Source organism: Camelus bactrianus, chromosome 23 (genome assembly GCF_048773025.1).
Source record: "Camelus bactrianus isolate YW-2024 breed Bactrian camel chromosome 23, ASM4877302v1, whole genome shotgun sequence".
Classification (NCBI taxonomy): domain Eukaryota; kingdom Metazoa; phylum Chordata; class Mammalia; order Artiodactyla; family Camelidae; genus Camelus; species Camelus bactrianus.
This window is the reverse complement of record NC_133561.1, coordinates 36067675-36211853: the sequence shown is the minus strand read 5'-3', so window position 1 is coordinate 36211853 and position 144179 is coordinate 36067675.

Below are 144179 nucleotides of genomic sequence, written 5' to 3'. Positions count from 1 at the left end.
GGCACTAGGAAACAGACTGAGAAACCCGAGTAAAATTTCTCCTGCAACCCGTTCCCTTGGTGCTAGATGAACGAACTTCTCTCCACATGCTCAGTTCTGAGAGATAAGTGTGTGTGAAAGCCGTCCTTCACCTAGCTTGTTGGGAACACAAAGTTTCTTTTCAGTTGCAAACTCCACTCCATACATATATATGGGGAGGTACTAGCTCCAACTCGGTTTTACAGTGAAAACTGCAGGAATTTCAAAACGGCACTAGGAAAAAGACTGAGAAACCAGAGTAAAAGTTTCTCCTGCAACCCGTTCCCTTGGCGCTAGATGAACGAACGTCTCTCCACTTGCTCAGTTTTGAGAGGTATGTGTGTGTGGAAGCCGTCCTTCACTTAGCTTGTTGAGAACACAAAGTCTCTTTTAAGTTGCAAACTCCACTCCATACATATATATGGGGAGGTACTAGCTCCAACTCGGTTTTACAGTGAAAACTGCAGGAACTTCAAACCGGCACTAGGAAACAGACTGAGAAACCAGAGTAAAAGTTTCCAATGCAACCAGTTCACTTGGTGCTAGATGAACGAACTTCTCTCCACATGCTCAGTTCTGAGAGATAAGTGTGTGTGAAAGCCAAACTTCACCTAGCTTGTTGCGAACACAAAGTTTCTTTTCAGTTGCAAACTCCACTCCATACATATATATGGGGAGGTACTAGCTCCAATTCAGTTTTACAGTGAAAACTGCAGGAACTTCAAATCGGCACTAGGAAACAGACTGAGAAACCAGAGTAAAAGTTTCCCTGCAACCCGTTCCCTTGGTGCTAGATGAACGAACGTCTCTCCACATACTCAGTTCCGAGAGATAAGTGTGTGTGAAAGCCGTCCTTCAACTAGCTTGTTGGGAACACAAAGTTTTTTTCAGTTGCAAACACCATTCCATATATATATATGGGGAGGTACTAGCTACAACTCGGTTTTACAGTGAAAACTGCAGGAACTTCAAACCGGCACTAGGAAACAGAAAGAGAAACCAGAGTAAAAGTTTCTCCTGCAACCCGTTCCCTTGGTGCTAGATGAACGAACGTCTCTCCACTTGCTCAGTTCTGAGAGATATTTGTGTGTGGTAGCCGTCCTTCACCTAACTTGTTGGGAACACAAAGTTTCTTTTCAGTTGCAAACTCCACTCCACACATATATATGGGGAGGTACTAGCTCCAACTCGGTTTTACAGTGAAAACTGCAGGAACTTCAAACCGGCACTAGGAATCAGACTGAGAATCCATAGTGAAAGTTTCTCCTGCAAACCGTTCCCTTGGTGCTAGATGAATGAACGTCTCCCACATGCTCAGTTCTGAGAGATAAGTGTGTGTGAAAGCCGTCCTTCACCTATCTTGTTGGGAACACAAAGTTTTTTTCAGTTGCATACTCCATTCCATACATATATATGGGGAGGTACTAGCTCCAACTCGGTTTTACAGTGAAAAATGCAGGAACATCCAACCGGCACTAGGAAACAGACTGAGAAACCAGAGTAAAAGTTTCTCCTGCAACCCGTTCCCTTGGTGCTAGATGAACGAACTTCTCTCCACTGGCTCAGTTCCGAGAGATATGTGTGTGTGGAAGCAGTCCTTCACCTAGCTTGTTGGGAACACAAAGTTTCTTTTCAGTTGCAAACTCCACTCCATACATATATATGGGGAGGTACTAGCTCTAACTTGGTTTAACAGTGAAAACTGCAGGAACTTCAAACCGAAACTAGGAAACAACCTGAGAATCCAGGGTAAAGTTTCCCCTGCAACCCGTTCTCTTGGTGCTATATGAATGAACGTTTCTCCACTTGCTCAGTTCTGAGAGATATGTGTGTTTGGAAGCCGCGCTTCACCTAGCTTGTTGGGAACACAAAGTTTCTTTTCAGTTGCAAACTCCACTCCATACATATATATGGGGAGGTACTAGCTCCAAATCTGTTTTACAGTGAAAACTGCAGGAACATCAACCCGGCACTAGGAAACAGACTGAGAATCCAGAGTAAAAGTTTCTCCTGCAACCCGTTCCCTTGGTGCTAGATGAACGAACGTCTGTCCACATGCTCAGTTCTGAGAGATAAGTGTGTGTGAAAGCCAAACTTCACCTAGCTTGTTGGGAACAGAAAGTTTCTTTTCAGTTGCAAACTCCACTCCACACATATATATGGGGAGGTACTAGCTCCAACTCGGTTTTAAAGTGAAAACTGCAGGAACTTCAAACCGGCACTAGGAAAGAGACTGAGAAACCAGAGTAAAATTTTCCAATGCAACCAGTTCACTTGGTGCTAGATGAACGAACGTCTCTCCACTTGCTCATTTCTGAGAAATATTTGTGTGTGGTAGCCGTCCTTTACCTAACTTGTTGGGAACACAAAGTTTCTTTTCAGTTGCAAACTCCACTCCATACATATATATGGGGAGGTACTAGCTCCAACTCGGTTTTACAGTGAAAACTGCAGGAACAACAAAAAACCGTCACTAGGAAACAGACTGAGAAACCAGAGTAAAAGATTTTCCTGCAATCCGTTCCCTTGGTGCTAGATGAACGAACATCTCTCCACATGCTCAATTTTGAGAGATAAGTGTGTGTGAAAGCCGTCCTTCAACAAGGTTGTTGGGAACACAAAGATTCTTTTCAGTTGCAAACTCCACTCCATACATATATATGGGGAGGTACTAGCTCCAACTCGGTTTTACACTGAAAACTGCAGGAATTTCAAATCAGCACTAGGAAACAGACTGAGAAAGCAGAGTAAAAGTTTCTCATGCAACCCGTTCCCTTGGTGCTAAATGAACGAACTTCTCTCCACATGCTCAGTTCTGAGAGGTAAGTGTGTGTGGAAGCATTCCTTCACCTAGCTTGTTGGGAACACAAAGTTTCTTTTCAGTTGCAAACTCCACTCCATACATATATATGGGGAGGTACTTGCTCTAACTCGGTTTTACAGTGAAAACTGCAGGAACTTCATACCGGCACTAGGAAACAGACTGAGAAACCAGAGTAAAAGTTTCCAATGCAACCCGTTCATTTGGTGCTAGATGAACGAAAGTCTCTCCACATACACAGTTCTGAGACATAAGTGTATGTGAAAGCCATTCTTCACCTAGCTTGTTGGGAACACAAAGTTTCTTTTCAGTTGCAAACTCCACTCCTTACATATATATGGGGCGGTAGTAGTTCCAACTCGGTTTTACAGTGAAAACTGCAGGAACTTCAAACCGGCACTAGGAAACAGACTGAGAATCCAGAGTAAAAGTTTCTCCTGCAACATTTCCCTTGGTGCTAGATGAACGAACGTCTCTCCACATACTCAGTTCTGAGAGATAAGTGTGTGTGAAAGCCGTCCTTGAACTAGCTTGTTGGGAACACAAAGTTTTTTTCAGTTGCAAAATCCATTCCATACTTATATATGGGGAGGTACTAGCTCCAACTCGGTTTTACAGTGAAAACTGCAGGAAATTCAAACCGGCACTAGGAAACAGACTGAGAAACCAGAGTAAAAGTTTCTCCTGCATCCCGTTCCCTTGGTGCTAGATGAACGAACGTCTCTCCACTTGCTCAGTTCTGAGAGATATGTGTGTGTGGTAGCCTTCCTTCACCTACCTATTTGGGAACACAAAGTTTCTTTTAAGTTGCAAACTCCACTCCATACATATATATGGGGAGGTACTAGCTCCAACTCGGTTTTACAGTGAAAACTGCAGGAACTTCAAACAGGCACTAGGAAACAGACTGACAAACCATAGTAAAAGATTCTCCTGCAACACGTTCCCTTGGTGCAAGATGAAAGAACGTCTCTCCACATGCTAAGTTCTGAGAGATAAGTGTGTGTGAAAGCCGTCCTTCAACTAGCTTGTTGGGAACACAAAGATTCTTTTCAGTTGTTAACTCCACTCCATACATATATATGGGGGGTACTAGCTCCAACTAGGTTTTACACTGTAAACTGCAGGAATTTCAAACCGGCACTAGGAAACAGACTGACAAACCAGAGTAAAAGTTTCTCCTGCAACTCGTTCCCTTGGTGCTAGATGAATGAACTTCTCTCCACATGCTCAGTTCTGATAGATAAGTGTGTGTGAAAGCCGTCCTTCACCTAGCTTGTAGGGAACACAAAGTTTCTTTTCTGTTGCAAACTCCACTCTATACATATATATGGGGAAGTACTAGCTCCAAATCTGTTTTACAGTGAAAGCTGCAGGAACTTCAAATCGGCACTAGGAAACAGACTGAGAAACCAGAGTAAAAGTTTCTCCTGCAACCCTTTCCCTTGGTGCTAGATGAACGAACGTCTCTCCACATACTCAGTTCTGAGAGATAAGTGTGTGTGTAAGCCGTCCTTCACATAGCTTGTTGGGAACACAAAGTTTTTTTCAGTTGCAAACTCCATTCCATACATATATATGGGGAGGTACTTGCTCTAACTCGGTTTTACAGTGGAAATTGCAGGAACTTCAAACCGGCACTAGGAAGCAGACTGAGAAACCACAGTAAAAGTTTCTCCTGCAACCCGTTCCCTTGGTGCTAGATGAACGAACGTCTCTCCACTTGCACAGTTCTGAGGGATATGTGTGTGTGGTAGCCGTCCTTCACATAACTATTTGGGAACACAAAGCTTCTTTTCAGTTGCAAACTCCACTCCATACACATATATGGGGAGGTACTAGCTCCAACTCGGTTTTACAGTGAAAACTGCAGGAAATTCAAATCGGCACTAGGAACAGAATAAGAATCCAGAGTAATAGTTTCTCCTGCAACCCGTTCCCTTGGTGCTAGATGAACGAACGTCTCTCCACATACTCAGTTCTGAGAGATAAGTGTGTGTGAAAGCCGTCCTTCACCTAGCTTGTTGGGAACACAAAGTTTTTTTAAGTGGAAAAAACCATTCCATATATATATATGGGGAGGTACTAGCTACAACCCGGTTTTACAGTGAAAACTGCAGGAACTTCAAACCGGCACTAGGAAACAGACTGAGAAACCAGAGTAAAAGTTTCTCCTGCAACCCGGTCATTTGGTGCTAGATGAACGAACGTCTCTCCACATACTCAGTTCTGAGAGATAAGTGTGTGTGAAAGCCATCTTTCACCTAGCTTGTTGGGAACACAAAGTTTCTTTTCAGTTGCAAACTCCACTCCATACATATATATGGGGAGGTACTAGCTCCAACTCGGTTTTACAGTGAAAACTGCAGGAACAACAAAAAACCGTCACTAGGAAACAGACTGAGAAACCAGAGTAAACGTTTCTCCTGCAACATTTCCCTTGGTGCTTGATGAACGAACGTCTCTCCACATACTCAGTTCTGAGAGATAAGTGTGTGTGAAAGCCGTCCTTCACCTAGCTTGTTGGGAACACAAAGATTCTTTTCAGTTGCAAACTCCACTCCATACATATATATGGGGTGGTACTTGCTCTAACTCGGTTTTACAGTGAAAACAGCAGGAACTTCAAACCGGCACTAGGAAACAAACTGAGAATCCAGAGTAAAAGTTTCTCCTGCAACATTTCCCTTGGTGCTAGATGAACGAACGTCTCTCCACATACTCAGTTCTCAGAGTTAAGTGTGTGTGAAAGCCGTCCTTCACCTAGCTTGTTGGGAACACAAAGTTTTTTTCAGTTGCAAAATCCATTCCATACATATATATGGGGAGGTACTAGCTCCAACTCGGTTTTACAGTGAAAACTGCAGGAACTTCAAACCGGCAGTAGGAAACAGACTGAGAGACCAGAGTAAAATTTTCCTGCAACCCGTTCCCTTGGTGCTAGATGAAAGAACGTCTCTCCACATGCTCAGTTCTGAGAGATATGTGTGTGTGGTAGCCGTCCTTCAACTACCTATTTGGGAACACAAAGTTTCTTTTCAGTTGCAAACTCCACTCCATACATATATATGGGGAGGTACTAGCTCCAACTCGGTTTTACAGTGAAAACTGCAGGAACTTCAAACCGGCACTAGGAAACAGACTGACAAACCAGAGTAATAGTTTCTCCTGCAACCCGTTCCCTTGGTTCTAGATGAACGAACTTCTCTCCACATGCTCAGTTCTGATAGATAAGTGTGTGTGCAAGCCGTCCTTCACCTAGCTTGTTGGGAACACAAAGTTTCTTTTCAGCTGCAAACTCCACTCCATACATATATATGGGGAGGTACTAGCTCCAACTCGGTTTTACAGTGAAAACTGCAGGAACTTCAAACCGGCACTAGGAAACAGACTGAGAAACCAGAGTAAAACTTCCCAATGCAACCCGTTCATTTGGTGCTACGTGAACGAACGTCTATCCACATACACAGTTCTGAGAGATAAGTGTGTGTGAAAGCCATCCTTCACCTAGCTTGTTGGGAACACAAAATTTCTTTTCAGTTGCAAACTCCACTCCATACATATATATGGGGAGGTACTAGCTCCAACCCGGTTTTACAGTGAAAACTGCAGGAACTTCAAACCGGCACTAGGAAACAGACTGAGAAACCAGAGTAAAAGATTCTCCTGCAACCCATTCCCTTGGTGCTAGATGAACGAACGTCTCTCCACTTGCACAATTCTGAGAGATATGTGTGTGTGGTAGCCGTCTTTCATATAACTATTTGGGAACACAAAGCTTCTTTTCAGTTGCAAACTCCACTCCATACATATATATGGGGAGGTACTAGCTCCAACTCGGTTTTACACTGAAAACTGCAGGAACTTCAAACCGGCACTAGGAAACAGACTGAGAAACCAGAGTAAATGTTTCCCTGCAACCCATTCCCTTGGTGCTAGATGAACGAACGTCTCTCCACTTACTCAGTTCTGAGAGATATGTGTGTGTGGTAGCCGTCCTTCACCTAACTTTTTGGGAACACAAAGTTTCTTTTCAGTTGCAAACTCCACTCCATACATATATATGGGGAGGTACTAGCTCCAACTCGGTTTTCCACTGAAAACTGCAGGAATTTCAAACCGGCACTAGGAAACAGACTGAGAAACCAGAGTAAAAGTTTCTCCTGCTACCCGTTCCCTTGGTGCTAGATGAACGAACTTCTCTCCACATGCTCAGTTCTGATAGATAAGTGTGTGTGAAAGCCGTCCTTCACCTAGCTTGTTGGGAACACAAAGATTCTTTTCAGTTGTTAACTCCACTCCATACATATATATGGGGGGTACTAGCTCCAACTAGGTTTTACACTGTAAATTGCAGGAATTTCAAACCGGCACTAGGAAACAGACTGACAAACCAGAGTAAAAGTTTCTCCTGCAACTCGTTACCTTGGTGCTAGATGAACGAACTTCTCTCCACATGCTCAGTTCTGATAGATAAGTGTGTGTGAAAGCCGTCCTTCACCTAGCTTGTAGGGAACGCAAAGTTTCTTTTCAGTTGCAAAATCCACTCCATACACATATATGGGGAGGTACGAGCTCCAACTCGGTTTTACAGTGAAAACTGCAGGAACTTCAAACCGGCACTAGGAAAAGACTGAGAAACCAGAGTAAAAGTTTCTCCTGCAACCCTTTCCCTTGGTGCTAGATGAACGAACGTCTCTCCACATACTCAGTTCTGAGAGATAAGTGTGTGTGTAAGCCGTCCTTCACATAGCTTGTTGGGAACACAAAGTTTTTTTCAGTTGCAAACTCCATTCCATACATATATATGGGGAGGTACTTGCTCTAACTCGGTTTTACAGTGGAAATTGCAGGAACTTCAAACCGGCACTAGGAAGCAGACTGAGAAACCACAGTAAAAGTTTCTCCTGCAACCCGTTCCCTTGGTGCTAGATGAACGAACGTCTCTCCACTTGCACAGTTCTGAGGGATATGTGTGTGTGGTAGCCGTCCTTCACATAACTATTTGGGAACACAAAGCTTCTTTTCAGTTGCAAACTCCACTCCATACACATATATGGGGAGGTACTAGCTCCAACTCGGTTTTACAGTGAAAACTGCAGGAAATTCAAATCGGCACTAGGAACAGAATAAGAATCCAGAGTAATAGTTTCTCCTGCAACCCGTTCCCTTGGTGCTAGATGAACGAACGTCTCTCCACATACTCAGTTCTGAGAGATAAGTGTGTGTGAAAGCCGTCCTTCACCTAGCTTGTTGGGAACACAAAGTTTTTTTAAGTGGAAAAAACCATTCCATATATATATATGGGGAGGTACTAGCTACAACCCGGTTTTACAGTGAAAACTGCAGGAATTTCAAACCGGCACTAGGAAACAGACTGAGAAACCAGAGTAAAAGTTTCTCCTGCAACCCGGTCATTTGGTGCTAGATGAACGAACGTCTCTCCACATACTCAGTTCTGAGAGATAAGTGTGTGTGAAAGCCATCCTTCACCTAGCTTGTTGGGAACACAAAGTTTCTTTTCAGTTGCAAACTCCACTCCATACATATATATGGGGAGGTACTAGCTCCAACTCGGTTTTACAGTGAAAACTGCAGGAACAACAAAAAACCGTCACTAGGAAACAGACTGAGAAACCAGAGTAAACGTTTCTCCTGCAACATTTCCCTTGGTGCTTGATGAACGAACGTCTCTCCACATACTCAGTTCTGAGAGATAAGTGTGTGTGAAAGCCGTCCTTCACCTAGCTTGTTGGGAACACAAAGATTCTTTTCAGTTGCAAACTCCACTCCATACATATATATGGGGTGGTACTTGCTCTAACTCGGTTTTACAGTGAAAACAGCAGGAACTTCAAACCGGCACTAGGAAACAAACTGAGAATCCAGAGTAAAAGTTTCTCCTGCAACATTTCCCTTGGTGCTAGATGAACGAACGTCTCTCCACATACTCAGTTCTCAGAGATAAGTGTGTGTGAAAGCCGTCCTTCACCTAGCTTGTTGGGAACACAAAGTTTTTTTCAGTTGCAAAATCCATTCCATACATATATATGGGGAGGTACTAGCTCCAACTCGGTTTTACAGTGAAAACTGCAGGAACTTCAAACCGGCAGTAGGAAACAGACTGAGAGACCAGAGTAAAATTTTCCTGCAACCCGTTCCCTTGGTGCTAGATGAAAGAACGTCTCTCCACTTGCTCAGTTCTGAGAGATATGTGTGTGTGGTAGCCGTCCTTCAACTACCTATTTGGGAACACAAAGTTTCTTTTCAGTTGCAAACTCCACTCCATACATATATATGGGGAGGTACTAGCTCCAACTCGGTTTTACAGTGAAAACTGCAGGAACTTCAAACCGGCACTAGGAAACAGACTGACAAACCAGAGTAAAAGTTTCTCCTGCAACCCGTTCCCTTGGTTCTAGATGAACGAACTTCTCTCCACATGCTCAGTTCTGATAGATAAGTGTGTGTGCAAGCCGTCCTTCACCTAGCTTGTTGGGAACACAAAGTTTCTTTTAAGCTGCAAACTCCACTCCATACATATATATGGGGAGGTACTAGCTCCAACTCGGTTTTACAGTGAAAACTGCAGGAACTTCAAACCGGCACTAGGAAACAGACTGAGAAACCAGAGTAAAACTTCCCAATGCAACCCGTTCATTTGGTGCTACGTGAACGAACGTCTATCCACATACACAGTTCTGAGAGATAAGTGTGTGTGAAAGCCATCCTTCACCTAGCTTGTTGGGAACACAAAATTTCTTTTCAGTTGCAAACTCCACTCCATACATATATATGGGGAGGTACTAGCTCCAACCCGGTTTTACAGTGAAAACTGCAGGAACTTCAAACCGGCACTAGGAAAAAGACTGAGAAACCAGAGTAAAAGATTCTCCTGCAACCCATTCCCTTGGTGCTAGATGAACGAACGTCTCTCCACTTGCACAATTCTGAGAGATATGTGTGTGTGGTAGCCGTCTTTCATATAACTATTTGGGAACACAAAGCTTCTTTTCAGTTGCAAACTCCACTCCATACATATATATGGGGAGGTACTAGCTCCAACTCGGTTTTACACTGAAAACTGCAGGAACTTCAAACCGGCACTAGGAAACAGACTGAGAAACCAGAGTAAATGTTTCCCTGCAACCCATTCCCTTGGTGCTAGATGAACGAACGTCTCTCCACTTACTCAGTTCTGAGAGATATGTGTGTGTGGTAGCCGTCCTTCACCTAACTTTTTGGGAACACAAAGTTTCTTTTCAGTTGCAAACTCCACTCCATACATATATATGGGGAGGTACTAGCTCCAACTCGGTTTTCCACTGAAAACTGCAGGAATTTCAAACCGGCACTAGGAAACAGACTGAGAAACCAGAGTAAAAGTTTCTCCTGCTACCCGTTCCCTTGGTGCTAGATGAACGAACTTCTCTCCACATGCTCAGTTCTGATAGATAAGTGTGTGTGAAAGCCGTCCTTCACCTAGCTTGTTGGGAACACAAAGATTCTTTTCAGTTGTTAACTCCACTCCATACATATATATGGAGGGTACTAGCTCCAACTAGGTTTTACACTGTAAATTGCAGGAATTTCAAACCGGCACTAGGAAACAGACTGACAAACCAGAGTAAAAGTTTCTCCTGCAACTCGTTACCTTGGTGCTAGATGAACGAACTTCTCTCCACATGCTCAGTTCTGATAGATAAGTGTGTGTGAAAGCCGTCCTTCACCTAGCTTGTAGGGAACGCAAAGTTTCTTTTCAGTTGCAAAATCCACTCCATACACATATATGGGGAGGTACTAGCTCCAACTCGGTTTTACAGTGAAAACTGCAGGAAATTCAAATCGGCACTAGGAACAGAATAAGAATCCAGAGTAATAGTTTCTCCTGCAACCCGTTCCCTTGATGCTAGATGAACGAACGTCTCTCCACATACTCAGTTCTGACAGATAAGTGTGTGTGTGAAAGCCGTCCTTCACCTAGCTTGTTGGGATCACAAAGTTTTTTTAAGTGGAAAAAACCATTCCATATATATATATGGGGAGGTACTAGCTACAACCCGGTTTTACAGTGAAAACTGCAGGAACTTCAAACCGGCACTAGGAAACAGACTGAGAAACCAGAGTAAAAGTTTCTCCTGCAACCCGGTCATTTGGTGCTAGATGAACGAACGTCTCTCCACATACTCAGTTCTGAGAGATAAGTGTGTGTGAAAGCCATCCTTCACCTAGCTTGTTGGGAACACAAAGTTTCTTTTCAGTTGCAAACTCCACTCCATACATATATATGGGGAGGTACTAGCTCCAACACGGTTTTACAGTGAAAACTGCAGGAACAACAAAAAACCGTCACTAGGAAACAGACTGAGAAACCAGAGTAAACGTTTCTCCTGCAACATTTCCCTTGGTGCTTGATGAACGAACGTCTCTCCACATACTAAGTTCTGAGAGATAAGTGTGTGTGAAAGCCGTCCTTCACCTAGCTTGTTGGGAACACAAAGATTCTTTTCAGTTGCAAACTCCACTCCATACATATATATGGGGTGGTACTTGCTCTAACTCGGTTTTACAGTGAAAACAGCAGGAACTTCAAACTGGCACTAAGAAACAAACTGAGTATCCAGAGTAAAAGTTTCTCCTGCAACATTTCCCTTGGTGCTAGATGAACGAACGTCTCTCCACATACTCAGTTCTGAGAGATAAGTGTGTGTGAAAGCCGTCCTTCACCTAGCTTGTTGGGAACACAAAGTTTTTTTCAGTTGCAAAATCCATTCCATACATATATATGGGGAGGTACTAGCTCCAACTCGGTTTTACAGTGAAAACTGCAGGAACTTCAAACCGGCAGTAGGAAACAGACTGAGAGACCAGAGTAAAATTTTCCTGCAACCCGTTCCCTTGGTGCTAGATGAAAGAACGTCTCTCCACTTGCTCAGTTCTGAGAGATATGTGTGTGTGGTAGCCGTCCTACAACTAACTATTTGGGAACACAAAGTTTCTTTTCATTTGCAAACTCCATTCCATACATATATATGGGGAGGTACTAGCTCCAACTCGGTTTTACAGTGAAAACTGCAGGAACTTCAAACCGGCACTAGGAAACAGACTGACAAACCAGAGTAAAAGTTTCTCCTGCAACCCGTTCCCTTGGTTCTAGATGAACGAACTTCTCTCCACATGCTCAGTTCTGATAGATAAGTGTGTGTGCAAGCCGTCTTTCACCTAGCTTGTTGGGAACACAAAGTTTCTTTTCAGCTGCAAACTCCACTCCATACATATATATGGGGAGGTACTAGCTCCAACTCGGTTTTACAGTGAAAATTGCAGGAACTTCAAACCGGCACTAGGAAACAGACTGAGAAACCAGAGTAAAACTTCCCAATGCAACCCGTTCATTTGGTGCTACGTGAACGAACGTCTCTCCACATACTCAGTTCTGAGAGATAAGTGTGTGTGAAAGACATCCTTCACCTAGCTTGTTGGGAACACAAAGTTTCTTTTCAGTTGCAAACTCCACTCCATACATATATATGGGGAGGTACTAGCTCCAACTCGGTTTTACATTGAAAACTGCAGGAACTTCAAACCGGCACTAGGAAAAAGACTGAGAAAGCAGAGTAAAAGATTCTCTTGCAACCCTTTCCCTTGGTGCTAGATGAACGAACGTCTCTCCACTTGGACAATTCTGAGAGATATGTGTGTGTGGTAGCCGTCTTTCATATAACTATTTGGGAACACAAAGCTTCTTTTCATTTGCAAACTCCACTCCATACATATATATGGGGAGGTACTAGCTCCAACTCGGTTTTACACTGAAAACTGCAGGAACTTCAAACCGGCACTAGGAAACAGACTGAGAAACCAGAGTAAAAGTTTCTCCTGCAACACTTTCCCTTGGTGTTAAATGAACGAACGTCTCTCCACATACTCAGCTCTGAGAGATAAGTGTGTGTGAAAGCTGTCCTTCACCTAGCTTGTTGGGAACACAAAGTTTTTTCAGTTGCAAACTCCATTCCATACACATATATGGGGAGGTACTAGCTCCAACTCGATTTTACAGTGAAAACTGCAGGAAATTCAAATCGGCAATAGGAAACAGACTGAGAAACCAGAGTAAATGTTTCCCTGCAACCCATTCCCTTGGTGCTAGATGAACGAACGTCTCTCCACTTACTCAGTTCTGAGAGATATGTGTGTGTGGTAGCCGTCCTTCACCTAACTTTTTGGGAACACAAAGTTTCTTTTCAGTTGCAAACTCCACTCCATACATATATATGGGGAGGTACTAGCTCCAACTCGGGTTTCCACTGAAAACTGCAGGAATTTCAAACCAGCACTAGGAAACAGACTGAGAAACCAGAGTAAAAGTTTCTCCTGCTACCCGTTCCCTTGGTGCTAGATGAACGAACTTCTCTCCAAATGCTCAGTTCTGAGAGATAAGTGTGTGTGAAAGCCGTCCTTCACCTAGCTTGTTGGGAACACAAAGATTCTTTTCAGTTGCAAACTCCACTCCATACATATATATGGGAAGTACTAGCTCCAACTCGTTTTTACAGTGAAAACTGCAGGAACTTCAAACCGGCACTAGGAAACAGACTGAGAAACCAGAGTAAAAGTTTCCAATGCAACCCGTTCATTTGGTGCTAGGTGAACGAAAGTCTCTCCACATACTCAGTTCTGAGAGATATGTGTGTGTGAAAGCCATCCTTCACCTAGCTTGTTGGGAACACAAAGTTTTTTTTCAGTTGCAAACTCCACTCCATACATATATATGGGGAGGTACTAGCTCCAACTCGGTTTTACAGTGAAAACTGCAGGAACTTCAAACCGGCACTAGGAAACAGACTGAGAAAACAGAGTAAAAGTTTACTTGCAACCCGTTCCCTTGGTGCTAGATGAACGAACGTCTCTCCACATACTCAGTTCTGAGAGATAAGTGTGTGTGAAAGCCGTCCTTCACCTAGCTTGGTGGGAACACAAAGTTTTTTTCAGTTGCAAACACCATTCCATATATATATATGGGGAAGTACTAGCTACAACTCGGTTTTACAGTGAAAACTGCAGGAACTTCAAACCGGCACTAGGAAGCAAACTGAGAAACCAGAGTAAAAGTTTCTCCTGCAACCCGTTCCCTTGTTGCTAGATGAACGAACGTCTCTCCACTTGCTCAGTTCTGAGAGATATTTGTGTGTGGTATCCGTCCTTCACCTAACTTGTTGGGAACACAAAGTTTCTTTTCAGTTGCAAACTCCACTCCATACATATATATGGGGAGGTACTAGCTCCAACTCGGTTTTACAGTGAAAACTGCAGGAACAACAAAAAACCGTCACTAGGAAACAGACTGAGAAACCAGAGTAAAAGTTTCTCCTGCAACCCGTTCCCTTGTTGCTAGATGAACGAACGTCTCTCCACATGCTCAGTTCTGAGAGATATGTGTGTGTGCAAGCCGTCCTTCAACTAGCTAGTTGGGAACACAAAGATTCTTTTCAGTTGCAAACTCCACTCCATACATATATATGGGGAGGTACTTGCTCTAACTCGGTTTTACAGTGAAAACTGCAGGAACTTCAAACCGGCACTAGGAAACAGACTGAGAATCCAGAGTAAAAGTTTCTCCTGCAACATTTCCCTTGGTGCTAGATGAACGAACGTCTCTCCACATACTCAGTTCTGAGAGATAAGTGTGTGTGAAAGCCGTCCTTCACCTAGCTTGTTGGGAACACAAAGTTTTTTTCAGTTGCAAGATCCATTCCATACATATATATGGGGAGGAACTAGCTCCAACTCGGTTTTACAGTGAAAACTGCAGGAACTTCAAACCGGCACTAGGAATCAGACTGAGAGACCAGAGTAAAAGTTTCTCCTGCAACACGTTTCCTTGGTGCTAGATGAACGAACGTCTCTCCACTTGCTCAGTTCTGAGAGATATGTGTGTGTGGTAGCCGTCCTTCACCTACCTATTTGGGACGACAAAGTTTCTTTTCAGTTGCAAACTCCACTCCATACATATATATGGGGAGGTACTAGCTCCAACTCGATTTTACAGTGAAAACTGCAGGAACTTCAAACCGGCACTAGGAAACAGACTGAGAATCCAGTGTAAAAGTTTCCAATGCAACCCGTTCATTTGGTGCTAGGTGAACGAACGTCTCTCCACATACTCAGTTCTGAGATATAGGTGTGTGTGAAAGCCATCCTTCACCTAGCTTGTTGGGAACACAAAGTTTCTTTTCAGTTGCAAACTCCACTCCATACATATATATGGGGAGGTACTAGCTCCAACTCGGTTTTACAGTGAAAACAGCAGGAACTTCAAACCGGCACTAGGAAAAAGACTGAGAAACCAGAGTAAAAGTTTCTCCTGCAACCCTTTCCCTTGTTTCTAGATGAACGAACGTCTCTCCACATACTCAGTTCTGAGAGATAAGTGTGTGTGAAAGCCGTCCTTCACCTAGCTTGTTGGGAACACAAAGTTTTTTTCAGTTGCAAACTCCATTCCATACATATATAAGGGGAGGTACTAGCTCCAACTCGGTTTTACAGTGGAAACTGCAGGAACTTCATACCGGCACTAGGAAACAGACTGAGAAACCAGAGTAAATGTTTCTCCTGCAACATGTTCCCTTGGTGCTAGATGAACGAACGTCTCTCCACTTGCACAGTTCTGAGAGATATGTGTGTGTGGTAGCCGTCCTTCATATAACTATTTTGGAACACAAAGTTTCTTTTCAGTTGCAAACTCCACTCCACACATATATATGGAGAGGTACTAGCTCCAACTCGGTTTTACAGTGAAAACTGCAGGAACTTCAAACCGGCACTAGGAAACAGACTGAGAAACCAGAGTAAAAGTTTCTCCTGCAACACTTTCCCTTGGTGTTAAATGAACGAACGTCTCTCCACATACTCAGCTCTGAGAGATAAGTGTGTGTGAAAGCCGTCCTTCACCTAGCTTGTTGGGAACACAAAGTTTTTTCAGTTGCAAACTCCATTCCATACACATATATGGGGAGGTACTAGCTACAACTCGGTTTTACAGTGAAAACTGCAGGAACTTCAAACCGGCACTAGGAAACAGACTGAGAAACCAGAGTAAATGTTTCCCTGCAACCCATTCCCTTGGTGCTAGATGAACGAACGTCTCTCCACTTACTCAGTTCTGAGAGATATGTGTGTGTGGTAGCCGTCCTTCCCCTAACTTTTTGGGAACACAAAGTTTCTTTTCAGTTGCAAACTCCACTCCATACATATATATGGGGAGGTACTAGCTCCGACTCGGTTTTACACTGAAAACTGCAGGAATTTCAAACCGACACTAGGAAACAGACTGAGAAACCAGAGTAAAAGTTTCTCCTGCAACCCATTCCCTTAGTGCTAGATGAACGAACGTCTCTCCACTTACTCAGTTCTGAGAGATATGTGTGTGTGGTAGCCGTCCTTCACCTAACTTTTTGGGAACACAAAGTTTCTTTTCATTTGCAAACTCCACTCCATACATATATATGGGGAGGTACAAGCTCCAACTCGGTTTTACAGTGAAAACTGCAGGAACTTCAAACCGGCACTAGGAAACAGACTGAGAAACCGGAGTAAAAGTTTCTCCTGCAACCCGTTCCCTTGGTGCTAGATGAACGAACGTCTCTCCCCATGCTCAGTTCTGAGAGATAAGTGTGTGTGAAAGCCAACCTTCACCTAGCTTGTTGGGAACACAAAGTTTCTTTTCAGTTGCAAACTCCATTCCATACATATATATGGGGAGGTACTAGCTCCAACTCGGTTTTACAGTGAAAACTGCAGGAACTTCAAACCGGCACAAGGAAACATACTGAGAAAACAGAGTAAAAGTTTCCCTGCAACCAGTTCCCTTGGTGCTAGATGAACGAACGTCTCTCCACATACTCAGTTCTGAGAGATAAGTGTGTGTGAAAGCCGTCCTTCACCTAGCTTGGTGGGAACACAAAGTTTTTTTCAGTTGCAAACACCATTCCATATATATATATGGGGAGGTACTAGCTCCAACTCGGTTTTAAAGTGAAAATTGCAGGAACTTCAAACAAGCACTAGGAAACAAACTGAGAAACCAGAGTAAAAGTTTCTCCTGCAACCCGTTCCCTTGTTGCTAGATGAACGAACGTCTCTCCACTTGCTCAGTTCTGAGAGATATTTGTGTGTGGTAGCCGTTCTTCACCTAACTTGTTGGGAACTCAAAGTTTCTTTTCAGTTGCAAACTCCACTCCATACATATATATGGGGAGGTACTAGCTCCAACTCGGTTTTACAGTGAAAACTGCAGGAACTTCAAACCGGGACTAGGAAACAGACTGAGAAAACATAGTAAAACTTTCCAATGCAACCCGTTCATTTGGTGCTAGGTGAACGAAAGTCTCTCCACATACTCAGTTCTGAGAGATAAGTGTGTGTGAAAGCCATTCTTCACCTACCTTGTTGGGAACACAAAGTTTCTTTTCAGTTGCAAACTCCACTCCATACATATATATGGGGAGGTACTAGCTCCAACTCGGTTTTACAGTGAAAACTGCAGGAACTTCAAACCGGCACTAGGAAACAGACTGAGAATCAAGAGTAAAAGTTTCTCCTGCAACCCATTCCCTTGGTGCTAGATGAACGAACGTTTCTCCACTTGCACAGTTCTGAGAGATATGTGTGTGTGGTAGCCGTCCTTCACCTAACTATTTGGGAACACAAAGCTTCTTTTCAGTTGCAAACTCCACTCCATACATATATATGGGGAGGTACTAGCTCCAACTCGGTTTTACAGTGAAAACTGCAGGAACTTCAAACCGGCACTAGGAAACAGACTGAGAAACCAGAGTAAAAGTTTCTCCTGCAACCCGTTCATTTGGTGCTAGATGAACGAACGTCTTTCCACATGCTCAGTTCTGAGAGATATGTGTGTGTGAAAGCCATCCTTCACCTAGCTTGTTGGGAACACAAAGTTTCTTTTCAGTTGCAAACTCCACTCCATACATATATATGGGGAGGTACTAGCTCCAACTCGGTTTTACAGTGAAAACTGGAGGAACTTCAAACATGCACTAGGAAACAGACTGAGAAACCAGAGTAAAAGTTTCTCCTGCAACCCTTTCCCTTGGTGCTAGATGAACGAACGTCTCTCCACATACTAATTTCTGAGAGATAAGTGTGTGTGAAAGCCGTCCTTCACCTAACTTGTTGGGAACACAAAGTTTTTTTCAGTTGCAAACTCCATTCCATACATGTATATGGGGAGGTACTAGCTCCAACTCGGTTTTACAGTGAAAATTGCAGGAACTTCAAACCGGCACTAGGAAACAGACTGAGAAACCAGAGTAAAAGTTTCTCCTGCAAACCGTTCCCTTGGTGCTAGATGAACGAACGTCTGTGCAAATGCAGAGTTCTGAGAGATAAGTGTGTGTGAAAGCCGTCCTTCACCTAGTTTGTTGGGAACACAAAGTTTCTTTTCATTTGCAAACTCCACTCCATACATATATATGGGGAGATACTACCTCCAACTCGGTTTTACAGTGAAAACTGCAGGATATTCAAACCGGCACTAGGAAACAGACTGAGAATCTAGAGTAAAAATTTCCAATGCAACCCGTTCATTTGGTGCTAGGTGAACGAACGTCTCTCCACATACTCAGTTCTGAGAGATAATTGTGTGTGAAAGCCGTCCTTCAGTAGCTTGTTGGGAACACAAAGTTTTTTTCAGTTGCAAAATCCATTCCATACATATATATGGGGAGGTACTGGCTCCAACTCGGTTTTACAGTGAAAACTGCAGGAACTTCAAACCGGCACTAGGAAACAGACTGAGAAAACCGAGTAAAAGTTTCCCTGCAACCCGTTCCCTTGGTGCTAGATGAACGAACGTCTCTCCACATACTCAGTTCTGAGAGATAAGTGTGTGTGAAAGCCGTCCTTCACCTAGCTTGGTGGGAACACAAAGTTTTTTTCAGTTGCAAACACCATTCCATATATATATATGGGGAGGTACTAGCTACAACTCGGTTTTACAGTGAAAACTGCAGGAACTTCAAACCGGCACTAGGAAACAAACTGAGAAACCAGAGTAAAAGTTTCTCCTGCAACCCGTTCCCTTGTTGCTAGATGAACGAACGTCTCTCCACTTGCTCAGTTCTGAGAGATATTTGTGTGTGGTAGCCGTTCTTCACCTAACTTGTTGGGAACACAAAGTTTCTTTTCAGTTGCAAACTCCACTCCATACATATATATGGGGACGTACTAGCTCCAACTCGGTTTTACAGTGAAAACTGCAGGAACAACAAAAAACCGTCACTAGGAAACACACTGAGAAACCAGAGTAAAAGTTTCTCCTGCAACCCGTTCCCTTGGTGCTAGATGAACGAACGTCTCTCCACATGCTCAGTTCTGAGAGTTATGTGTGTGTGCAAGCCGTCCTTCACCTAGCTTGTTGGGAACACAAAGATTCTTTTCAGTTGCAAACTCCACTCCATACATATATATGGGGAGGTACTTGCTCTAACTCGGTTTTACAGTGAAAACTGCAGGAACTTCAAAACGGCACTAGGAAACAGACTGAGAATCCAGAGTAAAAGTTTCTCTTGCAACATTTCCCTTGGTGCTAGATGAACGAACGTCTCTCCACATACTCAGTTCTGAGAGATAAGTGTGTGTGAAAGCCGTCCTTCACCTAGCTTGTTGGGAACACAAAGTTTTTTTCAGTTGCAAAATCCATTCCATACATATATATGGGGAGGTACTAGCTCCAACTCGGTTTTACAGTGAAAACTGCAGGAACTTCAAACCGGCACTAGGAAACAGACTGAGAGACCAGAGTAAAAGTTTCCCCTGCAACCCGTTCCCTTGTTGCTAGATGAACGAACTTCTCTCCACATGCTCAGTTCTGAGAGATAATTGTATGTGAAAGTCGTCCTTCACCTAGCTTGTGGGGAAAACAAAGTTTCTTTTCAGTTGCAAACTCCATTCCATACATATATATGGGGAGGTACTAGCTCCAATTCTGTTTTACACTGAAAACTGCAGGAACTTCAAACCGGCACTAGGAAACAGACTTAGAATCCAGAATAAAAGTTTCTCCTGCAACCCGTTCCCTTGGTGCTAGATGAACGAACGTCTCTCCACATGCTCAGTTCTGAGAGATAAGTGTGTGTGAAAGCCGTCCTTCACCTAGCTTATTGGGAACACAAAGTTTTTTTCAGTTCCAAACTCCATTCCATACATATATATGGGGAGGTACTAGCTCCAACTCGGTTTTACAGTGAAAACTGCAGGAACTTCAAACCGGCACTAGGAAACAGACTGACAAATCAGAGTAAAAGTTTCTCCTGCAACCCTTTCCTTTGGTGCTAGATGAACGAACGTCTCTCCACATACTCATTTCTGAGAGATAAGTGTGTGTGAAAGCCGTCCTTCAACTAGCTTGTTGGGAACACAAAGTTTTTTTCAGTTGTAAACTCCATTCCATACACATATAAGGGGAGGTACTAGCTCCTACTCGATTTTACAGTGAAAACTGCAGGAACTTCAAATCGGCACTAGGAAACAGACTGAGAAACCAGAGTAAAAGTTTCTCCTGCAACCCATTCCCTTGGTGCTAGATGAACGAACGTCTCTCCACTTACTCAGTTCTGAGAGATATGTGTGTGTGGTAGCCGTCCTTCACCTAACTTGTTGGGAACACAAAATTTCTTTTCATTTGCAAACTCCACTCCATACATATATATGGGGAGGTACTAGCTCCAACTCGGTTTTACAGTGAAAACTGCACGAACTTCAAACCGGCACTAGGAAACAGACTGAGAAACCGGAGTAAAAGTTTCTCCTGCAACCCGTTCCTTTGGTGCTAGATGAACGAACGTCTCTCCACATGCTCAGTTCTGGGAGATAAGTGTGTGTGAAAGCCGTCCTTCAACTAGCTTGTTGGGAACACAAAGTTTCTTTTCAGTTGCAAACTCCACTGCATACATATATATGGGGTGGTTCTAGCTCCAACTCGGTTTTACAGTGAATACTGCAGGAACTTCAAACCGGCACTAGGAAACAGACTGAGAAACCAGAGTAAAAGTTTCTCCTGCAACCCGTTCCCTTGGTGCTAGATCAACGAACGTCTCTCCACATGCTCAGTTCTGAGAGATAAGTGTGTGTGAAAGCCGTCCTTCACCTAGCTTGTTGGGAACACAAAGTTTCTTTTCAGTTGCAAACTCCACTCCATACATATATATGGGGAGGTACTAGCTCCAACACTGATTTACAGTGAAACCTGCAGGAACTTCAAACAGGCACTAGGAAACAGACTGAGAAACCAGAGTAAAAGTTTCCCTGCAACCCATTCCCTTGGTGCTAGATGAACGAACGTCTCTCAACTTGCTCAGTTCTGAGAGATATGTGTGTGTGGTAGCCGTCCTTCAACAAACTTGTTGGGAACACAAAGTTTCTTTTCAGTTGCAAACTCCACTACATACATATATATGGGGAGGTACTAGCTCCAACTCGGTTTTACAGTGAAACCTGCAGGAACTTAAAACCGGCACTATGAAACAGACTTAGAAACCAGAGTAACAGATTTTCCTGCAAGCCGTTCCCTTGGTGCTAGATGAACGAACGTCTCTACACATGCTCAGTTCTGAGAGATAAGTGTGTGTGAAAGCCGTCCTTCACCTAGCTTGTTAGGAACACAAATTTTTTTTCAGTTGCAAACTCCATTCCATACATATATATGGGTAGTTACTAGCTCCAACTCGGTTTTACAGTGAAAACTGCAGGAACTTCAAACCGGCACTAGGAAACAGACTGAGAAACCAGAGTAAAAGTTTCTCCTGCAACCCGTTCCCTTGGTGCTAGATGAACGAACGTCTCTCCACTTGCTCATTTCTGAGAAATATGTGTGTGTGGAAGCCGTCCTTCACGTAGCTTGTTGAGAACACAAAGTCTCTTTTCAGTTGCAAACTCCACACCATACATATATATGGGGAGGTACTAGCTCCAACTCGGTTTTACAGTGAAAACTGCAGGAACTTCAAACCGGCACTAGGAAACAGACTGAGAAACCAGAGTAAAAGTTTCCAATGCAACCCGTTCACTTGGTGCTAGATGAACGAACGTCTCTCCACATGTTAAGTTCTGAGAGATAAGTGTTTTTGAAAGCCGTCATTCACCTAGCTTGTTGGGAACACAAAGTTTCTTTTCAGTTGCAAACTCCTCTCCATACATATATATGGGGAGGTAATAGCTCCAACTCGGTTTTACAGTGAAAACTGCAGGAACTTCAAATCAGCACTAGGAAACAGACTGAGAAACCAGAGTAAAAGATTCACCTGGAACCCTTTCCCTTGGTGCTAGATGAACGAACGTCTCTCCACATGCTCAGTTCTGAGAGATAAGTGTGTGTGAAAGCCGTCATTCACCTAGCTTGTTGGGAACACAAAGTTTCATTTCAGTTGCAAAGTCCTCTCCATACATATATATGGGGAGGTACTAGCTCCAACTCGGTTTTACAGTGAAAACTGTAGGAACTTCAAACCAGCACTAGGAAACAGACAGAGAAACCAGAGTAAAAGATTCACCTGCAACCCTTTCCCTTGGTGCTAGATGAACGAACGTCTCTCCACATGCTCAGTTCTGAGAGATAAGTGTGTGTGAAAGCCGTCATTCACCTAGCTTGTTGGGAACACAAAGTTTCTTTTCAGTTGCAAACTCCTCTCCATACATATATATGGGGAGGTACTAGCTCCAACTCGGTTTTACAGTGAAAACTGCAGGAACTTCAAACCAGCACTAGGAAACAGACTGAGAAACCAGAGTAAAAGATTCACCTGCAACCCTTTACCTTGGTGCTAGATGAACGAACGTCTCTCCACATGCTCAGTTCTGAGAGATAAGTGTGTGTGAAGCCGTATTTCACATAACTTGTTGGGAACACAAAGTTTCTTTTCAGTTGCAAACTCCACTCCATACATATATATGGGGAGGTACTAGCTCAAATTCGGTTTTACACTGAAAACTGCAGGAATTTCAAAACGGCACTAGGAAACAGACTGAGAAACCAGAGTAAAAGTTTCTCCTGCAACCCGTTCCCTTGGTGCTAGATGAACGAACTTCTCTCCACATGCTCAGTTCTGAGAGATAAGTGTGTGTGAAAGCCGTAATTCACCTAGCTTGTTGGGAACACAAAGTTTCTTTTAAGTTGCAAACTCCACTCCATACATATATATGGGGAGGTACTAGCCCCAACTCGGTTTTACAGTGAAAACTGCAGGAACTTCAAACCGGCACTAGGAAACAGACTGAGAAACCAGAGTAAAAGTTTCCAATGCAACCAGTTCACTTGGTGCTAGATGAACGAACGTCTCTCCACATGCTCAGTTCTGAGAGATAAGTGTGTGTGAAAGCCGTCATTCACCTAGCTTGTTGGGAACACAAAGTTTCTTTTCAGTTGCAAACTCCTCTCCATACATATATATGGGGAGGTACTAGCTCCAACTCTGTTTTACAGTGAAAACTGCAGGAACTTCAAACCAGCACTAGGAAACAGACTGAGAAACCAGAGTAAAAGATTCACCTGCAACCCTTTACCTTGGTGCTAGATGAACGAACGTCTCTCCACATGCTCAGTTCTGAGAGATAAGTGTGTGTGAAGCCGTATTTCACATAACTTGTTGGGAACACAAAGTTTCTTTTCAGTTGCAAACTCCACTCCATACATATATATGGGGAGGTACTAGCTCAAATTCGGTTTTACACTGAAAACTGCAGGAATTTCAAAACGGCACTAGGAAACAGACTGAGAAACCAGAGTAAAAGTTTCTCCTGCAACCCGTTCCCTTGGTGCTAGATGAACGAACTTCTCTCCACATGCTCAGTTCTGAGAGATAAGTGTGTGTGAAAGCCGTAATTCACCTAGCTTGTTGGGAACACAAAGTTTCTTTTAAGTTGCAAACTCCACTCCATACATATATATGGGGAGGTACTAGCTCCAACTCGGTTTTACAGTGAAAACTGCAGGAACTTCAAACCGGCACTAGGAAACAGACTGAGAAACCAGAGTAAAAGTTTCTCCCTCAACCCGTTCCCTTGGTGCTAGATGAACGAACGTCTCTCCACTTGCTCAGTTCTGAGAAATATGTGTGTGTGGAAGCCGTCCTTCACCTAGCTTGTTGAGAACACAAAGTCTCTTTTCAGTTGCAAACTCCACTCCATACATATATATGGGGAGGTACTAGCTCCAAATCGGTTTTACAGTGAAAACTGCAGGTACTTCAAACCGGCACTAGGAAACAGACTGAGAAACCAGAGTAAAAGTTTCCAATGCAACCCGTTCACTTGGTGCTAGATGAACGAACGTCTCTCCACATGTTAAGTTCTGAGAGATAAGTGTTTGTGAAAGCCGTCATTCACCTAGCTTGTTGGGAACACAAAGTTTCTTTTCAGTTGCAAACTCCTCTCCATACATATATATGGGGAGGTAATAGCTCCAACTCGGTTTTACAGTGAAAACTGCAGGAACTTCAAACCAGCACTAGGAAACAGACTGAGAAACCAGAGTAAAAGATTCACATGCAACCCTTTCCCTTGGTGCTAGATGAACGAACGTCTCTCCACATGCTCAGTTCTGAGAGATAAGTGTGTGTGAAAGCCGTCATTCACCTAGCTTGTTGGGAACACAAAGTTTCTTTTCAGTTGCAAACTCCACTCCATACATATATATGGGGAGGTACTAGCTCCAAATCGGTTTTACAGTGAAAACTGCAGGAACTTCAAACCAGCACTAGGAAACAGACTGAGAAACCAGAGTAAAAGATTCACCTGCAACCATTTCCCTTGGTGCTAGATGAACGAACGTCTCTCCACATGCTCAGTTCTGAGAGATAAGTGTGTGTGAAAGCCGTCTTTCACCTAACTTGTTGGGAACACAAAGTTTCTTTTCACTTGCAAACTCCACTCCATACATATATATGGGGAGGTACTAGCTCAAATTCGGTTTTACACTGAAAACTGCAGGAATTTCAAACCGGCACTAGGAAACAGACTGAGAAACCAGAGTAAAAGTTTCTCCTGCAACCCGTTCCCTTGGTGCTAGATGAACGAACGTCTCTCCACTTGCTCATTTCTGAGAAATATGTGTGTGTGGAAGCCGTCCTTCACGTAGCTTGTTGAGAACACAAAGTCTCTTTTCAGTTGCAAACTCCACTCCATACATATATATGGGGAGGTACTAGCTCCAACTCGGTTTTACAGTGAAAACTGCAGGAACTTCAAACCGGCACTAGGAAACAGACTGAGAAACCAGAGTAAAAGTTTCCAATGCAACCCGTTCACTTGGTGCTAGATGAACGAACGTCTCTCCACATGTTAAGTTCTGAGAGATAAGTGTTTTTGAAAGCCGTCATTCACCTAGCTTGTTGGGAACACAAAGTTTCTTTTCAGTTGCAAACTCCTCTCCATACATATATATGGGGAGGTAATAGCTCCAACTCGGTTTTACAGTGAAAACTGCAGGAACTTCAAATCAGCACTAGGAAACAGACTGAGAAACCAGAGTAAAAGATTCACCTGGAACCCTTTCCCTTGGTGCTAGATGAACGAACGTCTCTCCACATGCTCAGTTCTGAGAGATAAGTGTGTGTGAAAGCCGTCATTCACCTAGCTTGTTGGGAACACAAAGTTTCATTTCAGTTGCAAACTCCTCTCCATACATATATATGGGGAGGTACTAGCTCCAACTCGGTTTTACAGTGAAAACTGTAGGAACTTCAAACCAGCACTAGGAAACAGACTGAGAAACCAGAGTAAAAGATTCACCTGCAACCCTTTCCCTTGGTGCTAGATGAACGAACGTCTCTCCACATGCTCAGTTCTGAGAGATAAGTGTGTGTGAAAGCCGTCATTCACCTAGCTTGTTGGGAACACAAAGTTTCTTTTCAGTTGCAAACTCCTCTCCATACATATATATGGGGAGGTACTAGCTCCAACTCTGTTTTACAGTGAAAACTGCAGGAACTTCAAACCAGCACTAGGAAACAGACTGAGAAACCAGAGTAAAAGATTAACCTGCAACCCTTTACCTTGGTGCTAGATGAACGAACGTCTCTCCACATGCTCAGTTCTGAGAGATAAGTGTGTGTGAAGCCGTATTTCACATAACTTGTTGGGAACACAAAGTTTCTTTTCAGTTGCAAACTCCACTCCATACATATATATGGGGAGGTACTAGCTCAAATTCGGTTTTACACTGAAAACTGCAGGAATTTCAAAACGGCACTAGGAAACAGACTGAGAAACCAGAGTAAAAGTTTCTCCTGCAACCCGTTCCCTTGGTGCTAGATGAACGAACTTCTCTCCACATGCTCAGTTCTGAGAGATAAGTGTGTGTGAAAGCCGTAATTCACCTAGCTTGTTGGGAACACAAAGTTTCTTTTAAGTTGCAAACTCCACTCCATACATATATATGGGGAGGTACTAGCTCCAACTCGGTTTTACAGTGAAAACTGCAGGAACTTCAAACCGGCACTAGGAAACAGACTGAGAAACCAGAGTAAAAGTTTCCAATGCAACCAGTTCACTTGGTGCTAGATGAACGAACGTCTCTCCACATGCTCAGTTCTGAGAGATAAGTGTGTGTGAAAGCCGTCATTCACCTAGCTTGTTGGGAACACAAAGTTTCTTTTCAGTTGCAAACTCCTCTCCATACATATATATGGGGAGGTACTAGCTCCAACTCTGTTTTACAGTGAAAACTGCAGGAACTTCAAACCAGCACTAGGAAACAGACTGAGAAACCAGAGTAAAAGATTCACCTGCAACCCTTTACCTTGGTGCTAGATGAACGAACGTCTCTCCACATGCTCAGTTCTGAGAGATAAGTGTGTGTGAAGCCGTATTTCACATAACTTGTTGGGAACACAAAGTTTCTTTTCAGTTGCAAACTCCACTCCATACATATATATGGGGAGGTACTAGCTCAAATTCGGTTTTACACTGAAAACTGCAGGAATTTCAAAACGGCACTAGGAAACAGACTGAGAAACCAGAGTAAAAGTTTCTCCTGCAACCCGTTCCCTTGGTGCTAGATGAACGAACTTCTCTCCACATGCTCAGTTCTGAGAGATAAGTGTGTGTGAAAGCCGTAATTCACCTAGCTTGTTGGGAACACAAAGTTTCTTTTAAGTTGCAAACTCCACTCCATACATATATATGGGGAGGTACTAGCTCCAACTCGGTTTTACAGTGAAAACTGCAGGAACTTCAAACCGGCACTAGGAAACAGACTGAGAAACCAGAGTAAAAGTTTCTCCCTCAACCCGTTCCCTTGGTGCTAGATGAACGAACGTCTCTCCACTTGCTCAGTTCTGAGAAATATGTGTGTGTGGAAGCCGTCCTTCACCTAGCTTGTAGAGAACACAAAGTCTCTTTTCAGTTGCAAACTCCACTCCATACATATATATGGGGAGGTACTAGCTCCAAATCGGTTTTACACTGAAAACTGCAGGAACTTCAAACCGGCACTAGGAAACAGACTGAGAAACCAGAGTAAAAGTTTCCAATGCAACCCGTTCACTTGGTGCTAGATGAACGAACGTCTCTCCACATGTTAAGTTCTGAGAGATAAGTGTTTGTGAAAGCCGTCATTCACCTAGCTTGTTGGGAACACAAAGTTTCTTTTCAGTTGCAAACTCCTCTCCATACATATATATGGGGAGGTAATAGCTCCAACTCGGTTTTACAGTGAAAACTGCAGGAACTTCAAACCAGCACTAGGAAACAGACTGAGAAACCAGAGTAAAAGATTCACATGCAACCCTTTCCCTTGGTGCTAGATGAACGAACGTCTCTCCACATGCTCAGTTCTGAGAGATAAGTGTGTGTGAAAGCCGTCATTCACCTAGCTTGTTGGGAACACAAAGTTTCTTTTCAGTTGCAAACTCCACTCCATACATATATATGGGGAGGTACTAGCTCCAAATCGGTTTTACAGTGAAAACTGCAGGAACTTCAAACCAGCACTAGGAAACAGACTGAGAAACCAGAGTAAAAGATTCACCTGCAACCATTTCCCTTGGTGCTAGATGAACGAACGTCTCTCCACATGCTCAGTTCTGAGAGATAAGTGTGTGTGAAAGCCGTCTTTCACCTAACTTGTTGGGAACACAAAGTTTCTTTTCACTTGCAAACTCCACTCCATACATATATATGGGGAGGTACTAGCTCAAATTCGGTTTTACACTGAAAACTGCAGGAATTTCAAACCGGCACTAGGAAACAGACTGAGAAACCAGAGTAAAAGTTTCTCCTGCAACCCGTTCCCTTGGTGCTAGATGAACGAACGTCTCTCCACTTGCTCATTTCTGAGAAATATGTGTGTGTGGAAGCCGTCCTTCACGTAGCTTGTTGAGAAAACAAAGTCTCTTTTCAGTTGCAAACTCCACTCCATACATATATATGGGGAGGTACTAGCTCCAACTCGGTTTTACAGTGAAAACTGCAGGAACTTCAAACCGGCACTAGGAAACAGACTGAGAAACCAGAGTAAAAGTTTCCAATGCAACCCGTTCACTTGGTGCTAGATGAACGAACGTCTCTCCACATGTTAAGTTCTGAGAGATAAGTGTTTTTGAAAGCCGTCATTCACCTAGCTTGTTGGGAACACAAAGTTTCTTTTAAGTTGCAAACTCCTCTCCATACATATATATGGGGAGGTAATAGCTCCAACTCGGTTTTACAGTGAAAACTGCAGGAACTTCAAATCAGCACTAGGAAACAGACTGAGAAACCAGAGTAAAAGATTCACCTGGAACCCTTTCCCTTGGTGCTAGATGAACGAACGTCTCTCCACATGCTCAGTTCTGAGAGATAAGTGTGTGTGAAAGCCGTCATTCACCTAGCTTGTTGGGAACACAAAGTTTCATTTCAGTTGCAAACTCCTCTCCATACATATATATGGGGAGGTACTAGCTCCAACTCGGTTTTACAGTGAAAACTGTAGGAACTTCAAACCAGCACTAGGAAACAGACTGAGAAACCAGAGTAAAAGATTCACCTGCAACCCTTTCCCTTGGTGCTAGATGAACGAACGTCTCTCCACATGCTCAGTTCTGAGAGATAAGTGTGTGTGAAAGCCGTCATTCACCTAGCTTGTTGGGAACACAAAGTTTCTTTTCAGTTGCAAACTCCTCTCCATACATATATATGGGGAGGTACTAGCTCCAACTCTGTTTTACAGTGAAAACTGCAGGAACTTCAAACCAGCACTAGGAAACAGACTGAGAAACCAGAGTAAAAGATTAACCTGCAACTCTTTACCTTGGTGCTAGATGAACGAACGTCTCTCCACATGCTCAGTTCTGAGAGATAAGTGTGTGTGAAGCCGTATTTCACATAACTTGTTGGGAACACAAAGTTTCTTTTCAGTTGCAAACTCCACTCCATACATATATATGGGGAGGTACTAGCTCAAATTCGGTTTTACACTGAAAACTGCAGGAATTTCAAAACGGCACTAGGAAACAGACTGAGAAACCAGAGTAAAAGTTTCTCCTGCAACCCGTTCCCTTGGTGCTAGATGAACGAACTTCTCTCCACATGCTCAGTTCTGAGAGATAAGTGTGTGTGAAAGCCGTAATTCACCTAGCTTGTTGGGAACACAAAGTTTCTTTTAAGTTGCAAACTCCACTCCATACATATATATGGGGAGGTACTAGCTCCAACTCGGTTTTACAATGAAAACTGCAGGAACTTCAAACCGGCACTAGGAAACAGACTGAGAAACCAGAGTAAAAGTTTCCAATGCAACCAGTTCACTTGGTGCTAGATGAACGAACTTCTCTCCACATGCTCAGTTCTGAGAGATAAGTGTGTGTGAAAGCCGTCATTCACCTAGCTTGTTGGGAACACAAAGTTTCTTTTCAGTTGCAAACTCCTCTCCATACATATATATGGGGAGGTACTAGCTCCAACTCTGTTTTACAGTGAAAACTGCAGGAACTTCAAACCAGCACTAGGAAACAGACTGAGAAACCAGAGTAAAAGATTCACCTGCAACCCTTTACCTTGGTGCTAGATGAACGAACGTCTCTCCACATGCTCAGTTCTGAGAGATAAGTGTGTGTGAAGCCGTATTTCACATAACTTGTTGGGAACACAAAGTTTCTTTTCAGTTGCAAACTCCACTCCATACATATATATGGGGAGGTACTAGCTCAAATTCGGTTTTACACTGAAAACTGCAGGAATTTCAAAACGGCACTAGGAAACAGACTGAGAAACCAGAGTAAAAGTTTCTCCTGCAACCCGTTCCCTTGGTGCTAGATGAACGAACTTCTCTCCACATGCTCAGTTCTGAGAGATAAGTGTGTGTGAAAGCCGTAATTCACCTAGCTTGTTGGGAACACAAAGTTTCTTTTAAGTTGCAAACTCCACTCCATACATATATATGGGGAGGTACTAGCTCCAACTCGGTTTTACAGTGAAAACTGCAGGAACTTCAAACCGGCACTAGGAAACAGACTGAGAAACCAGAGTAAAAGTTTCTCCCTCAACCCGTTCCCTTGGTGCTAGATGAACGAACGTCTCTCCACTTGCTCAGTTCTGAGAAATATGTGTGTGTGGAAGCCGTCCTTCACCTAGCTTGTTGAGAACACAAAGTCTCTTTTCAGTTGCAAACTCCACTCCATACATATATATGGGGAGGTACTAGCTCCAAATCGGTTTTACACTGAAAACTGCAGGAACTTCAAACCGGCACTAGGAAACAGACTGAGAAACCAGAGTAAAAGTTTCCAATGCAACCCGTTCACTTGGTGCTAGATGAACGAACGTCTCTCCACATGTTAAGTTCTGAGAGATAAGTGTTTGTGAAAGCCGTCATTCACCTAGCTTGTTGGGAACACAAAGTTTCTTTTCAGTTGCAAACTCCTCTCCATACATATATATGGGGAGGTAATAGCTCCAACTCGGTTTTACAGTGAAAACTGCAGGAACTTCAAACCAGCACTAGGAAACAGACTGAGAAACCAGAGTAAAAGATTCACATGCAACCCTTTCCCTTGGTGCTAGATGAACGAACGTCTCTCCACATGCTCAGTTCTGAGAGATAAGTGTGTGTGAAAGCCGTCATTCACCTAGCTTGTTGGGAACACAAAGTTTCTTTTCAGTTGCAAACTCCACTCCATACATATATATGGGGAGGTACTAGCTCCAAATCGGTTTTACAGTGAAAACTGCAGGAACTTCAAACCAGCACTAGGAAACAGACTGAGAAACCAGAGTAAAAGATTCACCTGCAACCATTTCCCTTTGTGCTAGATGAACGAACGTCTCTCCACATGCTCAGTTCTGAGAGATAAGTGTGTGTGAAAGCCGTCTTTCACCTAACTTGTTGGGAACACAAAGTTTCTTTTCACTTGCAAACTCCACTCCATACATATATATGGGGAGGTACTAGCTCAAATTCGGTTTTACACTGAAAACTGCAGGAATTTCAAACCGGCACTAGGAAACAGACTGAGAAACCAGAGTAAAAGTTTCTCCTGCAACCCGTTCCCTTGGTGCTAGATGAACGAATTTCTCTCCACATGCTCAGTTCTGAGAGATAAGTGTGTGTGAAAGCCGTCCTTCACCTAGCTTGTTGGGAACACAAAGTTTCTTTTCAGTTGCAAACTACATTCCATATATATATATGGGGAGGTACTAGCTCCAACTCGGTTTTACAGTGAAAACTGCAGGAACTTCAAAACGGCACTAGGAAAAAGACTGAGAAACCAGAGTAAAGTTTCTCCTGCAACCCGTTCCCTTGGTGCTAGATGAACGAACGTCTCTCCACTTGCTCAGTTCTGAGAGGTATATGTGTGTGGAAGCCGTCCTTCACCTAGCTTGTTGAGAAAACAAAGTCTCTTTTAAGTTGCAAATTCCACTCCATACATATATATGGGGAGGTACTAGCTCCATATCGGTTTTACAGTGAAAACTGCAGGAACTTCAAACCGGCACTAGGAAACAGACTGAGAAAACAGAGTAAAAGTTTCCAATGCAACCAGTTCACTTGGTGCTAGATGAACGAACGTCTCTCCACATGCTCAGTTCTGAGAGATAAGTGTGTGTGAAAGCCAACCTTCACCTAGCTTGTTGGGAACACAAAGTTTCTTTTCAGTTGCAAACTCCACTCCATACATATATATGGGGAGGTACTAGCTCCAACTCCGTTTTACAGTGAAAACTGCAGGAACTTCAAATTGACACTAGGAAACAGACTGAGAAACCAGAGTAAAAGTTTCCCTGCAACCCGTTCCCTTGGTGCTAGATGAACGAACGTCTCTTCACATACTCAGTTCTGAGAGATAAGTGTGTGTGAAAGCCGTCCTTCACCTAGCTTGTTGGGAACACAAAGTTTTTTTCAGTTGCAAACACCATTCCATATATATATATGGGGAGGTAGTAGCTACAACTCGGTTTTACAGTGAAAACTGCAGGAACTTCAAACCGGCACTAGGAAACAGACTGAGAAACCAGAGTAAAATTTTCTCCTTCAACCCGTTCCCTTGGTGCTAGATGAACGAACGTCTCTCCACTTGCTCAGTTCTGAGAGATATTTGTGTGTGTTAGCCGACCTTCACCTAACTTGTTGGGAACACAAAGTTTCTTTTCAGTTGCAAACTCCACTCCACACATATATATGGAGAGGTACTAGCTCCAACTCGGTTTTACAGTGAAAACTGCAGGAACTTCAAACCGGCACTAGGAAACAGACTGAGAAACCAGAGTAAAAGATTCTCCTGCAACCCGTTCCGTTGGTGCTAGATGAACGAACGTCTCTCCTCATGCTCAGTTCTGAGGGATAAGTGTGTGTGAAAGCCGTCCTTCACCTAGCTTGTTGGGAACACAAAGATTCTTTTCAGTTGCAAACTCCACTCCATACATATATATGGGGAGGTACTATCTCAAACTCGGTTTTACACTGAAAACTGTAGGAACTTCAAACCGGCACTAGGAATCAGACTGAGAATCCATAGTAAAAGTTTCTCCTGCAACCCGTTCCCTTGGTTCTAGATGAATGAAAGTCTCTCCACATGCTCAGTTCTGAGAGATAAGTGTGTGTGAAAGCCGTCCTTCACCTAGCTTGTTGGGAACACAAAGTTTTTTCAATTGCAAACTCCATTCCATACATATATATGGGGAGGTACTAGCTCCAACTCGGTTTTACAGTGAAAACTGCAGGAACATCAAACCGGCACTAGGAAACAGACTGAGAAACCAGAGTAAAAGTTTCTCCTGCAACCCGTTCCCTTGGTGCTAGATGAACGAACTTCTCTCCACTGGCTCAGTTCCGAGAGATATGTGTGTGTGGAAGCAGTCCTTCACCTAGCTTGTTGGGAACACAAAGTTTCTTTTCAGTTGCAAACTCCACTCCATACATATATATGGGGAGGTACTAGCTGTAACTTGGTTTAACAATGAAAACTGCAGGAACTTCAAACCGAAACTAGGAAACAAACTGAGAAACCAGGGTAAATTTTCCCCTGCAACCCGTTCTCTTGATGCTATATGAATGAACGTTTCTCCACTTGCTCAGTTCTGAGAGATATGTGTGTGTGGAAGCCGTGCTTCACCTAGCTTGTTGGGAACACAAAGTTTCTTTTCAGTTGCAAACTCCACTCCATACATATATATGGGGAGGTACTAGCTCCAACTCTGTTTTACAGTGAAAACTGCAGGAACTTCAACCCAGCACTAGGAAACAGACTGAGGATCCAGAGTAAAAGTTTCTCCTGCAACCCGGTCCCTTGGTGCTAGATGAACGAACGTCTGTCCACATGCTCAGTTCTGAGAGATAAGTGTGTGTGAAAGCCGTCCTTCACCTAGCTTGTTGGGAACGCAAAGTTTTTTTCAGTTACAAACTTCATTCCATACATATATATGCGGAGGTACTAGCTCCAACTCGATTTTACAGTGAAAACTGCAGGAACTTCAAACCGGCACTAGGAAACAGACTGAGAATCCAGAGTAAAAGTTTCTCCTGCAACCCGTTCCATTGGTGCTAGATGAACAAACGTCTCTCCACTTGCTCAGTTCTGAGAGATATGTGTGTGTGGAAGCCGTCCTTCACCTAGCATGTTGAGAACACAAAGTCTCTTTTCAGTTGCAAACTCCACTCCATACATATATATGGGGAGGTACAAGCTCCAACTCGGTTTTACAGTGAAAACTGCAGGAACTTCAAACCGGCACTAGAAAACAGACTGAGAATCCAGAGTAAAAGTTTCTCCCTCATCCCGTTCCCTTGGTGCTAGATGAACGAACGTCTCTCCACTTGCTCAGTTCTGAGAAATATGTGTGTGTGGAAGCCGTCCTTCACCTAGCTTGTTGAGAACACAAAGTCTCTTTTCAGTTGCAAACTCCACTCCATATATATATATGGGGAGGTACAAGCTCCAACTCGGTTTTACAGTGAAAACTGCAGGAACTTCAAACCGGCACTAGGAAACATACCGAGAATCCAGAGTAAAAGTTTCTCCTGCAACCCGTTCCCTTGGTGCTAGATGAACGAACTTCTCTCCACTGGCTCAGTTCCGAGAGATATGTGTGTGTGGAAGCAGTCCTTCACCTAGCTTGTTGGGAACACAAAGTTTCTTTTCAGTTGCAAACTCCACTCCATACATATATATGGGGAGGTACTAGCTCTAACTTGGTTTAACAGTGAAAACTGCAGGAACTTCAAACCGAAACTAGGAAACAAACTGAGAAACCAGGGTAAATTTTCCCCTGCAACCCGTTCTCTTGATGCTATATGAATGAACGTTTCTCCACTTGCTCAGTTCTGAGAGATATGTGTGTGTGGAAGCCGTGCTTCACCTAGCTTGTTGGGAACACAAAGTTTCTTTTCAGTTGCAAACTCCACTCCATACATATATATGGGGAGGTACTAGCTCCAACTCTGTTTTACAGTGAAAACTGCAGGAACTTCAACCCAGCACTAGGAAACAGACTGAGAATCCAGAGTAAAAGTTTCTCCTGCAACCCGGTCCCTTTGTGCTAGATGAACGAACGTCTGTCCACATGCTCAGTTCTGAGAGATAAGTGTGTGTGAAAGCCGTCTTTCACCTAGCTTGTTGGGAACGCAAAGTTTTTTTCAGTTACAAACTTCATTCCATACATATATATGCGGAGGTACTAGCTCCAACTCGATTTTACAGTGAAAACTGCAGGAACTTCAAACCGGCACTAGGAAACAGACTGAGAATCCAGAGTAAAAGTTTCTCCTGCAACCCGTTCCATTGGTGCTAGATGAACAAACGTCTCTCCACTTGCTCCGTTCTGAGAGATATGTGTGTGTGGAAGCCGTCCTTCACCTAGCATGTTGAGAACACAAAGTCTCTTTTCAGTTGCAAACTCCACTCCATACATATATATGGGGAGGTACAAGCTCCAACTCGGTTTTACAGTGAAAACTGCAGGAACTTCAAACCGGCACTAGAAAACAGACTGAGAATCCAGAGTAAAAGTTTCTCCCTCATCCCGTTCCCTTGGTGCTAGATGAACGAACGTCTCTCCACTTGCTCAGTTCTGAGAAATATGTGTGTGTGGAAGCCGTCCTTCACCTAGCTTGTTGAGAACACAAAGTCTCTTTTCAGTTGCAAACTCCACTCCATATATATATATGGGGAGGTACTAGGTCCAAATCGGTTTTACAGTGAAAACTGCAGGAACTTCAAATCAGCACTAGGAAACAGACTGAGAAACCAGAGTAAAAGATTCACCTGGAACCCTTTCCCTTGGTGCTAGATGAACGAACGTCTCTCCACATGCTCAGTTCTGAGAGATAAGTGTGTGTGAAAGCCGTCATTCACCTAGCTTGTTGGGAACACAAAGTTTCATTTCAGTTGCAAACTCCTCTCCATACATATATATGGGGAGGTACTAGCTCCAACTCGGTTTTACAGTGAAAACTGTAGGAACTTCAAACCAGCACTAGGAAACAGACTGAGAAACCAGAGTAAAAGATTCACCTGCAACACTTTCCCTTGGTGCTAGATGAACGAACGTCTCTCCACATGCTCAGTTCTGAGAGATAAGTGTGTGTGAAAGCCGTCATTCACCTAGCTTGTTGGGAACACAAAGTTTCTTTTCAGTTGCAAACTCCTCTCCATACATATATATGGGGAGGTACTAGCTCCAACTCTGTTTTACAGTGAAAACTGCAGGAACTTCAAACCAGCACTAGGAAACAGACTGAGAAACCAGAGTAAAAGTTTCACCTGCAACCCTTTACCTTGGTGCTAGATGAACGAACGTCTCTCCACATGCTCAGTTCTGAGAGATAAGTGTGTGTGAAGCCGTATTTCACATAACTTGTTGGGAACACAAAGTTTCTTTTCAGTTGCAAACTCCACTCCATACATATATATGGGGAGGTACTAGCTCAAATTCGGTTTTACACTGAAAACTGCAGGAATTTCAAAACGGCACTAGGAAACAGACTGAGAAACCAGAGTAAAAGTTTCTCCTGCAACCCGTTCCCTTGGTGCTAGATGAACGAACTTCTCTCCACATGTTCAGTTCTGAGAGATAAGTGTGTGTGAAAGCCGTAATTCACCTAGCTTGTTGGGAAAACAAAGTTTCTTTTAAGTTGCAAACTCCACTCCATACATATATATGGGGAGGTACTAGCTCCAACTCGGTTTTACAGTGAAAACTGCAGGAACTTCAAACCGGCACTAGGAAACAGACTGAGAAACCAGAGTAAAAGTTTCCAATGCAACCAGTTCACTTGGTGCTAGATGAACGAACGTCTCTCCACATGCTCAGTTCTGAGAGATAAGTGTGTGTGAAAGCCGTCCTTCACCTAGCTTGTTGGGAACACAAATTTTTTTTCAGTTGCAAACTCCATTCCATACATATATATGGGTAGTTACTAGCTCCAACTCGGTTTTACAGTGAAAACTGCAGGAACTTCAAACCGGCACTAGGAAACAGACTGAGAAACCAAAGTAAAAGTTTCTCCCTCAACCCGTTCCCTTGGTGCTAGATGAACGAACGTCTCTCCACTTGCTCAGTTCTGAGAAATATGTGTGTGTGGAAGCCGTCCTTCACCTAGCTTGTTGAGAACACAAAGTCTCTTTTCAGTTGCAAACTCCACTCCATACATATATATGGGGAGGTACTAGCTCCAAATCGGTTTTACAGTGAAAACTGCAGGAACTTCAAACCGGCACTAGGAAACAGACTGAGAAACCAGAGTAAAAGTTTCCAATGCAACCCGTTCACTTGGTGCTAGATGAACGAACGTCTCTCCACATGTTAAGTTCTGAGAGATAAGTGTTTGTGAAAGCCGTCATTCACCTAGCTTGTTGGGAACACAAAGTTTCTTTTCAGTTGCAAACTCCTCTCCATACATATATATGGGGAGGTAATAGCTCCTACTCGGTTTTACAGTGAAAACTGCAGGAACTTCAAACCAGCACTAGGAAACAAACTGAGAAACCAGAGTAAAAGATTCACATGCAACCCTTTCCCTTGGTGCTAGATGAACGAACGTCTCTCCACATGCTCAGTTCTGAGAGATAAGTGTGTGTGAAAGCCGTCATTCACCTAGCTTGTTGGGAACACAAAGTTTCTTTTCAGTTGCAAACTCCACTCCATACATATATATGGGGAGGTACTAGCTCCAAATCGGTTTTACAGTGAAAACTGCAGGAACTTCAAACCAGCACTAGGAAACAGACTGAGAAACCAGAGTAAAAGATTCACCTGCAACCATTTCCCTTGGTGCTAGATGAACGAACGTCTCTCCACATGCTCAGTTCTGAGAGATAAGTGTGTGTGAAAGCCGTCTTTCACCTAACTTGTTGGGAACACAAAGTTTCTTTTCACTTGCAAACTCCACTCCATACATATATATGGGGAGGTACTAGCTCAAATTCGGTTTTACACTGAAAACTGCAGGAATTTCAAACCGGCACTAGGAAACAGACTGAGAAACCAGAGTAAAAGTTTCTCCTGCAACCCGTTCCCTTGGTGCTAGATGAACGAATTTCTCTCCACATGCTCAGTTCTGAGAGATAAGTGTGTGTGAAAGCCGTCCTTCACATAGCTTGTTGGGAACACAAAGTTTCTTTTCAGTTGCAAACTCCATTCCATATATATATATGGGGAGGTACTAGCTCCAACTCGGTTTTACAGTGAAAACTGCAGGAACTTCAAAACGGCACTAGGAAAAAGACTGAGAAACCAGAGTAAAAGTTTCTCCTGCAACCCGTTCCCTTGGTGCTAGATGAACGAACGTCTCTCCACTTGCTCATTTCTGAGAGGTATGTGTGTGTGGAAGCCGTCCTTCACCTAGCTTGTTGAGAAAACAAAGTCTCTTTTAAGTTGCAAATTCCACTCCATACATATATATGGGGAGGTACAAGCTCCAAATCGATTTTACAGTGAAAACTGCAGGAACTTCAAACCGGCACTAGGAAACAGACTGAGAAACCAGAGTAAAAGTTTCCAATGCAACCCGTTCACTTGGTGCTAGATGAACGAACGTCTCTCCACATGTTAAGTTCTGAGAGATAAGTGTTTGTGAAAGCCGTCATTCACCTAGCTTGTTGGGAACACAAAGTTTCTTTTCAGTTGCAAACTCCTCTCCATACATATATATGGGGAGGTAATAGCTCCAACTCGGTTTTACAGTGAAAACTGCAGGAACTTCAAACCAGCACTAGGAAACAAACTGAGAAACCAGAGTAAAAGATTCACATGCAACCCTTTCCCTTGGTGCTAGATGAACGAACGTCTCTCCACATGCTCATTTCTGAGAGATAAGTGTGTGTGAAAGCCGTCATTCACCTAGCTTGTTGGGAACACAAAGTTTCTTTTCAGTAGCAAACTCCACTCCATACATATATATGGGGAGGTACTAGCTCCAAATCGGTTTTACAGTGAAAACTGCAGGAACTTCAAACCAGCACTAGGAAACAGACTGAGAAACCAGAGTAAAAGATTCACCTGCAACCATTTCCCTTGGTGCTAGATGAACGAACGTCTCTCCACATGCTCAGTTCTGAGAGATAAGTGTGTGTGAAAGCCGTCTTTCACCTAACTTGTTGGGAACACAAAGTTTCTTTTCACTTGCAAACTCCACTCCATACATATATATGGGGAGGTACTAGCTCAAATTCGGTTTTACATTGAAAACTGCAGGAATTTCAAACCGGCACTAGGAAACAGACTGAGAAACCAGAGTAAAAGTTTCTCCTGCAACCCGTTCCCTTGGTGCTAGATGAACGAATTTCTCTCCACATGCTCAGTTCTGAGAGATAAGTGTGTGTGAAAGCCGTCCTTCACCTAGCTTGTTGGGAACACAAAGTTTCTTTTCAGTTGCAAACTCCATTCCATATATATATATGGGGAGGTACTAGCTCCAACTCGGTTTTACAGTGAAAACTGCAGGAACTTCAAAACGGCACTAGGAAAAAGACTGAGAAACCAGAGTAAAAGTTTCTCCTGCAACCCGTTCCCTTGGTGCTAGATGAACGAACGTCTCTCCACTTGCTCAGTTCTGAGAGGTATGTGTGTGTGGAAGCCGTCCTTCACCTAGCTTGTTGAGAAAACAAAGTCTCTTTTAAGTTGCAAATTCCACTCCATACATATATATGGGGAGGTACTAGCTCCAAATCGGTTTTACAGTGAAAACTGCAGGAACTTCAAACCGGCACTAGGAAACAGACTGAGAAAACAGAGTAAAAGTTTCCAATGCAACCAGTTCACTTGGTGCTAGATGAACGAACGTCTCTCCACATGCTCAGTTCTGAGAGATAAGTGTGTGTGAAAGCCAACCTTCACCTAGCTTGTTGGGAACACAAAGTTTCTTTTCAGTTGCAAACTCCACTCCATACATATATATGGGGAGGTACTAGCTCCAACTCCGTTTTACAGTGAAAACTGCAGGAACTTCAAATTGACACTAGGAAACAGACTGAGAAACCAGAGTAAAAGTTTCCCTGCAACCCGTTCCCTTGGTGCTAGATGAACGAACGTCTCTCCACATACTCAGTTCTGAGAGATAAGTGTGTGTGAAAGCCGTCCTTCACCTAGCTTGTTGGGAACACAAAGTTTTTTTCAGTTGCAAACACCATTCCATATATATATATGGGGAGGTAGTAGCTACAACTCGGTTTTACAGTGAAAACTGCAGGAACTTCAAACCGGCACTAGGAAACAGACTGAGAAACCAGAGTAAAATTTTCTCCTTCACCCCGTTCCCTTGGTGCTAGATGAACGAACGTCTCTCCACTTGCTCAGTTCTGAGAGATATTTGTGTGTGTTAGCCGACCTTCACCTAACTTGTTGGGAACACAAAGTTTCTTTTCAGTTGCAAACTCCACTCCACACATATATATGGAGAGGTACTAGCTCCAACTCGGTTTTACAGTGAAAACTGCAGGAACTTCAAACCGGCACTAGGAAACAGACTGAGAAACCAGAGTAAAAGATTCTCCTGCAACCCGTTCCCTTGGTGCTAGATGAACGAACGTCTCTCCTCATGCTCAGTTCTGAGGGATAAGTGTGTGTGAAAGCCGTCCTTCACCTAGCTTGTTGGGAACACAAAGATTCTTTTCAGTTGCAAACTCCACTCCATACATATATATGGGGAGGTACTATCTCAAACTCGGTTTTACACTGAAAACTGCAGGAACTTCAAACCGGCACTAGGAATCAGACTGAGAATCCATAGTAAAAGTTTCTCCTGCAACCCGTTCCCTTGGTTCTAGATGAATGAAAGTCTCTCCACATGCTCAGTTCTGAGAGATAAGTGTGTGTGAAAGCCGTCCTTCACCTAGCTTGTTGGGAACACAAAGTTTCTTTTCAGTTGCAAACTCCATTCCATACATATATATGGGGAGGTACTAGCTCCAACTCGGTTTTACAGTGAAAACTGCAGGAACATCAAACCGGCACTAGGAAACAGACTGAGAAACCAGAGTAAAAGTTTCTCCTGCAACCCGTTCCCTTGGTGCTAGATGAACGAACTTCTCTCCACTGGCTCAGTTCCGAGAGATATGTGTGTGTGGAAGCAGTCCTTCACCTAGCTTGTTGGGAACACAAAGTTTCTTTTCAGTTGCAAACTCCACTCCATACATATATATGGGGAGGTACTAGCTGTAACTTGGTTTAACAGTGAAAACTGCAGGAACTTCAAACCGAAACTAGGAAACAAACTGAGAAACCAGGGTAAATTTTCCCCTGCAACCCGTTCTCTTGATGCTATATGAATGAACGTTTCTCCACTTGCTCAGTTCTGAGAGATATGTGTGTGTGGAAGCCGTCCTTCACCTAGCTTGTTGGGAACGCAAAGTTTTTTTCAGTTACAAACTTCATTCCATACATATATATGCGGAGGTACTAGCTCCAACTCGATTTTACAGTGAAAACTGCAGGAACTTCAAACCGGCACTAGGAAACAGACTGAGAATCCAGAGTAAAAGTTTCTCCTGCAACCCGTTCCATTGGTGCTAGATGAACAAACGTCTCTCCACTTGCTCAGTTCTGAGAGATATGTGTGTGTGGAAGCCGTCCTTCACCTAGCATGTTGAGAACACAAAGTCTCTTTTCAGTTGCAAACTCCACTCCATACATATATATGGGGAGGTACAAGCTCCAACTCGGTTTTACAGTGAAAAATGCAGGAACTTCAAACCGGCACTAGAAAACAGACTGAGAATCCAGAGTAAAAGTTTCTCCCTCATCCCGTTCCCTTGGTGCTAGATGAACGAACGTCTCTCCACTTGCTCAGTTCTGAGAAATATGTGTGTGTGGAAGCCGTCCTTCACCTAGCTTGTTGAGAACACAAAGTCTCTTTTCAGTTGCAAACTCCACTCCATATATATATATGGGGAGGTACTAGCTCCAACTCGGTTTTAAAGTGAAAACTGCAGGAACTTCAAACCGGCACTAGGAAACATACCGAGAATCCAGAGTAAAAGTTTCTCCTGCAACCCGTTCCCTTGGTGCTAGATGAACGAACTTCTCTCCACTGGCTCAGTTCCGAGAGATATGTGTGTGTGGAAGCAGTCCTTCACCTAGCTTGTTGGGAACACAAAGTTTCTTTTCAGTTGCAAACTCCACTCCATACATATATATGGGGAGGTACTAGCTCTAACTTGGTTTAACAGTGAAAACTGCAGGAACTTCAAACCGAAACTAGGAAACAAACTGAGAAACCAGGGTAAATTTTCCCCTGCAACCCGTTCTCTTGATGCTATATGAATGAACGTTTCTCCACTTGCTCAGTTCTGAGAGATATGTGTGTGTGGAAGCCGTGCTTCACCTAGCTTGTTGGGAACACAAAGTTTCTTTTCAGTTGCAAACTCCACTCCATACATATATATGGGGAGGTACTAGCTCCAACTCTGTTTTACAGTGAAAACTGCAGGAACTTCAACCCAGCACTAGGAAACAGACTGAGAATCCAGAGTAAAAGTTTCTCCTGCAACCCGGTCCCTTGGTGCTAGATGAACGAACGTCTGTCCACATGCTCAGTTCTGAGAGATAAGTGTGTGTGAAAGCCGTCTTTCACCTAGCTTGTTGGGAACGCAAAGTTTTTTTCAGTTACAAACTTCATTCCATACATATATATGCGGAGGTACTAGCTCCAACTCGATTTTACAGTGAAAACTGCAGGAACTTCAAACCGGCACTAGGAAACAGACTGAGAATCCAGAGTAAAAGTTTCTCCTGCAACCCGTTCCATTGGTGCTAGATGAACAAACGTCTCTCCACTTGCTCAGTTCTGAGAGATATGTGTGTGTGGAAGCCGTCCTTCACCTAGCATGTTGAGAACACAAAGTCTCTTTTCAGTTGCAAACTCCACTCCATACATATATATAGGGAGGTACAAGCTCCAACTCGGTTTTACAGTGAAAACTGCAGGAACTTCAAACCGGCACTAGAAAACAGACTGAGAATCCAGAGTAAAAGTTTCTCCCTCATCCCGTTCCCTTGGTGCTAGATGAACGAACGTCTCTCCACTTGCTCAGTTCTGAGAAATATGTGTGTGTGGAAGCCGTCCTTCACCTAGCTTGTTGAGAACACAAAGTCTCTTTTCAGTTGCAAACTCCACTCCATATATATATATGGGGAGGTACTAGGTCCAAATCGGTTTTACAGTGAAAACTGCAGGAACTTCAAACCGGCACTAGGAAACAGACTGAGAAACCAGAGTAAAAGTTTCCAATGCAACCCGTTCACTTGGTGCTAGATGAACGAACGTCTCTCCACATGCTCAGTTCTGAGAGATAAGTGTGTGTGAAAGCCGTCATTCACCTAGCTTGTTGGGACCACAAAGTTTCTTTTCAGTTGCAAACTCCTCTCCATACATATATATGGGGAGGTACTAGCTCCAACTCAGTTTTACAGTGAAAACTGCAGGAACTTCAAACCAGCACTAGGAAACAGACTGAGAAACCAGAGTAAAAGATTCACCTGCAACCATTTCCCTTGGTGCTAGATGAACGAACGTCTCTCCACATGCTCAGTTCTGAGAGATAAGTGTGTGTGAAAGCCGTCTTTCACCTAACTTGTTGGGAACACAAAGTTTCTTTTCACTTGCCACTCCACTCCATACATATATATGGGGAAGTACTAGCTCAAATTCGGTTCTACACTGATAACTGCAGGAATTTCAAAACGGCACTAGGAAACAGACTGAGAAACCAGAGTAAAAGTTTCTCCTGCAACCCGTTCCCTTGGTGCTAGATGAACGAACTTCTCTCCACATGCTCAGTTCTGAGAGATAAGTGTGTGTGAAAGCCGTCCTTCACCTAGCTTGTTGGGAACACAAAGTTTCTTTTCAGTTGCAAACTCCACTCCATACATATATATGGGGAGGTACTAGCTCCAACTCGGTTTTACAGTGAAAACTGCAGGAACTTCAAAACGGCACTAGGAAAAAGACTGAGAAACCAGAGTAAAAGTTTCTCCTGCAACCCGTTCCCTTGGTGCTAGATGAACGAACGTCTCTCCACTTGCTCAGTTCTGAGAGGTATGTGTGTGTGGAAGCCGTCCTTCACCTAGCTTGTTGAGAACACAAAGTCTCTTTTAAGTTGCAAACTCCACTCCATACATATATATGGGGAGGTACTAGCTCCAAATCGGTTTTACAGTGAAAACTGCAGGAACTTCAAACCGGCACTATGAAACAGACTGAGAAACCAGAGTAAAAGTTTCCAATGCAACCAGTTCACTTGGTGCTAGATGAACGAACGTCTCTCCACATGCTCAGTTCTGAGAGATAAGTATGTGTGAAAGCCAACCTTCACCTAGCTTGTTGGGAACACAAAGTTTCTTTTCAGTTGCAAACTCCACTCCATACATATATATGGGGAGGTACTAGCTCCAACTCCGTTTTACAGTGAAAACTGCAGGAACTTCAAATTACACTAGGAAACAGACTGAGAATCCAGAGTAAAAGTTTCCCTGCAACCCGTTCCCTTGGTGCTAGATGAACGAACGTCTCTCCACATACTCAGTTCTGAGAGATAAGTGTGTGTGAAAGCCGTCCTTCACCTAGCTTGTTAGGAACACAAAGTTTTTTTCAGTTGCAAACACCATTCCATATATATATATGGGGAGGTACTAGCTACAACTCGGTTTTACAGTGAAAACTGCAGAAACTTCAAACCGGCACTAGGAAACAGACTGAGAAACCAGAGTAAAAGTTTCCCTGCAACCCGTTCCCTTGGTGCTAGATGAACGAACGTCTCTCCACATACTCAGTTCTGAGAGATAAGTGTGTGTGAAAGCCGTCCTTCACCTAGCTTGTTGGGAACACAAAGTTTTTTTCAGTTGCAAACACCATTCCATATATATATATGGGGAGGTACTAGCTACAACTCGGTTTTACAGTGAAAACTGCAGGAACTTCAAACCGGCACTAGGAAACAGACTGAGAAACCAGAGTAAAAGTTTCTCCTGCAACCCGTTCCCTTGGTGCTAGATGAACGAACGTCTCTCCACATGCTCAGTTCTGAGAGATAAGTGTGTGTGAAAGCCAACCTTCACCTAGCTTGTTGGGAACACAAAGTTTCTTTTCAGTTGCAAACTCCACTCCATACATATATATGGGGAGGTACTAGCTCCAACTCCGTTTTACAGTGAAAACTGCAGGAAATTCAAATTGACACTAGGAAACAGACTGAGAAACCAGAGTAAAAGTTTCCCTGCAACCCGTTCCCTTGGTGCTAGATGAACGAACGTCTCTCCACATACTCAGTTCTGAGAGATAAGTGTGTGTGAAAGCCGTCCTTCACCTAGCTTGTTGGGAACACAAAGTTTTTTTCAGTTGCAAACACCATTCCATATATATATATGGGGAAGTACTAGCTACAACTCGGTTTTACAGTGAAAACTGCAGGAACTTCAAACCGGCACTAGGAAACAGACTGAGAAACCAGAGTAAAAGTTTCTCCTGCAACCCGTTCCCTTGGTGCTAGATGAACGAACGTCTCTCCACTTGCTCAGTTCTGAGAGATATTTGTGTGTGGTAGCCGTCCTTCACCTAGCTTGTTGGGAACACAAAGTTTCTTTTCAGTTGCAAACTCCACTCCACACATATATATGGGGAGGTACTATCTCCAACTCGGTTTTACAGTGAAAACTGCAGGAACTTCAAACCGGCACTAGGAAACAGACTGAGAAACCAGAGTAAAAGATTCTCCTGCAATCCGTTCCCTTTGTGCTAGATGAACGAACGTCTCTCCTCATGCTCAGTTCTGAGAGATAAGTGTGTGTGAAAGCCGTCCTTCACCTAGCTTGTTGGGAACACAAAGATTCTTTTAAGTTGCAAACTTCACTCCATACATATATATGGGGAAGTACTATCTCAAACTCGGTTTTACACTGAAAACTGCAGGAATTTCAAACCGGCACTAGGAAACAGACTATGAAACCAGAGTAAAAGTTTCTCCTGCAACCCGTTCCCTTGGTGCTAGATGAACGAACGTCTCTCCACTTGCTCAGTTCTGAGAGGTATGTGTGTGTGGAAGCCGTCCTTCACCTAGCTTGTTGAGAACACAAAGTCTCTTTTAAGTTGCAAACTCCACTCCATACATATATATGGGGAGGTACTAGCTCCAAATCGGTTTTACAGTGAAAACTGCAGGAACTTCAAACCGGCACTAGGAATCAGACTGAGAATCCATAGTAAAAGTTTCTCCTGCAACCCGTTCCCTTGGTTCTAGATGAATGAAAGTCTCTCCACATGCTCAGTTCTGAGAGATAAGTGTGTGTGAAAGCCGTCCTTCACCTAGCTTGTTGGGAACACAAAGTTTTTTTCAGTTGCAAACTCCATTCCATACATATATATGGGGAGGTACTAGCTCCAACTCGGTTTTACAGTGAAAACTGCAGGAACATCAAACCGGCACTAGGAAACAGACTGAGAAACCAGAGTAAAACTTTCTCCTGCAACCCGTTCCCTTGGTGCTAGATGAACGAACTTCTCTCCACTGGCTCAGTTCCGAGAGATATGTGTGTGTGGAAGCAGTCCTTCACCTAGCTTGTTGGGAACACAAAGTTTCTTTTCAGTTGCAAACTCCACTCCATACATATATATGGGGAGGTACTAGCTCTAACTTGGTTTAACAGTGAAAACTGCAGGAACTTCAAACCGAAACTAGGAAACAAACTGAGAAACCAGGGTAAACTTTCCCCTGCAACCCGTTCTCTTGATGCTATATGAATGAACGTTTCTCCACTTGCTCAGTTCTGAGAGATATGTGTGTGTGGAAGCCATGCTTCACCTAGCTTGTTGGGAACACAAAGTTTCTTTTCAGTTGCAAACTCCACTCCATACATATATATGGGGAGGTACTAGCTCCAACTCTGTTTTACAGTGAAAACTGCAGGAACTACAACCCAGCACTAGGAAACAGACTGAGAATCCAGAGTAAAAGTTTCTCCTGCAACCCGGTCCCTTGGTGCTAGATGAACGAACGTCTGTCCACATGCTCAGTTCTGAGAGATAAGTGTGTGTGAAAGCCGTCCTTCACCTAGCTTGTTGGGAACGCAAAGTTTTTTTCAGTTACAAACTTCATTCCATACATATATATGCGGAGGTACTAGCTCCAACACGATTTTACAGTGAAAACTGCAGGAACTTCAAACCGGCACTAGGAAACAGACCGAGAATCCAGAGTAAAAGTTTCTCCTGCAACCCGTTCCATTGGTGCTAGATGAACGAACGTCTCTCCACTTGCTCAGTTCTGAGAGATATGTGTGTGTGGAAGCCGTCCTTCACCTAGCTTGTTGAGAACACAAAGTCTCTTTTCAGTTGCAAACTCCACTCCATATATATATATGGGGAGGTACTAGCTCCAAATCGGTTTTACAGTGAAAACTGCAGGAACTTCAAACCGGCACTGGGAAACAGACTGAGAAACCAGAGTAAAAGTTTCACCTGCAACCCTTTCCCCTGGTGTTAGATGAACGAACGTCTCTCCACATGTTCAGTTCTGAGAGATAAGTGTGTGTGAAAGCCGTCATTCACCTAGCTTGTTGGGAACACAAAGTTTCTTTTCAGTTGCAAACTCCTCTCCATACATATATATGGGGAGGTACTAGCTCCAACTCAGTTTTACAGTGAAAACTGTAGGAACTTCAAACCAGCACTAGGAAACAGACTGAGAAACCAGAGTAAAAGATTCACCTGCAAACATTTCCCTTGGTGCTAGATGAACGAACGTCTCTCCACATGCTCAGTTCTGAGAGATAAGTGTGTGTGAAAGCCGTCTTTCACCTAACTTGTTGGGAACACAAAGTTTCTTTTCACTTGCAACTCCACTCCATACATATATATGGGGAAGTACAAGCTCAAATTCGGTTTTACACTGATAACTGCAGGAATTTCAAAACGGCACTAGGAAACAGACTGAGAAACCAGAGTAAAAGTTTCTCCTGCAACCCGTTCCCTTGGTGCTAGATGAACGAACTTCTCTCCACATGCTCAGTTCTGAGAGATAAGTGTGTGTGAAAGCCGTCCTTCACCTAGCTTGTTGGGAACACAAAGTTTCTTTTCAGTTGCAAACTCCACTCCATACATATATATGGGGAGGTACTAGCTCCAACTCGGTTTTACAGTGAAAACTGCAGGAACTTCAAAACGGCACTAGGAAAAAGATTGAGAAACCAGAGTAAAAGTTTCTCCTGCAACCCGTTCCCTTGGTGCTAGATGAACGAACGTCTCTCAACTTGCTCAGTTCTGAGAGGTATGTGTGTGTGGAAGCCGTCCTTCACCTAGCTTGTTGAGAACACAAAGTCTCTTTTAAGTTGCAAACTCCACTCCATACATATATATGGGGAGGTACTAGCTCCAAATCGGTTTTACAGTGAAAACTGCAGGAACTTCAAACCGGCACTAGGAAACAGACTGAGAAACCAGAGTAAAAGTTTCCCTGCAACCCGTTCCCTTGGTGCTAGATGAACGAACGTCTCTCCACATACTCAGTTCTGAGAGATAAGTGTGTGTGAAAGCCGTCCTTCACCTAGCTTGTTGGGAACACAAAGTTTTTTTCAGTTGCAAACACCATTCCATATATATATATGGGGAGGTACTAGCTACAACTCGGTTTTACAGTGAAAACTGCAGGAATTTCAAACCGGCACTAGGAAACAGACTGAGAAACCAGAGTAAAAGTTTCCCTGCAACCCGTTCCCTTGGTGCTAGATGAACGAACGTCTCTCCACATACTCAGTTCTGAGAGATAAGTGTGTGTGAAAGCCGTCCTTCACCTAGCTTGTTGGGAACACAAAGTTTTTTTCAGTTGCAAACACCATTCCATATATATATATGGGGAGGTACTAGCTACAACTCGGTTTTACAGTGAAAACTGCAGGAACTTCAAACCGGCACTAGGAAACAGACTGAGAAACCAGAGTAAAAGTTTCCCTGCAACCCGTTCCCTTGGTGCTAGATGAACGAACGTCTCTCCACATACTCAGTTCTGAGAGATAAGTGTGTGTGAAAGCCGTCCTTCACCTAGCTTGTTGGGAACACAAAGTTTCTTTTCAGTTGCAAACTCCACTCCATACATATATATGGGGAGGTACTAGCTCTAACTTGGTTTAACAGTGAAAACTGCAGGAACTTCAAACCGAAACTAGGAAACAAACTGAGAAACCAGGGTAAACTTTCCCCTGCAACCCGTTCTCTTGATGCTATATGAATGAACGTTTCTCCACTTGCTCAGTTCTGAGAGATATGTGTGTGTGGAAGCCATGCTTCACCTAGCTTGTTGGGAACACAAAGTTTCTTTTCAGTTGCAAACTCCACTCCATACATATATATGGGGAGGTACTAGCTCCAACTCTGTTTTACAGTGAAAACTGCAGGAACTACAACCCAGCACTAGGAAACAGACTGAGAATCCAGAGTAAAAGTTTCTCCTGCAACCCGGTCCCTTGGTGCTAGATGAACGAACGTCTGTCCACATGCTCAGTTCTGAGAGATAAGTGTGTGTGAAAGCCGTCCTTCACCTAGCTTGTTGGGAACGCAAAGTTTTTTTCAGTTACAAACTTCATTCCATACATATATATGCGGAGGTACTAGCTCCAACTCGATTTTACAGTGAAAACTGCAGGAACTTCAAACCGGCACTAGGAAACAGACCGAGAATCCAGAGTAAAAGTTTCTCCTGCAACCCGTTCCATTGGTGCTAGATGAATAAACGTCTCTCCACTTGCTCAGTTCTGAGAGATATGTGTGTGTGGAAGCCGTCCTTCACATAGCATGTTGAGAACACAAAGTCTCTTTTCAGTTGCAAACTCCACTCCATACATATATATGGGGAGGTACAAGCTCCAACTCGGTTTTACAGTGAAAACTGCAGGAACTTCAAACCGGCACTAGAAAACAGACTGAGAATCCAGAGTAAAAGTTTCTCCCTCATCCCGTTCCCTTGGTGCTAGATGAACGAACGTCTCTCCACTTGCTCAGTTCTGAGAAATATGTGTGTGTGGAAGCCGTCCTTCACCTAGCTTGTTGAGAACACAAAGTCTCTTTTCAGTTGCAAACTCCACTCCATATATATATATGGGGAGGTACTAGCTCCAAATCGGTTTTACAGTGAAAACTGCAGGAACTTCAAACCGGCACTGGGAAACAGACTGAGAAACCAGAGTAAAAGTTTCACCTGCAACCCTTTCCCCTGGTGTTAGATGAACGAACGTCTCTCCACATGTTCAGTTCTGAGAGATAAGTGTGTGTGAAAGCCGTCATTCACCTATCTTGTTGGGAACACAAAGTTTCTTTTCAGTTGCAAACTCCTCTCCATACATATATATGGGGAGGTACTAGCTCCAACTCAGTTTTACAGTGAAAACTGTAGGAACTTCAAACCAGCACTAGGAAACAGACTGAGAAACCAGAGTAAAAGATTCACCTGCAAACATTTCCCTTGGTGCTAGATGAACGAACGTCTCTCCACATGCTCAGTTCTGAGAGATAAGTGTGTGTGAAAGCCGTCTTTCACCTAACTTGTTGGGAACACAAAGTTTCTTTTCACTTGCAACTCCACTCCATACATATATATGGGGAAGTACAAGCTCAAATTCGGTTTTACACTGATAACTGCAGGAATTTCAAAACGGCACTAGGAAACAGACTGAGAAACCAGAGTAAAAGTTTCTCCTGCAACCCGTTCCCTTGGTGCTAGATGAACGAACTTCTCTCCACATGCTCAGTTCTGAGAGATAAGTGTGTGTGAAAGCCGTCCTTCACCTAGCTTGTTGGGAACACAAAGTTTCTTTTCAGTTGCAAACTCCACTCCATACATATATATGGGGAGGTACTAGCTCCAACTCGGTTTTACAGTGAAAACTGCAGGAACTTCAAAACGGCACTAGGAAAAAGACTGAGAAACCAGAGTAAAAGTTTCTCCTGCAACCCGTTCCCTTGGTGCTAGATGAACGAACGTCTCTCAACTTGCTCAGTTCTGAGAGGTATGTGTGTGTGGAAGCCGTCCTTCACATAGCTTGTTGAGAACACAAAGTCTCTTTTAAGTTGCAAACTCCACTCCATACATATATATGGGGAGGTACTAGCTCCAAATCGGTTTTACAGTGAAAACTGCAGGAACTTCAAACCGGCACTAGGAAACAGACTGAGAAACCAGAGTAAAAGTTTCCCTGCAACCCGTTCCCTTGGTGCTAGATGAACGAACGTCTCTCCACATACTCAGTTCTGAGAGATAAGTGTGTGTGAAAGCCGTCCTTCACCTAGCTTGTTGGGAACACAAAGTTTTTTTCAGTTGCAAACACCATTCCATATATATATATGGGGAGGTACTAGCTACAACTCGGTTTTACAGTGAAAACTGCAGGAACTTCAAACCGGCACTAGGAAACAGACTGAGAAACCAGAGTAAAAGTTTCCCTGCAACCCGTTCCCTTGGTGCTAGATGAACGAACGTCTCTCCACATACTCAGTTCTGAGAGATAAGTGTGTGTGAAAGCCGTCCTTCACCTAGCTTGTTGGGAACACAAAGTTTTTTTCAGTTGCAAACACCATTCCATATATATATATGGGGAGGTACTAGCTACAACTCGGTTTTACAGTGAAAACTGCAGGAACTTCAAACCGGCACTAGGAAACAGACTGAGAAACCAGAGTAAAAGTTTCTCCTGCAACCCGTTCCGTTGGTGCTAGATGAACGAACGTCTCTCCACATGCTCAGTTCTGAGAGATAAGTGTGTGTGAAAGCCAAACTTCACCTAGCTTGTTGGGAACACAAAGTTTCTTTTCAGTTGCAAACTCCACTCCATACATATATATGGGGAGGTACTAGCTCCAACTCCGTTTTACAGTGAAAACTGCAGGAACTTCAAATTGACACTAGGAAACAGACTGAGAAACCAGAGTAAAAGTTTCCCTGCAACCCGTTCCCTTGGTGCTAGATGAACGAACGTCTCTCCACATACTCAGTTCTGAGAGATAAGTGTGTGTGAAAGCCGTCCTTCACCTAGCTTGTTGGGAACACAAAGTTTTTTTCAGTTGCAAACACCATTCCATATATATATATGGGGAGGTACTAGCTACAACTCGGTTTTACAGTGAAAACTGCAGGAACTTCAAACCGGCACTAGGAAACAGACTGAGAAACCAGAGTAAAAGTTTCTCCTGCAACCCGTTCCCTTGGTGCTAGATGAACGAACGTCTCTCCACTTGCTCAGTTCTGAGAGATATTTGTGTGTGGTAGCCGTCCTTCACCTAGCTTGTTGGGAACACAAAGTTTCTTTTCAGTTGCAAACTCCACTCCACACATATATATGGGTAGGTACTAGCTCCAACTCGGTTTTACAGTGAAAACTGCAGGAACTTCAAACCTGCACTAGGAAACAGACTGAGAAACCAGAGTAAAAGATTCTCCTGCAATCCGTTCCCTTGGTGCTAGATGAACGAACGTCTCTCCTCATGCTCAGTTCTGAGAGATAAGTGTGTGTGAAAGCCGTCCTTCACCTAGCTTGTTGGGAACACAAAGTTTCTTTTCAGTTGCAAACTCCACTCCATACATATATATGGGGAGGTACTATCTCAAACTCGGTTTTACACTGAAAACTGCAGGAATTTCAAACCGGCACTAGGAAACAGACTATGAAACCAGAATAAAAGTTTCTCCTGCAACCCGTTCCCTTGGTGCTAGATGAACGAACGTCTCTCCACATGCTCAGTTCTGAGAGATAAGTGTGTGTGAAAGCCGTCCTTCAACTAGCTTGTTGGGAACACAAAGATTCTTTTCAGTTGCAAACTCCACTCCATACATATATATGGGGGGGTACAAGCTCCAACTCGGTTTTTCAGTGAAAACTGCAGGAACTTCAAACCGGCACTAGGAATCAGACTGAGAATCCATAGTAAAAGTTTCTCCTGCAACCGGTTCCCTTGGTGCTAGATGAATGAACGTCTCTCCGCATGCTCAGTTCTGAGAGATAAGTGTGTGTGAAAGCCGTCCTTCACCTATCTTGTTGGGAACACAAAGTTTTTTTCAGTTGCAAACTCCATTCCATACATATATATGGGGTGGTACTAGCTCCAACTCGGTTTTACAGTGAAAACTGCAGGAACATCAAACCGGCACTAGGAAACAGACTGAGAATCCAGAGTAAAAGTTTCTCCTGCAACCCGTTCCCTTGGTGCTAGATGAACGAACTTCTCTCCACTGGCTCAGTTCCGAGAGATATGTGTGTGTGGAAGCAGTCCTTCACCTAGCTTGTTGGGAACACAAAGTTTCTTTTCAGTTGCAAACTCCACTCCATACATATATATGGGGAGGTACTAGCTCTAACTTTGTTTAACAGTGAATACTGCAGGAACTTCAAACCGAAACTAGGAAACAAACTGAGAAACCAGGGTAAATTTTCCCCTGAATCCCGTTCTCTTGATGCTATATGAATGAACGTTTCTCCACTTGCTCAGTTCTGAGAGATATGTGTGTGTGGAAGACGTGCTTCACATAGCTTGTTGGGAACACAAAGTTTCTTTTCAGTTGCAAACTCCACTCCATACATATATATGGGGAGGTAATAGATCCAACTCGGTTTTACAGTGAAAACTGCAGGAACTTCAAACCAGCACTAGGAAACACACTGAGAAACCAGAGTAAAAGATTCACCTGCAACCATTTCCCTTGGTGCTAGATGAACGAACGTCTCTCCACATGCTCAGTTCTGAGAGATAAGTGTGTGTGAAAGCCGTCATTCACCTAGCTTGTTGGGAACACAAAGATTCTTTTCAGTTGCAAACTCCTCTCCATACATATATATGGGGAGGTACTAGCTCCAACTCGGTTTTACAGTGAAAACTGCAGGAACTTCAAACCAGCACTAGGAAACAGACTGAGAAACCAGAGTAAAAGTTTCACCTGCAACCCTTTCCCTTGGTGTTAGATGAACGAACGTCTCTCCACATGCTCAGTTCTGAGAGATAAGTGTGTGTGAATGCCGTCTTTCAAATAACTTGTTGGGAACACAAAATTTCTTTTCACTTGCAACTCCACTCCATACATATATATGGGGAGGTACTAGCTCAAATTCGGTTTTACACTGAAAACTGCAGGAATTTCAAAACGGCACTAGGAAACAGACTGAGAAAACAGAGTAAAATTTCTCCTGCAACCCGTTCCCTTGGTGCTAGATGAACGAACTTCTCTCCACATGCTCAGTTCTGAGAGATAAGTGTGTGTGAAAGCCGTCCTTCACCTAGCTTGTTGGGAATACAAAGTTTCTTTTCAGTTGCAAACTCCACTCCATACATATATATGGGGAGGTACTAGCTCCAACTCGGTTTTACAGTGAAAACTGCAGGAACTTCAAAACGGCACTAGGAAAAAGACTGAGAAACCAGAGTAAAAGTTTCTCCTGCAACCCGTTCCATTGGTGCTAGATGAACGAACGTCTCTCCACTTGCTCAGTTCTGAGAGGTATGTGTGTGTGGAAGCCGTCCTTCACCTAGCTTGTTGAGAACACAAAGTCTCTTTTAAGTTGCAAACTCCACTCCATACATATATATGGGGAGGTACTAGCTCCAAATCGGTTTTACAGTGAAAACTGCAGGAACTTCAAACCGGCACTAGGAAACAGACTGAGAAACCAGAGTAAAAGTTTCCAATGCAACCAGTTCACTTGGTGCTAGATGAACGAACGTCTCTCCACATGCTCAGTTCTGAGAGATAAGTGTGTGTGAAAGCCAAACTTCACCTAGCTTGTTGGGAACACAAAGTTTCTTTTCAGTTGCAAACTCCACTCCATACATATATATGGGGAGGTTCTAGCTCCAACTCCGTTTTACAGTGAAAACTGCAGGAACTTCTAATCGGCACTAGGAAACAGACTGAGAAACCAGAGTAAAAGTTTCCTGCAACCCGTTCCCTTGGTGCTAGATGAACGAACGTCTCTCCACATACTCAGTTCTGAGAGATAAGTGTGTGTGAAAGCCGTCCTTCACCTAGCTTGTTGGGAACACAAAGTTTTTTTCAGTTGCAAACACCATTCCATATATATATATGGGGAGGTACTAGCTACAACTCGGTTCTACAGTGAAACATGCAGGAACTTCAAACCGACACTAGGAAACAGAATGAGAAACCAGAGTAAAAGTTTCTCCTGCAACCCGTTCCCTTGGAGCTAGATGAACGAACGTCTCTACACTTGCTCAGTTCTGAGAGATATTTGTGTGTGGTAGCCGTCCTTCACCTAACTTGTTGGGAACACAAAGTTTCTTTTCAGTTTCAAACTCCACTCCACACATATATATGGGGAGGTACTAGCTCCAACTCGGTTTTACAGTGAAAACGGCAGGAACTTCAAACCGGCACTAGGAAACAGACTATGAAACCAGAGTAAAAGTTTCTCCTGCAACCCGTTCCCTTGGTGCTAGATGAACGAACGTCTCTCCACATGCTCAGTTCTGAGAGATAAGTGTGTGTGAAAGCCGTCCTTCAACTAGCTTGTTGGGAACACAAAGATTCTTTTCAGTTGCAAACTCCACTCCATACATATATATGGGGGGGTACTAGCTCCAACTCGGTTTTACAGTGAAAACTGCAGGAACTTCAAACCGGCACTAGGAATCAGACTGAGAATCCATAGTGAAAGTTTCTCCTGCAACCCGTTCCCTTGGTGCTAGATGAATGAACGTCTCCCACATGCTCAGTTCTGAGAGATAAGTGTGTGTGAAAGCCGTCCTTCACCTATCTTGTTGGGAACACAATGTTTTTTTCAGTTGCATACTCCATTCCATACATATATATGGGGAGGTACTAGCTCCAACTCGGTTTTACAGTGAAAACTGCAGGAACATCCAACCGGCACTAGGAAACAGACTGAGAAACCAGAGTAAAACTTTCTCCTGCAACCCGTTCCCTTGGTGCTAGATGAACGAACTTCTCTCCACTGGCTCAGTTCCGAGAGATATGTGTGTGTGGAAGCAGTCCTTCACCTAGCTTGTTGGGAACACAAAGTTTCTTTTCAGTTGCAAACTCCACTCCATACATATATATGGGGAGGTACTAGCTCTAACTTGGTTTAACAGTGAAAACTGCAGGAACTTCAAACCGAAACTAGGAAACAAACAGAGAAACCAGGGTAAATTTTCCCCTGCAACCCGTTCTCTTGGTGCTATATGAATGAACGTTTCTCCACTTGCTCAGTTCTGAGAGATATGTGTGTGTGGAAGCCGTGCTTCACCTAGCTTGTTGGGAACACAAAGTTTCTTTTCAGTTGCAAACTCCACTCCATACATATATATGGGGAGGTACTAGCTCCAAATCTGTTTTACAGTGAAAACTGCAGGAACTTCAACCCGGCACTAGGAAACAGACTGAGAATCCAGAGTAAAAGTTTCTCCTGCAACCCGTTCCCTTGGTGCTAGATGAACGAACGTCTGTCCACATGCTCAGTTCTGAGAGATAAGTGTGTGTGAAAGCCGTCATTCACCTATCTTGTTGGGAACGCAAAGTTTTTTTCAGTTACAAACTTCATTCCATACATATATATGCGGAGGTACTAGCTCCAACTCGATTTTACAGTGAAAACTGCAGGAACTTCAAACCGGCACTAGGAAACAGACTGAGAATCCAGAGTAAATGTTTCTCCTGCAACCCGTTCCATTGGTGCTAGATGAACAAACGTCTCTCCACTTGCTCAGTTCTGAGAGATATGTGTGTGTGGAAGCCGTACTTCACCTAGCATGTTGAGAACACAAAGTCTCTTTTCTGTTGCAAACTCCACTCCATACATATATATGGGGAGGTACTAGCTCCAAATCGGTTTTACAGTGAAAACTGCAGGAACTTCAAACCGGCACAAGGAAACAGACTGAGAAACCAGAGTAAAACTTTCCAATGCAACCCGTTCACTTGGTGCTAGATGAACGAACGTCTCTCCACATGCTCAGTTCTGAGAGATAAGTGTGTGTGAAAGCCAAACTTCACCTAGCTTGTAGAGAACAGAAAGTTTCTTTTCAGTTGCAAACTCCACTCCACACATATATATGGGGAGGTACTAGCTCCAACTCGATTTTAAAGTGAAAACTGCAGGAACTTCAAACCGGCACTAGGAAAGAGACTGAGAAACCAGAGTAAAAGTTTCCCTGCAACCCGTTCCCTTGGTGCTAGATGAACGAACGTCTCTCCACTTGCTCAGTTCTGAGAGATATTTGTGTGTGGTAGCCGTCCTTTACCTAACTTGTTGGGAACACAAAGTTTCTTTTCAGTTGCAAACTCCACTCCATACATATATATGGGGAGGTACTAGCTCCAGCTCTGTTTTACAGTGAAAACTGCAGGAACAACAAAAAACCGTCACTAGGAAACAGACTGAGAAACTAGAGTAAAAGTTTCTCCTGCAACCCGTTCCCTTGGTGCTAGATGAACGAACGTCTCTCCACTTGCTCAGTTCTGAGAGGTATGTGTGTGTGGAAGCCGTCCTTCACCTAGCTTGTTGAGAACACAAAGTCTCTTTTAAGTTGCAAACTCCACTCCATACATATATATGGGGAGGTACTAGCTCCAAATCGGTTTTACACTGAAAACTGCAGGAACTTCAAACCGGCACTAGGAAACAGACTGAGAAACCAGAGTAAAAGTTTCCAATGCAAACAGTTCACTTGGTGCTAGATGAACGAACGTCTCTCCACATGCTCAGTTCTGAGAGATAAGTGTGTGTGAAAGCCAACCTTCACCTAGCTTGTTGGGAACACAAAGTTTCTTTTCAGTTGCAAACTCCACTCCATACATATATATGGGGAGGTACTAGCTCCAACTCCGTTTTACAGTGAAAACTGCAGGAACTTCAAATTGACACTAGGAAACAGACTGAGAAACCAGAGTAAAAGTTTCCCTGCAACCCGTTCCCTTGGTGCTAGATGAACGAACGTCTCTCCACATACTCAGTTCTGAGAGATAAGTGTGTGTAAGCCGTCCTTTACCTAGCTTGTTGGGAACACAAAGTTTTTTTCAGTTGCAAACACCATTCCATATATATATATGGGGAGGTACTAGCTACAACTAGGTTTTACAGTGAAAACTGCAGGAACTTCAAACCGGCACTAGGAAACAGACTGAGAAACCAGAGTAAAAGTTTCTCCTGCAACCCGTTCCCTTGGTGCTAGATGAACGAACGTCTCTCCACTTGCTCAGTTCTGAGAGATATTTGTGTGTGGTAGCCGTCCTTCACCTAGCTTGTTGGGAACACAAAGTTTCTTTTCAGTTGCAAACTCCACTCCACACATATATATGGGGAGGTACTAGCTCCAACTCGGTTTTACAGTGAAAACTGCAGGAACTTCAAACCGGCACTAGGAAACAGACTGAGAATCCATAGTAAAAGTTTCTCCTGCAACCGGTTCCCTTGGTGCTAGATGAATGAACGTCTCTCGGCATGCTCAGTTCTGAGAGATATGTGTGTGTGAAAGCCGTCCTTCACCTATCTTGTTGGGAACACAAAGTTTTTTTCAGTTGCAAACTCCATTCCATACATATATATGGGGTGGTACTAGCTCCAACTCGGTTTTACAGTGAAAACTGCAGGAACATCAAACCGGCACTAGGAAACAGACTGAGAAACCAGAGTAAAAGTTTCTCCTGCAACCCGTTCCCTTGGTGCTAGATGAACGAACTTCTCTCCACTGGCTCAGTTCCGAGAGATATGTGTGTGTGGAAGCAGTCCTTCACCTAGCTTGTTGGGAACACAAAGTTTCTTTTCAGTTGCAAACTCCACTCCATACATATATATGGGGAGGTACTAGCTCTAACTTGGTTTAACAGTGAAAACTGCAGGAACTTCAAACCGAAACTAGGAAACAAACTGAGAAACCAGGGTAAATTTTCCCCTGCAACCCGTTCTCTTGGTGCTATATGAATGAACGTTTCTCCACTTGCTCAGTTCTGAGAGATATGTGTGTGTGGAAGACGTGCTTCACATAGCTTGTTGGGAACACAAAGTTTCTTTACAGTTGCAAACTCCTCTCCATACATATATATGGGGAGGTAATAGCTCCAACTCGGTTTTACAGTGAAAACTGCAGGAACTTCAAACCAGCACTAGGAAACACACTGAGAAACCAGAGTAAAAGATTCACCTGCAACCCTTTCCTTTGGTGCTAGATGAACGAACGTCTCTCCACATGCTCAGTTCTGAGAGATAAGTGTGTGTGAAAGCCGTCATTCACCTAGCTTGTTGGGAACACAAAGATTCTTTTCAGTTGCAAACTCCTCTCCATACATATATATGGGGAGGTACTAGCTCCAACTCGGTTTTACAGTGAAAACTGCAGGAACTTCAAACCAGCACTAGGAAACAGACTGAGAAACCAGAGTAAAAGTTTCACCTGCAACCCTTTCCCTTGGTGTTAAATGAACGAACGTCTCTCCACATGCTCAGTTCTGAGAGATAAGTGTGTGTGAAAGCCGTCTTTCACCTAACTTGTTGGGAACACAAAGTTTCTTTTCACTTGCAACTCCACTCCATACATATATATGGGGAGGTACTAGCTCAAATTCGGTTTTACACTGAAAACTGCAGGAATTTCAAAACGGCACTAGGAAACAGACTGAGAAACCAGAGTAAAATTTCTCCTGCAACCCGTTCCCTTGGTGCTAGATGAACGAACTTCTCTCCACATGCTCAGTTCTGAGAGATAAGTGTGTGTGAAAGCCGTCCTTCACCTAGCTTGTTGGGAATACAAAGTTTCTTTTCAGTTGCAAACTCCACTCCATACATATATATGGGGAGGTACTAGCTCCAACTCGGTTTTACAGTGAAAACTGCAGGAACTTCAAAACGGCACTAGGAAAAACACTGAGAAACCAGAGTAAAAGTTTATCCTGCAACCCGTTCCCTTGGTGCTAGATGATCGAACGTCTCTCCACTTGCTCAGTTCTGAGAGGTATGTGTGTGTGGAAGCCGTCCTTCACCTAGCTTGTTGAGAACACAAAGTCTCTTTTAAGTTGCAAACTCCACTCCATACATATATATGGGGAGGTACTAGCTCCAAATCGGTTTTACAGTGAAAACTGCAGGAACTTCAAACCGGCACTAGGAAACAGACTGAGAAACCAGAGTAAAAGTTTCCAATGCAACCAGTTCACTTGGTGCTAGATGAACGAACGTCTCTCCACATGCTCAGTTCTGAGAGATAAGTGTGTGTGAAAGCCAAACTTCACCTAGCTTGTTGGGAACACAAAGTTTCTTTTCAGTTGCAAACTCCACTCCATACATATATATGGGGAGGTACTAGCTCCAACTCCGTTTTACAGTGAAAACTGCAGGAACTTCAAATCGGCACTAGGAAACAGACTGAGAAACCAGAGTAAAAGTTTCCTGCAACCCGTTCCCTTGGTGCTAGATGAACGAACGTCTCTCCACATACTCAGTTCTGAGAGATAAGTGTGTGTAAAAGCCGTCCTTCACCTAGCTTGTTGGGAACACAAAGTTTTTTTCAGTTGCAAACACCATTCCATATATATATATGGGGAGGTACTAGCTACAACTCGGTTTTACAGTGAAAACTGCAGGAACTTCAAACCGACACTAGGAAACAGAATGAGAAACCAGAGTAAAATTTTCTCCTGCAACCCGTTCCCTTGGTGCTAGATGAACGAACGTCTCTCCACTTGCTCAGTTCTGAGAGATATTTGTGTGTGGTAGCCGTCCTTCACCTAACTTGTTGGGAACACAAAGTTTCTTTTCAGTTTCAAACTCCACTCCACACATATATATGGGGAGGTACTAGCTCCAACTCGGTTTTACAGTGAAAACTGCAGGAACTTCAAACCGGCACTAGGAAACAGACTATGAAAGCAGAGTAAAAGTTTCTCCTGCAACCCATTCCCTTGGTGCTAGATGAACGAACGTCTCTCCACATGCTCAGTTCTGAGAGATAAGTGTGTGTGAAAGCCGTCCTTCAACTAGCTTGTTGGGAACACAAAGATTCTTTTCAGTTGCAAACTCCACTCCATACATATATATGGGGGGGTACTAGCTCCAACTCGGTTTTACAGTGAAAACTGCAGGAACATCAAACCGGCACTAGGAAACAGACTGAGAAACCAGAGTAAAAGTTTCTCCTGCAACCGGTTCCCTTGGTGCTAGATGAACGAACTTCTCTCCACTGGCTCAGTTCCGAGAGATATGTGTGTGTGGAAGCAGTCCTTCATCTAGCTTGTTGGGAACACAAAGTTTCTTTTCAGTTGCAAACTCCACTCCATACATATATATGGGGAGGTACTAGCTCTAACTTGGTTTAACAGTGAAAACTGCAGGAACTTCAAACCGAAACTAGGAAACAAACTGAGAAACCAGGGTAAATTTTCCCCTGCAACCCGTTCTCTTGGTGCTATATGAATGAACGTTTCTCCACTTGCTCAGTTCTGAGAGATATGTGTGTGTGGAAGCCGTGCTTCACCTAGCTTGTTGGGAACACAAAGTTTCTTTTAAGTTGCAAACTCCACTCCATACATATATATGGGGAGGTACTAGCTCCAACTCGGTTTTACAGTGAAAACTGCAGGAACATCAAACCGGCACTAGGAAACAGACTGAGAATCCAGAGTAAAAGTTTCCCCGGCAACCCGTTCCCTTGGTGCTAGATGAACGAACGTCTGTCCACATGCTCAGTTCTGAGAGATAAGTGTGTGTGAAAGCCGTCATTCACCTATCTTGTTGGGAACGCAAAGTTTTTTTCAGTTACAAACTTCATTCCATACATATATATGCGGAGGTACTAGCTCCAACTCGATTTTACAGTGAAAACTGCAGGAACTTCAAACCGGCACTAGGAAACAGACTGAGAATCCAGAGTAAAAGTTTCTCCTGCAACCCGTTCCATTGGTGCTAGATGAACAAACGTCTCTCCACTTGCTCAGTTCTGAGAGATATGTGTGTGTGGAAGCCGTACTTCACCTAGCATGTTGAGAACACAAAGTCTCTTTTCAGTTGCAAACTCCACTCCATACATATATATGGGGAGGTACTAGCTCCAAATCGGTTTTACAGTGAAAACTGCAGGAACTTCAAACCGGCACAAGGAAACAGACTGAGAAACCAGAGTAAAACTTTCCAATGCAACCCGTTCACTTGGTACTAGATGAACGAACGTCTCTCCACATGCTCAGTTCTGAGAGATAAGTGTGTGTGAAAGCCAAACTTCACCTAGCTTGTTGGGAACAGAAAGTTTCTTTTCAGTTGCAAACTCCACTCCACACATATATATGGGGAGGTACTAGCTCCAACTCGGTTTTAAAGTGAAAACTGCAGGAACTTCAAACCGGCACTAGGAAAGAGACTGAGAAACCAGAGTAAAAGTTTCCCTGCAACCCGTTCCCTTGGTGCTAGATGAACGAACGTCTCTCCACTTGCTCACTTCTGAGAGATATTTGTGTGTGGTAGCCGTCCTTTACCTAACTTGTTGGGAACACAAAGTTTCTTTTCAGTTGCAAACTCCACTCCATACATATATAGGGGAGGTACTAGCTCCAACTCGGTTTTACAGTGAAAACTGCAGGAACAACAAAAATCCGTCACTAGGAAACAGACTGAGAAACCAGAGTAAAAGATTCTCCTGCAATCCGTTCCCTTGGTGCTAGATGAACGAACATCTCTCCACATGCTCAGTTTTGAGAGATAAGTGTCTGTGAAAGCCGTCCTTCAACTAGCTTGTTGGGAACACAAAGATTCTTTTCAGTTGCAAACTCCACTCCATACATATATAAGGGGGGGTACTAGCTCCAACTCGGTTTTACACTGAAAACTGCAGGAATTTCAAATCAGCACTAGGAAACAGACTGAGAAAGCAGAGTAAAAGTTTCTCATGCAACCCGTTCCCTTGGTGCTAAATGAACGAACTTCTCTCCACATGCTCAGTTCTGAGAGATAAGTGTGTGTGGAAGCATTCCTTCACCTAGCTTGTTGGGAACACAAAGTTTCTTTTCAGTTGCAAACTCCAATCCATACATATATATGGGGAGGTACTTGCTCTAACTCGGTTTTACAGTGAAAACTGCAGGAACCTCATACCGGCACTAGGAAACAGACTGAGAATCCAGAGTAAAAGTTTCCAATGCAACCCGTTCATTTGGTGCTAGATGAACGAAAGTCTCTCCACATACTCAGTTCTGAGAGATAAGTGTATTTGAAAGCCATCCTTCACCTAGCTTGTTGGGAACACAAAGTTTCTTTTCAGTTGCAAACTCCACTCCTTACATATATATGGGGAGGTACTAGCACCAACTTGGTTTTACAGTGAAAACTGCAGGAACTTCAAACCGGCACTAGGAAACAGACTGAGAATCCAGAGTAAAAGTTTCTCCTGCAACATTTCCCTTGGTGCTAGATGAACGAACGTCTCTCCACATACTCAGTTCTGAGAGATAAGTGTGTGTGAAAGCCGTACTTCACCTAGCTTGTTGGGAACACAAAGTTTTTTTCAGTTGCAAAATCCGTTCCATACATATATATGGGGAGGTACTAGCTCCAACTCTGTTTTACAGTGAAAACTGCAGGAACTTCAAACCGGCAATAGGAAACAGACTGAGAAACCAGAGTAAAAGTTTCTCCTGCAACCCGTTCCCTTGGTGCTAGATGAACGAACGTCTCTCCACTTGCTCAGTTCTGAGAGATATGTGTGTGTGGTAGCCTTCCTTCACCTACCTATTTGGGAACACAAAGTTTCTTTTCAGTTGCAAACTCCACTCCATACTTATATATGGGGAGGTACTAGCTCCAACTCGGTTTTACAGTGAAAACTGCAGGAACTTCAAACAGGCACTAGGAAACAGACTGACAAACCAGAGTAAAAGATTCTCCTGTAACCCGTTCCCTTGGTGCTAGATGAAAGAACGTCTCTCCACATGCTCAGTTCTGAGAGATAAGTGTGTGTGAAAGACGTCCTTCAACTAGCTTGTTGGGAACACAAAGATTCTTTTCAGTTGTAAACTCCACTCCATACATATATATGGGGGGTACTAGCTCCAACTAGGTTTTACACTGTAAACTGCAGGAATTTCAAACCGGCACTAGGAAACAGACTGAGAAACCAGAGTAAAAGTTTCTCCTGCAACCCGTTCCCTTGGTGCTAGATGAACGAACTTCTCTCCACATGCTCAGTTCTGATAGATAAGTGTGTGTGAAAGCCGTCCTTCACCTAGCTTGTAGGGAACACAAAGTTTCTTTTCAGTTGCAAACTCCACTCTATACATATATATGGGGAGGTACAAGCTCCAACTCTGTTTTACAGTGAAAACTGCAGGAACTTCAAATCGGCACTAGGAAACATACTGAGAAACCAGAGTAACAGTTTCCAATGCAACCCGTTCATTTGGTGCTAGGTGAACGAACGTCTATCCACATACTCAGTTCTGAGAGATAAGTGTGTGTGAAAGCCATCCTTCACCTAGCTTGTTGGGAACACAAAGTTTCTTTTCATTTGCAAACTCCACTCCATACATATATATGGGGAGGTACTAGCTCCAACTCGGTTTTACAGTGAAAACTGCAGGAACTTCAAACCGGCACTAGGAAAAGACTGAGAAACCAGAGTAAAAGTTTCTCCTGCAACCCGTTCCCTTGGTGCTAGATGAACGAACGTCTCTCCACTTGCACAGATCTGAGGGATATGTGTGTGTGGTAGCCGTCCTTCACATAACTATTTGGGAACACAAAGCTTCTTTTCAGTTGCAAACTCCACTCCATACATATATATGGGGAGGTACTAGTTCCAACTCGGTTTTACAGTGAAAACTGCAGGAAATTCAAATCGGCACTAGGAACAGAATAAGAATCCAGAGTAAAAGTTTCCCCTACAACCCTTTCCCTTGTTGCTAGATGAACGAACGTCTCTCCACATAATCAGTTCTGAGAGATAAGTGTGTGTGAAAGCCGTCCTTCACCTAGCTTTTGGGAACACAAAGTTTTTTTCAGTTGCAAACACCATTCCATATATATATATGGGGAGGTACTAGCTACAACCCGTGTTTACAGTGAAAAATGCAGGAACTTCAAACCGGCACTAGGAAACAGACTGAGAAACCAGAGTAAAAGTTTCTCCTGCAACCCGGTCATTTGGTGCTAGGTGAACGAACGTCTCTCCACATACTCAGTTCTGAGAGATAAGTGTGTGTGAAAGAAATCCTTCACCTAGCTTGTTGCGAACACAAAGTTTCTTTTCAGTTGCAAACTCCACTCCATACATATATATGGGGAGGTACTAGCTCCAACTCGGTTTTACAGTGAAAACTGCAGGAACAACAAAAAACCGTCACTAGGAAACAGACTGAGAAACCAGAGTAAAAGTTTCTCCTGCAACATTTCCCTTGGTGCTAGATGAACGAACGTCTCTCCACATACTCAGTTCTGAGAGATAAGTGTATTTGAAAGCCGTCCTTCACCTAGCTTGTTGGGAACACAAAGATTCTTTTCAGTTGCAAACTCCACTCCATACATATATATGGGGTGGTACTTGCTCTAAATCGGTTTTACAGTGAAAACAGCAGGAACTTCAAACTGGCACTAGGAAACAAACTGAGAATCCAGAGTAAAACTTTCTCCTGCAACCCTTTCCCTTGGTGCTAGATGAACGAACGTCTCTCCACATACTCAGTTCTGAGAGATAAGTGTGTGTGAAAGCCGTCCTTCACCTAGCTTGTTGGGAACACAAAGTTTTTTTCAGTTGCAAAATCCATTCCATACATATATATGGGGAGGTACTAGCTCCAACTCGGTTTTACTGTGAAAACTGCAGGAACTTCAAACCGGCAGTAGGAAACAGACTGAGAGTCCAGAGTAAAAGTTTCTCCTGCAACCCGTTCCCTTGGTGCTAGATGAAAGAACGTCTCTCCACTTGCTCAGTTCTGAGAGATATGTATGTGTGGTAGCCGTCCTTAACCTACCTAGTTGGGAACACAAAGTTTCTTTTCAGTTGCAAACTCCACTCCATACATATATATGGGGAGGTACTAGCTCCAACTAGGTTTTACAGTGAAAACTGCAGGAACTTCAAACCGGCACTAGGAAACAGACTGACAAACCAGAGTAAAAGTTTCTCCTGCATCCCGTTCCCTTGGTTCTAGATGAACGAACTTCTCTCCACATGCTCAGTTCTGATAGATAAGTGTGTGTGCAAGCCGTCCTTCACCTAGCTTGTTGGGAACACAAAGTTTCTTTTCAGCTGCAAACTCCATTCCATAAATATATATGGGGAGGTACTAGCTCCAACTCGGTTTTACAGTGAAAACTGCAGGAACTTCAAACCGGCACTAGGAAACAGACTGAGAAACCAGAGTAAAACTTCCCAATGCAACCCGTTCATTTGGTGCTAGGTGAACGAACGTCTCTCCACATACTCAGTTCTGAGAGATAAGTGTGTGTGAAAGCCATCCTTCACCTAGCTTGTTGGGAACACAAAATTTCTTTTCAGTAGCAAACTCCACTCCATACATATATATGGGGAGGTACTAGCTCCAACTCGGTTTTACAGTGAAAACTGCAGGAACTTCAAACCGGCACTAGGAAACAGACTGAGAAAACAGAGTAAAAGTTTCCCTGCAAACCGTTCCCTTGGTGCTAGATGAACGAACGTCTCTGCACATACTCAGTTCTGAGAGATAAGTGTGTGTGAAAGCCGTCCCTCACCTAGCTTGGTGGGAACACAAAGTTTTTTTCAGTTGCAAACACCATTCCTTATATATATATGGGGAGGTACTAGCTACAACTCGGTTTTACAGTGAAAACTGCAGGAACTTCAAACCGGCACTAGGAATCAGACTGAGAGACCAGAGTAAAAGTTTCTCCTGCAATCCGTTTCCTTGGTGCTAGATGAACGAACGTCTCTCCACTTGCTCAGTTCTGAGAGATATGTGTGTGTGGTAGCCGTCCTTCACCTACCTATTTGGGACGACAAAGTTTCTTTTCAGTTGCAAACTCCACTCCATACATATATATGGGGAGGTACTAGCTCCAACACGGTTTTACAGTGAAAACTGCAGGAACTTCAAACCGGCACTAGGAAACAGACTGACAAACCAGAGTAAAAGTTTCTCCTGCAAACCGTTCCCTTGGTTCTAGACGAACGAACTTCTCTCCACATGCTCAGTTCTGATAGATAAGTGTGTGTGAAAGCCGTCCTTCAGCTAGCTTGTTGGGAACACAAAGTTTCTTTTCAGATGCAAACTCCACTCCATACATATATATGGGGAGGTACTAGCTCCAACTCGGTTTTACAGTGAAAACTGCAGGAACTTCAAACCGGCACTAGGAAACAGACTGAGAAACCAGTGTAAAAGTTTCCAATGCAACCCGTTCATTTGGTGCTAGGTGAACGAACGTCTCTCCACATACTCAGTTCTGAGATATAGGTGTGTGTGAAAGCCATCCTTCACCTAACTTGTTGGGAACACAAAGTTTCTTTTCAGTTGCAAACTCCACTCCATACATATATATGGGGAGGTACTAGCTACAACTCTGTTTTACAGTGAAACAGCAGGAACTTCAAACCGGCACTAGGAAAAAGACTGAGAAACCAGAGTAAAAGTTTCTCCTGCAACCCTTTCCCTTGGTTCTAGATGAACGAACGTCTCTCCACATACTCAGTTCTGAGAGATAAGTGTGTGTGAAAGCCGTCCTTCACCTAGCTTGTTGGGAACACAAAGTTTTTTTCAGTTGCAAACTCCATTCCATACATATATATGGGGAGGTACTTGCTCCAACTCGGTTTTACAGTGGAAACTGCAGGAACTTCAAACCGGCACAAGGAAACAGACTGAGAAACCAGAGTAAAAGTTTCTCCTGCAACATGTTCCCTTGGTGCTAGATGAACGAACGTCTCTCCACTTGCACAGTTCTGAGAGATATGTGTGTGTGGTAGCCGTCCTTCATATAACTATTTTGGAACACAAAGCTTCTTTTCAGTTGCAAACTCCACTCCATACATATATATGGGGAGGTACTAGCTCCAACTCGGTTTTACACTGAAAACTGCAGGAACTTCAAACCGGCACTAGGAAACAGACTGAGAAACCAGAGTAAAAGTTTCTCCTGCAACATATTCCCTTGGTGTTAAATGAACGAACGTCTCTCAACATACTCAGCTCTGAGAGATGAGTGTGTGTGAAAGCCGTCCTTCACCTAGCTTGTTGGGAACACAAAGTTTTTTCAGTTGCAAACTCCATTCCATACACATATATGGGGAGGTACTAGCTACAACTCGGTTTTACAGTGAAAACTGCAGGAACTTCAAACCGGCACTAGGAAACAGACTGAGAAACCAGAGTAAATGTTTCCCTGCAACCCATTCCCTTGGTGCTAGATGAACGAACGTCTCTCCACTTACTCAGTTCTGAGAGATATGTGTGTGTGGTAGCCGTCCTTCCCCTAACTTTTTGGGAACACAAAGTCTCTTTTCAGTTGCAAACTCCACTCCATACATATATATGTGGAGGTACTAGCTCCAACTCGGTTTTACACTGAAAACTGCAGGAATTTCAAACCGGCACTAGGAAACAGACTGAGAAACCAGAGTAAAAGTTTCTCCTGCAACCCGTTCCCTTGGTGCTAGATGAATGAACGTCTCCCACATGCTCAGTTCTGAGAGATAAGTGTGTGTGAAAGCCGTCCTTCACCTATCTTGTTGGGAACACAAAGTTTTTTTCAGTTGCATACTCCATTCCATACATATATATGGGGAGGTACTAGCTCCAACTCGGTTTTACAGTGAAAACTGCAGGAACATCAAACCGGCACTAGGAAACAGACTGAGAAACCAGAGTAAAAGTTTCTCCTGCAACCCGTTCCCTTGGTGCTAGATGAACGAACTTCTCTCCACTGGCTCAGTTCCGAGAGATATGTGTGTGTGGAAGCAGTCCTTCACCTAGCTTGTTGGGAACACAAAGTTTCTTTTCAGTTGCAAACTCCACTCCATACATATATATGGGGAGGTACTAGCTCTAACTTGGTTTAACAGTGAAAACTGCAGGAACTTCAAACCGAAACTAGGAAACAAACTGAGAAACCAGGGTAAATTTTCCCCTGCAACCCGTTCTCTTGGTGCTATATGTATGAACGTTTCTCCTCTTGCTCAGTTCTGAGAGATATGTGTGTGTGGAAGCCGTGCTTCACCTAGCTTGTTGGGAACACAAAGTTTCTTTTCAGTTGCAAACTCCACTCCATACATATATATGGGGAGGTACTAGCTCCAAATCTGTTTTACAGTGAAAACTGCAGGAACTTCAACCCGGCACTAGGAAACAGACTGAGAATCCAGAGTAAAAGTTTCCCCGGCAACCCGTTCCCTTGGTGCTAGATGAACGAACGTCTGTCCACATGCTCAGTTCTGAGAGATAAGTGTGTGTGAAAGCCGTCATTCACCTATCTTGTTGGGAACGCAAAGTTTTTTTCAGTTACAAACTTCATTCCATACATATATATGCGGAGGTACTAGCTCCAACTCGATTTTACAGTGAAAACTGCAGGAACTTCAAACCGACACTAGGAAACAGACTGAGAATCCAGAGTAAAAGTTTCTCCTGCAACCCGTTCCATTGGTGCTAGATGAACAAACGTCTCTCCACTTGCTCAGTTCTGAGAGATATGTGTGTGTGGAAGCCGTACTTCACCTAGCATGTTGAGAACACAAAGTCTCTTTTCAGTTGCAAACTCCACTCCATACATATATATGGGGAGGTACTAGCTCCAAATCGGTTTTACAGTGAAACCTGCAGGAACTTCAAACCGGCACAAGGAAACAGACTGAGAAACCAGAGTAAAACTTTCCAATGCAACCCGTTCACTTGGTGCTAGATGAACGAACGTCTCTCCACATGCTCAGTTCTGAGAGATAAGTGTGTGTGAAAGCCATCCTTCACCTAGCTTGTTGGGAACAGAAAGTTTCTTTTCAGTTGCAAACTCCACTCCACACATATATATGGGGAGGTACTAGCTCCAACTCGGTTTTAAAGTGAAAACTGCAGGAACTTCAAACCGGCACTAGGAAAGAGACTGAGAAACCAGAGTAAAAGTTTCCCTGCAACCCGTTCCCTTGGTGCTAGATGAACGAACGTCTCTCCACTTGCTCACTTCTGAGAGATATTTGTGTGTGGTAGCCGTCCTTTACCTAACTTGTTGGGAACACAAAGTTTCTTTTCAGTTGCAAACTCCACTCCATACATATATATGGGGAGGTACTAGCTCCAACTCGGTTTTACAGTGAAAACTGCAGGAACAACAAAAATCCGTCACTAGGAAACAGACTGAGAAACCAGAGTAAAAGATTCTCCTGCAATCCGTTCCCTTGGTGCTAGATGAACGAACATCTCTCCACATGCTCAGTTTTGAGAGATAAGTGTCTGTGAAAGCCGTCCTTCAACTAGCTTGTTGGGAACACAAAGATTCTTTTCAGTTGCAAACTCCACTCCATACATATATATGGGGAGGTACTAGCTCCAACTCGGTTTTACACTGAAAACTGCAGGAATTTCAAATCAGCACTAGGAAACAGACTGAGAAAGCAGAGTAAAAGTTTCTCATGCAACCCGTTCCCTTGGTGCTAGATGAACGAACTTCTCTCCACATGCTCAGTTCTGAGAGATAAGTGTGTGTGGAAGCATTCCTTCACCAAGCTTGTTGGGAACACAAAGTTTCTTTTCAGTTGCAAACTCCACTCCATACATATATATGGGGAGGTACTTGCTCTAACTCGGTTTTACAGTGAAAACTGCAGGAACCTCATACCGGCACTAGGAAACAGACTGAGTAACCAGAGTAAAAGTTTCCAATGCAACCCGTTCATTTGGTGCTAGATGAACGAAAGTCTCTCCACATACTCAGTTCTGAGAGATAAGTGTATTTGAAAGCCATCCTTCACCTAGCTTGTTGGGAACACAAAGTTTCTTTTCAGTTGCAAACTCCACTCCTTACATATATATGGGGAGGTACTAGCACCAACTCGGTTTTACAGTGAAAACTGCAGGAACTTCAAACCGGCACTAGGAAACAGACTGAGAATCCAGAGTAAAAGTTTCTCCTGCAACATTTCCCTTGGTGCTAGATGAACGAACGTCTCTCCACATACTCAGTTCTGAGAGATAAGTGTGTGTGAAAGCCGTCCTTCACCTAGCTTGTTGGGAACACAAAGTTTTTTTCAGTTGCAAAATCCATTCCATACATATATATGGGGAGGTACTAGCTCCAACTCGGTTTTACAGTGAAAACTGCAGGAACTTCAAACCGGCAATAGGAAACAGACTGAGAAACCAGAGTAAAAGTTTCTCCTGCAACCCGTTCCCTTGGTGCTAGATGAACGAACGTCTCTCCACTTGCTCAGTTCTGAGAGATATGTGTGTGTGGTAGCCTTCCTTCACCTACCTATTTGGGAACACAAAGTTTCTTTTCAGTTGCAAACTCCACTCCATACTTATATATGGGGAGGTACTAGCTCCAACTCGGTTTTACAGTGAAAACTGCAGGAACTTCAAACAGGCACTAGGAAACAGACTGACAAACCAGAGTAAAAGATTCTCCTGTAACCCGTTCCCTTGGTGCTAGATGAAAGAACGTCTCTCCACATGCTCAGTTCTGAGAGATAAGTGTGTGTGAAAGACGTCCTTCAACTAGCTTGTTGGGAACACAAAGATTCTTTTCAGTTGTAAACTCCACTCCATACATATATATGGGGGGTACTAGCTCCAACTAGGTTTTACACTGTAAACTGCAGGAATTTCAAACCGGCACTAGGAAACAGACTGAGAAACCAGAGTAAAAGTTTCTCCTGCAACCCGTTCCCTTGGTGCTAGATGAACGAACTTCTCTCCACATGCTCAGTTCTGATAGATAAGTGTGTGTGAAAGCCGTCCTTCACCTAGCTTGTAGGGAACACAAAGTTTCTTTTCAGTTGCAAACTCCACTCTATACATATATATGGGGAGGTACAAGCTCCAACTCTGTTTTACAGTGAAAACTGCAGGAACTTCAAATCGGCACTAGGAAACATACTGAGAAACCAGAGTAACAGTTTCCAATGCAACCCGTTCATTTGGTGCTAGGTGAACGAACGTCTATCCACATACTCAGTTCTGAGAGATAAGTGTGTGTGAAAGCCATCCTTCACCTAGCTTGTTGGGAACACAAAGTTTCTTTTCATTTGCAAACTCCACTCCATACATATATATGGGGAGGTACTAGCTCCAACTCGGTTTTACAGTGAAAACTGCAGGAACTTCAAACCGGCACTAGGAAAAGACTGAGAAACCAGAGTAAAAGTTTCTCCTGCAACCCGTTCCCTTGGTGCTAGATGAACGAACGTCTCTCCACTTGCACAGATCTGAGGGATATGTGTGTGTGGTAGCCGTCCTTCACATAACTATTTGGGAACACAAAGCTTCTTTTCAGTTGCAAACTCCACTCCATACATATATATGGGGAGGTACTAGTTCCAACTCGGTTTTACAGTGAAAACTGCAGGAAATTCAAATCGGCACTAGGAACAGAATAAGAATCCAGAGTAAAAGTTTCCCCTACAACCCTTTCCCTTGTTGCTAGATGAACGAACGTCTCTCCACATAATCAGTTCTGAGAGATAAGTGTGTGTGAAAGCCGTCCTTCACCTAGCTTTTGGGAACACAAAGTTTTTTTCAGTTGCAAACACCATTCCATATATATATATGGGGAGGTACTAGCTACAACCCGTGTTTACAGTGAAAACTGCAGGAACTTCAAACCGGCACTAGGAAACAGACTGAGAAACCAGAGTAAAAGTTTCTCCTGCAACCCGGTCATTTGGTGCTAGGTGAACGAACGTCTCTCCACATACTCAGTTCTGAGAGATAAGTGTGTGTGAAAGAAATCCTTCACCTAGCTTGTTGCGAACACAAAGTTTCTTTTCAGTTGCAAACTCCACTCCATACATATATATGGGGAGGTACTAGCTCCAACTCGGTTTTACAGTGAAAACTGCAGGAACAACAAAAAACCGTCACTAGGAAACAGACTGAGAAACCAGAGTAAAAGTTTCTCCTGCAACATTTCCCTTGGTGCTAGATGAACGAACGTCTCTCCACATACTCAGTTCTGAGAGATAAGTGTATTTGAAAGCCGTCCTTCACCTAGCTTGTTGGGAACACAAAGATTCTTTTCAGTTGCAAACTCCACTCCATACATATATATGGGGTGGTACTTGCTCTAAATCGGTTTTACAGTGAAAACAGCAGGAACTTCAAACTGGCACTAGGAAACAAACTGAGAATCCAGAGTAAAACTTTCTCCTGCAACCCTTTCCCTTGGTGCTAGATGAACGAACGTCTCTCCACATACTCAGTTCTGAGAGATAAGTGTGTGTGAAAGCCGTCCTTCACCTAGCTTGTTGGGAACACAAAGTTTTTTTCAGTTGCAAAATCCATTCCATACATATATATGGGGAGGTACTAGCTCCAACTCGGTTTTACTGTGAAAACTGCAGGAACTTCAAACCGGCAGTAGGAAACAGACTGAGAGTCCAGAGTAAAAGTTTCTCCTGCAACCCGTTCCCTTGGTGCTAGATGAAAGAACGTCTCTCCACTTGCTCAGTTCTGAGAGATATGTATGTGTGGTAGCCGTCCTTAACCTACCTAGTTGGGAACACAAAGTTTCTTTTCAGTTGCAAACTCCACTCCATACATATATATGGGGAGGTACTAGCTCCAACTAGGTTTTACAGTGAAAACTGCAGGAACTTCAAACCGGCACTAGGAAACAGACTGACAAACCAGAGTAAAAGTTTCTCCTGCATCCTGTTCCCTTGGTTCTAGATGAACGAACTTCTCTCCACATGCTCAGTTCTGATAGATAAGTGTGTGTGCAAGCCGTCCTTCACCTAGCTTGTTGGGAACACAAAGTTTCTTTTCAGCTGCAAACTCCATTCCATAAATATATATGGGGAGGTACTAGCTCCAACTCGGTTTTACAGTGAAAACTGCAGGAACTTCAAACCGGCACTAGGAAACAGACTGAGAAACCAGAGTAAAACTTCCCAATGCAACCCGTTCATTTGGTGCTAGGTGAACGAACGTCTCTCCACATACTCAGTTCTGAGAGATAAGTGTGTGTGAAAGCCATCCTTCACCTAGCTTGTTGGGAACACAAAATTTCTTTTCAGTAGCAAACTCCACTCCATACATATATATGGGGAGGTACTAGCTCCAACTCGGTTTTACAGTGAAAACTGCAGGAACTTCAAACCGGCACTAGGAAACAGACTGAGAAAACAGAGTAAAAGTTTCCCTGCAAACCGTTCCCTTGGTGCTAGATGAACGAACGTCTCTGCACATACTCAGTTCTGAGAGATAAGTGTGTGTGAAAGCCGTCCCTCACCTAGCTTGGTGGGAACACAAAGTTTTTTTCAGTTGCAAACACCATTCCTTATATATATATGGGGAGGTACTAGCTACAACTCGGTTTTACAGTGAAAACTGCAGGAACTTCAAACCGGCACTAGGAATCAGACTGAGAGACCAGAGTAAAAGTTTCTCCTGCAATCCGTTTCCTTGGTGCTAGATGAACGAACGTCTCTCCACTTGCTCAGTTCTGAGAGATATGTGTGTGTGGTAGCCGTCCTTCACCTACCTATTTGGGACGACAAAGTTTCTTTTCAGTTGCAAACTCCACTCCATACATATATATGGGGAGGTACTAGCTCCAACACGGTTTTACAGTGAAAACTGCAGGAACTTCAAACCGGCACTAGGAAACAGACTGACAAACCAGAGTAAAAGTTTCTCCTGCAAACCGTTCCCTTGGTTCTAGACGAACGAACTTCTCTCCACATGCTCAGTTCTGATAGATAAGTGTGTGTGAAAGCCGTCCTTCAGCTAGCTTGTTGGGAACACAAAGTTTCTTTTCAGATGCAAACTCCACTCCATACATATATATGGGGAGGTACTAGCTCCAACTCGGTTTTACAGTGAAAACTGCAGGAACTTCAAACCGGCACTAGGAAACAGACTGAGAAACCAGTGTAAAAGTTTCCAATGCAACCCGTTCATTTGGTGCTAGGTGAACGAACGTCTCTCCACATACTCAGTTCTGAGATATAGGTGTGTGTGAAAGCCATCCTTCACCTAACTTGTTGGGAACACAAAGTTTCTTTTCAGTTGCAAACTCCACTCCATACATATATATGGGGAGGTACTAGCTACAACTCTGTTTTACAGTGAAACAGCAGGAACTTCAAACCGGCACTAGGAAAAAGACTGAGAAACCAGAGTAAAAGTTTCTCCTGCAACCCTTTCCCTTGGTTCTAGATGAACGAACGTCTCTCCACATACTCAGTTCTGAGAGATAAGTGTGTGTGAAAGCCGTCCTTCACCTAGCTTGTTGGGAACACAAAGTTTTTTTCAGTTGCAAACTCCATTCCATACATATATATGGGGAGGTACTTGCTCCAACTCGGTTTTACAGTGGAAACTGCAGGAACTTCAAACCGGCACAAGGAAACAGACTGAGAAACCAGAGTAAAAGTTTCTCCTGCAACATGTTCCCTTGGTGCTAGATGAACGAACGTCTCTCCACTTGCACAGTTCTGAGAGATATGTGTGTGTGGTAGCCGTCCTTCATATAACTATTTTGGAACACAAAGCTTCTTTTCAGTTGCAAACTCCACTCCATACATATATATGGGGAGGTACTAGCTCCAACTCGGTTTTACACTGAAAACTGCAGGAACTTCAAACCGGCACTAGGAAACAGACTGAGAAACCAGAGTAAAAGTTTCTCCTGCAACATATTCCCTTGGTGTTAAATGAACGAACGTCTCTCAACATACTCAGCTCTGAGAGATGAGTGTGTGTGAAAGCCGTCCTTCACCTAGCTTGTTGGGAACACAAAGTTTTTTCAGTTGCAAACTCCATTCCATACACATATATGGGGAGGTACTAGCTACAACTCGGTTTTACAGTGAAAACTGCAGGAACTTCAAACCGGCACTAGGAAACAGACTGAGAAACCAGAGTAAATGTTTCCCTGCAACCCATTCCCTTGGTGCTAGATGAACGAACGTCTCTCCACTTACTCAGTTCTGAGAGATATGTGTGTGTGGTAGCCGTCCTTCCCCTAACTTTTTGGGAACACAAAGTCTCTTTTCAGTTGCAAACTCCACTCCATACATATATATGTGGAGGTACTAGCTCCAACTCGGTTTTACACTGAAAACTGCAGGAATTTCAAACCGGCACTAGGAAACAGACTGAGAAACCAGAGTAAAAGTTTCTCCTGCAACCCGTTCCCTTGGTGCTAGATGAATGAACGTCTCCCACATGCTCAGTTCTGAGAGATAAGTGTGTGTGAAAGCCGTCCTTCACCTATCTTGTTGGGAACACAAAGTTTTTTTCAGTTGCATACTCCATTCCATACATATATATGGGGAGGTACTAGCTCCAACTCGGTTTTACAGTGAAAACTGCAGGAACATCAAACCGGCACTAGGAAACAGACTGAGAAACCAGAGTAAAAGTTTCTCCTGCAACCCGTTCCCTTGGTGCTAGATGAACGAACTTCTCTCCACTGGCTCAGTTCCGAGAGATATGTGTGTGTGGAAGCAGTCCTTCACCTAGCTTGTTGGGAACACAAAGTTTCTTTTCAGTTGCAAACTCCACTCCATACATATATATGGGGAGGTACTAGCTCTAACTTGGTTTAACAGTGAAAACTGCAGGAACTTCAAACCGAAACTAGGAAACAAACTGAGAAACCAGGGTAAATTTTCCCCTGCAACCCGTTCTCTTGGTGCTATATGTATGAACGTTTCTCCTCTTGCTCAGTTCTGAGAGATATGTGTGTGTGGAAGCCGTGCTTCACCTAGCTTGTTGGGAACACAAAGTTTCTTTTCAGTTGCAAACTCCACTCCATACATATATATGGGGAGGTACTAGCTCCAAATCTGTTTTACAGTGAAAACTGCAGGAACTTCAACCCGGCACTAGGAAACAGACTGAGAATCCAGAGTAAAAGTTTCCCCGGCAACCCGTTCCCTTGGTGCTAGATGAACGAACGTCTGTCCACATGCTCAGTTCTGAGAGATAAGTGTGTGTGAAAGCCGTCATTCACCTATCTTGTTGGGAACGCAAAGTTTTTTTCAGTTACAAACTTCATTCCATACATATATATGCGGAGGTACTAGCTCCAACTCGATTTTACAGTGAAAACTGCAGGAACTTCAAACCGACACTAGGAAACAGACTGAGAATCCAGAGTAAAAGTTTCTCCTGCAACCCGTTCCATTGGTGCTAGATGAACAAACGTCTCTCCACTTGCTCAGTTCTGAGAGATATGTGTGTGTGGAAGCCGTACTTCACCTAGCATGTTGAGAACACAAAGTCTCTTTTCAGTTGCAAACTCCACTCCATACATATATATGGGGAGGTACTAGCTCCAAATCGGTTTTACAGTGAAACCTGCAGGAACTTCAAACCGGCACAAGGAAACAGACTGAGAAACCAGAGTAAAACTTTCCAATGCAACCCGTTCACTTGGTGCTAGATGAACGAACGTCTCTCCACATGCTCAGTTCTGAGAGATAAGTGTGTGTGAAAGCCATCCTTCACCTAGCTTGTTGGGAACAGAAAGTTTCTTTTCAGTTGCAAACTCCACTCCACACATATATATGGGGAGGTACTAGCTCCAACTCGGTTTTAAAGTGAAAACTGCAGGAACTTCAAACCGGCACTAGGAAAGAGACTGAGAAACCAGAGTAAAAGTTTCCCTGCAACCCGTTCCCTTGGTGCTAGATGAACGAACGTCTCTCCACTTGCTCACTTCTGAGAGATATTTGTGTGTGGTAGCCGTCCTTTACCTAACTTGTTGGGAACACAAAGTTTCTTTTCAGTTGCAAACTCCACTCCATACATATATATGGGGAGGTACTAGCTCCAACTCGGTTTTACAGTGAAAACTGCAGGAACAACAAAAATCCGTCACTAGGAAACAGACTGAGAAACCAGAGTAAAAGATTCTCCTGCAATCCGTTCCCTTGGTGCTAGATGAACGAACATCTCTCCACATGCTCAGTTTTGAGAGATAAGTGTCTGTGAAAGCCGTCCTTCAACTAGCTTGTTGGGAACACAAAGATTCTTTTCAGTTGCAAACTCCACTCCATACATATATATGGGGAGGTACTAGCTCCAACTCGGTTTTACACTGAAAACTGCAGGAATTTCAAATCAGCACTAGGAAACAGACTGAGAAAGCAGAGTAAAAGTTTCTCATGCAACCCGTTCCCTTGGTGCTAGATGAACGAACTTCTCTCCACATGCTCAGTTCTGAGAGATAAGTGTGTGTGGAAGCATTCCTTCACCTAGCTTGTTGGGAACACAAAGTTTCTTTTCAGTTGCAAACTCCACTCCATACATATATATGGGGAGGTACTTGCTCTAACTCGGTTTTACAGTGAAAACTGCAGGAACCTCATACCGGCACTAGGAAACAGACTGAGTAACCAGAGTAAAAGTTTCCAATGCAACCCGTTCATTTGGTGCTAGATGAACGAAAGTCTCTCCACATACTCAGTTCTGAGAGATAAGTGTATTTGAAAGCCATCCTTCACCTAGCTTGTTGGGAACACAAAGTTTCTTTTCAGTTGCAAACTCCACTCCTTACATATATATGGGGAGGTACTAGCACCAACTCGGTTTTACAGTGAAAACTGCAGGAACTTCAAACCGGCACTAGGAAACAGACTGAGAATCCAGAGTAAAAGTTTCTCCTGCAACATTTCCCTTGGTGCTAGATGAACGAACGTCTCTCCACATACTCAGTTCTGAGAGATAAGTGTGTGTGAAAGCCGTCCTTCACCTAGCTTGTTGGGAACACAAAGTTTTTTTCAGTTGCAAAATCCATTCCATACATATATATGGGGAGGTACTAGCTCCAACTCGGTTTTACAGTGAAAACTGCAGGAACTTCAAACCGGCAATAGGAAACAGACTGAGAAACCAGAGTAAAAGTTTCTCCTGCAACCCGTTCCCTTGGTGCTAGATGAACGAACGTCTCTCCACTTGCTCAGTTCTGAGAGATATGTGTGTGTGGTAGCCTTCCTTCACCTACCTATTTGGGAACACAAAGTTTCTTTTCAGTTGCAAACTCCACTCCATACTTATATATTGGGAGGTACTAGCTCCAACTCGGTTTTACAGTGAAAACTGCAGGAACTTCAAACAGGCACTAGGAAACAGACTGACAAACCAGAGTAAAAGATTCTCCTCTAACCCGTTCCATTGGTGCTAGATGAAAGAACGTCTCTCCACATGCTCAGTTCTGAGAGATAAGTGTGTGTGAAAGCCGTCCTTCAACTAGCTTGTTGGGAACACAAAGATTCTTTTCAGTTGTAAACTCCACTCCATACATATATATGGGGGGTACTAGCTCCAACTAGGTTTTACACTGTAAACTGCAGGAATTTCAAACCGGCACTAGGAAACAGACTGACAAACCAGAGTAAAAGTTTCTCCTGCAACCCGTTCCCTTGGTGCTAGATGAACGAACTTCTCTCCACATGCTCAGTTCTGATAGATAAGTGTGTGTGAAAGCCGTCCTTCACCTAGCTTGTAGGGAACACAAAGTTTCTTTTCAGTTGCAAACTCCACTCTATACATATATATGGGGAGGTACAAGCTCCAACTCTGTTTTACAGTGAAAACTGCAGGAACTTCAAATCGGCACTAGGAAACAGACTGAGAAACCAGAGTAATAGTTTCCAATGCAACCCGTTCATTTGGTGCTAGGTGAACGAACGTCTCTCCACTTGCACAGTTCTGAGGGATATGTGTGTGTGGTAGCCGTCCTTCACATAACTATTTGGGAACACAAAGCTTCTTTTCAGTTGCAAACTCCACTCCATGCATATATATGGGGAGGTACTAACTCCAACTCGGTTTTACAGTGAAAACTGCAGGAAATTCAAATTGGCACTAGGAACAGAATAAGAATCCAGAGTAAAAGTTTCCCCTACAACCCGTTCCCTTGGTGCTAGATGAACGAACGTCTCTCCACATAATCAGTTCTGAGAGATAAGTGTGTGTGAAAGCCGTCCTTCACCTAGCTTGTTGGGAACACAAGGTTTTTTTCAGTTGCAAACACCATTCCATATATATATATGGGGAGGTACTAGCTACAACCCGGTTTTACAGTGAAAACTGCAGGAACTTCAAACCGGCACTAGGAAACAGACTGAGAAACCAGAGTAAAAGTTTCTCCTGCAACCCGTTCATTTGGTGCTAGGTGAACGAACGTCTCTCCACATACTCAGTTCTGAGAGATAAGTGTGTGTGAAAGCCGTCCTTCACCTAGCTTGTTGGGAACACAAAGTTTCTTTTCAGTTGCAAACTCCACTCCATACATATATATGGGGAGGTACTAGCTCCAACTCGGTTTTACAGTGAAAACTGCAGGAACAACAAAAAACTGTCACTAGGAAACAGACTGAGAAACCAGAGTAAAAGTTTCTCCTGCAACATTTCCCTTGGTGCTAGATGAACGAACGTCTCTCCACATACTCAGTTCTGAGAGATAAGTGTGTGTGAAAGCCGTCCTTCACCTAGCTTGTTGGGAACACAAAGATTCTTTTCAGTTGCAAAATCCACTCCATATATATATATGGGGTGGTACTTGCTCTAACTCGGTTTTACAGTGAAAACAGCAGGAACTTCAAACCGGCACTATAAACAAACTGAGAATCCAGAGTAAAACTTTCTCCTGCAACCCTTTCCCTTGGTGCTAGATGAACGAACGTCTCTCCACATACTCAGTTCTGAGAGATAATTGTGTGTGAAAGCCGTCCTTCACCTAGCTTGTTGGGAACACAAAGTTTTTTTCAGTTGAAAAATCCATTCCATACATATATATGGGGAGGTACTAGCTACAACTCGGTTTTACTGTGAAAACTGCAGAAACTTCAAACAGGCAGTAGGAAACAGACTGAGAGACCAGAGTAAAAGTTTCTCCTGCAACCCGTTCCCTTGGTGCTAGATGAAAGAACGTCTCTCCACTTGCTCAGTTCTGAGAGATATGTATGTGTGGTAGCCGTCCTTCAACTACCTAGTTGGGAACACAAAGTTTCTTTTCAGTTGCAAACTCCACTCCATACATATATATGGGGAGGTACTAGCTCCAACTCGGTTTTACAGTGAAAACTGCAGGAACTTCAAACCGGCACTAGGAAACAGACTGACAAACCAGAGTAAAAGTTTCTCCTGCATCCCGTTCCCTTGGTTCTAGATGAACGAACTTCTCTCCACATGCTCAGTTCTGATAGATAAGTGTGTGTGCAAGCCGTCCTTCACCTAGCTTGTTGGGAACACAAAGTTTCTTTTCAGCTGCAAACTCCATTCCATAAATATATATGGGGAGGTACTAGCTCCAACTCGGTTTTACAGTGAAAACTGCAGGAACTTCAAACCGGCACTAGGAAACAGACTGAGAAACCAGAGTAAAACTTCCCAATGCAACCTGTTCATTTGGTGCTAGGTGAACGAACGTCTCTCCACATACTCAGTTCTGAGAGATAAGTGTGTGTGAAAGCCATCCTTCACCTAGCTTGTTGGGAACACAAAATTTCTTTTCAGTAGCAAACTCCACTCCATACATATATATGGGGAGGTACTAGCTCCAACTCGGTTTTAGAGTGAAAACTGCAGGAACTTCAAACCGGCACTAGGGAACAGACTGAGAAAACAGAGTAAAAGTTTCCCTGCAAACCGTTCCCTTGGTGCTAGATGAACGAACGTCTCTGCACATACTCAGTTCTGAGAGATAAGTGTGTGTGAAAGCCGTCCTTCACCTCGCTTGGTGGGAACACAAAGTTTTTTTCAGTTGCAAACACCATTCCTTATATATATATGGGGAGGTACTAGCTCCAACTCGGTTTTACAGTGAAAACTGCAGGAACTTCAAACCGGCACTAGGAAACAGACTGAGAAACCAGTGTAAAAGTTTCCAATGCAACCCGTTCATTTGGTGCTAGGTGAACGAACGTCTCTCCACATACTCAGTTCTGAGATATAGGTGTGTGTGAAAGCCATCCTTCACCTAACTTGTTGGGAACACAAAGTTTCTTTTCAGTTGCAAAAACCACTCCATACATATATATGGGGAGGTACTAGCTACAACTCGGTTTTACAGTGAAACAGCAGGAACTTCAAACCGGCACTAGGAAAAAGACTGAGAAACCAGAGTAAAAGTTTCTCCTGCAACACTTTCCCTTGGTGTTAAATGAACGAACGTCTCTCAACATACTCAGCTCTGAGAGATGAGTGTGTGTGAAAGCCGTCCTTCACCTAGCTTGTTGGGAACACAAAGTTTTTTCAGTTGCAAACTCCATTCCATACACATATATGGGGAGGTACTAGCTACAACTCGGTTTTACAGTGAAAACTGCAGGAACTTCAAACCGGCACTAGGAAACAGACTGAGAAACCAGAGTAAATGTTTCCCTGCTACCCATTCCCTTGGTGCTAGATGAACGAACGTCTCTCCACTTACTCAGTTCTGAGAGATATGTGTGTGTGGTAGCCGTCCTTACCCTAACTTTTTGGGAACACAAAGTCTCTTTTCAGTTGCAAACTCCACTCCATACATATATATGGGGAGGTACTAGCTCCAACTCGGTTTTACACTGAAAACTGCAGGAATTTCAAACCGGCACTAGGAAACAGACTGAGAAAGCAGAGTAAAAGTTTCTCCTGCAACCCATTCCCTTGGTGCTAGATGAACGAACGTCTCTCCACTTACTCAGTTCTGAGAGATATGTGTGTGTGGTAGCCGTCCTTCACCTAACTTTTTGGGAACACAAAGTTTCTTTTCATTTGCAAACTCCACTCCATACATATATATGGGGAGGTACTAGCTCCAACTCGGTTTTACAGTGAAAACTGCAGGAACTTCAAACCGGCACTAGGAAACAGACTGAGAAACCGGAGTAAAAGTTTCTCCTGCTACCCGTTCCCTTGGTGCTAGATGAACGAACGTCTCTCCACATGCTCAGTTCTGAGAGATAAGTGTGTGTGAAAGCCGTCCTTCACTAGCTTGTTGGGAACACAAAGTTTTTTTCAGTTGCAAAATCCATTCCATACATATATATGGGGAGGTACTAGCTCCAACTCGGTTTTACAGTGAAAACTGCAGGAACTTCAACCGGCACTAGGAAACAGACTGAGAAAACAGAGTATAAGTTTCCCTGCAACCCGTTCCCTTGGTGCTAGATGAACGAACGTCTCTCCACATACTCAGTTCTGAGAGATAAGTGTGTGTGAAAGCCGTCCTTCACCTAGCTTGGTGGGAACACAAAGTTTTTTTCAGTTGCAAACAGCATTCCATATATATATATGGGGAGGTACTAGCTCCAACTCGGTTTTACAGTGAAAACTGCAGGAACTTCAAACCGGCACTAGGAAACAAACTGAGAAACCAGAGTAAAAGTTTTTCCTGCAACCCGTTCCCTTGTTGCTAGATGAACGAACGTCTCTCAACTTGCTCAGTTCTGAGAGATATTTGTGTGTGGTAGCCGTCCTTCACCTAACTTGTTGGGAACACAAAGTTTCTTTTCAGTTGCACACTCCACTCCATACATATATATGGGGAGGTACTAGCTCCAAATCGGTTTTACAGTGAAAACTGCAGGAACTTCAAACCGGCACTAGGAAACAGACTGAGAAAACAGAGTAAAACTTTCCAATGCAACCCGTTCATTTATTGCTAGGTGAACGAAAGTCTCTCCACATACTCAGTTCTGAGAGATAAGTGTGTGTGAAAGCCATTCTTCACCTATCTTGTTGGGAACACAAAGTTTCTTTTCAGTTGCAAACTCCATTCCATACATATATATGAGGAGGTACTAGCTCCAACTCGGTTTTACAGTGAAAACTGCAGGAACTTCAAACCGGCACTAGGAAACAGACTGAGAAACCAGAGTAAATGTTTCCCCTGAAACCCATTCCCTTGGTGCTAGATGAACGAAAGTTTCTCCACTTGCACAGTTCTGAGAGATATGTGTGTGTGGTAGCCGTCCTTCACCTAACTTTTTGGGAAAACAAAGCTTCTTTTCAGTTGCAAACTCCACTCCATACATATATATGGGGAGGTACGAGCTCCAACTCGGTTTTACAGTGAAAACTGCAGGAACTTCAAACCGGCACTAGGAAACAGACTGAGAAACCAGAGAAAAGTTTCTGCTGCAACCCGTTCATTTGGTGCTAGATGAACGAACGTCTGTCCACATGCTCAGTTCTGAGAGATATGTGTGTGTGAAAGCCATCCTTCACCTAGCTTGTTGGGAACACAAAGTTTCTTTTCAGTTGCAAACTCCACTCCATATATATATGTGGGGAGTTACTAGCTCCAACTCGGTTTTACAGTGAAAACTGGAGGAACTTTAAACCGGCACTAGGAAACAGACTGAGAAACCAGAGTAAAAGTTTCTCCTGCAACCCGTTCCCTTGGTGCTAAATGAACGAACGTCTCTCCACATACTAATTTCTGAGAGATAAGTGTGTGTGAAAGCCGTCCTTCACCTAACTTGTTGGTAACACAAAGTTTTTTTCAGTTGCAAACCCCATTCCATACATATATATGGGGAGGTACTAGCTCCAACTCGCTTTTACAGTGAAAATTGCAGGAACTTCAAACCGGCACTAGGAAACAGACTGAGAAACCAGAGTAAAAGTTTCTCCTGCAAACCGTTCCCTTGGTGCTAGATGAACGAATGTCTGTGCAAATGCAGAGTTCTGAGAGATAAGTGTGTGTGAAAGCCGTCCTTCACCTAGCTTGTTGGGAACACAAAGTTTCTTTTCAGTTGCAAATTCCACTCCATACACATATAAGGGGAGGTACTAGCTCCTACACGCTTTTACAGTGAAAACTGCAGGAATTTCAAACCGGCACTAGGAAACAGACTGAGAATCTAGAGTAAAAGTTTCCAATGCAACCCGTTCATTTGGTGCTAGGTGAACGAACGTCTCTCCACATACTCAGTTCTGAGAGATAAGTGGGTGTGAAAGCCGTCCTTCAGTAGGTTGTTGGGAACACAAAGGTTTTTTCAGTTGCAAAATCCATTCCATACATATATATGGGGAGGTACTAGCTCCAACTCGGTTTTACAGTGAAAACTGCAGGAACTTCAAACCGGCACTAGGAAACAGACTGAGAAAACAGAGTAAAAGTTTCCCTGCAACCCGTTCCCTTGGTGCTAGATGAACGAACGTCTCTCCACATACTCAGTTCTGAGAGATAAGTGTGTGTGAAAGCCGTCCTTCACCTAGCTTGTTGGGACACAAAGTTTTTTTCAGTTGCAAACACCATTCCATATATATATATGGGGAGGTACTAGCTACAACTCGGTTTTACAGTGAAAACAGCAGGAACTTCAAACCGGCACTAGGAAACAAACTGAGAAACCAGAGAAAAAGTTTCTCCTGCAACCCGTTCCCTTGTTGCTAGATGAACGAACGTCTCTCCACTTGCTCAGTTCTGAGAGATATTTGTGTGTGGTAGCCGTACTTCACCTAACTTGTTGGGAACACAAAGTTTCTTTTCAGTTGCAAATTCCACTCCATACACATATAAGGGGAGGTACTAGCTCCTACACGCTTTTACAGTGAAAACTGCAGGAACTTCAAACCGGCACTAGGAAACAGACTGAGAAACCAGAGTAAAAGTTTCTCCTGCAACCCTTTCCTTTGGTGCTAGATGAACGAACGTCTCTCCACATACTCATTTCTGAGAGTTAAGTGTGTGTGAAAGCCGTCCTTCACCTAGCTTGTTGGGAACACAAAGTTTTTTTCAGTTGCAAACTCCATTCCATACACATATAAGGGGAGGTACTAGCTCCTACACGATTTTACAGTGAAAACTGCAGGAACTTCAAACCGGCACTAGGAAACAGACTGAGAAACCAGAGTAATAGTTTCTCCTGCAACCCGTTCCCTTGGTGCTAGATCAACGAACGTCTCTCCACATGCTCAGTTCTGAGAGATAAGTGTGTGTGAAAGCCGTCCTTCACCTAGCTTGTTGGGAACACAAAGATTCTTTTCAGTTGCAAACTCCACTCCATACATATATATGGGGAGGTACTATCTCAAACTCGGTTTTACACTGAAAACTGCAGGAATTTCAAACCGGCACTAGGAAACAGACTATGAAACCAGAGTAAAAGTTTCTCCTGCCACCCGTTCCCTTGGTGCTAGATGAACGAACGTCTCTCCACATGCTCAGTTCTGAGAGATAAGTGTGTGTGAAAGCGGTCCTTCACCTAACTTGTTGGGAACACAAAGTTTCTTTTCAGTTGCAAACTCCACTCCATACATATATATGGGGGGGTACTAGCACCAAATTGGTTTTACAGTGAAAACTGCAGGAACTTCAAACTGGCACTAGGAATCAGACTGAGAATCCATAGTAAAAGTTTCTCCTGCAACCCGTTCCCTTGGTGCTAGATGAATGAACGTCTCTCCACATGCTAAGTTCTGAGAGATAAGTGTGTGTGAAAGCCTCCTTCACCTATCTTGTTGGGAACACAAAGTTTTTTTCATTTGCAAACTCCATTCCATACATATATATGGGGAGGTACTAGCTCCAACCCGGTTTTGCAGTGAAAAATGCAGGAATTTCAAACCGGCACTAGGAAACAGACTGAGAAACCAGAGTAAAATTTTCTCCTGCAACCCGTTCCCTTGGTGCTAGATGAACGAACTTCTCTCCACTGGCTCAGTTCTGAGAGATATGTGTGTGTGGAAGCAGTCCTTCACCTAGCTTGTTGGGAACACAAAGTTTCTTTTCAGTTGCAAACTCCACTCCATACATATATATGGGGAGGTACTAGCTCCAACTCGGTTTTACAGTGAAAACTGCAGGAACTTCAAACCGGCACTAGGAAACAGACTGAGAAACCAGAGTAAAAGTTTCTCCTTCAAACCGTTCCTTTGGTGCTAGATGAACGAACGTCTCTGCACATGCAGAGTTCTGAGAGATAAGTGTGTGTGAAAGCCGTCCTTCAACTAGCTTGTTGGGAACACAAAGTTTTTTTCAGTTGCAAAATCCATTCCATACATATATATGGGGAGGTACTAGCTCCAACTCGGTTTTACAGTGAAAACTGCAGGAAATTCAAACCGGCACTAGGAAACAGACTGAGAAACCAGAGTAAAAGTTTCTCCTGCTTCCCGTTCCCTTGGTGCTAGATGAACGAAAGTCTCTCCTCTTGCACAGTTCTGAGAGATATGTGTGTGTGGTAGCCTTCCTTCACCTACCTATTTGGGAACACAAAGTTTCTTTTCAGTTGCAAACTCCACTCCAAACCTATATATGGGGAGGTACTAGCTCCAACTCTGTTTTACAGTGAAAACTGCAGGAACTTCAAATCGGCCCTAGGAAACAGACTGAGAAACCAGAGTAAAAGTTTCCAATGCAACCCGTTCATTTGGTGCTAGGTGAACGAACGTCTCTCCACATACTCAGTTCTGAGAGATAAGTGTGTGTGAAAGCCGTCCTTCACTAGCTTGTTGGGAACACAAAGTTTTTTTCAGTTGCAAAATCCATTCCATACATATATATGGGGAGGTACAAGCTCCAACCCGGTTTTATAGTGAAAACTGCAGGAACTTCAAACCGGCACTAGGAAACAGTCTGAGAATCCAGAGTAAAAGTTTCTCCTGCAACATTTCCCTTGGTGCTAGATGAACGAACGTCTCTCCACATACTCAGTTCTGAGAGATAAGTTTGTGTGAAAGCCGTCCTTCACTAGCTTGTTGGGAACACAAAGTTTTTTTCAGTTGCAAAATCCATTCCATACATATATATGGGGAGGTACTAGCTCTAACTAGGTTTTACAGTGAAAACTGCAGGAACTTCAAACCGGCACTAGGAAACAGACTGAGAAAACAGAGTAAAAGTTTCCCTGCAACCCGTTCCCTTGCTGCTAGATGAACGAACGTCTCTCCACATACTCAGTTCTGAGCGATAAGTGTGTGTGAAAGCCGTCCTTCACCTAGCTTGTTGGGAACACAAAGTTTTTTTCAGTTGCAAACACCATTCCATATATATATATGGGGAGGTACTAGCTACAACCCGGTTTTACAGTGAAAACTGCAGGAACTTCAAACCGGCACTAGGAAACAGACTGAGAAACCAGAGTAAAAGTTTCTCCTGCAACCCGTTCCCTTGATGCTAGATGAACGAACGTCTCTCCACTTGCTCAGTTCTGAGAGATATTTGTGTGTGGTAGCCGTCCTTCACCTAACTTGTTGGGAACACAAAGTTTCTTTTCAGTTGCAAACACCACTCCATACATATATATGGGGAGGTACTAGCTCCAACTCGGTTTTACACTGAAAACTGCAGGAACAACAAAAAACCGTCACTAGGAAACAGACTGAGAAACCAGAGTAAAAGTTTCTACTGCAACCCGTTCCCTTGGTGCTAGATGAACGAACGTCTCTCCACATGCTCAGATCTGAGAGATATGTGTGTGTGAAAGCCGTCCTTCACCTAGCTTGTTGGGAACACAAAGATTCTTTTCAGTTGCAAACTCCACTCCATACATATATATGGGGAGGTACTTGCTCTAACTTGGTTTTACAGTGAAAACAGCAGGAACTTCAAACCGGCACTAGGAAACAGACTGAGAATCCAGAGTAAAAGTTTCTCCTGCAACATTTCCCTTGGTGCTAGATGAACGAACGTCTCTCCACATACTCAGTTCTGAGAGATAAGTGTGTGTGAAAGCCGTCCTTCACCTAGCTTGTTGGGAACACAAAGTTTTTTTCTGTTGCAAAATCCATTCCATACATATATATGGGGAGGTACTAGCTCCAACTCGGTTTTACAGTGAAAACTGCAGGAACTTCAAACCGGCACTAGGAAACAAACTGAGAGACCAGAGTAAAAGTTTCCTCTGCAACCCATTACCTTGGTGCTAGATGAACGAACGTCTCTCAACTTACTCAGTTCTGAGAGATATGTGTGTGTGGTAGCCGTCCTTCACCTAACTTTTTGGGAAGACAAAGTTTCTTTTCATTTGCAAACTCCACTCCATACATATATATGGGGAGGTACTAGCTCCAATTCGGTTTTACAGTGAAAACTGCAGGAACTTCAAACCGGAACTAGGAAACAGACTGCGAAACCAGAGTAAAAGTTTCTCCTGCAACCCGTTCCCTTGGTGCTAGATGAACGAACGTCTGTCCACATGCTCAGTTCTGAGAGATAAGTGTGTGTGAAAGCCGTCCTTCACCTAGCTTGTTGGGAACACAAAGTTTCTTTTCAGTTGCAAACTCCACTCCATACATATATATGAGGAGGTACTAGCTCCAACTGGGTTTTACAGTGAAAACTGCAGGAACTTCAACCCGGCACTAGGAAACAGACTGAGAAATCAGAGTAAAAGTTTCTCCTGCAACCCGTTCCCTTGGTGCTAGATGAACGAACGTCTCTCCACTTGCTCAGTTCTGAGAGATATATGTGTTTGGTAGCCGTCCTTCACCTAACTTGTTGGGAACACAAAGTTCCTTTTCAGTTGCAAACACCACTCCATAAATATATATGTGGAGGTACTAGCTCCAACTCGGTTTTACAGTGAAAATTGCAGGAACTTCAAACCGGTACTAGGAAACAGACTGAGAAACCATAGTAAAAGTTTCTCCTGCAACCCGTTCCCTTGGTGCTAGATGAACGAACGTCTCTCCACATGCTCAGTTCTGAGAAATAAGTGTGTGTGAAAGCCGTCCTTCACCTAGCTTGTTGGGAACACAAAGTTTCTTCTCAGTTGCAAACTCCACTCCATACGTATATATGAGGAGGTACTAGCTCCAACTCGGTTTTACAGTGAAAACTGCAGGAACTTCAAACCGGCACTAGGAAACAGACTGAGAAACCAGAGTAAAAGTTTCTCCTGCAACCCGTTCCCTTGGTGCTAGATGAACGAACGTCTCTCCACCTGCTCAGTTCAGAGAGATAAGTGTGTGTGAAAGCCGTCCTTCACCTAGCTTGTTGGGAACACAAAGTTTTTTTTCAGCTGCAAACTCCATTCCATACATATATATGGGGAGGTATTAGCTCCAACTCGGTTTTACAGTGAAAACTGCAGGAACTTCAAACCGGCACTAGGAAACAGACTGAGAAACCAGAGTAAAAGTTTCTCCTGCAACCCGTTCCCTTGGTGCTAGATGAACGAACGTCTCTCCACTTGCTCAGTTCTGAGAGATATGTGTGTTTGGTAGCCACCTTCACCTAACTTGTTGGCAACACAAAGTTTCTTTTCAGTTGCAATCTCCACTCCATACATATATATGGGGAGGTACTAGCTCCAACTCGGTTTTACAGTGAAAACTGCAGGAACTTCAAACCGGCACTAGGAAACAGACTGAGAAACCAGAGTAAAAGTTTCTCCTGCAACCCGTTCCCTTGGTGCTAGATGAACGAACGTCTGTCCACATGCTCTGTTCTGAGAGATAAGTGTGTGTGAAATCCGTCCTTCACCTAGCTTGTTGGGAACACAAAGTTTCTTTTAAGTTGCAAACTCCACTCCATACATATATATGGGTAGGTACTAGCTCCAACTCGGTTTTACAGTGAAAACTGCAGGAACTTCAAACCGGCACTAGGAAACAGACTGAGAAACCAGAGAAAAAGTTTCTCCTGCAAACCGTTCCCTTGGTGCTAGATGAACGAACGTCTCTCCACATGCTCAGTTCTGAGAGATAAGTGTGTGTGAAAGCCTTCCTTCACCTAGCTTGTTGGGAACACAAAGTTTCTTTTAAGTTGCAAACTCCACTCCATACATATATATGGGGAGTTACTAGCTCCAACTCGGTTTTACAGTGAAAACTGCAGGGACTTCAAACCGGCACTAGGAAACTGACAGAGAAACCAGAGTAAAAGTTTCTCCTGCAACCCGTTCCCTTGGTGCTAGATGAACGAACGTCTCTCCACTTGCTCAGTTCTGAGACATATGTGTGTTTGGTAGCCGTCCTTCACCTAGCTTGTTGGGAACACAAAGTTTCTTTTCAGTTGCAAACTCCACTCCATACATATATATGGGGAGGTACTAGCTCCAACTCGGTTTTACAGTGAAAATTGCAGGAACTTCAAACCGGCACTAGGAAACAGACTGAGAAACCAGAGAATATGTTTCTCCTGCAACCCGTTCCCTTGGTGCTAGATGAACGAACGTCTCTCCACATGCTCAGTTCTGAGAGATAAGTGTGTGTGAAAGCCGTCCTTCAACTGGCTTGTTGGGAACACAAAGTATCTTTTCAGTTGCAAACTCCACTCGATACATATATATGGGGAGGTACTAGCTCCAACTCGGTTTACAGTGAAAACTGCAGGAACTTCTAACCGGCACTAGGAAACAGACTGAGAATCCAGAGGAAAAGTTTCTCCTGCAACCCGTTCCCTTGGTGCTAGATGAACGAACGTCTCTCCACATGCTCAGTTCTGAGAGATAATTGTGTGTGAAAGCCTTCCTTCATCTAGCTTGTTGGGAACACAAAGTTTCTTTTCAGTTGCAAACTCCATTCCATGCATATATATGGGGAGGTTCTAGCTCCAACTCGGTTTTACAGTGAAAACTGCAGGAAATTCAAACCGGCCCTAGGAAACAGACTGAAAAACCAGAGTAAAAGTTTCTCCTGCAACCCGTTCCCTTGGTGCTAGATGAACGAACGTCTCTCCACATGCTCAGATCTGAGAGATAACTGTGTGTGAAAGCCGTCCTTCACCTAGCTTGTTGGGAACACAAAGTTTCTTTTCAGTTGCAAACTCCACTCCATACATATATATGGGGAGGTACTAGCTCCAACTCGGTTTTACAGAGAAAATTGCAGGAACTTCAAACCGGCACTAGGAAACAGACTGAGAATCCAGAGTAAAACTTTCTCCTGCAACCCGTTCCCTTGTTGCTAGATGAACGAACGTCTCTCCACATGCTCAGTTCTGAGAGATAAGTGTGTGTGAAAGCCGTCCTTCACCTAGCTTGATGGGAACACAAAGTTTTTTTCAGTTGCAAACTCCACTCCATACATATATATGGGGAGGTACTAACTCCAACTCGGTTTTACAGTGAAATCTGCAGGAAATTCAAACCGGCACTAGGAAACAGACTGAGAAACCAGAGTAAAAGATTCTCCTGCAATTCGCTCCCTTGGTGCTGGATCAACGAACGTCTCTCCACATGCTCAGTACCGAGAGATAAGTGTGTGTTAAAGCCGTCTTTCACCTAGCTTGTTGGGAACACAAAGATTATTTTCAGTTGCAAACTCCACTCCATATATATATATGGGGAGGAACTAGCTCCAACTTGGTTTTACAGTGAAAACTGCAGATACTTCAAACCGGTACTAGGAAACAGACTGAGAATCCAGAGTAAAAGTTACTCCGGCAACCCGTTCCCTTGGTGCTAGATGAACGAACGTCTGTCCACATCCTCAGTTCTGAGAGATAAGTGTGTGTGAAAGCCGTCCTACACCTAGCTTGTTGGGAACACAAAGTTTCTTTTCAGTTGCTAAATCCATTGCATACATATATATGGGGAGGTACTAGCTCCAACTCGGTTTTACAGTGAAAACTGCAGGAACTTCAAACAGGCACTAGGAAACAGACTGAGAATCCAGAGTAAATGTTTCTCCTGCAACCCGTTCCCTTGGTGCTAGATGAACGAACGTCTCTCCACATGCTCAGTTCTGAGAGATAATTGTGTGTGAAAGCCGTCCTTCACCTAGCTTGTTGGGAACACAAAGTTTCTTTTCAGTTGCAAAGTCGACTCCATACATATATATGGGGAGGTACTAGCTCCAACTCGGTTTTACAGTGAAAACTGCAGGAACTTCAAACCGGCACTAGGAAACAGTCTGAGAAACCAGAGTTAAAGTTTCTCCTGCAATCCGTTCCCTTGGTGCTAGATGAACGAACGTCTCTCTGCATGCTAGGTTCTGAGAGATATGAGAGTGTGAAAGCTGTTCTTCACCTAGCTTGTTGGGAACACAAAGTGTCTTTTAAGTTGCAAATTCCACTCCATACATATATATGGGGAGGTACTAGCTCCAACTCGGTTTTACAGTGAAAACTGCAGGAACTTCAAACCGGCACTAGGAAACAGACTGAGAAACCAGAGTAAATGTTTCTCCTGCAACCCGTTCCCTTGGTGCTAGATGAACGAACGTCTCTCCACATGCTCAGTTCTGAGAGATAAGTGTGTGTGAAAGCCGTCCTTCAACTGGCTTGTTGGGAACACAATGTATCTTTTCAGTTCCAAACTCCACTCGATACATATATATGGGGAGGTACTAGCTCCAACTCGGTTTACAGTGAAAACTGCAGGAACTTCAAACCGGCACTAGGAAACAGACTGAGAAACCAGAGAAAAAGTTTCTCCTGCAACAAGTTCCCTTGGTGCTAGATGAAAGAACGTCTCTCCACATGCTCAGTTCTGAGAGATAAGTGTGTGTGAAAGCCGTCCTTCACCTAGCTTGTTGGGAACACAAAGTTTCTTTTCAGTTGCAAACTCCACTCCATACATATATATGGGGAGGTAATTGCTCTAACTCGGTTTTACAGTGAAAACTGCAGGAACTTCATACCGGCACTAGGAAACAGACTGAGATACCAGAGTAAAAGTTTCCAATGCAACCCGTTCATTTGGTGCTAGATGAACGAAAGTCTCTCCACATACTCAGTTCTGAGAGATAAGTGTGTGTGAAAGCCACCCTTCACCTAGCTTGTTGGGAACACAAAGTTTCTTTTCAGTTGCAAACTCCACTCCTTACATATATATGGGAAGGTACTAGCTCCAACTCGATTTTACAGTGAAAACTGCAGGAACTTCAAACCGGCACTAGGAAACAGAATGAGAATCCAGAGTAAAAGTTTCTCCTGCAACATTTCCCTTGGTGCTAGATGAACGAACTTCTCTCCACATACTCAGTTCTGAGAGATAAGTGTGTGTGAAAGCCATCCTTCACTTAGCTTGTTGGGAACACAAAGTTTCTTTTCAGTTGCAAACTCCATTCCATACATATATATGGGGAGGTACTAGCTCCAACTCGGTTTTACAGTGGAAACTGCAGGAACTTCAAACCGGCACTAGGAAACAGACTGAGAAACCAGAGTAAAAGTTTCTCCTGCAACCCGTTCCCTTGGTGCTAGATGAACGAACTTCTCTCAACTGGCTGAGTTCTGAGAGATATGCGTGTGTGGAAGCAGTCCTTCACCTAGCTTGTGGGGAACACAAAGTTTCTTTTCAGTTGCAAACTCCACTCCATACATATATATGGGTAGGTACCAGCTCCAACTCGTTTTTACACTGAAAACTGCAGGAACTTCAAACCGGCACTAGGAAACAGACTGAGAAACCAGAGTAAAAGTTTCTCCTGCAACCATTTCCCTTGGTGTTAGATGAACGAACGTCTCTCCACATACTCAGTTCTGAGAGATAAGTGTGTGTGAAAGCCGTCCTTCACCTAGCTTGTTGGGAACACAAAGTTATTTTCAGTTGCATACTCCATTCCATACACATATATGGGGAGGTACTAGCTCCAACTCGATTTTACAGTGAAAACTGCAGGAACTTCAAATCGGCACTAGGAAACAGACTGAGAAACCAGAGTAAAAGTTTCCTCTGCAACCCATTACCTTGGTGCTAGATGAACGAACGTCTCTCCACTTACTCAGTTCTGAGAGATATGTGTGTGTGGTAGCCGTCCTTCACCTAACTTTTTGGGAAGACAAAGTTTCTTTTCATTTGCAAACTCCACTCCATACATATATATGGGGAGGTACTAGCTCCAATTCGGTTTTACAGTGAAAACTGCATGAACTTCAAACCGGCACTAGGAAACAGACTGAGAATCCAGAGTAAAAGTTTCTCCTGCAACATTTCCCTTGGTGCTAGATGAACGAACGTCTCTCCACATACTCAGTTCTGAGAGATATGTGTGTGTGGTAGCCGTCCTTCGTATAACTATTTGGGAACACAAAGCTTCTTTTCAGTTGCAAACTCCAATCCATACATATATATGGGGAGGTACACGCTCCAACTCGGTTTTACAGTGAAAACTGCAGGAACTTCAAACTGGCACTAGGAAACAGACTGAGAAACCAGAGTAAAAGTTTCCTCTGCAACCCATTCCCTTGGTGCTAGATGAACGAACGTCTCTCCACTTACTCAGTTCTGAGAGATATGTGTGTGTGGTAGCCGTCCTTCACCTAACTTCTTGGGAACACAAAGTTTCTTTTCATTTGCAAACTCCACTCCATACATATATATGGGGAGGTACTAGCTCCAATTCGGTTTTACAGTGAAAACTGCAGGAACTTCAAACCGGCACTAGGAAACAGTCTGAGAATCCAGAGTAAAAGTTTCTCCTGCAACATTTCCCTTGGTGCTAGATGAACGAACGTCTCTCCACATACTCAGTTCTGAGAGATAAGTTTGTGTGAAAGCCGTCCTTCACTAGCTTGTTGGGAACACAAAGTTTTTTTCAGTTGCAAAATCCATTCCATACATATATATGGGGAGGTACTAGCTCTAACTCGGTTTTACAGTGAAAACTGCAGGAAATTCAAACCGGCACTAGGAAACAGACTGAGAAAACAGAGTAAAAGTTTCCCTGCAACCCGTTCCCTTGCTGCTAGATGAACGAACGTCTCTCCACATACTCAGTTCTGAGAGATAAGTGTGTGTGAAAGCCGTCCTTCACCTAGCTTGTTGGGAACACAAAGTTTTTTTCAGTTGCAAACACCATTCCATACATATATATGGGGAGGTTCTAGCTACAACCCGGTTTTACAGTGAAAACTGCAGGAACTTCAAACCGGCACTAGGAAACAGACTGAGAAACCAGAGTAAAAGTTTCTCCTGCAACCCGTTCCCTTGTTGCTAGATGAACGAACGTCTCTCCACTTGCTCAGTTCTGAGAGATATTTGTGTGTGGTAGCCGTCCTTCACCTAACTTGTTGGGAACACAAAGTTTCTTTTCAGTTGCAAACTCCACTCCATACATATATATGGGGAGGTACTAGCTCCAACTCGGTTTTACAGTGAAAACTGCAGGAACAACAAAAAACCGTCACTAGGAAACAGACTGAGAAACCAGAGTAAAAGTTTCTCCTGCAACCCGTTCCCTTGGTGCTAGATGAACGAACGTCTCTCCACATGCTCAGATCTGAGAGATATGTGTGTGTGAAAGCCGTCCTTCACCTAGCTTGTTGGGAACACAAAGATTCTTTTCAGTTGCAAACTCCACTCCATACATATATATGGGGAGGTACTTGCTCTAACTCGGTTTTACAGTGAAAACAGCAGGAACTTCAAACCGGCACTAGGAAACAGACTGAGAATCCAGAGTAAAAGTTTCTCCTGCAACATTTCCCTTGGTGCTAGATGAACGAACGTCTCTCCACATACTCAGTTCTGAGAGATAAGTGTGTGTGAAAGCCGTCCTTCACCTAGCTTGTTGGGAACACAAAGTTTTTTTCTGTTGCAAAAACCATTCCATACATATATATGGGGAGGTACTAGCTCCAACTCGGTTTTACAGTGAAAACTGCAGGAACTTCAAACCGGCACTAGGAAACAAACTGAGAGACCAGAGTAAAAGTTTCTCCTGCAACCAGTTCCCTTGGTGCTAGATGAACGAACGTCTCTCCACTTGCTCAGGTCTGAGAGATATGTGTGTGTGGTAGTAGTCCTTCAACTACCTATTTGGGAACACAAAGTTTCTTTTCAGTTGCAAACTCCACTCCATACATATATATGGTTAGGTACTAGCTCCAACTCGGTTTTACAGTGAAAACTGCAGGAACTTCAAACCGGCACTAGGAAACAGACTGACAAACCAGAGTAAAAGTTTCTCCTGCAACCCGTTCCCTTGGTTCTAGATGAACGAACTTCTCTCCACATGCTCAGTTCTGATAGATAAGTGTGTGTGAAAGCCGTCCTTCACCTAGCTTGTTGGGAACACAAAGTTTCTTTTCAGCTGCAAACTCCACTCCATACATATATAAGGGAAGGTACTAGCTCCAACTCGGTTTTACAGTGAAAACTGCAGGAACATCAAACCGGCACTAGGAAACAGACTGAGAAACCAGAGTAAAACTTTCCAATGCAACCCGTTCATTTGGTGCTAGGTGAACGAACGTCTCTCCACATAATCAGTTCTGAGAGAAAAGTGTGTGTGAAAGCCATCCTTCACCTAGCTTGTTGGGAACACAAAGTTTCTTTTCAGTTGCAAACTCCACTCCATACATATATATGGGGAGGTACTAGCTCCAACTCGGTTTTACAGTGAAAACTGCAGGAACTTCAAACCGGCACTAGGAAAAAGTCTGAGAAACCAGAGTAAAAGTTTCTCCTGCAACCCATTCCCTTGGTTCTAGATGAACGAACGTCTCTCCACATACTCAGTTCTGAGAGATAAGTGTGTGTGAATGCAGTCCTTCACCTAGCTTGATGGGAACACAAAGTTTTTTTCAGTTGCAAACTCCATTCCATACATATATATGGGTAGGTACTAGCTCCAACTCGGTTTTACAGTGGAAACTGCAGGAACTTCAAACCGGCACTAGGAAACAGACTGAGAAACCAGAGTAAAAATTTCTCCTGCAACCCGTTCCCTTGGTGCTAGATGAACGAACGTCTCTCCACTTGCACAGTTCTGAGAGATATGTGTGTGTGGTAGCCGTCCTTCGTATAACTATTTTGGAACACAAAGCTTCTTTTCAGTTGCAAACTCCACTCCATACATATATATGGGGAGGTACACGCTCCAACTCGGTTTTACAGTGAAAACTGCAGGAACTTCAAACTGGTACTAGGAAACAGACTGAGAAACCAGAGTAAAAGTTTCCAATGCAATCCGTTCATTTGGTGCTAGGTGAACGGACGTCTCTCCACATGCTCAGTTCTGAGAGATAAGTGTGTGTGAAAGCCGTCCTTCATCTAGCTTGTTGGGAACACAAAGTTTCTTTTCAGTTTCAAAATCCACTCCATACATATATATAGGTAGGTACTAGCTCCAACTCGGTTTTACAGTGAAGACTGCAGGAACTTCAAACCGGCACTAGGAAACAGACTGAGAAACCAGAGTAAAAGTTTCTCCTGCAACCCGTTCCCTTGGTGCTAGATGAACGAACTTCTCTCAACTGGCTGAGTTCTGAGAGATATGCGTGTGTGGAAGCAGTCCTTCACCTAGCTTGTGGGGAACACAAAGTTTCTTTTCAGTTGCAAACTCCACTCCATACATATATATGGGTAGGTACCAGCTCCAACTCGTTTTTACAATGAAAACTGCAGGAACTTCAAACCGGCACTAGGAAACAGACTGAGAAACCAGAGTAAAAGTTTCTCCTGCAACCATTTCCCTTGGTGTTAGATGAACGAACGTCTCTCCACATACTCAGTTCTGAGAGATAAGTGTGTGTGAAAGCCGTCCTTCACCTAGCTTGTTGGGAACACAAAGTTATTTTCAGTTGCATACTCCATTCCATACACATATATGGGGAGGTACTAGCTCCAACTCGATTTTACAGTGAAAACTGCAGGAACTTCAAATCGGCACTAGGAAACAGACTGAGAAACCAGAGTAAAAGTTTCCTCTGCAACCCATTACCTTGGTGCTAGATGAACGAACGTCTCTCCACTTACTCAGTTCTGAGAGATATGTGTGTGTGGTAGCCGTCCTTCACCTAACTTTTTGGGAAGACAAAGTTTCTTTTCATTTGCAAACTCCACTCCATACATATATATGGGGAGGTACTAGCTCCAATTCGGTTTTACAGTGAAAACTGCAGGAACTTCAAACCGGCACTAGGAAACAGACTGAGAATCCAGAGTAAAAGTTTCTCCTGCAACATTTCCCTTGGTGCTAGATGAACGAACGTCTCTCCACATACTCAGTTCTGAGAGAAAAGTGTGTGTGAAAGCCGTCCTTCACTAGCTTGTTGGGAACACAAAGTTTTTTTCAGTTGCAAAATCCATTCCATACATATATATGGGGAGGTACTAGCTCCAACCCGGTTTTATAGTGAAAACTACAGGAACATCAAATCGGCACTAGGAAAGAGACTGAGAAACCAGAATAAAAGTTTCTCCTGCAACCCATTCCCTTGGTGCTAGATGAACGAACGTCTCTCCACTTACTCAGTTCTGAGAGATATGTGTGTGTGGTAGCCGTCCTTCACCTAACTTCTTGGGAACACAAAGTTTCTTTTCATTTGCAAACTCCACTCCATACATATATATGGGGAGGTACTAGCTCCAATTCGGTTTTACAGTGAAAACTGCAGGAACTTCAAACCGGCACTAGGAAACAGTCTGAGAATCCAGAGTAAAAGTTTCTCCTGCAACATTTCCCTTGGTGCTAGATGAACGAACGTCTCTCCACATACTCAGTTCTGAGAGATAAGTTTGTGTGAAAGCCGTCCTTCACTAGCTTGTTGGGAACACAAAGTTTTTTTCAGTTGCAAAATCCATTCCATACATATATATGGGGAGGTACTAGCTCTAACTCGGTTTTACAGTGAAAACTGCAGGAAATTCAAACCGGCACTAGGAAACAGACTGAGAAAACAGAGTAAAAGTTTCCCTGCAACCCGTTCCCTTGCTGCTAGATGAACGAACGTCTCTCCACATACTCAGTTCTGAGAGATAAGTGTGTGTGAAAGCCGTCCTTCACCTAGCTTGTTGGGAACACAAAGTTTTTTTCAGTTGCAAACACCATTCCATATATATATATGGGGAGGTACTAGCTACAACCCGGTTTTACAGTGAAAACTGCAGGAACTTCAAACCGGCACTAGGAAACAGACTGAGAAACCAGAGTAAAAGTTTCTCCTGCAACCCGTTCCCTTGTTGCTAGATGAACGAACGTCACTCCACTTGCTCAGTTCTGAGAGATATTTGTGTGTGGTAGCCGTCCTTCACCTAACTTGTTGGGAACACAAAGTTTCTTTTCAATTGCAAACTCCACTCCATACATATATATGGGGAGGTACTAGCTCCAACTCGGTTTTACAGTGAAAACTGCAGGAACAACAAAAAACCGTCACTAGGAAACAGACTGAGAAACCAGAGTAAAAGTTTCTCCTGCAACCCGTTCCCTTGGTGCTAGATGAACGAACGTCTCTCCACATGCTCAGATCTGAGAGATATGTGTGTGTGAAAGCCGTCCTTCACCTAGCTTGTTGGGAACACAAAGATTCTTTTCAGTTGCAAACTCCACTCCATACATATATATGGGGAGGTACTTGCTCTAACTCGGTTTTACAGTGAAAACAGCAGGAACTTCAAACCGGCACTAGGAAACAGACTGAGAATCCAGAGTAAAAGTTTCTCCTGCAACATTTCCCTTGGTGCTAGATGAACGAACGTCTCTCCACATACTCAGTTCTGAGAGATAAGTGTGTGTGAAAGCCGTCCTTCACCTAGCTTGTTGGGAACACAAAGTTTCTTTTCAGTTGCAAACTCCACTCCATACATATATATGGGGAGGTACTAGCTCCAACTCGGTTTTACAGTGAAAACTGCAGGAACTTCAAACCGGCACTAGGAAACAAACTGAGAGACCAGAGTAAAAGTTTCTCCTGCAACCAGTTCCCTTGGTGCTAGATGAACGAACGTCTCTCCACTTGCTCAGTTCTGAGAGATATGTGTGTGTGGTAGTAGTCCTTCAACTACCTATTTGGGAACACAAAGTTTCTTTTCAGTTGCAAACTCCACTCCATACATATATATGGTTAGGTACTAGCTCCAACTCGGTTTTACAGTGAAAACTGCAGGAACTTCAAACCGGCACTAGGAAACAGACTGACAAACCAGAGTAAAAGTTTCTCCTGCAACCCGTTCCCTTGGTTCTAGATGAACGAACTTCTCTCCACATGCTCAGTTCTGATAGATAAGTGTGTGTGAAAGCCGTCCTTCACCTAGCTTGTTGGGAACACAAAGTTTCTTTTCAGCTGCAAACTCCACTCCATACATATATAAGGGAAGGTACTAGCTCCAACTCGGTTTTACAGTGAAAACTGCAGGAACATCAAACCGGCACTAGGAAACAGACTGAGAAACCAGAGTAAAACTTTCCTATGCAACCCGTTCATTTGGTGCTAGGTGAACGAACGTCTCTCCACATAATCAGTTCTGAGAGAAAAGTGTGTGTGAAAGCCATCCTTCACCTAGCTTGTTGGGAACACAAAGTTTCTTTTCAGTTGCAAACTCCACTCCATACATATATATGGGGAGGTACTAGCTCCAACTAGGTTTTACAGTGAAAACTGCAGGAACTTCAAACCGGCACTAGGAAAAAGACTGAGAAACCAGAGTAAAAGTTTCTCCTGCAACCCATTCCCTTGGTTCTAGATGAACGAACGTCTCTCCACATACTCAGTTCTGAGAGATAAGTGTGTGTGAATGCAGTCCTTCACCTAGCTTGATGGGAACACAAAGTTTTTTTCAGTTGCAAACTCCATTCCATACATATATATGGGTAGGTACTAGCTCCAACTCGGTTTTACAGTGGAAACTGCAGGAACTTCAAACCGGCACTAGGAAACAGACTGAGAAACCAGAGTAAAAATTTCTCCTGCAACCCGTTCCCTTGGTGCTAGATGAACGAACGTCTCTCCACTTGCACAGTTCTGAGAGATATGTGTGTGTGGTAGCCGTCCTTCGTATAACTATTTTGGAACACAAAGCTTCTTTTCAGTTGCAAACTCCACTCCATACATATATATGGGGAGGTACACGCTCCAACTCGGTTTTACAGTGAAAACTGCAGGAACTTCAAACTGGCACTAGGAAACAGACTGAGAAACCAGAGTAAAAGTTTCCAATGCAATCCGTTCATTTGGTGGTAGATGAACGAACGTCTCTCCACATGCTCAGTTCTGAGAGATAAGTGTGTGTGAAAGCCGTCCTTCACCTAGCTTGTTGGGAACACAAAGTTTCTTTTCAGTTGCAAAATCCACTCCATACATATATATAGGTAGGTACTAGCTCCAACTCGGTTTTACAGTGAAGACTGCAGGAACTTCAAACCGGCATTAGGAAACAGACTGAGAGACCAGAGTTAAAGTTTCTCCTGCAATCCGTTCCCTTGTTCCTAGATGAACGAACGTCTCTCTGCATGCTAGGTTCTGAGAGATATGTTAGTGTGAATGCCGTCCTTCACCTAGCTTGTTGGAAACACAAAGTTTCTTTTAACTTGCAAACTCCACTCCATACATATATATGGGGAGGTACTAGCTCCAACTCGGTTTTACAGTGAAAACTGCAGGAACTTCAAACCGGCACTAGGAAACAGACTGAGAATCCAGAGTAAAAGTGTCTCCTGCAACCCGTTCCCTTGGTGCTAGATGAACGAACGTCTCTCCACATGCTCAGTTCTGAGAGATAAGTGTGTGTGAAAGCCGTCCTTCACCTAGCTTGTTGGGAACACAAAGTTTCTTTTCAGTTGCAAACTCCACTCCATACATATATATGGGGAGGTACTAGCTCCAACTCTGTTTTACAGTGAAAACTGCAGGAACTTCAAACCGGCACTAGGAAACAGACTGAGAATCCAGAGTAAAAGTTTCTCCTGCAAACGTTCCCTTGGTGCTAGATGAACGAACGTCTCTGCACATGCTCAGTTCTGAGAGATAAGTGTGTGTGAAAGCCGTCCTTCACCTAGCTTGTTGGGAACACAAAGTTTCTTTTCAGTTGCAAACTCCACTCCATACATATATATGGGGAAGTACTAGCTCCAACTCTCTTTTACAGTGAAAACTGCAGGAACTTCAAACAGGCACTAGGAAACAGAGTGAGAAACCATAGTAAAAGTTTCTCCTGCAACCCGTTCCCTTGGTGCTAGATGAACGAACGTCTCTCCACCTGCTCAGTTCTGAGAGATAAGTGTGTGTGAAAGCCGTCCTTCACCTAGCTTGTTGGGAACACAAGTTTCTTTTCAGTTGCAAACTCCACTCCATACATATATATGGGGAGGATCTAGCTCCAACTCAGTTTTACAGTGAAAACTGCAGGAACTTCAACCCGGTACTAGGAAACAGACTGAGAATCCAGAGTAAAAGTTTCTCCGGCAACCCGTTCCCTTGGTGCTAGATGAACGAACGTCTCTCCACATGCTCAGTTCTCAGAGATAAGTGTGTGTGAAAGCCGTCCTTCACCTAGCTTGTTGGGAACACAAAGATTCTTTTCAGTTGCAAACTCCACTCCATACGTATATATGTGGAGGTACTAGCTCCAACTCGGTTTTACAGTGAAAACTGCAGGAACTTCAAACCGGCACGAGGAAACAGACTGAGAAACCAGAGAAAAAGTTTCTCCTGCAACCCGTTCCCTTGGTGCTAGATGAACGAACGTCTCTCCACTTGCTCAGTTCTGAGAGATATGTGTGTGTGGTAGCCGTCCTTCACCTAACTTTTTGGGAACACAAAGTTTCTTTTCAGTTGCAAACTCCACTCCATACATATATATGGGGAGGTACTAGCTCCAACTCGGTTTTACAGTGAAAACTGCAGGAACTTCAAACCGGTACTAGGAAACAAACTGAGAAACCGGAGTAAAAGTTTCACTTCAACCCGTTCCCTTGGTGCTAGATGAACGAACTTCTCTCCACATGCTCAGTTCTGAGAGATATGTGTGTGTGAAAGCCGTCCTTCCCCTAGCTTCTTGGGAACACCAAGTTTCTTTTCAGTTGCAAACTCCATTGCATACATATATATGGGGAGGTACTAGCTCCAACTCGGTTTTACAGTGAAAACTGCAGGAACTTCAAACCGGCACTAGGAAACAGACTGAGAAACCAGAGTAAATGTTTCTCATGCAACCCGTTCCCTTGGTGCTAGATGAACGAACGTCTCTCCACATGCTCAGTTCTGAGAGATAATTGTGTGTGAAAGCCGTCCTTCACCTAGATTGTTGGGAACACAAAGTTTCTTTTCAGTTGCAAAGTCGACTCCATACATATATATGGGGAGGTACTAGCTCCAACTCGATTTTACAGTGAAAACTGCAGGAACTTCAAACCGGCACTAGGAAACAGTCTGAGAAACCAGAGTTAATTTTCTCCTGCAATCCGTTCCCTTGGTGCTAGATGAACGAACGTCTCTCTGCATGCTATGTTCTGAGAGATATGAGAGTGTGAAAGCCGTCCTTCACCTAGCTTGTTGGGAACACAATGTTTCTTTTAAGTTGCAAACTCCACTCCATATATATATATGGGGAGGTACTAGCTCCAACTCGGTTTTACAGTGAAAACTGCAGGAACTTCAAACCGGCACTAGGAAACAGACTGAGATACCAGAGTAAATGTTTCTCCTGCAACCCGTTCCCTTGGTGCTAGATGAACGAACGTCTCTCCACATGCTCAGTTTTGAGAGATAAGTGTGTGTGAAAGCCGTCCTTCAACTGGCTTGTTGGGCACACAAAGTATCTTTTCAGTTGCAAACTCCACTCGATACATATATATGGGGAGGTACCAGCTCCAACTCGGTTTACAGTGAAAACTGCAGGAACTTCAAAACGGCACTAGGAAACAGACTGAGAAACCAGAGTAAAAGTTTCTACTGAAACCCTTTCCCTTGGTGCTAGATGAACGAAAGTCTCTCCACATGCTCAGTTCTGAAGAGATAAGTGTGTGTGAAACCCGTCCTTCACCTAGCTTGTTGGGAACACAAAGTTTCTTTTCAGTTGCAAACTCCACTCCATTCATATATATGGGGAGGTACTAGCTCCAACTCGGTTTTACAGTGAAAACTGCAGGAACTTCAAACCGGCACTAGGAAACAGTCTGAGAAACCAGAGTTAAATTTTCTCCTGCAATCCGTTCCCTTGGTGATAGATGAACGAACGTCTCTCCGCATGCTAGGTTCTGAGAGATATGTGAGTGTGAAAGCCGTCCTTCTCCTAGCTTGTTGGGAACACAAAGTTTCTTTTCAGTTGCAAACTCCATACATATATATGAGGAGGTACTAGCTCCAACTCGGTTTTACAGTGAAAACTGCAGGAACTTCAAACCGGCACTAGGAAACAGACTGAGAAACCAGAGTAAAAGTTTCTCCTGCAACCCGTTCCCTTGGTGCTAGATGAACGAACGTCTCTCCACCTGCTCAGTTCTGAGATATATGTGTGTGTGAGAGCCGTCCTTCACCTAGCTTGTTGGGAACACAAAGTTTTTTTCAGTTGCAAACTCCATTCCATACATATATATGTGGAGGTAATAGCTCCAACTCGGTTTTACAGTGAAACCTGCAGGAACTTCAAACCGGCACTAGGAAACAGACTGAGAAACCAGAGTAAAAGTTTCTCCTGCAACCCTTTCCCTTGGTGCTAGATGAACGAACGTCTCTCCACTTGCTCAGTTCTGAGAGATATATGTGTTTGGTAGCCGTCCTTCACCTAAATTGTTGGGAACACAAAGTTCCTTTTCAGTTGCAAACACCACTCCATACATATATATGTGGAGGTACTAGCTCCAACTCGGTTTCACAGTGAAAATTGCAGGAACTTCAAACCGGTACTAGGAAACAGACTGAGAAACCATAGTAAAATTTTCTCCGGCAACCCGTTCCCTTGGTGCTAGATGAACGAACGTCTCTCCACATGCTCAGTTCTGAGAAATAAGTGTGTGTGAAAGCCGTCCTTCAACTAGCTTGTTGGGAACACAAAGTTTCTTTTCAGTTGCAAACTCCACTCCATACGTATATATGAGGAGGTACTAGCTCCAACTCGGTTTTACAGTGAAAACTGCAGGAACTTCAAACCGGCACTAGGAAACAGACTGAGAAACCAGAGTAAAAGTTTCTCCTGCAACCCGTTCCCTTGGTGCTAGATGAACGAACGTCTCTCCACCTGCTCAGTTCAGAGAGATAAGTGTGTGTGAAAGCCGTCCTTCACCTAGCTTGTTGGGAACACAAAGTTTTTTTTCAGCTGCAAACTCCATTCCATACATATATATGGGGAGGTATTAGCTCCAACTCGGTTTTACAGTGAAAACTGCAGGAACTTCAAACCGGCACTAGGAAACAGACTGAGAAACCAGAGTAAAAGTTTCTCCTGCAACCCGTTCCCTTGGTGCTAGATGAACGAACGTCTCTCCACTTGCTCAGTTCTGAGAGATATGTGTGTTTGGTAGCCGTCCTTCACCTAACTTGTTGGGAACACAAAGTTTCTTTTCAGCTGCAAACTCCACTCCTTACATATATATGGGGTTGGTACTAGCTCCAACTCGGTTTTTCAGTGAAAACTGCAGGAACTTCAAACCGGAACTAGGAAACAGACTGCGAAACCAGAGTAAAAGTTTCTCCTGCAACCCGTTCCCTTGGTGCTAGATGAACGAACGTCTGTCCACATGCTCAGTTCTGAGAGATAAGTGTGTGTGAAAGCCGTCCTTCACCTAGCTTGTTGGGAACACAAAGTTTCTTTTCAGTTGCAAACTCCACTCCATACATATATATGGGGAGGTACTAGCTCCAACTCGGTTTTACAGTGAAAACTGCAGGAACTTCAAACCGGCACTAGGAAACAGACTGAGAAACCAGAGTAAAAGTTTGTCCTGCAAACCGTTCCCTTGGTGCTAGATGAACGAACGTCTCTCCACATGCTCAGTTCTGAGAGATAAGTGTGTGTGAAAGCCTTCCTTCACCTAGCTTGTTGGGAACACAAAGTTTCTTTTCAGTTGCAAACTCCACTCCATACATATATATGGGGAGTTACTAGCTCCAACTCGGTTTTAGAGTGAAAACTGCAGGGACTTCTAACCGGCACTAGGAAACAGACAGAGAAACCAGAGTAAAAGTTTCTCCTGCAACCCGTTCCCTTGGTGCTAGATGAACGAACGTCTCTCCACTTGCTCAGTTCTGAGACATATGTGTGTTTGGTAGCCGTCCTTCACCTAGCTTGTTGGGAACACAAAGTTTCTTTTCAGTTGCAAACTCCACTCCATACATATATATGGGGAGGTACTAGCTCCAACTCGGTTTTACAGTGAAAACTGCAGGAACTTCAAACCGGCACTAGGAAACAGACTGAGAAAACAGAGTATATATTTCTCCTGCAACCCGTTCCCTTGGTGCTAGATGAACGAACGTCTCTCCACATGCTCAGTTCTGAGAGATAAGTGTGTGTGAAAGCCGTCCTTCAACTGGCTTGTTGGGAACACAAAGTATCTTTGCAGTTGCAAACTCCACTCGATACATATATATGGGGAGGTACTAGCTCCAACTCGGTTTACAGTGAAAACTGCAGGAACTTCTAACCGGCACTAGGAAACAGACTGAGAAACCAGAGTAAAAGTTTCTCCTGCAACCCTTTCCCTTGGTGCTAGATGAACGAAAGTCTCTCCACATGCTCAGTTCTGAAGAGATAAGTGTGTGTGAAAGCCGTCCTTCACCTAGCTTGTTGGGAACACAAAGTTTCTCTTCAGTTGCAAACTCCACTCCATACATATATATGGGGAGGTACTAGCTCCAACTCGGTTTTACAGTGAAAACTGCAGGAATTTCAAACCGGCACTAGGAAACAGACTGAGAAACCAGAGTAAAAGTTTCTCCTGCAACCCGTTCCCTTGGTGCTAGATGAACGAACGTCTCTCCACATGCTCAGTTCTGAGAGATAAGTGTGTGTGAAAGCCGTCCTTCATCTAGCTTGTTGGGAACACAAAGTTTCTTTTCAGTTGCAAACTCCATTCCATGCATATATATGGGGAGGTTCTAGCTCCAACTCGGTTTTACAGTGAAAACTGCAGGAACTTCAAACCGGCCCTAGGAAACAGACTGAGAATCCAGAGTAAAAGTTTCTCCTGCAACCCGTTCCCTTGGTGCTAGATGAACGAACGTCTCTCCACATGCTCAGTTCTGAGAGATAACTGTGTGTGAAAGCCGTCCTTCACCTAGCTTGTTGGGAACACAAAGTTTCTTTTCAGTTGCAAACTCCACTCCATACATATATATGGGGAGGTACTAGCTCCAACTCGGTTTTACAGTGAAAATTGCAGGAACTTCAAACCGGCACTAGGAAACAGACTGAGAATCCAGAGTAAAAGTTTCTCCTGCAACCCGTTCCCTTGGTGCTAGATGAACGAACGTCTCTCCACATGCTCAGTTCTGAGAGATAAGTGTGTGTGAAAGCCGTCCTTCACCTAGCTTGATGGGAACACAAAGTTTTTTTCAGTTGCAAACTCCACTCCATACATATATATGGGGAGGTACTAGCTCCAACTCGGTTTTACAGTGAAATCTGCAGGAAATTCAAACCGGCACTAGGAAACAGACTGAGAAACCAGAGTAAAAGATTCTACTGCAATTCGCTCCCTTGGTGCTGGATCAACGAACGTCTCTCCGCATGCTCAGTACCGAGAGATAAGTGTGTGTTAAAGCCGTCTTTCACCTAGCTTGTTGGGAACACAAAGATTATTTTCAGTTGCAAACTCCACTCCATACATATATATGGGGAGGAACTAGCTCCAACTCGGTTTTACAGTGAAAACTGCAGGGACTTCAAACCGGTACTAGGAAACAGACTGAGAATCCAGAGTAAAAGTTTCTCCGGCAACCCGTTCCCTTGGTGCTAGATGAACGAACGTCTCTCCACATGCTCAGTTCTGAGAGATAAGTGTGTGTGAAAGCCGTCCTTCACCTAGCTTGTTGGGAACACAAAGTTTCTTTTCAGTTGCAAACTCCACTCCATACATATATATGGGGAGGTACTAGCTCCAACTCGATTTTACAGTGAAAACTGCAGGAACTTCAAACTGGCACTAGGAAACGGACTGAGAAACCAGAGTAAAAGTTTCTCCTGCAACCCGTTCCCTTGGTGCAAGATGAACGAAAGTCTCTCCACTTGCTCAGTTCTGAGAGATATGTGTGTTTGGTAGCCGTCCTACACCTAGCTTGTTGGGAACACAAAGTTTCTTTTCAGTTGCAAACTCCACTCCATACATATATATGGGGAGGTACTAGCTCCAACTCGGTTTTACAGTGAAAACTGCAGGAAAATCAAACCGCACTAGGAAACAGACTGAGAAACCAGAGTAAAAGTTTCTCCTGCAAACCGTTCCCTTGGTGTTAGATGAACGAACGTCTCTCCATATGCTCAGTTCTGAGAGATGACTGTGTGTGAAAGCCGTACTACACCTAGCTTGTTGGGAACACAAAGTTTCTTTTCAGTTGCAAACTCCACTCCATACATATATATGGGGAAGTCCTAGCTCCAACTCGATTTTACAGTGAAAACTGCAGGAACTTCAAACCGGCACTAGGAAACAGACTGTAAAATCAGAGTAAAAGTTTCTCCTGCAACCCGTTCCCTTGGTGCTAGATGAACGAACGTCTCTCCACATGCTCAGTTCTGAGAGATAAGTGTGTGTGAAAGCCGTCCTTCAACTAGCTTGTTGGGAAAACAAAGTTTCTTTTCAGTTGCAAACTCCACTCCATACATATATATGGGGAGGTACTAGCTCCAACTCGGTTTTACAGTGAAAACTGCAGGAACTTCATAGCGGCACTAGGAAACAGACTGGGAAACCATAGAAATAGTTTCTCCTGCAACCCGTTCCCTTGGTGCTAGATGAACGAACGTCTCTCCACATGCTCAGTTCTGAGAGATAAGTGTGTGTGAAAGCCGTCCTTCACCTAGCTTGTTGGGAACACAAGTTTCTTTTCAGTTGCAAACTCCACTCCATACATATATATGGGGAGGAACTAGCTCCAACTCAATTTTACAGTGAAAACTGCAGAAACTTCAACCCGGTACTAGGAAACAGACTGAGAATCCAGAGTAAAAGTTTCTCCGGCAACCCGTTCCCTTGGTGCTAGATGAACGAACGTCTCTCCACATGCTCAGTTCTGAGAGATAAGTGTGTGTGAAAGCCGTCCTTCACCTAGCTTGTTGGGAACACAAAGTTTCTTTTCAGTTGCAAACTCCACTCCATACATATATATGGGGAGTTACTAGATCCAACTCGGTTTTACAGTGAAAACTGCAGGGACTTCAAACCGGCACTAGGAAACAGACAGAGAAACCAGAGTAAAAGTTTCTCCTGCAACCCGTTCCCTTGGTGCTAGATGAACGAACGTCTCTCCACTTGCTCATTTCTGAGACATATGTGTGTTTGGTAGCCGTCCTTCACCTAGCTTGTTGGGAACTCAAAGTTTCTTTTCAGTTGCAAACTCCACTCCATACATATATATGGGGAGGTACAAGCTCCAACTCGGTTTTACAGTGAAAACTGCAGGAACTTCAAACCGGCACTAGGAAACAGACTGAGAAACCAGAGTATATGTTTCTCCTGCAACCCGTTCCCTTGGTGCTAGATGAACGAACGTCTCTCCACATGCTCAGTTCTGAGAGATAATTGTGTGTGAAAGCCGTCCTTCAACTGGCTTGTTGGGAACACAAAGTATCTTTTCAGTTGCAAACTCCACTCGATACATATATATGGGGAGGTACTAGCTCCAACTCGGTTTACAGTGAAAACTGCAGGAACTTCTAACCGGCACTAGGAAACAGACTGAGAAACCAGAGTAAAAGTTTCACCTGCAACCCTTTCCCTTGGTGCTAGATGAACGAAAGTCTCTCCACATGCTCAGTTCTGAAGAGATAAGTGTGTGTGAAAGCCGTCCTTCACCTAGCTTGTTGGGAACACAAAGTTTCTTTTCAGTTGCTAACTCCACTCCATACATATATATGGGGAGGTACTAGCTCCAACTCGGTTTTACAGTGAAAACTGCAGGAACTTCAAACCGGCACTAGGAAACAGACTGAGATTCCAGAGTAAAAGTTTCTCCTGCAACCCGTTCCCTTGGTGCTAGATGAACGAACGTCTCTCCACATGCTCAGTTCTGAGAGATAAGTGTGTGTGAAAGCCGTCCTTCATCTAGCTTGTTGGGAACACAAAGTTTCTTTTCAGTTGCAAACTCCATTCCATGCATATATATGGGGAGGTTCTAGCTCCAACTCGGTTTTACAGTGAAAACTGCAGGAACTTCAAACCGGCCCTAGGAAACAGACTGAGAAACCAGAGTAAAAGTTTCTCCTGCAACCCGTTCCCTTGGTGCTAGATGAACGAACGTCTCTCCACATGCTCAGTTCTCAGAGATAAGTGTGTGTGAAAGCCTTCCTTCACCTAGCTTGTTGGGAACACAAAGTTTCTTTTAAGTTGCAAACTCCACTCCATACATATATATGGGGAGTTACTAGATCCAACTCGGTTTTACAGTGAAAACTGCAGGGACTTCAAACCGGCACTAGGAAACAGACAGAGAAACCAGAGTAAAAGTTTCTCCTGCAACCCGTTCCCTTGGTGCTAGATGAACGAACGTCTCTCCACTTGCTCATTTCTGAGACATATGTGTGTTTGGTAGCCGTCCTTCACCTAGCTTGTTGGGAACACAAAGTTTCTTTTCAGTTGCAAACTCCACTCCATACATATATATGGGGAGGTACAAGCTCCAACTCGGTTTTACAGTGAAAACTGCAGGAACTTCAAACCGGCACTAGGAAACAGACTGAGAAACCAGAGTATATGTTTCTCCTGCAACCCGTTCCCTTGGTGCTAGATGAACGAACGTCTCTCCACATGCTCAGTTCTGAGAGATAATTGTGTGTGAAAGCCGTCCTTCAACTGGCTTGTTGGGAACACAAAGTATCTTTTCAGTTGCAAACTCCACTCGATACATATATATGGGGAGGTACTAGCTCCAACTCGGTTTACAGTGAAAACTGCAGGAACTTCTAACCGGCACTAGGAAACAGACTGAGAAACCAGAGTAAAAGTTTCACCTGCAACCCTTTCCCTTGGTGCTAGATGAACGAAAGTCTCTCCACATGCTCAGTTCTGAAGAGATAAGTGTGTGTGAAAGCCGTCCTTCACCTAGCTTGTTGGGAACACAAAGTTTCTTTTCAGTTGCTAACTCCACTCCATACATATATATGGGGAGGTACTAGCTCCAACTCGGTTTTACAGTGAAAACTGCAGGAACTTCAAACCGGCACTAGGAAACAGACTGAGAATCCAGAGTAAAAGTTTCTCCTGCAACCCGTTCCCTTGGTGCTAGATGAACGAACGTCTCTCCACATGCTCAGTTCTGAGAGATAAGTGTGTGTGAAAGCCGTCCTTCATCTAGCTTGTTGGGAACACAAAGTTTCTTTTCAGTTGCAAACTCCATTCCATGCATATATATGGGGAGGTTCTAGCTCCAACTCGGTTTTACAGTGAAAACTGCAGGAACTTCAAACCGGCCCTAGGAAACAGACTGAGAAACCAGAGTAAAAGTTTCTCCTGCAACCCGTTCCCTTGGTGCTAGATGAACGAACGTCTCTCCACATGCTCAGTTCTGAGAGATAACTGTGTGTGAAAGCCGTCCTTCACCTAGCTTGTTGGGAACACAAAGTTTCTTTTCAGTTGCAAACTCCACTCCATACATATATATGGGGAGGTACTAGCTCCAACTCGGTTTTACAGTGAAAATTGCAGGAACTTCAAACCGGCACTAGGAAACAGACTGAGAATCCAGAGTAAAAGTTTCCCCTGCAACCCGTTCCCTTGTTGCTAGATGAACGAACGTCTCTCCACATGCTCAGTTCTGAGAGATAAGTGTGTGTGAAAGCCGTCCTTCACCTAGCTTGATGGGAATACATAGTTTTTTTCAGTTGCAAACTCCACTCCATACATATATATGGGGAGGTACTAGCTCCAACTCGGTTTTACAGTGAAAACTGCAGGAAATTCAAACCGGCACTAGGAAACAGACTGAGAAACCAGAGTAAAAGATTCTCCTGCAATTCGTTCCCTTGGTGCTGGATCAACGAACGTCTCTCCACATGCTCAGTACCGAGAGATAAGTGTTTGTTAAAGCCGTCTTTCACCTAGCTTGTTGGGAACACAAAGATTATTTTCAGTTGCAAAATCCACTCCATACATATATATGGGGAGGAACTAGCTCCAACTCGGTTTTACAGTGAAAACTGCAGGGACTTCAAACCGGCACTAGGAAACAGACTGAGAATCCAGAGTAAAAGTTTCTCCGGCAACCCGTTCCCTTGGTGCTAGATGAACGAACGTCTCTCCACATGCTCAGTTCTGAGAGATAAGTGTGTGTGAAAGCCGTCCTTCACCTAGCTTGTTGGGAACACAAAGTTTCTTTTCAGTTGCAAACTCCACTCCATACATATATATGGGGAGGTACTAGCTCCAACTCGGTTTTACAGTGAAAACTGCAGGAACTTCAAACCGGCACTAGGAAACAGACTGAGAAACCAGCGTAAAAGTTTCTCCTGCAACCCGTTCCCTTGATGCTAGATGAACGAACGTCTCTCCACTTGCTCAGTTCTGAGAGATATGTGTGTGTGGTAGCCGTCCTTCACATAACTTTTTGGGAACACAAAGTTTCTTTTCAGTTGCAAACTCCACTCCATACATATATATGGTGAGGTACTAGCTCCAACTCGGTTTTACAGTGAAAACTGCAGGAACTTCAAAACGGCACTAGGAAACAAACTGAGAACCCGGAGTAAAAGTTTCGCCTGTAACCCGTTCCCTTTGTGCTAGATGAACGAACTTCTCTCCACATGCTCAGTTCTGAGAGTTATGTGTGTGTGAAAGCCGTCCTTCACCTAACTTGTTGGGAACATAAAGTTTCTGTTCAGTTGCAAACTCCATTGCATACATATATATGGGGAGGTACTAGCTCCAACTCGGTTTTACAGTGAAAACTGCAGGAACTTCAAACAGGCACTAGGAAACAGACTGAGAATCCAGAGTAAATGTTTCTCCTGCAACCCGTTCCCTTGGTGCTAGATGAACGAACGTCTCTCCACATGCTCAGTTCTGAGAGATAATTGTGTGTGAAAGCCGTCCTTCACCTAGCTTGTTGGGAACACAAAGTTTCTTTCAGTTGCAAAGTCGACTCCATACGTATATATGGGGAGGTACTAGCTCCAACTCGATTTTACAGTGAAAACTGCAGGAACTTCAAACCGGCACTAGGAAACAGTCTGAGAAACCAGAGATAAAGTTTCTCCTGCAATCCGTTCCCTTGGTGCTAGATGAACGAACGTCTCTCTGCATGCTAGGTTCTGAGAGATATGTGAGTGTGAAAGCCGTCCTTCACCTAGCTTGTTGGGAACACAAAGTTTCTTTTCAGTTGCAAACTCCAAACATATATAAGGGGAGGTACTAGCTCCAACTCGATTTTACAGTGAAAACTGCAGGAACTTCAAACCGGTACTAGGAAACAGACTGAGAAACCATAGTAAAAGTTTCCCCTGCAACCCGTTCCCTTGGTGCTAGATGAACGAACGTCTCTCCACATGCTCAGTTCTGAGAGATAAGTGTGTGTGAAAGCCGTCCTTCACCTAGCTTGTTGGGAACACAAAGTTTCTTTTCAGTTGCAAACTCCAAACATATATATGGGGAGGTATTAGCTCCAACTCGGTTTTACAGTGAAAACTGCAGGAATTTCAAACCGGCACTAGGAAACAGACTGAGAAACCAGAGTAAAAGTTTCTCCTGCAACCCGTTCCCTTGGTGCTAGATGAACGAACGTCTGTCCACATGCTCAGTTCTGAGAGATAACTGTGTGTGAAAGCCGTCCTTCAACTAGCTTGTTGGGAACACAAAGTTTTTTTTCAGTTGCAAACTCCACTCCATACATATATATGGGGAGGTACTAGCTCCAACTCGGTTTTACAGTGAAAACTGCAGGAACTTCAAACCGGCACTAGGAAACAGACTGAGAAACCAGAGTAAAAGTTTCTCCTGCAACCCGTTCCCTTGGTGCTAGATGAACGAACGTCTCTCCACATGCTCAGTTCTGAGAGATAAGTGTGTGTGAAAGCCATCCTTCACCTAGCTTGTTGGGAACACAAAGTTTCTTTTCAGTTGCAAACTCCACTCCATACATATATATGGGGAGTTACTAGCTCCAAGTCGGTTTTACAGTGAAAACTGCAGGAACTTCAAACCGGCACTAAGAAACAGACAGAGAAACCAGAGTAAAAGTTTCTCCTGCAACCCGTTCCCTTGGTGCTAGATGAACGAACGTCTCTCCACCTGCTCAGTTCTGAGAGATAAGTGTGTGTGAAAGCCGTCCTTCACCTAGCTTGTTGGGAAAACAAAGTTTTTTTCAGTTGCAAACTCCACTCCATACATATATATGGGGAGGTAATAGCTCCAACTCGGTTTTACAGTTAAAACTGCAGGAACTTCAAACCGGCACTAGGAAACAGACTGAGAAAACAGAGTAAAAGTTTCTCCTGCAACCCGTTCCCTTGGTGCTAGATGAACGAAAGTCTCTCCACTTGCTCAGTTCTGAGAGATATGTGTGTTTGGTAGCCGTCCTTCACCTAGCTTGTTGGAAACACAAAGTTTCTTTTCAGTTGCAAACTCCACTCCATACATATATATGGGGAGGTACTAGCTCCAACTCGGTTTTACAGTGAAAACTGCAGGAACTTCAAACCGGCCCTAGGAAACAGACTGAGAAACCAGAGTAAAAGTTTCTCCTGCAACCCGTTCCCTTGGTGCTAGATGAACGAACGTCTCTCCACATGCTCAGTTCTGAGAGATAACTGTGTGTGAAAGCCGTCCTTCAACTAGCTTGTTGGGAACACAAAGTTTCTTTTCAGTTGCAAACTCCACTCCATACATATATATGGGGAGGTACTAGCTCCAACTCGGTTTTACAGTGAAAACTGCAGGAACTTCAAACCGGCACTAGGAAACAGACTGAGAATCCAGAGTAAAAGTTTCTCCGGCAACCCGTTCCCTTGGTGCTAGATGAACGAACGTCTCTCCACATGCTCAGTTCTGAGAGATAAGTGTGTGTGAAAGCCGTCCTTCACCTATCTTGTTGGGAACACAAAGTTTCTTTTCAGTTGCAAACTCCACTCCATACATATATATGTGGAGGTACTAGCTCCAACTCGGTTTTACAGTGGAAACTGCAGGAACTTCAAACCGGCACGAGGAAACAGACTGAGAAACCAGAGTAAAAGTTTCTCCTGCAACCCGTTCCCTTGGTGCTAGATGAACGAACGTCTCTCCACTTGCTCAGTTCTGAAAGATATGTGTGTGTGGTAGCCGTCCTTCACCTAACTTTTTGGGAACACAAAGTTTCTTTTCAGTTGCAAACTCCACTCCATACATATATATGGGGAGGTAATAGCTCCAACTCGGTTTTACAGTGAAAACTGCAGGAACATCAAACCGGTACTAGGAAACAAACTGAGAAACCGGAGTAAAAGTTTCACCTGCAACCCGTTCCCTTGGTGCTAGATGAACGAACTTCTCTCCACATGCTCAGTTCTGAGAGATATGTGTGTGTGAAAGCCGTCCTTCCCCTAGCTTCTTGGGAACACCAAGTTTCTTTTCAGTTGCAAACTCCATTGCATACATATATATGGGGAGGTACTAGCTCCAACTCGATTTTACAGTGAAAACTGCAGGAACTTCAAACCGGCACTAGGAAACAGACTGAGAAACCAGAGTAAATGTTTCTCCTGCAACCCGTTCCCTTGGTGCTAGATGAACGAACGTCTCTCCACATGCTCAGTTCTGAGAGATAATTGTGTGTGAAAGCCGTCCTTCACCTAGGTTGTTGGGAACACAAAGTTTCTTTTCAGTTGCAAAGTCGACTCCATACATATATATGGGGAGGTACTAGCTCCAACTCGATTTTACAGTGAAAACTGCAGGAACTTCAAACCGGCACTAGGAAACAGTCTGAGAAACCAGAGTTAAATTTTCTCCTGCAATCCGTTCCATTGGTGCTAGATGAACGAACGTCTCTCTGCATGCTAGGTTCTGAGAGATATGAGAGTGTGAAAGTCGTCCTTCACCTAGCTTGTTGGGAACACAATGTTTCTTTTAATTTGCAAACTCCCCTCCATACATATATATGGGGAGGTACTAGCTCCAAATCGGTTTTACAGTGAAAACTGCAGGAACTTCAAAACGGCACTAGGAAACAGACTGAGATACCAGAGTAAATGTTTCTCCTGCAACCCGTTCCCTTGGTGCTAGATGAACGAACGTCTCTCCACATGCTCAGTTCTGAGTGATAAGTGTGTGTGAAAGCCGTCCTTCAACTGGCTTGTTGGGCACACAAAGTATCTTTTCATTTGCAAACTCCACTCGATACATATATATGGGGAGGTACTAGCTCCAACTCGGTTTACAGTGAAAACTGCAGGAACTTCAAAACGGCACTAGGAAACAGACTGAGAAACCAGAGAAAAAGTTTCTCCTGCAACACGTTCCCTTGGTGCTAGATGAACGAACGTCTCTGCACATGCTCAGTTCTGAGAGATAAGTGTGTGTGAAACCCGTACTTCACCTAGCTTGTTGGGAACACAAAGTTTCTTTTCAGTTGCAAACTCCACTCCATACATATATATGGGGAGGTACTAGCTCCAACTCGGTTTTACAGTGAAAACTGCAGGAACTTCAAACCGGCACTAGGAAACAGACTGAGAAACCAGAGTAAAAGTTTCTCCTGCAACCCGTTCCCTTGGTGATAGATGAACGAACGTCTCTCCGCATGCTAGGTTCTGAGAGATATGTGAGTGTGAAAGCCGTCCTTCACCTAGCTTGTTGGGAACACAAAGTTTCTTTTCAGTTGCAAACTCCAAACATATATAAGGGGAGGTTCTAGCTCCAACTCGGTTTTACAGTGAAAACTGCAGGAACTTCAAACCGGCACTAGGAAACATACTGAGAATCCAGAGTAAAAGTTTCTCCTGCAACCTGTTCCCTTGATGCTAGATGAACGAACGTCTGTCCACATGCTCATTTCTGAGAGATAAGTGTTTGTGAAAGCCGTCCTTCACCTAGCTTGTTGGGAACACAAAGTTTCTTTTCAGTTGCAAACTCCACTCCATACATATATATGAGGAGGTACTAGCTCCAACTCGGTTTTACAGTGAAAACTGCAGGAACTTCAAAACGGCACTAGGAAACAGACTGAGAAACCAGAGTAAAAGTTTCTCCTGCAACCCGTTCCCTTGGTGCTAGATGAACGAACGTCTCTCCACCTGCTCAGTTCTGAGATATATGTGTGTGTGAGAGCCGTCCTTCACCTAGCTTGTTGGGAACACAAAGTTTTTTTCAGTTGCAAACTCCATTCCATACATATATATGTGGAGGTAATAGCTCCAACTCGGTTTTACAGTGAAACCTGCAGGAACTTCAAACCGGCACTAGGAAACAGACTGAGAAACCAGAGTAAAAGTTTCTCCTGCAACCCTTTCCCTTGGTGCTAGATGAACGAACGTCTCTCCATATGCTCAGTTCTGAGAGATATATGTGTTTGGTAGCCGTCCTTCACCTAACTTGTTGGGAACACAAAGTTTCTTTTCAGTTGGAAACACCACTCCATACATATATATGTGGAGGTACTAGCTCCAATCGGTTTTACAGTGAAAATTGCAGGAACTTCAAACCGGTACTAGGAAACAGACTGAGAAACCATAGTAAAAGTTTCTCCTGCAACCCGTTCCCTTGGTGCTAGATGAACGAACGTCTCTCCACATGCTCAGTTCTGAGAAATAAGTGTGTGTGAAAGCCGTCCTTCACCTAGCTTGTTGGGAACACAAAGTTTCTTTTAAGTTGCAAACTCCACTCCATACGTATATATGAGGAGGTACTAGCTCCAACTCGGTTTTACAGTGAAAACTGCAGGAACTTCAAACCGGCACTAGGAAACAGACTGAGAAACCAGAGTAAAAGTTTCTCCTGCAACCCGTTCCCTTGGTGCTAGATGAACGAAAGTCTCTCCACCTGCTCAGTTCAGAGAGATAAGTGTGTGTGAAAGCCGTCCTTCACCTAGCTTGTTGGGAACACAAAGTTTTTTTTCAGCTGCAAACTCCATTCCATACATATATATGGGGAGGTATTAGCTCCAACTCGGTTTTACAGTGAAAACTGCAGGAACTTCAAACCGGCACTAGGAAACAGACTGAGAAACCAGAGTAAAAGTTTCTCCTGCAACCCGTTCCCTTGGTGCTAGATGAACGAACGTCTCTCCACTTGCTCAGTTCTGAGAGATATGTGTGTTTGGTAGCCGTCCTTCACCTAACTTGTTGGGAACACAAAGTTTCTTTTCAGTTGCATACTCCACTCCTTACATATATATGTGGAGGTACTAGCTCCAACTCGGTTTTACAGTGAAAACTGCAGGAACTTCAAACCGGAACTAGGAAACAGACTGCGAAACCAGAGTAAACGTTTCTCCTGCAACCCGTTCCCTTGGTGCTAGATGAACGAACGTCTGTCCACATGCTCAGTTCTGAGACATAAGTGTGTGTGAAAGCCGTCCTTCACCTAGCTTGTTGGGAACACAAAGTTTCTTTTCAGTTCCAAACTCTACTCCATACATATATATGGGGAGGTACTAGCTCCAACTCGGTTTTACAGTGAAAACTGCAGGAACTTCAAACCGGCACTAGGAAACAGACTGAGAAACCAGAGTAAAAGTTTCTCCTGCAAACCGTTCCCTTGGTGCTAGATGAACGAACGTCTCTCCACATGCTCAGTTCTGAGAGATAAGTGTGTGTGAAAGCCTTCCTTCACCTAGCTTGTTGGGAACACAAAGTTTCTTTTAAGTTGCAAACTCCACTCCATACATATATATGGGGAGTTACTAGCTCCAACTCGGTTTTACAGTGAAAACTGCAGGGACTTCAAACCGGCACTAGGAAACAGACAGAGAAACCAGAGTAAAAGTTTCTCCTGCAACCCGTTCCCTTGGTGCTAGATGAACGAACGTCTCTCCACTTGCTCATTTCTGAGACATATGTGTGTTTGGTAGCCGTCCTTCACCTAGCTTGTTGGGAACACAAAGTTTCTTTTCAGTTGCAAACTCCACTCCATACATATATATGGGGAGGTACAAGCTCCAACTCGGTTTTACAGTGAAAACTGCAGGAACTTCAAACCGGCACTAGGAAACAGACTGAGAAACCAGAGTATATGTTGCTCCTGCAACCCGTTCCCTTGGTGCTAGATGAACGAACGTCTCTCCACATGCTCAGTTCTGAGAGATAATTGTGTGTGAAAGCCGTCCTTCAACTGGCTTGTTGGGAACACAAAGTATCGTTACAGTTGCAAACTCCACTCGATACATATATATGGGGAGGTACTAGCTCCAACTCGGTTTTACAGTGAAAACTGCAGGAACTTCTAACCGGCACTAGGAAACAGACAGAGAAACCAGAGTAAAAGTTTCTCCTGCAACCCTTTCCCTTGGTGCTAGATGAACGAAAGTCTCTCCACATGCTCAGTTCTGAAGAGATAAGTGTGTGTGAAAGCCGTCCTTCACCTAGCTTGTTGGGAACACAAAGTTTCTTTTCAGTTGCAAACTCCACTCCATACATATATATGGGGAGGTACTAGCTCCAACTCGGTTTTACAGTGAAAACTGCAGGAACTTCAAACCGGCACTAGGAAACAGACTGAGAATCCAGAGTAAAAGTTTCTCCTGCAACCCGTTCCCTTGGTGCTAGATGAACGAACGTCTCTCCACATGCTCAGTTCTGAGAGATAAGTGTGTGTGAAAGCCGTCCTTCATCTAGCTTGTTGGGAACACAAAGTTTCTTTTCAGTTGCAAACTCCATTCCATGCATATATATGGGGAGGTTCTAGCTCCAACTCGGTTTTACAGTGAAAACTGCAGGAACTTCAAACCGGCCCTAGGAAACAGACTGAGAAACCAGAGTAAAAGTTTCTCCTGCAACCCGTTCCCTTGGTGCTAGATGAACGAACGTCTCTCCACATGCTCAGTTCTGAGAGATAACTGTGTGTGAAAGCCGTCCTTCACCTAGCTTGTTGGGAACACAAAGTTTCTTTTCAGTTGCAAACTCCACTCCATACATATATATGGGGAGGTACTAGCTCCAACTCGGTTTTACAGTGAAAACTGCAGGGACTTCAAACCGGTACTAGGAAACAGACTGAGAATCCAGAGTAAAAGTTTCTCCGGCAACCCGTTCCCTTGGTGCTAGATGAACGAACGTCTCTCCACATGCTCAGTTCTGAGAGATAAGTGTGTGTGAAAGCCGTCCTTCACCTAGCTTGTTGGGAACACAAAGTTTCTTTTCAGTTGCAAACTCCACTCCATACATATATATGGGGAGGTACTAGCTCCAACTCGGTTTTACAGTGAAAACTGCAGGAACTTCAAACCGGCACTAGGAAACAGACTGAGAATCCAGAGTAAAAGTTTCTCCTGCAACCCGTTCCCTTGGTGCTAGATGAACGAACGTCTCTCCACATGCTCAGTTCTGAGAGATAAGTGTGTGTGAAAGCCGTCCTTCATCTAGCTTGTTGGGAACACAAAGTTTCTTTTCAGTTGCAAACTCCATTCCATGCATATATATGGGGAGGTTCTAGCTCCAACTCGGTTTTACAGTGAAAACTGCAGGAACTTCAAACCGGCCCTAGGAAACAGACTGAGAAACCAGAGTAAAAGTTTCTCCTGCAACCCGTTCCCTTGGTGCTAGATGAACGAACGTCTCTCCACATGCTCAGTTCTGAGAGATAACTGTGTGTGAAAGCCGTCCTTCACCTAGCTTGTTGGGAACACAAAGTTTCTTTTCAGTTGCAAACTCCACTCCATACATATATATGGGGAGGTACTAGCTCCAACTCGGTTTTACAGTGAAAACTGCAGGGACTTCAAACCGGCACTAGGAAACAGACTGAGAATCCAGAGTAAAAGTTTCTCCTGCAACCCGTTCCCTTGGTGCTAGATGAACGAACGTCTCTCCACATGCTCAGTTCTGAGAGATAAGTGTGTGTGAAAGCCGTCCTTCATCTAGCTTGTTGGGAACACAAAGTTTCTTTTCAGTTGCAAACTCCATTCCATGCATATATATGGGGAGGTTCTAGCTCCAACTCGGTTTTACAGTGAAAACTGCAGGAACTTCAAACCGGCCCTAGGAAACAGACTGAGAAACCAGAGTAAAAGTTTCTCCTGCAACCCGTTCCCTTGGTGCTAGATGAACGAACGTCTCTCCACATGCTCAGTTCTGAGAGATAACTGTGTGTGAAAGCCGTCCTTCACCTAGCTTGTTGGGAACACAAAGTTTCTTTTCAGTTGCAAACTCCACTCCATACATATATATGGGGAGGTACTAGCTCCAACTCGGTTTTACAGTGAAAACTGCAGGGACTTCAAACCGGTACTAGGAAACAGACTGAGAATCCAGAGTAAAAGTTTCTCCGGCAACCCGTTCCCTTGGTGCTAGATGAACGAACGTCTCTCCACATGCTCAGTTCTGAGAGATAAGTGTGTGTGAAAGCCGTCCTTCACCTAGCTTGTTGGGAACACAAAGTTTCTTTTCAGTTGCAAACTCCACTCCATACATATATATGGGGAGGTACTAGCTCCAACTCGGTTTTACAGTGAAAACTGCAGGAACTTCAAACCGGCACTAGGAAACAGACTGAGAAACCAGAGTAAAAGTTTCTCCTGCAACCCGTTCCCTTGGTGCTAGATGAACGAACGTCTCTCCACATGCTCAGTTCTGAGAGATAAGTGTGTGTGAAAGCCGTCCTTCATCTAGCTTGTTGGGAACACAAAGTTTCTTTTCAGTTGCAAACTCCATTCCATGCATATATATGGGGAGGTTCTAGCTCCAACTCGGTTTTACAGTGAAAACTGCAGGAACTTCAAACCGGCCCTAGGAAACAGACTGAGAAACCAGAGTAAAAGTTTCTCCTGCAACCCGTTCCCTTGGTGCTAGATGAACGAACGTCTCTCCACATGCTCAGTTCTGAGAGATAACTGTGTGTGAAAGCCGTCCTTCACCTAGCTTGTTGGGAACACAAAGTTTCTTTTCAGTTGCAAACTCCACTCCATACATATATATGGGGAGGTACTAGCTCCAACTCGGTTTTACAGTGAAAACTGCAGGGACTTCAAACCGGTACTAGGAAACAGACTGAGAATCTAGAGTAAAAGTTTCTCCGGCAACCCGTTCCCTTGGTGCTAGATGAACGAACGTCTCTCCACATGCTCAGTTCTGAGAGATAAGTGTGTGTGAAAGCCGTCCTTCACCTAGCTTGTTGGGAACACAAAGTTTCTTTTCAGTTGCAAACTCCACTCCATACATATATATGGGGAGGTACTAGCTCCAACTCGGTTTTACAGTGAAAACTGCAGGAACTTCAAACCGGCACTAGGAAACAGACTGAGAAACCAGAGTAAAAGTTTCTCCTGCAACCCGTTCCCTTGGTGCTAGATGAACGAACGTCTCTCCACATGCTCAGTTCTGAGAGATAAGTGTGTGTGAAAGCCATCCTTCACCTAGCTTGTTGGGAACACAAAGTTTCTTTTCAGTTGCAAACTCCACTCCATACCTATATATGGGGAGTTACTAGCTCCAAGTCGGTTTTACAGTGAAAACTGCAGGAACTTCAAACCGGCACTAAGAAACAGACAGAGAAACCAGAGTAAAAGTTTCTCCTGCAACCCGTTCCCTTGGTGCTAGATGAACGAACGTCTCTCCACCTGCTCAGCTCTGAGAGATAAGTGTGTGTGAAAGCCGTCCTTCACCTAGCTTGTTGGGAAAACAAAGTTTTTTTCAGTTGCAAACTCCACTCCATACATATATATGGGGAGGTAATAGCTCCAACTCGGTTTTACAGTTAAAACTGCAGGAACTTCAAACCGGCACTAGGAAACAGACTGAGAAAACAGAGTAAAAGTTTCTCCTGCAACCCGTTCCCTTGGTGCAAGATGAACGAAAGTCTCTCCAATTGCTCAGTTCTGAGAGATATGTGTGTTTGGTAGCCGTCCTTCACCTAGCTTGTTGGAAACACAAAGTTTCTTTTCAGTTGCAAACTCCACTCCATACATATATATGGGGAGGTACTAGCTCCAACTCGGTTTTACAGTGAAAAATGCAGGAACTTCATACCGGCACTAGGAAACAGACTGAGAAACCAGAGTAAAAGTTTCTCCTGCAACCCTTTCCCTTGGTGCTAGATGAACGAACGTCTCTCCACATGCTCAGTTCTGAGAGATAAATGTGTGTGAAAACCATTCTTCACCTAGCTTGTTGGGAACACAAAGTTTCTTTTCAGTTGCAAACTCCACTCCATATATATATATGGGGAGGTACTAGCTCCAACTCGGTTTTAAAGTGAAAACTGCAGGAACTTCAAACCGGCACTAGGAAACAGACTGAGAAACCAGAGTTAAAGATTATCCTGCAAACCGTTCCCTTGGTGCTAGATGAACGAACGTCTCTACGCATGCTAGGTTCTGAGAGATATGTGAGTGTGAAAGCCGAACTTCACCTAGCTTGTTGGGAACACAAAGTTTCTTTTCAGTTGCAAACTCCACTCCATACATATATATGCAGAGGTACTAGCTCCAACTCGGTTTTACAGTGAAAACTGCAGGAACTTCAAACCGGCACTAGGAAACAGACTGAGAAACCAGAGTAAAAGTTTCACCTGCAACCCGTTCCCTTGGTGCTAGATGAACGAACGTCTCTCCACATGCTCAGATCTGAGAGATAAGTGTGTGTGAAAGACGACCTTCATCTAGCTTGTTGGGAACACAAAGTTTCTTTTCAGTTGCAAACTCCATTCCATGCATATATATGGGGAGGTTCTAGCTCCAACTCGGTTTTACAGTGAAAACTGCAGGAACTTCATACCGGCACTAGGAAACAGACTGAGAAACCAGAGTAAAAGATTCTCCTGCAACCCGTTCCCTTGGTGCTAGATGAACGAACGTCTCTCACCTGCTCAGTTCTGAGAGATAAGTGTGTGTGAAAGCCGTCCTTCACCTAGCTTGTTGGGAAAACAAAGTTTTTTTCAGTTGCAAACTCCACTCCATACATATATATGGGGAGGTAATAGCTCCAACTCGGTTTTACAGTGAAAACTGCAGGAACTTCAAACCGGCACTAGGAAACAGACTGAGAAAACAGAGTAAAAGTTTCTCCTGCAACCCGTTCCCTTGGTGCAAGATGAACGAAAGTCTCTCCACTTGCTCAGTTCTGAGAGATATGTGTGTTTGGTAGCCGTCCTTCACCTAACTTGTTGGGAACACAAAGTTTCTTTTCAGTTGCAAACTCCACTCCTTACATATATATGGGGAGGTACTAGCTCCAACTCGGTTTTACAGTGAAAACTGCAGGAACTTCAAACCGGAACTAGGAAACAGACTGCGAAACCAGAGTAAACGTTTCTCCTGCAACCCGTTCCCTTGGTGCTAGATGAACGAACGTCTGTCCACATGCTCAGTTCTGAGACATAAGTGTGTGTGAAAGCCGTCCTTCACCTAGCTTGTTGGGAACACAAAGTTTCTTTTCAGTTCCAAACTCCACTCCATACATATATATGGGGAGGTACTAGCTCCAACTCGGTTTTACAGTGAAAACTGCAGGAACTTCAAACCGGCACTAGGAAACAGACTGAGAAACCAGAGTAAAAGTTTCTCCTGCAAACCGTTCCCTTGGTGCTAGATGAACGAACGTCTCTCCACATGCTCAGTTCTGAGAGATAAGTGTGTGTGAAAGCCTTCCTTCACCTAGCTTGTTGGGAACACAAAGTTTCTTTTAAGTTGCAAACTCCACTCCATACATATATATGGGGAGTTACTAGCTCCAAATCTGTTTTACAGTGAAAACTGCAGGGACTTCAAACCGGCACTAGGAAACAGACAGAGAAACCAGAGTAAAAGTTTCTCCTGCAACCCGTTCCCTTGGTGCTAGATGAACGAACGTCTCTCCACTTGCTCATTTCTGAGACATATGTGTGTTTGGTAGCCGTCCTTCACCTAGCTTGTTGGGAACACAAAGTTTCTTTTCAGTTGCAAACTCCACTCCATACATATATATGGGGAGGTACAAGCTCCAACTCGGTTTTACAGTGAAAACTGCAGGAACTTCAAACCGGCACTAGGAAACAGACTGAGAAAACAGAGTATATGTTTCTCCTGCAACCCGTTCCCTTGGTGCTAGATGAACGAACGTCTCTCCACATGCTCAGTTCTGAGAGATAATTGTGTGTGAAAGCCGTCCTTCAACTGGCTTGTTGGGAACACAAAGCATCTTTTCAGTTGCAAACTCCACTCGATACATATATATGGGGAGGTACTAGCTCCAACTCGGTTTTACAGTGAAAACTGCAGGAACTTCTAACCGGCACTAGGAAACAGACTGAGAAACCAGAGTAAAAGTTTCTCCTGCAACCATTTCCCTTGGTGCTAGATGAACGAAAGTCTCTCCACATGCTCAGTTCTGAAGAGATAAGTGTGTGTGAAAGCCGTCCTTCACCTAGCTTGTTGGGAACACAAAGTTTCTTTTCAGTTGCAAACTCCACTCCATACATATATATGGGGAGGTACTAGCTCCAACTCGGTTTTACAGTGAAAACTGCAGGAACTTCAAACCGGCACTAGGAAACAGACTGAGAATCCAGAGTAAAAGTTTCTCCTGCAACCCGTTCCCTTGGTGCTAGATGAACGAACGTCTCTCCACATGCTCAGTTCTGAGAGATAAGTGTGTGTGAAAGCCGTCCTTCATCTAGCTTGTTGGGAACACAAAGTTTCTTTTCAGTTGCAAACTCCATTCCATGCATATATATGGGGAGGTTCTAGCTCCAACTCGGTTTTACAGTGAAAACTGCAGGAACTTCAAACCGGCCCTAGGAAACAGACTGAGAATCCAGAGTAAAAGTTTCTCCTGCAAACCGTTCCCTTGGTGCTAGATGAACGAACGTCTCTCCACATGCTCAGTTCTGAGAGATAACTGTGTGTGAAAGCCGTCCTTCACCTAGCTTGTTGGGAACACAAAGTTTCTTTTGAGTTGCAAACTCCACTCCATACATATATATGGGGAGGTACTAGCTCCAACTCGGTTTTACAGTGAAAATTGCAGGAACTTCAAACCGGCACTAGGAAACAGACTGAGAATCCAGAGTAAAAGTTTCCCCTGCAACCAGTTCCCTTGTTGCTAGATGAACGAACGTCTCTCCACATGCTCAGTTCTGAGAGATAAGTGTGTGTGAAAGCCGTCCTTCACCTAGCTTGATGGGAACACATAGTTTTTTTCAGTTGCAAACTCCATTCCATACATATATATGGGGAGGTACTAGCTCCAACTCGGTTTTACAGTGAAAACTGCAGGAAATTCAAACCGGCACTAGGAAACAGACTGAGAAACCAGAGTAAAAGATTCTCCTGCAATTCGTTCCCTTGGTGCTGGATCAACGAACGTCTCTCCACATGCTCAATACCGAGAGATAAGTGTGTGTTAAAGCCGTCTTTCACCTAGCTTGTTGGGAACACAAAGATTATTTTCAGTTGCAAAATCCACTCCATACATATATATGGGGAGGAACTAGCTCCAACTCGGTTTTACAGTGAAAACTGCAGGGACTTCAAACCGGTACTAGGAAACAGACTGAGAATCCAGAGTAAAAGTTTCTCCGGCAACCCGTTCCCTTGGTGCTAGATGAACGAACGTCTCTCCACATGCTCAGTTCTGAGAGATAAGTGTGTGTGAAAGCCGTCCTTCACCTAGCTTGTTGGGAACACAAAGTTTCTTTTCAGTTGCAAACTCCACTCCATACATATATATGGGGAGGTACTAGCTCCAACTCGGTTTTACAGTGAAAACTGCAGGAACTTCAAACCGGCACTAGGAAACAGACTGAGAAACCAGAGTAAAAATTTCTCCTGCAACCCGTTCCCTTGGTGCTAGATGAACGAACGTCTCTCCACATGCTCAGTTCTGAGAGATAAGTGTGTGTGAAAGCCATCCTTCACCTAGCTTGTTGGGAACACAAAGTTTCTTTTCAGTTGCAAACTCCACTCCATACCTATATATGGGGAGTTACTATCTCCAAGTCGGTTTTACAGTGAAAACTGCAGGAACTTCAAACCGGCACTAAGAAACAGACAGAGAAACCAGAGTAAAAGTTTCTCCTGCAACCCGTTCCCTTGGTGCTAGATGAACGAACGTCTCTCCACCTGCTCAGTTCTGAGAGATAAGTGTGTGTGAAAGCCGTCCTTCACCTAGCTTGTTGGGAAAACAAAGTTTTTTTCAGTTGCAAACTCCACTCCATACATATATATGGGGAGGTAATAGCTCCAACTCGGTTTTACAGTTAAAACTGCAGGAACTTCAAACCGGCACTAGGAAACAGACTGAGAAAACAGAGTAAAAGTTTCTCCTGCAACCCGTTCCCTTGGTGCAAGATGAACGAAAGTCTCTCCACTTGCTCAGTTCTGAGAGATATGTGTGTTTGGTAGCCGTCCTTCACCTAGCTTGTTGGAAACACAAAGTTTCTTTTCAGTTGCAAACTCCACTCCATACATATATATGGGGAGGTACTAGCTCCAACTAGGTTTTACAGTGAAAACTGCAGGAACTTCATACCGGCACTAGGAAACAGACTGAGAAACCAGAGTAAAAGTTTCTCCTGCAACCCTTTCCCTTGGTGCTAGATGAACGAACGTCTCTCCACATGCTCAGTTCTGAGAGATAAATGTGTGTGAAAACCATTCTTCACCTAGCTTGTTGGGAACACAAAGTTTCTTTTCAGTTGCAAACTCCACTCCATACATATATATGGGGAGGTACTAGCTCCAACTCGGTTTTAAAGTGAAAACTGCAGGAACTTCAAACCGGCACTAGGAAACAGACTGAGAAACCAGAGTTAAAGATTATCCTGCAACCCGTTCCCTTGGTGCTAGATGAACGAACGTCTCTACGCATGCTAGGTTCTAAGAGATATGTGAGTGTGAAAGCCGAACTTCACCTAGCTTGTTGGGAACACAAAGTTTCTTTTCAGTTGCAAACTCCACTCCATACATATATATGCAGAGGTACTAGCTCCAACTCGGTTTTACAGTGAAAACTGCAGGAACTTCAAACCGGCACTAGGAAACAGACTGAGAAACCAGAGTAAAAGTTTCTCCTGCAACCCGTTCCCTTGGTGCTAGATGAACGAACGTCTCTCCACATGCTCAGATCTGAGAGATAAGTGTGTGTGAAAGACGACCTTCATCTAGCTTGTTGGGAACACAAAGTTTCTTTTCAGTTGCAAACTCCATTCGATGCATATATATGGGGAGGTACTAGCTCCAACTCGGTTTTACAGTGAAAACTGCAGGAACTTCATACCGGCACTAGGAAACAGACTGAGAAACCAGAGTAAAAGATTCTCCTGCAACACGTTCCCTTGGTGCTAGATGAACGAACGTCTCTCACCTGCTCAGTTCTGAGAGATAAGTGTGTGTGAAAGCCGTCCTTCACCTAGCTTGTTGGGAAAACAAAGTTTTTTTCAGTTGCAAACTCCACTCCATACATATATATGGGGAGGTAATAGCTCCAACTCGGTTTTACAGTTAAAACTGCAGGAACTTCAAACCGGCACTAGGAAACAGACTGAGAAAACAGAGTAAAAGTTTCTCCTGCAACCCGTTCCCTTGGTGCAAGATGAACGAAAGTCTCTCCACTTGCTAAGTTCTGAGAGATATGTGTGTTTGGTAGCCGTCCTTCACCTAGCTTGTTGGAAACACAAAGTTTCTTTTCAGTTGCAAACTCCACTCCATACATATATATGGGGAGGTACTAGCTCCAACTCGGTTTTACAGTGAAAACTGCAGGAACTTCAAACCGGCACTAGGAAACAGACTGAGAAACCAGAGTAAAAGTTTCTCCTGCAACCCGTTCCCTTTGTGCTAGATGAACGAACGTCTCTCCACATGCTCAGATCTGAGAGATAAGTGTGTGTGAAAGACGTCCTTCATCTTGCTTGTTGGGAACACAAAGTTTCTTTTCAGTTGCAAACTCCATTCCATGCATATATATGGGGAGGTACTAGCTCCAACTCGGTATTACAGTGAAAACTGCAGGATCTTCAAACCGGCACTAGGAAACAGACTGAGAAACCAGAGTAAAAGTTTCTCCTGCAACCCGTTCCCTTGGTGCTAGATGAACGAACGTCTCTCCACCTGCTCAGTTCTGAGAGATAAGTGTGTGTGAAAGCCGTCCTTCACCTAGCTTGTTGGGAACACAAAGTTTCTTTTCATTTGCAAACTACACTCCATACATATATATGGTGAGGTACTAGCTCCAACTCGATTTTACAGTGAAAACTGCAGGAACTTCAAATCGGCACTAGGAAACAGACTGAGAAAAGAGAGTAAAAGGTTCTCCTGCAAACCGTTCCCTTGGTGCTAGATGAACGAACGTCTGGCCACATGCTCACTTCTGACAGATAAGTGTGTATGAAAGCCGTCCTTAATTTATCTTGTTGGAAACACAAAGATTCTTTTCAGTTGCAAACTCCACTCCATACATATATATGGGGAGGTACTAGCTCCAACTCGGTTTTACAGTGAAAACTGCAGGAACTTCAAACTGGCACTAGGAAACAGACTGAGAAACCAGAGTAAAAGATTCTCCTGCAACCCGTTCCCTTGGTGCTAGATGAACGAACGTCTCTCACCTACTCAGTTCTGAGAGATAAGTGTGTGTGAAAGCCGTCCTTCACCTAGCTTGTTGGGAAAACAAAGTTTTTTTCAGTTGCAAACTCCACTCCATACATATATATGGGGAGTTACTAGCTCCAACTCGGTTTTACAGTTAAAATTGCAGGAACTTCAAACCGGCACTAGGAAACAGACTGAGAAAACAGAGTAAAAGTTTCTCCTGCAACCCGTTCCCTTGGTGCAAGATGAACGAAAGTCTCTCCACTTGCTCAGTTCTGAGAGGTATGTGTGTTTGGTAGCCGTCCTTCACCTAGCTTGTTGGAAACACAAAGTTTCTTTTCAGTTGCAAACTCCACTCCATACATATATATGGGGAGGTACTAGCTCCAACTCGGTTTTACAGTGAAAACTGCAGGAACTTCATACCGGCACTAGGAAACAGACTGAGAAACCAGAGTAAAAGTTTCTCCTGCAACCCGTTCCCTTGGTGCAAGATGAACGAAAGTCTCTCCACTTGCTCAGTTCTGAGAGATATGTGTGTTTGGTAGCCGTCCTTCACCTAGCTTGTTGGAAACACAAAGTTTCTTTTCATTTGCAAACTCCACTCCATACATATATATGGGGAGGTACTAGCTCCAACTAGGTTTTACAGTGAAAACTGCAGGAACTTCATACCGGCACTAGGAAACAGACTGAGAAACCAGAGTAAAAGTTTCTCCTGCAACCCTTTCCCTTGGTGCTAGATGAACGAACGTCTCTCCACATGCTCAGTTCTGAGAGATAAATGTGTGTGAAAACCATTCTTCACCTAGCTTGTTGGGAACACAAAGTTTCTTTTCAGTTGCAAACTCCACTCCATATATATATATGGGGAGGTACTAGCTCCAACTCGGTTTTACAGTGAAAACTGCAGGAACTTCAAACCGGCACTAGGAAACAGACTGAGAAACCAGAGTTAAAGATTATCCTGCAACCCGTTCCCTTGGTGCTAGATGAACGAACGTCTCTCACCTACTCAGTTCTGAGAGATAAGTGTGTGTGAAAGCCGTCCTTCACCTAGCTTGTTGGGAAAACAAAGTTTTTTTCAGTTGCAAACTCCACTCCATACATATATATGGGGAGTTACTAGCTCCAACTCGGTTTTACAGTTAAAACTGCAGGAACTTCAAACCGGCACTAGGAAACAGACTGAGAAAACAGAGTAAAAGTTTCTCCTGCAACCCGTTCCCTTGGTGCAAGATGAACGAAAGTCTCTCCACTTGCTCAGTTCTGAGAGGTATGTGTGTTTGGTAGCCGTCCTTCACCTAGCTTGTTGGAAACACAAAGTTTCTTTTCAGTTGCAAACTCCACTCCATACATATATATGGGGAGGTACTAGCTCCAACACGGTTTTACAGTGAAAACTGCAGGAACTTCATACCGGCACTAGGAAACAGACTGAGAAACCAGAGTAAAAGTTTCTCCTGCAACCCGTTCCCTTGGTGCAAGATGAACGAAAGTCTCTCCACTTGCTCAGTTCTGAGAGATATGTGTGTTTGGTAGCCGTCCTTCACCTAGCTTGTTGGAAACACAAAGTTTCTTTTCATTTGCAAACTCCACTCCATACATATATATGGGGAGGTACTAGCTCCAACTAGGTTTTACAGTGAAAACTGCAGGAACTTCATACCGGCACTAGGAAACAGACTGAGAAACCAGAGTAAAAGTTTCTCCTGCAACCCTTTCCCTTGGTGCTAGATGAACGAACGTCTCTCCACATGCTCAGTTCTGAGAGATAAATGTGTGTGAAAACCATTCTTCACCTAGCTTGTTGGGAACACAAAGTTTCTTTTCAGTTGCAAACTCCACTCCATATATATATATGGGGAGGTACTAGCTCCAACTCGGTTTTACAGTGAAAACTGCAGGAACTTCAAACCGGCACTAGGAAACAGACTGAGAAACCAGAGTTAAAGATTATCCTGCAACCCGTTCCCTTGGTGCTAGATGAACGAACGTCTCTACGCATGCTAGGTTCTGAGAGATATGTGAGTGTGAAAGCCGAACTTCACCTAGCTTGTTGGGAACACAAAGTTTCTTTTCAGTTGCAAACTCCACTCCATACATATATATGCAGAGGTACTAGCTCCAACTCGGTTTTACAGTGAAAACTGCAGGAACTTCATACCGGCACTAGGAAACAGACTGAGAAACCAGAGTAAAAGTTTCTCCTGCAACCCTTTCCCTTGGTGCTAGATGAACGAACGTCTCTCCACATGCTCAGTTCTGAGAGATAAATGTGTGTGAAAACCATTCTTCACCTAGCTTGTTGGGAACACAAAGTTTCTTTTCAGTTGCAAACTCCACTCCATATATATATATGGGGATGTACTAGCTCCAACTCGGTTTTACAGTGAAAACTGCAGGAACTTCAAACCGGCACTAGGAAACAGACTGAGAAACCAGAGTTAAAGATTATCCTGCAACCCGTTCCATTGGTGCTAGATGAACGAACGTCTCTACGCATGCTAGGTTCTGAGAGATATGTGAGTGTGAAAGCCGAACTTCACCTAGCTTGTTGGGAACACAAAGTTTCTTTTCAGTTGCAAACTCCACTCCATACATATATATGCAGAGGTACTAGCTCCAACTCGGTTTTACAGTGAAAACTGCAGGAACTTCAAACCGGCACTAGGAAACAGACTGAGAAACCAGAGTAAAAGTTTCTCCTGCAACCCATTCCCTTGGTGCTAGATGAACGAACGTCTCTCCACATGCTCAGATCTGAGAGATAAGTGTGTGTGAAAGACGTCCTTCATCTAGCTTGTTGGGAACACAAAGTTTCTTTTCAGTTGCAAACTCCATTCCATGCATATATATGGGGAGGTACTAGCTCCAACTCGGTTTTACAGTGAAAACTGCAGGATCTTCAAACCGGCACTAGGAAACAGACTGAGAATCCAGAGTAAAAGTTTCTCCTGCAACCCGTTCCCTTGGTGCTAGATGAACGAACGTCTCTCCACCTGCTCAGTTCTGAGAGATAAGTGTGTGTGAATGCCGTCCTTCACCTAGCTTGTTGGGAACACAAAGTTTCTTTTCAGTTGCAAACTCCACTCCATACATATATATGGGGAGGTACTAGCTCCAACTCGGTTTTACAGTGAAAATTGCAGGAATTTCAAACCGGCACTAGGAAACAGACTGAGAATCCAGAGAAAAAGTTTCTCCTGCAACCCGTTCCCTTGTTGCTAGATGAACGAACGTCTCTCCACATGCTCAGTTCTGAGAGATAAGTGTGTGTGAAAACCGTCCTTCACCTAGCTTGATGGGAACACAAAGTTTTTTTCAGTTGCAAACTCCACTCCATACATATTACAGGGAGGTACTAGCTCCAACTCTGTTTTACAGTGAAAACTGCAGGAACTTCAAACCGGTACTAGGAAACAGACTGAGAAACCATAGTAAAAGTTTCCCCTGCAACCCGTTCCCTTGGTGCTAGATGAACGAACGTCTCTCCACATGCTCAGTTCTGAGAGATAAGTGTGTGTGAAAGCCGTTCTTCACCTAGCTTGTTGGGAACACAAAGTTTCTTTTCAGTTGCAAACTCCACTCCATACATATATATGGTGAGGTACTAGCTCCAACTCGATTTTACAGTGAAAACTGCAGGAACTTCAAACCGGCACTAGGAAACAGACTGAGAAAACAGTAAAAGATTCTCCTGCAACCCGTTCCCTTGGTGCTAGATGAACGAACGTCTGGCCACATGCTCACTTCTGACAGATAAGTGTGTATGAATGCCGTCCTTAAATTAGCTTTTTGGAAACACAAAGATTCTTTTCAGTTGCAAACTCCACTCCATACATATATATGGGGAGGTACTAGCTCCAACTCGGTTTTACAGTGAAAACTGCAGGAACTTCAAACTGGCACTAGGAAACAGACTGAGAAACCAGAGTAAAAGATTCTCCTGCAACCCGTTCCCTTGGTGCTAGATGAACGAAAGTCTCTCCACTTGCTCAGTTCTGAGAGATATGTGTGTTTGGTAGCCGTCCTTCACCTAGCTTGTAGGGAACACAAAGTTTCTTTTCAGTTGCAAACTCCACTCCATACATATATATGTGTAGTTACTAGCTCCAACTCGGTTTTACAGTGAAAACTGCAGGAAAATCAAACCGCACTAGGAAACAGACTGAGAAACCAGAGTAAAAGTTTCTCCTGCAAACCGTTCCCTTGGTGTTAGATGAACGAACGTCTCTCCACATGCTCAGTTCTGAGAAATAAGTGTGTGTGAAAGCCGTCCTTCACCTAGCTTGTTGGGAACACAAAGTTTCTTTTAAGTTGCAAACTCCACTCCATACGTATATATGAGGAGGTACTAGCTCCAACTCGGTTTTACAGTGAAAACTGCAGGAACTTCAAACCGGCACTAGGAAACAGACTGAGAAACCAGAGTAAAAGTTTCTCCTGCAACCCGTTCCCTTGGTGCTAGATGAACGAACGTCTCTCCACCTGCTCAGTTCAGAGAGATAAGTGTGTGTGAAAGCCGTCCTTCACCTAGCTTGTTGGGAACACAAAGTTTTTTTTCAGCTGCAAACTCCATTCCATACATATATATGGGGAGGTATTAGCTCCAACTCGGTTTTACAGTGAAAACTGCAGGAACTTCAAACCGGCACTAGGAAACAGACTGAGAAACCAGAGTAAAAGTTTCCCCTGCAACCCGTTCCCTTGGTGCTAGATGAACGAACGTCTCTCCACTTGCTCAGTTCTGAGAGATATGTGTGTTTGGTAGCCGTCCTTCACCTAACTTGTTGGGAACACAAAGTTTCTTTTCAGTTGCAAACTCCACTCCTTACATATATATGGGGAGGTACTAGCTCCAACTCGGTTTTACAGTGAAAACTGCAGGAACTTCAAACCGGAACTAGGAAACAGACTGCGAAACCAGAGTAAACGTTTCTCCTGCAACCCGTTCCCTTGGTGCTAGATGAACGAACGTCTGTCCACATGCTCAGTTCTGAGACATAAGTGTGTGTGAAAGCCGTCCTTCACCTAGCTTGTTGGGAACACAAAGTTTCTTTTCAGTTCCAAACTCCACTCCATACATATATATGGGGAGGTACTAGCTCCAACTCGGTTTTACAGTGAAAACTGCAGGAACTTCAAACCGGCACTAGGAAACAGACTGAGAAACCAGAGTAAAAGTTTCTCCTGCAAACCGTTCCCTTGGTGCTAGATGAACGAACGTCTCTCCACATGCTCAGTTCTGAGAGATAAGTGTGTGTGAAAGCCTTCCTTCACCTAGCTTGTTGGGAACACAAAGTTTCTTTTAAGTTGCAAACTCCACTCCATACATATATATGGGGAGTTACTAGCTCCAACTCGGTTTTACAGTGAAAACTGCAGGGACTTCAAACCGGCACTAGGAAACAGACAGAGAAACCAGAGTAAAAGTTTCTCCTGCAACCCGTTCCCTTGGTGCTAGATGAACGAACGTCTCTCCACTTGCTCATTTCTGAGACATATGTGTGTTTGGTAGCCGTCCTTCACCTAGCTTGTTGGGAACACAAAGTTTCTTTTCAGTTGCAAACTCCACTCCATACATATATATGGGGAGGTACAAGCTCCAACTCGGTTTTACAGTGAAAACTGCAGGAACTTCAAACCGGCACTAGGAAACAGACTGAGAAACCAGAGTATATGTTTCTCCTGCAACCCGTTCCCTTGGTGCTAGATGAACGAACGTCTCTCCACATGCTCAGTTCTGAGAGATAATTGTGTGTGAAAGCCGTCCTTCAACTGGCTTGTTGGGAACACAAAGTATCTTTACAGTTGCAAACTCCACTCGATACATATATATGGGGAGGTACTAGCTCCAACTCGGTTTTACAGTGAAAACTGCAGGAACTTCTAACCGGCACTAGGAAACAGACTGAGAAACCAGAGTAAAAGTTTCTCCTGCAACCCTTTCCCTTGGTGCTAGATGAACGAAAGTCTCTCCACATGCTCAGTTCTGAAGAGATAAGTGTGTGTGAAAGCCGTCCTTCACCTAGCTTGTTGGGAACACAAAGTTTCTTTTCAGTTGCAAACTCCACTCCATACATATATATGGGGAGGTACTAGCTCCAACTCGGTTTTACAGTGAAAACTGCAGGAACTTCAAACCGGCACTAGGAAACAGACTGAGAATCCAGAGTAAAAGTTTCTCCTGCAACCCGTTCCCTTGGTGCTAGATGAACGAACGTCTCTCCACATGCTCAGTTCTGAGAGATAAGTGTGTGTGAAAGCCGTCCTTCATCTAGCTTGTTGGGAACACAAAGTTTCTTTTCAGTTGCAAACTCCATTCCATGCATATATATGGGGAGGTTCTAGCTCCAACTCGGTTTTACAGTGAAAACTGCAGGAACTTCAAACCGGCCCTAGGAAACAGACTGAGAAACCAGAGTAAAAGTTTCTCCTGCAACCCGTTCCCTTGGTGCTAGATGAACGAACGTCTCTCCACATGCTCAGTTCTGAGAGATAACTGTGTGTGAAAGCCGTCCTTCACCTAGCTTGTTGGGAACACAAAGTTTCTTTTCAGTTGCAAACTCCACTCCATACATATATATGGGGAGGTACTAGCTCCAACTCGGTTTTACAGTGAAAACTGCAGGGACTTCAAACCGGTACTAGGAAACAGACTGAGAATCCAGAGTAAAAGTTTCTCCGGCAACCCGTTCCCTTGGTGCTAGATGAACGAACGTCTCTCCACATGCTCAGTTCTGAGAGATAAGTGTGTGTGAAAGCCGTCCTTCACCTAGCTTGTTGGGAACACAAAGTTTCTTTTCAGTTGCAAACTCCACTCCATACATATATATGGGGAGGTACTAGCTCCAACTCGGTTTTACAGTGAAAACTGCAGGAACTTCAAACCGGCACTAGGAAACAGACTGAGAAACCAGAGTAAAAGTTTCTCCTGCAACCCGTTCCCTTGGTGCTAGATGAACGAACGTCTCTCCACATGCTCAGTTCTGAGAGATAAGTGTGTGTGAAAGCCATCCTTCACCTAGCTTGTTGGGAACACAAAGTTTCTTTTCAGTTGCAAACTCCACTCCATACCTATATATGGGGAGTTACTAGCTCCAAGTCGGTTTTACAGTGAAAACTGCAGGAACTTCAAACCGGCACTAAGAAACAGACAGAGAAACCAGAGTAAAAGTTTCTCCTGCAACCCGTTCCCTTGGTGCTAGATGAACGAACGTCTCTCCACCTGCTCAGTTCTGAGAGATAAGTGTGTGTGAAAGCCGTCCTTCACCTAGCTTGTTGGGAAAACAAAGTTTTTTTCAGTTGCAAACTCCACTCCATACATATATATGGGGAGGTAATAGCTCCAACTCGGTTTTACAGTTAAAACTGCAGGAACTTCAAACCGGCACTAGGAAACAGACTGAGAAAACAGAGTAAAAGTTTCTCCTGCAACCCGTTCCCTTGGTGCAAGATGAACGAAAGTCTCTCCAATTGCTCAGTTCTGAGAGATATGTGTGTTTGGTAGCCGTCCTTCACCTAGCTTGTTGGAAACACAAAGTTTCTTTTCAGTTGCAAACTCCACTCCATACATATATATGGGGAGGTACTAGCTCCAACTCGGTTTTACAGTGAAAAATGCAGGAACTTCATACCGGCACTAGGAAACAGACTGAGAAACCAGAGTAAAAGTTTCTCCTGCAACCCTTTCCCTTGGTGCTAGATGAACGAACGTCTCTCCACATGCTCAGTTCTGAGAGATAAATGTGTGTGAAAACCATTCTTCACCTAGCTTGTTGGGAACACAAAGTTTCTTTTCAGTTGCAAACTCCACTCCATATATATATATGGGGAGGTACTAGCTCCAACTCGGTTTTAAAGTGAAAACTGCAGGAACTTCAAACCGGCACTAGGAAACAGACTGAGAAACCAGAGTTAAAGATTATCCTGCAACCCGTTCCCTTGGTGCTAGATGAACGAACGTCTCTACGCATGCTAGGTTCTGAGAGATATGTGAGTGTGAAAGCCGAACTTCACCTAGCTTGTTGGGAACACAAAGTTTCTTTTCAGTTGCAAACTCCACTCCATACATATATATGCAGAGGTACTAGCTCCAACTCGGTTTTACAGTGAAAACTGCAGGAACTTCAAACCGGCACTAGGAAACAGACTGAGAAACCAGAGTAAAAGTTTCTCCTGCAACCCGTTCCCTTGGTGCTAGATGAACGAACGTCTCTCCACATGCTCAGATCTGAGAGATAAGTGTGTGTGAAAGACGACCTTCATCTAGCTTGTTGGGAACACAAAGTTTCTTTTCAGTTGCAAACTCCATTCCATGCATATATATAGGGAGGTTCTAGCTCCAACTCGGTTTTACAGTGAAAACTGCAGGAACTTCATACCGGCACTAGGAAACAGACTGAGAAACCAGAGTAAAAGATTCTCCTGCAACCCGTTCCCTTGGTGCTAGATGAACGAACGTCTCTCACCTGCTCAGTTCTGAGAGATAAGTGTGTGTGAAAGCCGTCCTTCACCTAGCTTGTTGGGAAAACAAAGTTTTTTTCAGTTGCAAACTCCACTCCATACATATATATGGGGAGGTAATAGCTCCAACTCGGTTTTACAGTGAAAACTGCAGGAACTTCAAACCGGCACTAGGAAACAGACTGAGAAAACAGAGTAAAAGTTTCTCCTGCAACCCGTTCCCTTGGTGCAAGATGAACGAAAGTCTCTCCACTTGCTCAGTTCTGAGAGATATGTGTGTTTGGTAGCCGTCCTTCACCTAACTTGTTGGGAACACAAAGTTTCTTTTCAGTTGCAAACTCCACTCCTTACATATATATGGGGAGGTACTAGCTCCAACTCGGTTTTACAGTGAAAACTGCAGGAACTTCAAACCGGAACTAGGAAACAGACTGCGAAACCAGAGTAAACGTTTCTCCTGCAACCCGTTCCCTTGGTGCTAGATGAACGAACGTCTGTCCACATGCTCAGTTCTGAGACATAAGTGTGTGTGAAAGCCGTCCTTCACCTAGCTTGTTGGGAACACAAAGTTTCTTTTCAGTTCCAAACTCCACTCCATACATATATATGGGGAGGTACTAGCTCCAACTCGGTTTTACAGTGAAAACTGCAGGAACTTCAAATCGGCACTAGGAAACAGACTGAGAAACCAGAGTAAAAGTTTCTCCTGCAAACCGTTCCCTTGGTGCTAGATGAACGAACGTCTCTCCACATGCTCAGTTCTGAGAGATAAGTGTGTGTGAAAGCCTTCCTTCACCTAGCTTGTTGGGAACACAAAGTTTCTTTTAAGTTGCAAACTCCACTCCATACATATATATGGGGAGTTACTAGCTCCAAATCGGTTTTACAGTGAAAACTGCAGGGACTTCAAACTGGCACTAGTAAACAGACAGAGAAACCAGAGTAAAAGTTTCTCCTGCAACCCGTTCCCTTGGTGCTAGATGAACGAACGTCTCTCCACTTGCTCATTTCTGAGACATATGTGTGTTTGGTAGCCGTCCTTCACCTAGCTTGTTGGGAACACAAAGTTTCTTTTCAGTTGCAAACTCCACTCCATACATATATATGGGGAGGTACAAGCTCCAACTCGGTTTTACAGTGAAAACTGCAGGAACTTCAAACCGGCACTAGGAAACAGACTGAGAAAACAGAGTATATGTTTCTCCTGCAACCCGTTCCCTTGGTGCTAGATGAACGAACGTCTCTCCACATGCTCAGTTCTGAGAGATAAGTGTGTGTGAAAGCCGTCCTTCACCTAGCTTGTTGGGAACACAAAGTTTCTTTTCAGTTGCAAACTCCACTCCATACATATATATGGGGAGGTACTAGCTCCAACTCGGTTTTACAGTGAAAACTGCAGGAACTTCAAACCGGCACTAGGAAACAGACTGAGAAACCAGAGTTAAAGATTATCCTGCAACCCGTTCCCTTGGTGCTAGATGAACGAACGTCTCTACGCATGCTAGGTTCTGAGAGATATGTGAGTGTGAAAGCCGAACTTCACCTAGCTTGTTGGGAACACAAAGTTTCTTTTCAGTTGCTAACTCCACTCCATACATATATATGCAGAGGTACTAGCTCCAACTCGGTTTTACAGTGAAAACTGCAGGAACTTCAAACCGGCACTAGGAAACAGACTGAGAAACCAGAGTAAAAGTTTCTCCTGCAACCCGTTCCCTTGGTGCTAGATGAACGAACGTCTCTCCACATGCTCAGATCTGAGAGATAAGTGTGTGTGAAAGACGACCTTCATCTAGCTTGTTGGGAACACAAAGTTTCTTTTCAGTTGCAAACTCCATTCCATGCATATATATGGGGAGGTTCTAGCTCCAACTCGGTTTTACAGTGAAAACTGCAGGAACTTCATACCGGCACTAGGAAACAGACTGAGAAACCAGAGTAAAAGATTCTCCTGCAACCCGTTCCCTTGGTGCTAGATGAACGAACGTCTCTCACCTGCTCAGTTCTGAGAGATAAGTGTGTGTGAAAGCCGTCCTTCACCTAGCTTGTTGGGAAAACAAAGTTTTTTTCAGTTGCAAACTCCACTCCATACATATATATGGGGAGGTACTAGCTCCAACTCGGTTTTACAGTGAAAACTGCAGGAACTTCAAACCGGCACTAGGAAACAGACTGAGAAAACAGAGTAAAAGTTTCTCCTGCAACCCGTTCCCTTGGTGCAAGATGAACGAAAGTCTCTCCACTTGCTCAGTTCTGAGAGATATGTGTGTTTGGTAGCCGTCCTTCACCTAACTTGTTGGGAACACAAAGTTTCTTTTCAGTTGCAAACTCCACTCCTTACATATATATGGGGAGGTACTAGCTCCAACTCGGTTTTACAGTGAAAACTGCAGGAACTTCAAACCGGAACTAGGAAACAGACTGCGAAACCAGAGTAAACGTTTCTCCTGCAACCCGTTCCCTTGGTGCTAGATGAACGAACGTCTGTCCACATGCTCAGTTCTGAGACATAAGTGTGTGTGAAAGCCGTCCTTCACCTAGCTTGTTGGGAACACAAAGTTTCTTTTCAGTTCCAAACTCCACTCCATACATATATATGGGGAGGTACTAGCTCCAACTCGGTTTTACAGTGAAAACTGCAGGAACTTCAAACCGGCACTAGGAAACAGACTGAGAAAACAGAGTATATGTTTCTCCTGCAACCCGTTCCCTTGGTGCTAGATGAACGAACGTCTCTCCACATGCTCAGTTCTGAGAGATAAGTGTGTGTGAAAGCCGTCCTTCACCTAGCTTGTTGGGAACACAAAGTTTCTTTTCAGTTGCAAACTCCACTCCATACATATATATGGGGAGGTACTAGCTCCAACTCGGTTTTACAGTGAAAACTGCAGGAACTTCAAACCGGCACTAGGAAACAGACTGAGAAACCAGAGTAAAAGTTTCTCCTGCAACCCGTTCCCTTGGTGCTAGATGAACGAACGTCTCTCCACATGCTCAGTTCTGAGAGATAAGTGTGTGTGAAAGCCATCCTTCACCTAGCTTGTTGGGAACACAAAGTTTCTTTTCAGTTGCAAACTCCACTCCATACCTATATATGGGGAGTTAATATCTCCAAGTCGGTTTTACAGTGAAAACTGCAGGAACTTCAAACCGGCACTAAGAAACAGACAGAGATACCAGAGTAAAAGTTTCTCCTGCAACCCGTTCCCTTGGTGCTAGATGAACGAACGTCTCTCCACCTGCTCAGTTCTGAGAGATAAGTGTGTGTGAAAGCCGTCCTTCACCTAGCTTGTTGGGAAATCAAAGTTTTTTTCAGTTGGAAACTCCACTCCATACATATATATGGGGAGGTAATAGCTCCAACTCGGTTTTACAGTTAAAACTGCAGGAACTTCAAACCGGCACTAGGAAACAGACTGAGAAAACAGAGTAAAAGTTTCTCCTGCAACCCGTTCCCTTGGTGCAAGATGAACGAAAGTCTCTCCACTTGCTCAGTTCTGAGAGATATGTGTGTTTGGTAGCCGTCCTTCACCTAGCTTGTTGGAAACACAAAGTTTCTTTTCAGTTGCAAACTCCACTCCATACATATATATGGGGAGGTACTAGCTCGAACTCGGTTTTACAGTGAAAACTGCAGGAACTTCATACCGGCACTAGGAAACAGACTGAGAAACCAGAGTAAAAGTTTCTCCTGCAACCCTTTCCCTTGGTGCTAGATGAACGAACGTCTCTCCACATGCTCAGTTCTGAGAGATAAATGTGTGTGAAAACCATTCTTCACCTAGCTTGTTGGGAACACAAAGTTTCTTTTCAGTTGCAAACTCCACTCCATACATATATATGGGGAGGTACTAGCTCCAACTCGGTTTTAAAGTGAAAACTGCAGGAACTTCAAACCGGCACTAGGAAACAGACTGAGAAACCAGAGTTAAAGATTATCCTGCAACCCGTTCCCTTGGTGCTAGATGAACGAACGTCTCTACGCATGCTAGGTTCTAAGAGATATGTGAGTGTGAAAGCCGAACTTCACCTAGCTTGTTGGGAACACAAAGTTTCTTTTCAGTTGCAAACTCCACTCCATACATATATATGCAGAGGTACTAGCTCCAACTCGGTTTTACAGTGAAAACTGCAGGAACTTCAAACCGGCACTAGGAAACAGACTGAGAAACCAGAGTAAAAGTTTCTCCTGCAACCCGTTCCCTTGGTGCTAGATGAACGAACGTCTCTCCACATGCTCAGATCTGAGAGATAAGTGTGTGTGAAAGACGACCTTCATCTAGCTTGTTGGGAACACAAAGTTTCTTTTCAGTTGCAAACTCCATTCGATGCATATATATGGGGAGGTACTAGCTCCAACTCGGTATTACAGTGAAAACTGCAGGAACTTCATACCGGCACTAGGAAACAGACTGAGAAACCAGAGTAAAAGATTCTCCTGCAACACGTTCCCTTGGTGCTAGATGAACGAACGTCTCTCACCTGCTCAGTTCTGAGAGATAAGTGTGTGTGAAAGCCGTCCTTCACCTAGCTTGTTGGGAAAACAAAGTTTTTTTCAGTTGCAAACTCCACTCCATACATATATATGGGGAGGTAATAGCTCCAACTCGGTTTTACAGTTAAAACTGCAGGAACTTCAAACCGGCACTAGGAAACAGACTGAGAAAACAGAGTAAAAGTTTCTCCTGCAACCCGTTCCCTTGGTGCAAGATGAACGAAAGTCTCTCCACTTGCTCAGTTCTGAGAGATATGTGTGTTTGGTAGCCGTCCTTCACCTAGCTTGTTGGAAACACAAAGTTTCTTTTCAGTTGCAAACTCCACTCCATACATATATATGGGGAGGTACTAGCTCCAACTCGGTTTTACAGTGAAAACTGCAGGAACTTCAAACCGGCACTAGGAAACAGACTGAGAAACCAGAGTAAAAGTTTCTCCTGCAACCCGTTCCCTTTGTGCTAGATGAACGAACGTCTCTCCACATGCTCAGATCTGAGAGATAAGTGTGTGTGAAAGACGTCCTTCATCTTGCTTGTTGGGAACACAAAGTTTCTTTTCAGTTGCAAACTCCATTCCATGCATATATATGGGGAGGTACTAGCTCCAACTCGGTATTACAGTGAAAACTGCAGGATCTTCAAACCGGCACTAGGAAACAGACTGAGAAACCAGAGTAAAAGTTTCTCCTGCATCCCGTTCCCTTGGTGCTAGATGAACGAACTTCTCTCCACCTGCTCAGTTCTGAGAGATAAGTGTGTGTGAAAGCCGTCCTTCACCTAGCTTGTTGGGAACACAAAGTTTCTTTTCATTTGCAAACTACACTCCATACATATATATGGTGAGGTACTAGCTCCAACTCGATTTTACAGTGAAAACTGCAGGAACTTCAAACCGGCACTAG